Below are 131,336 nucleotides of genomic sequence, written 5' to 3' on the forward strand. Positions count from 1 at the left end.
TTAAAATACTATAGTAAGGTCGAAATATCTGTAGGTCTTCTTTTACCTTAAATCCCCATGGCCGATATATCGGCCCATTGGAATCGAAAGGGTTAATATTGTTGCAAACGTAAATCTAAGGTACCTAGCATAAATATATTCGCTTGAAGTACAGTGAAAATATGCGATTTATAAAAATAAATATACGGTAGCCAAAGAGAATATTTCGTTTTAAAGCAGCATATTCTTTTTAAAAAGAATATTCCTATGCAAAAAAAGCATATTCTTTTTAAAAAAGAATATTCCCGTGTAAAAAAAGCATATTCTCGAGCATATTCTTAAAGAATATTCCCGTGTAAAAAAAAGAATATAGAGCATATTTGAAAGAGAATATTGTCACAGCCCTAGTTATAACTTGTGTAAATTCTTGATTTAAAACGAGCAGAACTTTTTCATAATTTGAGCAGATTAAAGGATAAAATATTTTTTTTCTGTTTCGTTAAATCAGAAATGTAATTATTTCGTTAAGGTAACTTATGTTGCAAAAACTAATAAGACATTAATAAGTTTCATTTAATGATATGTTGCACTCTTAAAAAAAAAAATTTTGGAATTCTTCTTACGTTTAAAATAACGTTAGATAATAATTTAATTCAACTTTGATATTGGGGTCGTAAGTTACTAGCGTATTATAATTGCATTTTTTTTTCAAATTAAGATCCCACGTGGATCATTTGTACGTGATTGAACAAAAAACTTGTGAGACTAACCGTAGCCCTCGGCGCAAGAGGGTCCGTGTGTGCCTGGCGTGTGGAGTGGTGGTTGATCCTTTGGTCGAGGCAGCGGAAGAAAGAGTTTCAAGATGGCGCCTGCCTGCTTTTATTAGAGACGGAATCTTGCAGGATCGCGCGAGATCTCGCGGGGATGCAAATTAGCTAGGCCATCTTGAGGAATAAAAATCGGTCCATTGGAGGTGCGAGGCAGTCGGGTTCTGACGTTCGTGGCGATCAGTACAGTGACCGTTGGGTTCCGTTAGTGACCGTTGGGTTCTGTTAGTGACCGTTGGGTTCCGTTTCTATTCGTGCAGTCAGCTGAGCTTTGTTAGTTACCTTCGCGCCGTGGCTGTCATTGTTTGTTGGTTTGCTGTGTGTTGCCGTGGTTCTTCAGTGAAACGCTTCGTCGCCCACGACGAGACTCCCCGTCTCCTACACAAGATACTCATACAAGCTATTTCGGCCCCCCCCCACTCCGAACTTGGTTTTCTTTTCTTCAATGGCGGATAGGTTCGATCTAAAGTTGATACCGGAATTCGACGGATCCGACCCGGTACTCAGCTAGGTTGAGAAGGTCGAGTTACATTGTCAGTTGTCCGGCGTGAAAAATGTCGAGCGCGTGATTCCTCTGCGGCTGACCGGCGGGGCCTTCGCTGTATATCAGCAACTCAGCGCTGAGGAGAAGTGTGACTACTCGAGTATCAAGGCGGCATTGTACAGGACGTTCGCCACTGACCCCGCCACTGCATGGAAGCAGTTTGAGACGAGGTCTATACGCTTGGGCGAAACTGTGGATGTGTATCTCGCCGAACTTAAGAAGCTGGTGGTGTTGTTCGGCGGTCTTCCCGAGAGGGCCCTAGCCTACAAATTCCTGTCAGGACTCCCCGCTGGAGCAAAGCAGCTCCTGCGAGCAACCTCTACCATGTCCTCACTACCGCTGAGTGACCTAGTGGACAGAGCCAGGACAATAATGAAGAATGACTCGACGGTGCAGGAACCGGTAGTCGCCGTCGCACAGGCCCCACCAAGTGGCGAAGGACCGTCTCAGGGACCCAGCCCGCAAGGTGATGTCATCTGCTACAGATGCAACGGGCGGGGCCACATGGCAAGAAATTGTAGAAGGCAGTCGACGGCTGTTCGCTGCTACCGCTGTAACAAGACTGGGCACATGGCCCGAGACTGTGCGGGAAACGGGGACGGGGACAAGGTGCCAGTGCCGACCTCTTCCCCGAACAGAAAATAAACAAGGCGCTCCCTGTCATTCAGGTCTGAGTTAATGACACGTTATGTTCAGCCCTCCTTGATTCCGGTTGCTCCCGCACCATAGTGTGTGCGGACTTCTGTCGGGCGTGGAAAAAGAAGAACGTCAGGATAACTACCATTACTGGAAAAATACGAATGTGTTGCGGCGTGGGTGTGGTACACATTCGCACAAGAACTGGGAACTCGGCCAACGTCGAAGCGCTGGTGACACGCGAAAAGCCGCGGAGTTTCGACCTGTTGCTAGGCTACGATGCCATCAAAGCCCTGGGCGGCATGCGCATAACACGCGCTGGCGTTGTAGAGTTTCAGGATAGGCCCCCAGTGTGCGCAGCACTAAGAGTCGACCAGCCGGACTTCAGTGCGGAATTCAACGACCAACAGAAGGCGTGGACCGCCACTTGGAGGTGGTCAGAAGACAAGGAACTGGCCAAACTACAAAACAAAGTGGCAGAGTACCGTATGCCCGACCAGATAAGGCCTGCATACGAAAGCGAGCTCCGTGAATGGATTAAGAATGGTTGGCTGATTCCATACCCCTACGACAAACTTGGACCCCCCAAGGGCCTGATACCGCTGATGGCAGTTGCCCAACCTAACAAGTCAAAGGTGAGGCCGGTAATGGACTACCGCGAGTTGAATGTGCAGGTTGATGTGTTCACAGCGGACGCCGACGTCTGTGCCAGCAAGCTGCGAGAGTGGCACTGGCAGGGGTCCAATGTGTCCCTACTGGACTTGAGAAAAGCATACTTGCAGGTCCGGATCGGCGAGACAATGTGGCCTTTCCAGACAGTGATGTTTTCCGGGAAGAGATACTGTCTTACGCGACTCGGATTTGGGCTAAACGTAGCACCCCAGATAATGAAGGCTATCGTCAATGCCGTGTTGTCACAAGAAGAATCGATCAGAAAGGGAACATCGGCGTATATTGATGATATATACATGAACGAAGATATCGTGTCATCTTCGCACGTAAGATCCAAACTTGCCGAGTTTGGTCTAAACTGCAAGGACTCTGAGCGGCTTGAGGATGGCGCCTGCGTATTGGGCTTGAGCGTTCAAAAGGAGCGAGGGATCCTGAAGTGGAGGCGTGGAACCGCAGTTCCCGACGTACCCGACGTTTACACAAGACATGCCGTGTTCTCCCTGTGCGGGAAACTTGTGGGGCACCTTCCAGTATGCGGATGGGTTCGTGCGGCGACAGGCGTCATAAAAAGGAGGGCAAATGCGGTCACCAAAGGCTGGGACGATGAGATAACCGACGAACTATTGGTTCGAATGTTAAAGGAGACCGTCGCTAGTGTGAAAAAGAATGACCCCGCCACAGGGGACTGGTGCATGCAGGGAGACGAACTGAGCGTGTGGGTGGACGCAAGTTCTCTAGCGATCGGTGTAGTTTTGGAGAAAGATGGGGCCGTAGTTGAGGATGCCTGCTGGCTGCGACCGGCGAATGATGCTGCCCATATCAACCTGGCAGAACTCGACGCTGTAATAAAGGGCATTAACCTAGCAATTCAATGGGAAGTGAAGAAACTGCGTGTGCACACTGACTCACTTTGCGTGCACCACTGGGTGTCGGACACACTCACGAGCAAGGCCAGGGCATGCACCAAGGCAGCCAGCGAAATGCTAAGACGGAGGCTGGAGACTGTGAAAAAACTAGTGACGGAGTACAACCTGTCCGTAGACATAGTGCTCGTCACCTCGGACTACAACCTCGCCGACAAGCTCACTCGGGTACCACGGAGATGGTATGAGGCTATAAAGAAAGAAGCTAAGCCATTGCCTCTGTGTGCTGCCTCCGTCGAGGAGGACGAAATCAGGAATATACATCACGACAGTGGGCACCCCGGAGTACAACGGACCTACTACTTTGTGAAGTTGGCTAGACCATCAATACCAAAAAGCGCAGTAAGAGCAGTGGTCAGGGAGTGCCAAACGTGCCAGTCCATTGACCCCGCCCCAGCCAGATGGCGGAAAGGACGGCTGGGAGTGGACGCGACTTGGAGTCGGTTGGGTATGGATACAACCCACTACGGCAGCCAACACTTCCTCACGCTGATAGACTGCGGGCCAACGAGGTTCGCGATTTGGCGCCAATTAGCGAGGCAGGATTCCACCAGTGTCATCCATGAATTGGAATCCATATTCTACGAAAGGGGGCCGCCTGAGGAGATCCTCACGGATAACGACACGGCGTTCTGCAGCAGGGAATTTAGGCATTTTATGGACAACTGGGGGATCTGCCTTCGACACCGATGCGCGTATGTGCCGAGCGGCAACGGCATAGCGGAGCGGTGCCACCGAACCGTGAAGAGGATCGCGGTCAGGAAGAAGTGTACGATCGCGGAGGCGGTTTACAGATACAACACAACGCCTAAGGACGCCGTGACTGGCGGCAGTGCGCCCGCTGATGCGATTCATCACTACCACGTGCGCATCAAGGACATTGAAGTGAGTCTACCCGACCAACGAGAACCCCAGGGGACGTACCAAGTGGGAGACACCGTCTGGGTGAAGCCACCCGGCGGCCGGTGCACCAGCAGCTTTTGGAGGGGGCGGGTCACCGGCGTCATCAGTGAACAGGCCATACTAGTCGATGATACTCCGCGCCACGTAAGGGATGTCCGGCCCGCTCTAAGCGCTGACCAATCGGCGAGCAGTGGAAGTAGCGAGTCATCCGACGATGAGCGATGGATCCAACCCGTGCCCCACGAACCTGGTGACTCAACTGCGAGCAGTGGAAGGAGCGAGTCATCCGACGATGAGCGATGGATCCAACCTGTGCCCTACGAACCTGATGACTCAACTGCGAGCTCTAATGCTGATGCTGATGCTTCCGATGCCACTTCTGAGAGCTCCGATGAGGAAGTCCCAGCAATACCCCTCCGCAGGAGTGCTCGAATCAAACGGCCACGTCCGCCGTGTCACGTATGTGATCTGGAGACCAGGGGGGAGTGTGAGACTAACCGTAGCCCTCGGTGCAAGAGGGTCCGTGTGTGCCTGGCGTGTGGGGTGGTGGTTGATCCTGTGGTCAAGGCAGCGGAAGAAAGAGTTTCAAGATGGCGCCTGCCTGCTTTTTATTAAAGACGGAATCTTGCAGGATCGCGCGAGATCTCGCGGGGATGCAAATTAGCTAGGCCATCTTGAGGAATAAAAATCGGTCCATTGGAGGTGCGAGGCAGTCGGGTTCTGACGTTCGTGGCGATCAGTACAGTGACCGTTGGGTTCCGTTAGTGACCGTTGGGTTCCGTTTCTATTCGTGCAGTCAGCTGAGCTTTGTTAGTTACCTTCGCGTCGTGGCTGTCATTGTTTGTTGGTTTGCTGTGTGTTGCCGTGGTTCTTCAGTGAAACTCTTCGTTGCCCACGACGAGACTCCCCATCTCCTACACAAGATACTCATACAAAACTTCAGTTCAAATTCTGTAGACGTATTAAAAAAAAACTCACAGGACTAAAGAAACCGTTAATGATTTTATCGCAATTTAACTGTTAATTGTAAAAGTCACTCTTTGAATGTGTTATATTAATTTGATTTAAATCTTGATTAATTTAAATTGAGATTAATTGCTGGCGGCCATTTCGTTAGCGTGTTTAAATTGAAATTGCTAATGTTGATTGTAATTGTGATGCCATGTTAATGTATTGTTTGTGCGGCTGTTGTCAATTTTCAAATGATAGGGTGAATTGAAATTTTGTTATTATTAAAAAAAACATCTTTAGGGGACAGGAAAGGGTTTAATTGTTAGGCATCATAGGTAGCTCGGGTATTTCGAATTTGGTTATAAATGGGTAACTCGATTATTCGTTAGAGCTTAGCTCTAAGTTGGCGTCTTAATCACTGGCGGCCATTTCGTTAGCATGTTTATTTGTGATTCATAATTCCATTTGGAATAATATTGACGGTTTTCGCCATCTTAGAATTTGCAGATAATTATACCGCTGCTATTTTATTTAAAAATAGTGGGAGAGGGAAAGGGTTTAATCCCCCCACCCCCAGTTTTTATTTGTGATTACATAATTCCGTTTTGGAATATTGGTGGTTTCATCACCTTAATTTTTGCAGATAATTACATCTGTTATTTTATTAATTGTTCTTGAGGCACAAAATATGGCCCTAAAGGAACTAATGTCCAAATGGGAGACCAAAAGGTCTTGCATTGATAGTGCGGTAAAGTGGTTGGAAGTTAACGACCCTTCACCAGATTTTTTCAAGTCCCTAGAAGCAGTAATTAGAGTTTGGTTAAGAAACTTGGATGACCTGATAGACTAAATTCTAGTCAAGACTCAAGAAGAGGAGAAATTATAGCTTTGTGAGGTTTCAGAAAGGTTTTCTTCAGAAATAGAAGAAAAATTACTTTCATTAAAATTAAAATTAGATGTACCTTAAGTTATGCAAGCTTCAACGTTTATGCCCGTAAAAAATGCAATTGGACTGCCCAAGGTTTTCCGGCATGTCCACAGATGACAAATTTTCGTTCAGAACATTTCTGAACAAATTCGAATTTTGCACTGATAGTTTAAATAAAGCTGACAGATTGTAAGTGCTGAAATCAAAACGATGGGAATGCATTTGATATAATCTCCAGTCTAGATGTAACATCAGATAATTATGATGTAGCCCTAAAATTGTTAAGGGAAAAATATTTGAACCCTGATTTGATTAAAAACCGGGTTTTTGAGGAAATTATTCCTTCTCCGTCTGTTATAATGGATTTTAAAAATTTGAAGCTGTTTCTCGAAAAAGTTAAGAGAGATTTGACCGAACTTGACAAGTCCTATGGGACTGATTTTTTTTGCTGAGGGTGGGGCCTTGGTAGCCCACATATTTGCTAAATGTCCTAACATTATAAGAAGAGAATTGATGAGTAGAAGTGGTGAAAGATTTCCTTCTCTGAATAATATTATGTCCCATGTGTTTGAAATTATGGAATATTTATTAGCCGCCCTGCTTGATGTTCGGCGGGATATTTGCGCACCAAAATTGGCGCCTACTTTACCCAAGATAAAATCCAACATGGCATCTTCTTCCCCACGTGAAGGGAAGGTCACTTTATTATGTAAACTGTGCGAAGCTACAGATCATTCGATTAAGAACTGTAGTAAGTTTCCTACCTTTGAGGCAAAATGCCGAAGGGCTAAACGGTTAAAATTATGTACTCAGTGTCTGGGTGAACACTCAGAGGCAGCTTGTTGTGGTAGTAAGGGATTTCCTTACCCATGTGCGGTCTGTGGGTTGAAACCCCATTTTAGTGTCATGTGTCCCAAAAGAAATAAATCCTTTGTGGGCTGAACAACATATTCTGAATCATAGAATAGTATTTTTCCTGTCCTTAGAATATCGATGAAAGCAGATGGACAACCAATCTATTTCTTCTGTTTGATTGATACTGGGAGACAATGTTCATTTTTCGCTCAGGAAATTCTATTTAAATTGTGCTCTGATAAAACCATAAACCACAAGAAAGTTGATATGGCGGTGAACATGTTGATCGGCAGTGACTCCTTGAGATTGCAGGAGTACAATATATCGATTAAATTAAGTGATCAGAATCCCTTTAAATTTGCGGCGTTATTTTCCAAAGATTTAAATTTAAAATTCGAAATGGATAATTTTGATAAAGTTGTCGATAGCTTGTCTCAAGAAGGTTTCCGGCTCGGTCCCGGTTATAAGAATTTGAACGGAACTCCCATTAAGGGGATTATTGGTTTGGACCTTCTGAGCAAGTTAAATAATCTCATGCTAGTTGAGTGTCTTAATGGAAACGCATGGCAACATGGGAATTTCATAATTCTGTTTGGCGAGAGCCGACATTTTTTGAATAAAGATTTGAATAAGGTAGATTTTTTTTTTTTTTTTACATGGAGTTCACCACTTATCAAGATTCGCCTCCCTTTAATTGTGTTGTGAAATCTCTCCATCATTGCAACAGCTATTTGACCAATTCTGTTCTGAATCCGACACTCTCTTATGAGGATAGATTGAAGCCTTTCTTCTCCGAGTCCGCAGTTGAACGAGGAGTAGAGACGTTGCTCAGTCTCAACTCGTTAGGAATTGATGAAGAAGTTAAGTTATCGGCTGTGGACAAGGAAACAATAGAAGAGTTCAAAACTCCATCGTATGGGAAGAGGGGAAATATTATGTAAACTTACCATGGCATGTAATGGACCAGGGTATAATACCCTAGCTCGCCACAAGAAAATAATGAAACGAATGGAATTGAAGGAAACAAAGACTCAATTGATGGATAAGATAAACGTCGTTTATTTGCTGTTGAAAGAATGAATGTTTTAGTTATAACATGTGTTCATGTCTACGCGTGTGTAACCAATGTTCGTTGCGAGGCTGGTGTTGTAGAAAGAATAGGAAATGTGTGTTCATCTCAAGTTCGGGTCACTATCGTTTGTTTGCGCGTGGGAATTGAAGTGAGTGTTGTAGTGGAAATCAGAATCCAGCATGTAGACAAAGAGGATATTAGAGTTGTCATCAGTTAGTAGTCAGCTACGCGAAGGTGTTCTCAGGCAAAGAGTGTGAATGTGTTCTCAGAGAAAGAGTGTGAATGTGTACATACGGTCTGTTAGCTTGTGCCCCATACATAGTTGCAGAGGTGTTGACGCGCGCGAGCATGCGCCTCCCTTTCGGGAGGCGGCTGGTTAGCCCAACCTCTCTGGTTGAGAGTTGGTCCTAAAAAGGGTTAGAAACAGCTTGTCTCTTTACTCATTTCTGGTGGTCATTTGTGCATGTGTATAATTCCTTAGAAAGCGGAAGTGACATCGTCCAAGTGTGCGTTCGTGTGCACGTGTGTGAGTACATATGTGTGCGTTAGCGTGTCTGTATATACACGTGAATGTGAGTGTATGTACGCGAACGTGAATATGTGTACATGTGTGGACGTGGGCGCATATATTTGTGTGCGCGTATGTATATGACATAGCTTGAAATGTGAATGTGTGTTTTTGTGTGAGACTTGAAAAAGGCTCGTACAATACTCCCCTTCCTAGGAAAAAAAAAATGCATGCAATGTATATATATATATATTTTTTTTTTTGTGAGTAATGTTTTCGGCATGTTTTGATTTTTTGTGCTGTTTTTTTTTTTTTTTTTTTTTTTGCTGTTGGTGTGGTTGTTTGAAAAACGTCAAAAAGAACAGAATGTCAAAAACGGAGGGTGTTCGTAAAAAAAGTATTTACTTACGCGTGGAAAATGCGTTTACTCTTTTTTAGGCTGACATTTGTTTGTTTGGTTTTTTGTTGTGTGCTGACATGTGCAAAGAGTTGCTTGGACAGAGAAGTGAATTGTTTGTTTGGAAGGAAAATTTTTTTGTTTCGTGGTGACGTCGTGTGTGTGTCCAGTTGACGGTATCTTCGCAAGTGAGTTGCAGTAATGTGTGCATCGTTTGGACTGGCGCTAGTCGCGCATTCATTCTTGTATAACAGGGTTTGGTTGCCGTTGTCTTCGCATGTGTGTCTGTGGTAGTGTGTGTACATTGGCTGTATGGGCGTTTGTTGTGTATTCGTTCGTGGTTGCCGGCTGTCAACGAAACTTCCAAGTTTTGTGTTTATCAGCATGCGTGGTGCATCTCAACTCGTATTCTTGATTCAACTTCTTCCTATGTCCTGTTTCTTTGTTGTTGCGTCTGCTGTGCGGGAGGGAATTGCATAGGCCTATGTGATTTGCTCCTCGCGTTTGTTGCAGGGTAATGTCAGGAAACGTGAAAATGTTTGTCGAGCTCAAATTTGTTTTTAAAATTCGGTAAGAAAGTCGACAGCTCCGTGTTCATTTTCTGCCGAGTCTGACGAGGGTTTCGTCATTGTAACTCGTTGAGGTCCTTGTCGGTAGCGGTTTTCTTGTTGAAAAGTTCGTTTTTTTCTTTATCAAATAAAACGCGCGTCTCGCTCAAAACAATTAATTTAAAAAAAGGTAGGGTCGCCATGCTTCTTCGTTTTCGCGTCAGTCGGGCGCCAGTTTGTTGTGGACTTGTGGCATAGGAGGCAATGTTTGCTCGTCTCACATTCGGTTGTCACCCTTTTGTGGTGGTGGTGGTGCGAATTAGGAAAAATAAATTGTCTCGAGGAAGAAACGAACGACGTGTTAAATTGAAGTAAACGAACAGGAATTTCTTTCGTGAAAGAAACAAGTGAAAGAAAAGGGTACCACACGTGGTTATTTTTGCGTGCGTCTCACGCTGTTCACTGGTGAGAAGAAAAGTGTATTTTTTGCTGTGCGTCTCTCATTGTTAGCTGGTTTATTGTTGTAGAGAGAGAGTCTGTGTGTGTATGAGTGTTTCATTCAACCTCATCCATTTCATTTCAAAATAACGGGGTCACCATAAAATGTAGATAGAATGGACCGTATGGAAATAATGACCCCATCAATTGATGGATAGAATGGATGTTTTAAGTAATAACATGTGTTCATGTCCGCGTGTATGTAACCAATGTTCGTTGCAGGGCTGATGTTGTAGAAAGAATAGGAAATGTGTGTTCATCTCCAGTTCGGGTCACTATCGTTTGTTCGCGCGTGGGAATTGAAGTGAGTGTTGTAGTGGAAATCAGAATCCAGCATGTAGACAAAGAAGAGGATATTAGAGTTGTCATAAGTTAGTAGTCAGCTACGCGAAGGTGTTCTCAGGCACCAGTAGTAGACATAGAAAGAGTGTGAATGTGTACATACGGTCTGTTAGCTCGTGCCCCATACATAGTCGCAGAGGTGTTGACGCGTGCGAGCATGTGCCTCCCGAAAGGGAGGCGGCTGGTTAGCCCAACCTCTCTGGTCGAGAGTTGGTCCTAAAAAGGGTTAGAAACAGCTTGTCTCTTTGTTTTATACTTGTTTCCGGTGGTCATTTGTGCATGTGTATATTTCCTTAGAAAGCGGAAGTGACATCGTCCATGTGTGCATTCGTGTGCGCGTGTGTGAGTACATATGTGTGCGTTAGCGCATGTGTATATACACGTGAATGTGAGTGTATGTACGCGAACGTGAATATGTGTACATGCGTGGACGTGGGCGCGTATGTTTGTGTGCGCGTATGTATATGACATAGCTTGAAATGTGAATGTGTGTTTTTGTGTGAGACTTGAAAAAGGCTCGTACAGGCATCATGATAGAATCTCACTGGTAAAAAGTAACTTTGTGACTTCCTTAAAGGTAATGGAGAGAGTGGCAGAGTCCTTAGAATGGAAGGGAATGTATAATGAGTACCTCCAAGTGTTTGAGGATCATGAGGAATATGGAATAGTGGAGCAGTTTTTTGTCCCGCCTGGGAAGTATGAAGATTATATTTGGGTTCCTCATAGACCCGTTATTAAAGAAGGAACTGGAGTGATAACAAAAATTTGTCCCGTATTTAACTGCTCCCTAAAACATCAAGAGGACGTCAATTAATGACGCTGCCTACATGGGCATGAACTTATCTGCTAATTTATTGGATTTATTGCTGGGATTCAGGAAAAATGAATATGTCCTATTAGGTGATATAAGAAAGGCCTTTTTACAAATTCACAAAGTCGGAAGAGAATAAAAACAGATTTTTTTTTTTTCTTAAAAAAGGTGACAAATTATGTACTTATAGGTACAAAACAATTCTATTTCGGTTCAATGCTAGCCCCTTCATTCTGAACTTCATTTTGAAATTCCATGCAGAAAAATATGCAAAAGATGCAGCATCACATGCTATTTCCAACAAATTTTTGTGGATCATCTTGTCACTACCAGTTGTGACGGAGGTCCCTATTTGCTATTTATAACAATGTTCGTAGCAGACTCTCAGAGGCAGGCTTCGATTTACGATCCTGCAATTCTAACTGTTCTAAGATACAAGAAAAAATGTTGGAGGATGAAACTATTTCTTCTTCCTTCCCAGCCTTTGAGAAGGTATTGGGTTACTTATATGATCCTGTTCGGGACATGTTCTAACTTTCTCCCACTTTAGTGGACCTGGAAATTAATACCAAATGGGGGATTCTTTCACAAATATCAGGAGTGTATGACCCTTTGTCTATGCTTCTCCCTGTCATGATACAGGAGAACATCATTGTCAGCTCAGTCTGGAAAAGCAATTTGTCGTGGGATGAGCGGATACCCAAAGAGCTCAATAAACTGTGGCAAACCGATGCCAAGGATTTAAATGACTTGGGGAAATTTGAATTTCCAAGTGTGCATTGTCAGAAAATCAGTCTGTCGAATTTATTTGTTTCTGTGACGCATCAAAAAACGCATATGGATTAACTCTGTATTCGAAACAGGGAGCGAATTGTTCTCTGTTGTTCACAAAGGCCAGAGTGGCTCCAATCAAAGGGAAGTCATTTCCCACTTTGGAACTATTGGCTATGTTTTAGCCCTCAAGTTTTGGGTGCTCTGGGGCTCCTTAATATTGATAATTTTTTCCTGATGTCTGATTCCCAAGTTGCCCTCTTGTGGGTCCCGAACAGTAAAGGATCTAAGAAAAATATATTCATTGAAAACAGGATCGCAGAGATCAAAAATTTTCAGAAGATATCAATATTAAATTTGGCATTTCTACCGAAATTAAAATATGTTTCTTCATTGGAAAATCCGGCAGATCTTTTAACTAAAGGTATTAATACTTCTAAATTTTCCCAGTTATTCAGTTTCTGGATGTATGACCCGGAATGGCTCAATAGAGATGGCATTGATTGGCCAATCTCACCCTTACCTTGTCTAAATGAAACTAATAAAAAAATTGTATCATGTTTGTACTCTCAGGAGACACATCCTTCTGAAAATACCTTCCCGTTGGATATACAAGGTATTCCAGCTTATCTAAGGCAATCAGCGTCTTAGAAAATGTGTTGAAATTGAATGATTTGTTATGTCACCGTAGTGCTGACAATTTTAATAGGGCAAAATTATTGCTATTTGCTAATATGTAAAGGAAGGCTTTCCCTCAGGAATTAGGTTACTTAAAACAACCATCTGGGAAAGTGCCTCCCCCTAGGGTAACTGCCTTAGGGTTATTCCTTGATAAAGATGGGTTAATTAGAACCAGAGGACGGATACAGAATTCTGATATTCTGCCCTTTAAGGTCAAGTTTTCCCTTTTGTTGGGAAAATATCATTATTTAACAAAACTGGCGATTAAGGAAGCTCATCTTAACTGTTGCCACATGGGGGTTCATTCAACCCTCAGTAAGTTAAGGCTGTCTGGGGTTTGGAGAGACAAGCTGTAAAAGCCTTCGTGCGTACTTGTACCGTATGTAAAAAAAATAAATGCTCTGCCTTGTAAGGAACCTGCAGGATCAGTATTGCCTGCTCATAGGGTGAACTTTGTTTGTCCATTCAAACAAGTCGGTGTGGATTTCACCAGTCAATTTTCTATTAAAGTTGGAGGGGTAGAAGTTAAAATGTACATATTACTCTTTACATGCATGAACTTGCGTGCAATTCACTTGGAATTATTGCTGGATATGAGCACCCGCTCTTTCATGCTGGCCTTTGTTAAGTTTACCAATTTATTTGGTATCCCTACACATGTATATTCTGATAACACAAAATCCTTTGTTGCGTCCGGAATATTGTTATCGAACGTGCTCGAATCGGACGAGTTGAAGGAACAATTTAAATCCATACACATCATCCATCAAACAATTCCCCTTTACTCTGCCTGGCAGGGGGTAGCTTGGGAGAGACTTATTAAAACTGTCAAACTATGTTTGAGGAAACTGTTGGGCAGAAGAAAGTTAGAGGTTTTTAATTTCTGACTGCACTTTCGATGTGCAAAAGGCAATAAATGACAGACACCTCACTTATATTGCTTCTGCCAACAAAAACTTTAATATTTTAACTCCAAATCATTTTCTTCAAACAGGATATCAACCTCGTTTGCTTATTAATAATTATGATGCTGAATTATGTCCTAATCCTCCAAATAGAACTGCCTCGAAATGAGGAATAAATTTGTTGAAAAATTCAATCGTATCTGGCATAATGATTACCTCTTGTCATTAAGAGAAGTCGATGCCAAAATTGGGAGCAATTGTGCCCCCAAGTTATCTGTTGGAGAGATAGTATTTATTAAGACTCCCAACAAAACCAGACAATTTTGGAATCTTGGTAAAATAATCAAATTAATTACTGAAAGCGACAATAATGTTCGTTCCACGGTTGTTTTTAAGGATGGGTGTGAACAGGTCCATTCCTTAAAAAACCTTGTGCCCTTTGAAATTAAGGGTAATGATGATATTGCATCAACTGAGTTTATAGAAGAAGGAGGTCCCTTTTTCTGTCCAACCTGTTCTGTTCCTAATGATGGAACATCGCCAATGTGCTGCGATTCTTGTGACAGCTGGTACCATTTCAGTTGCATGGGATTTAATCATCAAGATACTTTAGGGGAGTGGTTTTGTTCTAATTGTAAGGATAAAACTCCTCAGGTTGGTCCATATAGTGGAAATTAGCTAATGTCTGGATGCATGAGAAGTTTGAAGTTTAAGCTGAAAACTGACGACAGACAGTGGCACACATATATTGGTATTAAAAAAAAAAAGAAAATTTTTTTAATTGGATTACAGTTGTAATTAAATTGTATTGGGAAAAAGTAATGATTATCCATTACTTTTTCCTCTCCTCCTTGGCAGTGTAATATTCAGAAAGTTTAACTGAATTAAGTTATGATTATTGTATCTCAATTTGAATTGTCAACAAATAACCATATTAAAATTAATAAATTTAACTGAATTAAAACATATTGAAATTAAAAAATTGTCTAAGTTAAGACTTATGTTTATTGGATTAACTTGTTATTCGTCGTTTATCCAACCGTTTTATTAATTAACTTTTATTGGGAAAAAGTAATTATTATCCATTACTTTTTCCTCTCCTCCTTGGCAGTGTGTGAGAAATTCCATATTGAACCACCATGTTTCATTCAGGCTGTCTAAACGGTTTGCTAGTCGGTCTGTGATTGGTTTAAATTTGAATGTGTCAGGTGATTTTGACGCCATTTTAGTATTGATGTGTTTATTTTTCAGTCTAAGAAGAAACATGGACGGACGGAACGGGACAGACTCAACCCAGCGGCACCTCTGTCAAGGGAGCCAAGATAATTCCTTCATGGACACAAAACAGTCGGTGAAAGAAGAACTCAACTCTACAGAGACAACCTATTTGCTGAACCTATTCAAACCAAGGAGGACATTCTACTACCGATCGGCATGTTATTATCCGATTATTGCAACTTATCTTATTTCTTCATGAGTCCTATGGGATTCACTTTATGCCTGAATATAGGTGCCATCATCCCCGCCGTGTTCTCCATGAACAACATGGATCCTTCCAAAGGAACAATGAACTAACATTCCAACAAAGGAATTCTAACTAAAGGCTCCATGCGTATGGAAGCAAATTCGGCCACCGTTTTTGCAAAGGACTTACCAGAACCAAAGGACTTTCATTGCTGTTACTTGTGAATAAAATTTGAGTTTCAAGGTATGGCTTTTGCTTGTGGAATTCATTTGCTTCTGCAGGGAGGAAAATTGAGTGGGTAGGAAAGAAATTTCTTACATTACATTGGTACGTTGTTTTAAACACGATTTTAGCCTCGCATTTTCATTATTTTCGTATGCTGAAAAAATATTACTAGTTTATTTAAAGTGTCTTCTTTCCAATGGCACAACAGTTATGATGATAATATTAAATTTGATTACAATTACATTGCGTTTCATATAAGGGGGTGGTAATTCTGTCGCGTGTGTTGGAGATTCCTAATTGCTGTCCTTTATTCTAGTGTTTTAACATTCGATCAGCGCTTGGCATAATCTGGCAGTTTACATAACTGCTGAAGCAATATCACGGAAAAACGGGTTGTTAAATGTACCTATTTATTTTTTACTAAAGCATTTAAAAAAAATTTTGGAGCTATGAAACTCTACCTAAACCTACTTCATTGTAAATAAGAGGATTGTCTTGTTTTATTTTTAAAAAGAAAACATTCAATTTTATTAAACAACAACAAATAAGGGCGGACGTTGTCGAGAGTCCCCTCCCTTAAATTCCACAATTTTCACTTTTTTTTTTTTTTTTAATTTTTTCGTGCTAATATCATCGATTACAGACTTATGTTTCAGATTATAAATTTTTTTTTGGCAAATGTGTATTTCAGCGGTGTAAATTATTTGACAGACAAAATATTTTGTTTGTCTCTTTTTACTGATGGTTTTATTATTTTATTTATAATTTTGTTAGGTTTTAAGATTTACACAGTTTAACGATTAATAATATTGTAGACATTTGTATATTAAATATGAAATACGGTTTTACTGAATGTTCATTTGTTTACCTACGGGGTTCCATATTTTGTTTGGTAAAAAGAGACAAACAAAATATGAGGGGGGGGGCTACAAAATGCTTAATATTTGTGCAATAATTTTTTGCAAAAATGGTTCTAATCTGGCGATAAAATACCTGAAAATAGTCATGTTTATATTAAAACTTAATAGTTAGAAAAATTTTTTAACACAATTAATTAAAAATCTATGTTGTAACGGAACATTTTTAAATAATGGAATTTTAATCATTTTAATCTTTTAAAAATTAATTAATGTTTACAAAGTTTTTTTTTTCTTGGCAATTGATTATAGTATATATCAATTCGAAAAACCGCTATTTAAAAAAAAAAAAAACATAATAATATTAAGTTTATATGAATTTTTTAATTGCAACTTAAAGGTAAATTTTGTTCAATATGTGTATTGTCGGAATTTATCTTGCTTCCAGATAAATTCGACGCTAAAGTAACTAAACTGAAAAAAAAATGACAGCATGGAATAAAAGAGGGGGAGGGGGTAAAGAATGAAATATAAAGGTCTTGATTTGAAGCGAAGAAGAAATTTTATTTACAACAATAAGTTTCAAATTTTTCCCTTTGTGGGCATTAAACTTATGAAACGCCAAGATAACATATTATGAAAAAAATAACACTGGTTCTTATAAAGATGTCGTGTGTATCCATTAACGAATACAATAATAGTATTCCTAATCACACTCACATATGAAATTAATTTTAGGAGCGTACTCACAATTGAAAGCCAGTCAGGCACGTGCCTTTTTCTTTTCTTTTTGTTTAAAGTCCTTTTAGAATTTTCTCTCCCTTCATGTTTGCGTGCAAACCGTAGACACACAGATGAATTCCAGGAGCAAGACTGCGTCGCTTGTCCGGATAGGAGATTCCAAAATTCCTTGTCACGTGAAAAAAGGTATTTTCTTTAAAATAATTTCACTCCTAAAATATGTGCAAAACCGTAGTCACGTAGATAATTTTCATAAGTATGTCTCGTCACATATACGGGTATTCTTGCTGGGGTTTTCTTCTTTGAAGAATGCTCGTCAAAATTCCATTTTCAGCGCCGGGCAATGAACAACACATTCAATCTCCACGTCAGCAGAATTTCAAAAGAGAAAGAATCTCGCGCTGGGCTCGTGACGTCATTACAGAGCTAGCATTTTCCTTTTCTCAAATTAAAGGGAGTTTCATACAAATCCAAAATATACGAAACTGTATTTCGTATCCTTTATAATTATAAAGGATACGAAATACAGAAAATCATATATAAGAACCAGATAAAAAATAATAAATGTAAACAGGGGGGAATGCACCATTATTGGTACAAAAAAATTCCAACAGTATTTAAATTTTTTAAAAATAAATATTTTTTACTTATTTCAACTCTTATGTTTCATAATAAATAGAAATATTTATAGATTTAAATATATTTTGTTCGAATTTCGAAAAAATAAATATGGAAGGGGGAACACACACTAAAAAGATATTTCCCCTCATATATTTTACGAAAACTGCATTTCATATTTAATTTCATTCTAAAATGGATAAGTATCGACAATTTCACGAATATCTTACCATTAGTTGATTTTTGCTAGATTTATTAAATACAGGTATGTTTTCACGTTCGGGATATCTACTACATAGGAACGTTATTTTAAAGCGCCAATTATGTAAACACGATTTTCGTCTCGAAATTTCATTATTTTCGTTCAATGAAAAACATTTTTTTTTAATTATTATTGGTTTATTTTGCACCCCCCCTTCTTTTAAATGGGACAAAAGTTACGTACTCCTGCATAATTTGATCCGAATTCTCGTGAATTTCCATCAAGCATGGATCGGGCGAGACCGGCAATCATCGGTGTCAGACGAGCGTTGTTCAAATGTTGAAACACTAAAACTCGACTTTTTATTTTATTTATTTAATTTTTTTTTTCTGTTACGTTTTTAGTAATTTTTAAGGTGATATTAAGAGGGCGGGGTGACTTTTTATTTTCTGATTAGTTACTTATTTATTATTTAATGGAATTTTTGTGAGTTTGATTAGCCAAGGCCCAAGAAGCGCTATCTAAATGAAAGCAGACGACACTCGAATTGGAAGAAAGCGACTTAACCAAAAAACAAAACAAAAACAAAAAAAAACTGACAGACAAATATATTTTCAAACCCGCCAAAAAAAAAAAAAAAAATGACAGGCAAGAAAATAAATCTATACATGTTAGAAAAAGAAATGAAAACATCGATATGCAGACAATCTCATTGTCAGGAGAAGAAATTGCTGTCCCCAAAAAATGAGAACAGTGCAACTGCAACACTGCAACAATTGTACCTATTTACTATGCCTCCCCACGGGACAGAGTTAGACACCAGGGTCGTTTTTTAACGTGGAGAAAAGGTACAAAAATAAAAATTGTCTCAGTCGTGAAGGATTTCTCCTCTACCGAAAGAGAACAAGAAATAGAAGTGCAGCAACTGCAGCAATGAAGAACAGATACTACACTGTGATGGTATTTATTTGCTCCCCCACTGAGCAAATTAGGCACAAGGCCGTTTTTAATGTGAGGTAAAAACCAGCTCCCCTAAAAGTAGGCAAAAAGGGGGCACTCTGGTTACCAAAAATAATAATTGTCCCAGTATAGAGGGTTTCCCCTCCATTGACTGGTACAAATTATCTTAAGTGTAGTATCTGTCGGAACAGATACTACACTGTGATCTTGTTTATATATTTTATTGAGAAAGAAAAAATTGAACATAAAAAACGAACAAAAAATTCAATTCAACAAAATTAGGCACAAGGCCCTACAAGAAATTGGGAGGGGGAGGGTACAGGGTCTTTTTGACTATGTAACAGATGAGACTTTGAAGTCTTACTCTTGACTGGCAACATTTACCAAAATACCTCAATCACTCTGTGGATCCTAATCTAACTAATAACCCCAGCGTTCAATGTAAAATTTAACTATTTACAATTTGTATATTCATTTCTGTATGTTGTGTGTGCATTTTTTTTTTTTTTTTTTTTTTTTTTTTTTTTTTTTTTTTTTTTGTGTGTATGTGTGAGAAAATAAAGTTCCATTTCATTAGAAAGAGTTCTTGAATTAATTGGCGTAAAATGTTCGTGGAGTGGGAAAAAACTAATGAAAGTGTTCATTTCAAAAATAAAGAAAAAACTACTAATGTGTTGTTAGTAAGACCCCCCTGTACTATTCTATGTGGCTAGATCCCCCACTGTTTTCCGGGGAACCGAAAACAAGCAGAGCATCCCTAATGGGGTTTGGGGAAGTCGCCTTAATGGAGGTGGGAGAAAATAAAGCAACGGATGGAGGGGGTAGGAAGGTGACCTCTGAGTAGGGGGATGACCGGGGGCATCAGAAAATAAAGATGAGGAGCAGGGGGGTTGGGCAGACTCAGAGGTTCTCTAATACCAAAAAATAAAATCAGGAACAGGATCTCATTTGTACCACCAGTCAAGAGTTACTTTACTGAACTTATAATGCTAACCTAGGCGGGATGGGTTCCGTAGGACCCAGCACCGCCCATGCCATGCCTAAGGAGGGAACACGTATTGAAACTTGGCTCCTCGACGGATGCACAAACTAGTGCTGTGCACCCACCTCTTGTCAAATTCCACTCTAGGCAACCTCTTCCAATCGCATCTGATCTTTACTTTAAGCAAATGTTTAAAGTAAACGATCAGATCCCGATCAGGAACAGATGTCCCTTCGTGGACCAACTTGAGGCGCGCGATCCAAATGGTCATACGCGCTACTGCTAGGATCGCCAGGAAAACCAAACTTTCCTCCCTGGGGAACGGCGGCTCCATGTTGTACACAAAAGTTCCTACGTCGAGATCGAGCAGACACTCGGCATCGATGCGAGCTGTTACCCCCTCGACGTACCTTAATAGGGGCTGTATCCGGCTGCAACTAAAAAATGCGTGCTCGATTGTTTCGGGCTCGCGTTCGTCACAGCACAGACAGAAGCGGCTGGTATGTTCTTTATACCGGAAAAGTACGTCGAAGAGGGGCAGCGCATTTCGGACCAGTCGCCAAGTCAGGGAGAATTCCGAGTTATTCAGAATCTCCCGTCCCGGCGCCCAACACCATTGAGAACGGACAACCTCCATCGACCATCCCATCCGCCTACAAAGTGGATCCTTCGTGGTCCCCTCCACTAAATCCCGATACAGTTTCTTCCTTGGCTGATCGAGGACATTGGTCCCCGGCAAAGCTCTAAGAGCGGTTCGGCATTCGGAGAAGAACTTGGACTCCCCCTTCGGTCTACGACGACCTTCTACCGAAGGGTTGGGTTTGAGATTGGGAAACGAGTTCTCAACCACAGGGACCCAAGGAGCGTCTCCTTCAAACGAACGACCCAGGAAAGCCAATCTCTCGGCGTTTCTATGACACAAGAGACTGGGCTGACCCAGGCCTCCCTCGCTCGGATTTTGAACACAGACCTCTCTGCAGACATAATGCTTACCCTCGTTCCACAAAAGTGAATCGAGGCGCCCTTGTAAGCGGGTTAGTCGTTCTGCAGGGAGAGGAAGTACAGACAAACGGTAAAGGATGAGCGGAAAGACGTATGTAGCACACGCCTCCGCCCGACCCTTCAAGGACAATTTCCTTCCAATCCAAGTCTTTACTGACGATTTGACCTTAGACTGTACTTCCGACCAATTCTTTTCCAGCTGAAGTCCCGGTCCAAACCAGACACCGAGAATGCGGACCGGTCCATCGGTCCAGCTGAAAATACCTGGAAGCGAGTTTACCCCGGTCCAGGCCCCCAACCGCAGGCCAACAGACTTGCTACGGTTGAAGATGGCCCCTGTTACTTCTTCGTATCGAGCGAGCGCCTCGACCACCGCTTGAACGTCCGTGAGGCAAGACACGAACACGGTGACGTCATCGGCGAACGCGGAAACCCTGGCTCGTGTGCCTCCAGGGAGAGCTATTCCGCGCAGGACTGGTGTAGCCGCCTCGTCCCTTAACTTGCGAAGGAGGGGTTCCAACGCCAGGACATACAACAGAGGCGACAGCGGACAACCCTGTCGCACCGACCGAGAGACAGCGAATGACTCCGACAGCTTACCGTTGATCTGCACCGCTACCGTCGGCCTGTCATACAGAACAAAGATCCACTTGCGGAAGTCCGGATTAAATCCGGCGGCCTCTAGCACAGATCCTAGGAACCGATGGTCGACCCTATCGAATGCCTTGGACTGATCCAAACTGATCAGCGCGGCTTCGGCGTCGTCTTCTGTCCCCTCTATGATCGAGCGTATCAAGTGCAAATTGTCTTGAATCGATCTCCCCTTCACAGCATAAGTCTGGTCCGGTTCGATCAAGTCAGTGATGACAACCTGCAAGCGATTCGCAAGAATCTTTGCCAAAATCTTTAACTCTGTGTTTAGCAGAGTCAAGGGCCTAAAATCATCAAAGTTTTCCCTCCCACCATGCCGTTGACCTTTCCTCAGCAATGTGATCACACCTTTGGTCACCTGTCCAGGGATGGAACCCTGGGCAAACCAATGGTTGAACATATCCTTCAGAATAGGGACCAACATGGGCGACAGCCTCAAGTAAAACTCGTAGGGTAGACCATCAAGCCCCGGGGATTTGTTATAGCCGACCTGCTTCAACGCAGTAATGACCTCATGTTCAGTAATAAGACCATCACAGCTAGCCGCCCGAGCCGCCGTGAGGCGGGGCGAGTCAGCCAAATAGCTGCCAAACTCATCAACCCTGAGTCCGGGTAGTTGGGTGAAGCGCACCGATAGATGCTCCCGAAACCCCTCGCAGATCTCCCGAGTCGATACTAAGGGGTGTCCTTCCAGGTTATGTACTTTACGAATGTACCCATCCGAACCGCGCCTTAAAGCAGCCTTACGCTCAACAGCGTCAACATTCACAGCCTCGTTAGAAACTTTGTTTAACCTAGCCCTAACTACTTGACCTTCATACCGCTCGCTAGCCAAGCGGTTGAGATCTTGTTTAGCTAGTGCTAACTCTAGGGGGTCTCCCCCCTCCACCGCCCGGGTCAGCTTATCCTCTAAACGCTTCTTTGCCTTAGCCTTATCTATCGCGAGGCGTTGGCTATACTGGACAGAGAAGCGCCTAATTTTGGCCTTGAGACTAACCCACCACTTACTCCCTGTAACCGCCCCCACTAAAGCCCGCTGAATTAGCTCAGTGACCTTCAACCGGTAGTCCTCCAGCTCCAACAAGGTGCTGTTGAACTTCCAGTATCCGGCCAGTTTAGGCCTAGCGCTTAAGCTCAAACGAGCCATAACAAGTTTATGGTCCGAGTGTCCTAGCAAGTGGAACGTGGGGCAAGATAGGAAGTCTACATCGCCTCTTCTAACTAACATCCGATCCAAGTAAGTGCTTGGATGGGAAGGCACTACAGGATGCCACGTCCACATCTCCCGCCCCGGATGATCCAGACGAAATCTGTCGACGAGATCGCACGAGGCCATCAGGTCAGACAGACTGCTGTCACACCACGCCGACCCGCTAGTCCCCCCGACCTTATCTATTTTGGGATCAAGGATTGCATTCCAATCCCCCATTAAAACTAACCGTTCCGGATCCACTAAGAAGCCCTCCAACCGTCGAAAAAAGGTTGCCCTCTCTACAGCAGCATTGGGAGCATAAACAGCAACAATCCGAAAAACACTACAATTAACAGCAACATCAACAACAAGCGCCCGCCCGTCCTCGCCTGCGTGAACAACATTCACCGACGCTGACAGGGTGCGACTCACTAGCAAGGAGATTCCACGACTATAGGTATTGCCATATGCTGAGTAGACATCGTAATCGTTTACCAGCACCTGACAATCCGCGTCACAAACAAAGTGGGTCTCCTGGATAGCGGCAATATCTACCTTGAGGGACACCAAGTCTCTCACAACGCGCGAGGCCTTGCTTCGACACCTGATGCCCCTCACATTCAATGTAGCCAAGTTCAAAGACATGATCACTTACCTCAAGCACTGTCACAGACGGGTCTGAAATCCTGGGCAGTGAGGACATGGCAGGCCTGGCCAAGGCTGCCGGTTAGTAAATCCGATGAAGGTGATCCATCCTTGGCCACGCCCCCCACGTCCAGGGGGAAGGTTAGTTTGAGTGCCCTGTATAGCGATGGGTGTACATACATGGGGATTCTACCCTCACATTTAAAGAAAATGTTGGTCAGTGAAGGATGGTCCCTATCCACCAGCTGCTGGCCTGGGATCGCATTCTTCGCTGCCCTAATCATTGCCCACATTCCTCCAGTCCTAGCGTCCTTGTTGACCCTAACGAAAGTGGTCAACAAGGGAGCGTCCTTGAATTTAGTGGGGTCTGTTACTAGGTCTCCACCGACTTTTTAAAAGTTTTTAAGTTTATTGTACCGGACCTTCTGTTGTCCTTTAAGGTCCGGAGCCGGTTGGAGAGGGTCTGTTTCACAAATCCTGCTTCCTGGCAGGAAGGGGAGCTTTTTGGTCCGTTCAGTGCGGACTTTGGGAGTGGGGGAGGGGATCTCTTTTGGTTGATGGGGAGGCTGAGCGCTTGGGGAGGGGGTAGCCTGCTCGTTTTCTTCTTTTTGGCTCCTGTCACGGGATGAGGGGCGGGAAGAGTTTCTTGGGGCCTTTATAGGAGAGGGGGAAGGTTGTTCGGGTTGCTGGGGTGTTGGGATCACAGGGGGCTCATCCTGTGTTGTTGTTGCGAGGGAGTCCTTCTCAGTCTCAGTGGGGGTAGGAGGGTTTGCGCGTGTCTTGCGGCTTTTCCTCCTCCTGGCCCTCCTGATCTCTGTTGCGCTCAGGGCCATAGAGACTGTTGTTGTCTCTTCCTCTGCCTCTGACGCGGCCTCCTCCTCAGATTCTGGTAGTTTCCTCTTGTTTGAGGAGGAGGGTGTCTGTGTGTCCATTTTCTCCGTCTCGCTCTTCGGTTGTTCTTGGTCTTGGGTGACTGTCTGCAAGGATGGCTGTTTGTTGATCTTGCCTTTCTTTACGACCGTCACCCAGCCTGTCGGTGCCTCTGGAGGATTTGCGGCCGGCGCGGGAGCAGCGGCTTGATTTGTTGTCACGCTTGTTCCCGCCGCTTTTGTGGGCTTCTTCCCTCCATTCCTCTTCGGACAGTCCTTTGCCATATGCCCTTGTTGTGTGCACAGCCAGCAATGGGGCCTCCTCCCTTCCACTATAAGGGAGAGTGTCCACTCTCCGAACTTGAGTGTGGCTGGGATGGCGTAGAATCCAGCCTTGTCCAGGACCATCTGTACTTTGTAGTCCCCGGTCATGATGTTTCTTAATCCGCGGACCGGGGTGACTTCCTCTACGTCCCCATACTGGCTTAGGATAGCCCCCAGTTGTTTGGCCTCCATATAGCAGGGGACGTTTAGAGCAGAAACATTTGCTCTCCTCTTGTTCATATAGATGGGTTGGAGCTTTATGTTCCTGCTCTGATGGCAGGTCCTGGACAGCCTGACTGCGTCTTCGGAGGTGGGGAGCAGAACATCCCACTGTGCGTAACTCCTTCTACAGATGTAGTTGGCGGGAATGTTCTGTTCCAGCAACACGTTCATCATGGTGTCCTTGTTGACGCCCGTCAGACCCCTTGTCTTGGTGTCTGAAGTTATCAGCGAGAGCACTCTTTTCTCCAGAACTTCCACTTGACCCGGGAGGGGTTGGATGTTGTTCCCCTGGGTATACTCCTTGTAAGTGGAGTCGAAGAGTGCTCTGTAGTCTTCGGGCGTCAACTTCCCTTGCTGCTCTTTGGGGCCCCATGCCGGTCCTCCATCCTGGTGGGTGTCAGCTGGACTCGGGTTGGGGGGCGTAGCTGGTGTTGTGGGGCTCTCTCTTGTTATGGGCATTTTTGGCTTCGGAACTGGGCCGTTACCAGGCAAAGTAGGCCATTGTGTCCTTGGCGTTGTTTCATCCTGGCTTGGTTTGCTCTCCGGGCCGCTCCCCTTTCTTATTTTCTTCCTTTGCTGGGTGGCTGTCCCCTTGGGGGATGGAGGTGTCTCCCCTTCTGGTGCCGTGTTCCCAGCTGGAGCCTTGGTGGGTACTGTCAAGGGTGTCTCTCCTTCCAGCTTGCTTTTGTTACCACTGGCCGGAGAGTCACCCCTTTTCCGTATTTGGTCCTCTTGGGGAGTGTTGGGGGGCCAATCACTGTCTTCCCCGCCGAATAGTGAGCAGATGGAGGCTATTACATCTTCGTCCAGCGCCTCGGTTTGGTCCGCGGTGCTGTTTTCCTCCTTTTCTGTTGGGGAGTCGCCCTTTGGGGGAGCGGGGGATGGGTTCCCCGGTCTTCCTCCCTTTGTTTTGCCGTCCTGGGGTGCAGCTGGTTGGCTGGGTTCTGCACTTTCCCCAGCTAGTGAGTTAACGGCAGCTTTTTCCGCTGGGTTGCCCTCGTGGGGAGCGGTTGCAGGTGCTTTTTGGGGGGTCGCCGCGGGCTGCGGCCCTACCCTCCCGCTTTCTTCCAAGGTCGCCGCGCGCCGGGGCCCTACCTTGTTTCCTGGCGCCGTCTCGCCGGGAGATGCATCAGCTCCCTCACATAGGGAGTCGTTAGCAGTTGAGATGCTGCGCATTTGGGGTGACGTACCCCTCCTGCCTGGCATCGTGGCGGTTGCACTGGCCGCTGGCGCGGACCAAAGTGTAGTGGGGGAAAAGAAAACCCAGGGGAATGGAGGGGGAGGAGGGGGAGGAGCGGACTTTGAAGAAATTAGAGTTTTTGACTTCCCCTCACGGGGATGTCGGGTTAGCAGCTCAGATCCCCCCGCGAGGGGGGAGAGCAGAGAAGAAAGACGCAGTGGGTGCTAGCGGGTCAGAGTGCCGCGTCGCAATTAAGAGAGAGAGGGGATAGGCATCCCTGCCCACAGAGGGGAGCAGAAACGAAGCACCCGCCCTACCCCACGTCACCCTACCCACTAACTTACCCCAACGGAAGCGAGAAAGAGAACCCTGTCTGCTCGATCCACTGGGAGAGCAGCGAAGATAGACAAAGTTTGGGCCTGGCAGGTCAGAGTGCTGCTCAGGCAATTAAGTGTTGAGAAATTAGACCATCCCAGTCTCGAGAAGTGAGACCGAAACGAAGAAAAAACAACATGCAAAAACAACAAATGAAAAAAGAAGGTCTCAACTACCAGCGATAGTGGTGTTGGTCCCGAGATTCCAGTCTCCCAAAAGAGGGGATCGGTTTCCGGGTCCAAGCTCCCACAAATGTGGAGTCGGTCCTCTAGGTCCTGACTCCCCAAAGGAGGGGGTCGGTCCTAACTAACAAAGGTTAGTAAGAAAAAACACCTTAACCTAGCCCGAAAGCCCGGTGGTGGGTCAAGTTTAGTAACTGAGAGAACAGATACTACACTGTGATCTTGTTTATATATTTTATTGAGAAAGAAAAAATTGAACATAAAAAACGTACAAAAAATTCAATTCAACAAAATTAGGCACAAGGCCCTACAAGAAATTGGGAGGGGGAGGGTACAGGGTCTTTTTGACTATGTAACAGATGAGACTTTGAAGTCTTACTCTTGACTGGCAACATTTACCAAAATACCTCAATCACTCTGTGGATCCTAATCTAACTAATAACCCCAGCGTTCAATGTAAAATTTAACTATGTACAATTTGTATATTCATTTCTGTATGTTGTGTGTGCATTTTTTTTTTTTTTTTTTTTTTTTTTGTGTGTGTGTGTATGTGTGAGAAAATAAAGTTCGATTTCATTAGAAAGAGTTCTTGAATTAATTGGCATAAAATGTTCGTGGAGTGGGAAAAACTAATGAAAGTGTTCATTTCAAAAATAAAGAAAAAACTACTAATGTGTTGTTAGTAAGACCCCCCTGTACTATTCTATGTGGCTAGATCCCCCACTGTTTTCCGGGGAACCGAAAACAAGCAGAGCATCCCTAATGGGGTTTGGGGAAGTCGCCTTAATGGAGGTGGGAGAAAATAAAGCAACGGATGGAGGGGGTAGGAAGGTGACCTCTGAGTAGGGGGATGACCGGGGGCATCAGAAAATAAAGATGAGGAGCAGGGGGGTTGGGCAGACTCAGAGGTTCTCTAATACCAAAAAATAAAATCAGGAACAGGATCTCATTTGTACCACCAGTCAAGAGTTACTTTACTGAACTTATAATGCTAACCTAGGCGGGATGGGTTCAGTAGGACCCAGCACCGCCCATGCCATGCCTAAGGAGGGAACACGTATTGAAACTTGGCTCCTCGACGGATGCACAAACTAGTGCTGTGCACCCACCTCTTGTCAAATTCCACTCTAGGCAACCTCTTCCAATCGCATCTGATCTTTACTTTAAGCAAATGTTTAAAGTAAACGATCAGATCCCGATCAGGAACAGATGTCCCTTCGTGGACCAACTTGAGGCGCGCGATCCAAATGGTCATGCGCGCTACTGCTAGGATCGCCAGGAAAACCAAACTTTCCTCCCTGGGGAACGGCGGCTCCATGTTGTACACAAAAGTTCCTACGTCGAGATCGAGCAGACACTCGGCATCGATGCGAGCTGTTACCCCCTCGACGTACTTTAATAGGGGCTGTATCCGGCTGCAACTAAAAAACGCGTGCTCGATTGTTTCGGGCTCGCGTTCGTCACAGCACGGACAGAAGCGGCTGGTATGTTCTTTATACCGGAAAAGTACGTCGAAGAGGGGCAGCGCATTTCGGACCAGTCGCCAAGTCAGGGAGAACTCCGAATTATTCAGAACCTCCCGTCCCGGCGCCCAACGCCATTGAGAACGGACAACCTCCATCGACCATCCCATCCGCCTACAAAGTGGATCCTTCGCGGTCCCCTCCACTAAATCCCGATAAAGTTTCTTCCTTGGCTGATCGAGGACATTGGTCCCCGGCAAAGCTCTAAGAGCGGTTCGGCATTCGGAGAAGAACTTGGACTCCCCCTTCGGTCTACGACGACCTTCTACCGAAGGGTTGGGTTTGAGGTTGGGAAACGAGTTCTCAACCACAGGGACCCAAGGAGCGTCTCCTTCAAGCGAACGACCCAGGAAAGCCAATCTCTCGGCGTTTCTATGACACAAGAGACTGGGCTGACCCAGGCCTCCCTCGCTCGGACTTTGAACACAGACCTCTCTGCAGACATAATGCTTACCCTCGTTCCACAAAAGTGAATCGAGGCGCCCTTGTAAGCGGGTTAGTCGTTCTGCAGGGAGAGGAAGTACAGACAAACGGTAAAGGATGAGCGGAAAGACGTATGTAGCACACGCCTCCGCCCGACCCTTCAAGGACAATTTCCTTCCAATCCAAGTCTTTACTGACGATTTGACCTTAGACTGTACTTCCGACCAATTCTTTTCCAGCTGAAGTCCCGGTCCAAACCAGACACCGAGAATGCGGACCGGTCCATCGGTCCAGCTGAAAATACCTGGAAGCGAGTTTACCCCGGTCCAGGCCCCCAACCGCAGGCCAACAGACTTGCTACGGTTGAAGATGGCCCCTGTTACTTCTTCGTATCGAGCGAGAGCCTCGACCACCGCTTGAACGTCCGTGAGGCAAGACACGAACACGGTGACGTCATCGGCGAACGCGGAAACCCTGGCTCGTGTGCCTCCAGGGAGAGCTATTCCGCGCAGGACTGGTGTAGCCGCCTCGTCCCTTAACTTGCGAAGGAGGGGTTCCAACGCCAGGACATACAACAGAGGCGACAGCGGACAACCCTGTCGCACCGACCGAGAGACAGCGAATGACTCCGACAGCTTACCGTTGATCTGCACCGCTACCGTCGGCCTGTCATACAGAACAAAGATCCACTTGCGGAAGTCCGGATTAAATCCGGCGGCCTCTAGCACAGATCCTAGGAACCGATGGTCGACCCTATCGAATGCCTTGGACTGATCCAAACTGATCAGCGCGGCTTCGGCGTCGTCTTCTGTCCCCTCTATGATCGAGCGTATCAAGTGCAAATTGTCTTGAATCGATCTCCCCTTCACAGCATAAGTCTGGTCCGGTTCGATCAAGTCAGTGATGACAACCTGCAAGCGATTCGCAAGAATCTTTGCCAAAATCTTTAACTCTGTGTTTAGCAGAGTCAAGGGCCTAAAATCATCAAAGTTTTCCCTCCCACCATGCCGTTGACCTTTCCTCAGCAATGTGATCACACCCTTGGTCACCTGTCCAGGGATGGAACCCTGGGCAAACCAATGGTTGAACATATCCTTCAGAATAGGGACCAACATGGGCGACAGCCTCAAGTAAAACTCGTAGGGTAAACCATCAAGACCCGGGGATTTGTTATAGCCGACCTGCTTCAACGCAGTAATGACCTCATGTTCAGTAATAAGACCATCACAGCTAGCCGCCCGAGCCGCCGTGAGGCGGGGCGAGTCAGCCAAATAGCTGCCAAACTCATCAACCCTGAGTCCGGGTAGTTGGGTGAAGCGCACCGATAGATGCTCCCGAAACCCCTCGCAGATCTCCCGAGTCGATACTAAGGGGTGTCCTTCCAGGTTATGTACTTTACGAATGTACCCATCCGAACCGCGCCTTAAAGCAGCCTTACGCTCAACAGCGTCAACATTCACAGCCTCGTTAGAAACTTTGTTTAACCTAGCCCTAACTACTTGACCTTCATACCGCTCGCTAGCCAAGCGGTTGAGATCTTGTTTAGCTAGTGCTAACTCTAGGGGGTCCCCCCCCTCCACCGCCCGGGTCAGCTTATCCTCTAAACGCTTCTTTGCCTTAGCCTTATCTATCGCGAGGCGTTGGCTATACTGGACAGAGAAGCGCCTAATTTTGGCCTTGAGACTAACCCACCACTTACTCCCTGTAACCGCCCCCACTAAAGCCCGCTGAATTAGCTCAGTGACCTTCAACCGGTAGTCCTCCAGCTCCAACAAGGTGCTGTTGAACTTCCAGTATCCGGCCAGTTTAGGCCTAGCACTTAAGCTCAAACGAGCCATAACAAGTTTATGGTCCGAGTGTCCTAGCAAGTGGAACGTGGGGCAAGATAGGAAGTCTACATCGCCTCTTCTAACTAACATCCGATCCAAGTAAGTGCTTGGATGGGAAGGCACTACAGGATGCCACGTCCACATCTCCCGCCCCGGATGATCCAGACGAAATCTGTCGACGAGATCGCACGAGGCCATCAGGTCAGACAGACTGCTGTCACACCACGCCGACCCGCTAGTCCCCCCGACCTTATCTATTTTGGGATCAAGGATTGCATTCCAATCCCCCATTAAAACTAACCGTTCCGGATCCACTAAGAAGCCCTCCAACTGTCGAAAAAAGGTTGCCCTCTCTACAGCAGCATTGGGAGCATAAACAGCAACAATCCGAAAAACACTACAATTAACAGCAACATCAACAACAAGCGCCCGCCCGTCCTCGCCTGCGTGAACAACATTCACCGACGCTGACAGGGTGCGACTCACTAGCAAGGAGATTCCACGACTATAGGTATTGCCATATGCTGAGTAGACATCGTAATCGTTTACCAGCACCTGACAATCCGCGTCACAAACAAAGTGGGTCTCCTGGATAGCGGCAATATCTACCTTGAGGGACACCAAGTCTCTCACAACGCGCGAGGCCTTGCTTCGACACCTGATGCCCCTCACATTCAATGTAGCCAAGTTCAAAGACATGATCACTTACCTCAAGCACTGTCACAGACGGGTCTGAAATCCTGGGCAGTGAGGACATGGCAGGCCTGGCCAAGGCTGCCGGTAAGTAAATCCGATGAAGGTGATCCATCCTTGGCCACGCCCCCCACGTCCAGGGGGAAGGTTAGTTTGAGTGCCCTGTATAGCGATGGGTGTACATACATGGGGATTCTACCCTCACATTTAAAGAAAATGTTGGTCAGTGAAGGATGGTCCCTATCCACCAGCTGCTGGCCTGGGATCGCATTCTTCGCTGCCTTAATCATTGCCCACATTCCTCCAGTCCTACCGTCCTTGTTGACCCTAACGAAAGTGGTCAACAAGGGAGCGTCCTTGAATTTAGTGGGGTCTGTTACTAGGTCTCCACCGACTTTTTCAAAGTTTTTAAGTTTATTGTACCGGACCTTCTGTTGTCCTTTAAGGTCCGGAGCCGGTTGGAGAGGGTCTGTTTCACAAATCCTGCTTCCTGGCAGGAAGGGGAGCTTTTTGGTCCGTTCAGTGCGGACTTTGGGAGTGGGGGAGGGGACCTCTTTTGGTTGATGGGGAGGCTGAGCGCTTGGGGAGGGGGTAGCCTGCTCGTTTTCTTCTTTTTGGCTCCTGTCACGGGATGAGGGGCGGGAAGAGTTTCTTGGGGCCTTTATAGGAGAGGGGGAAGGTTGTTCGGGTTGCTGGGGTGTTGGGATCACAGGGGGCTCATCCTGTGTTGTTGTTGCGAGGGAGTCCTTCTCAGTCTCAGTGGGGGTAGGAGGGTTTGCGCGTGTCTTGCGGCTTTTCCTCCTCCTGGCCCTCCTGATCTCTGTTGCGCTCAGGGCCATAGAGACTGTTGTTGTCTCTTCCTCTGCCTCTGACGCGGCCTCCTCCTCAGATTCTGGTAGTTTCCTCTTGTTTGAGGAGGAGGGTGTCTGTGTGTCCATTTTCTCCGTCTCGCTCTTCGGTTGTTCTTGGTCTTGGGTGACTGTCTGCAAGGATGGCTGTTTGTTGATCTTGCCTTTCTTTACGACCGTCACCCAGCCTGTCGGTGCCTCTGGAGGATTTGCGGCCGGCGCGGGAGCAGCGGCTTGATTTGTTGTCACGCTTGTTCCCGCCACTTTTGTGGGCTTCTTCCCTCCATTCCTCTTTGGACAGTCCTTAGCCATATGCCCTTGTTGTGTGCACAGCCAGCAATGAGGCCTCCTTCCTTCCACTATAAGGGAGAGTGTCCACTCTCCGAACTTGAGTGTGGCTGGGATGGCGTAGAATCCAGCCTTGTCCAGGACCATCTGTACTTTGTAGTCCCCGGTCATGATGTTTCTTAATCCGCGGACCGGGGTGACTTCCTCTACGTCTCCATACTGGCTTAGGATAGCCCCCAGTTGTTTGGCCTCCATATAGCAGGGGACGTTTAGAGCAGAAACATTTGCTCTCCTCTTGTTCATATAGATGGGTTGGAGCTTTATGTTCCTGCTCTGATGGCAGGTCCTGGACAGCCTGACTGCGTCTTCGGAGGTGGGGAGCAGAACATCCCACTGTGCGTAACTCCTTCTACAGATGTAGTTGGCGGGAATGTTCTGCTCCAGCAACACGTTCATCATGGTGTCCTTGTTGACGCCCGTCAGACCCCTTGTCTTGGTGTCTGAAGTTATCAGCGAGAGCACTCTTTTCTCCAGAACTTCCACTTGACCCGGGAGGGGTTGGATGTTGTTCCCCTGGGTATACTCCTTGTAAGTGGAGTCGAAGAGTGCTCTGTAGTCTTCGGGCGTCAACTCCCCTTGCTGCTCTTTGGGGCCCCATGCCGGTCCTCCATCCTGGTGGGTGTCAGCTGGACTCGGGTTGGGGGGCGTAGCTGGTGTTGTGGGGCTCTCTCTTGTTATGGGCATTTTTGGCTTCGGAACTGGGCCGTTACCAGGCAAAGTAGGCCATTGTGTCCTTGGCGTTGTTTCGTCCTGGCTTGGTTTGCTCTCCGGGCCGCTCCCCTTTCTTATTTTCTTCCTTTGCTGGGTGGCTGTCCCCTTGGGGGATGGAGGTGTCTCCCCTTCTGGTGCCGTGTTCCCAGCTGGAGCCTTGGTGGGTACTGTCAAGGGTGTCTCTCCTTCCAGCTTGCTTTTGTTACCACTGGCCGGAGAGTCACCCCTTTTCCGTATTTGGTCCTCTTGGGGAGTGTTGGGGGGCCAATCACTGTCTTCCCCGCCGAATAGTGAGCAGATGGAGGCTATTACATCTTCGTCCAGCGCCTCGGTTTGGTCCGCGGTGCTGTTTTCCTCCTTTTCTGTTGGGGAGTCGCCCTTTGGGGGAGCGGGGGATGGGTTCCCCGGTCTTCCTCCCTTGGTTCTGCCGTCCTGGGGTGCAGCTGGTTGGCTGGGTTCTGCACTTTCCCCAGCTAGTGAGTTAACGGCAGCTTTTTCCGCTGGGTTGCCCTCGTGGGGAGCGGTTGCAGGTGCTTTTTGGGGGGTCGCCGCGGGCTGCGGCCCTACCCTCCCGCTTTCTTCCAAGGTCGCCGCGCGCCGGGGCCCTACCTTGTTTCCTGGCGCCGTCTCGCCGGGAGATGCATCAGCTCCCTCACATAGGGAGTCGTTAGCAGTTGAGATGCTGCGCATTTGGGGTGACGTACCCCTCCTGCCTGGCATCGTGGCGGTTGCACTGGCCGCTGGCGCGGACCAAAGTGTAGTGGGGGAAAAGAAAACCCAGGGGAATGGAGGGGGAGGAGGGGGAGGAGCGGACTTTGAAGAAATTAGAGTTTTTGACTTCCCCTCACGGGGATGTCGGGTTAGCAGCTCAGATCCCCCCGCGAGGGGGGAGAGCAGAGAAGAAAGACGCAGTGGGTGCTAGCGGGTCAGAGTGCCGCGTCGCAATTAAGAGAGAGAGGGGATAGGCATCCCTGCCCACAGAGGGGAGCAGAAACGAAGCACCCGCCCTACCCCACGTCACCCTACCCACTAACTTACCCCAACGGAAGCGAGAAAGAGAACCCTGTCTGCTCGATCCACTGGGAGAGCAGCGAAGATAGACAAAGTTTGGGCCTGGCAGGTCAGAGTGCTGCTCAGGCAATTAAGTGTTGAGAAATTAGACCATCCCAGTCTCGAGAAGTGAGACCGAAACGAAGAAAAAACAACATGCAAAAACAACAAATGAAAAAAGAAGGTCTCAACTACCAGCGATAGTGGTGTTGGTCCCGAGATTCCAGTCTCCCAAAAGAGGGGATCGGTTTCCGGGTCCAAGCTCCCACAAATGTGGAGTCGGTCCTCTAGGTCCTGACTCCCCAAAGGAGGGGGTCGGTCCTAACTAACAAAGGTTAGTAAGAAAAAACACCTTAACCTAGCCCGAAAGCCCGGTGGTGGGTCAAGTTTAGTAACTGAGAGAACAGATACTACACTGTGATCTTGTTTATATATTTTATTGAGAAAGAAAAAATTGAACATAAAAAACGTACAAAAAATTCAATTCAACAAAATTAGGCACAAGGCCCTACAAGAAATTGGGAGGGGGAGGGTACAGGGTCTTTTTGACTATGTAACAGATGAGACTTTGAAGTCTTACTCTTGACTGGCAACATTTACCAAAATACCTCAATCACTCTGTGGATCCTAATCTAACTAATAACCCCAGCGTTCAATGTAAAATTTAACTATGTACAATTTGTATATTCATTTCTGTATGTTGTGTGTGCATTTTTTTTTTTTTTTTTTTTTTTTTTTTTGTGTGTGTGTGTGTATGTGTGAGAAAATAAAGTTCGATTTCATTAGAAAGAGTTCTTGAATTAATTGGCATAAAATGTTCGTGGAGTGGGAAAAAACTAATGAAAATGTTCATTTCAAAAATAAGGAAAATCTACTAATGTGTTGTTAGTAAGACCCCCCCTGTACTATTCTATGTGGCTAGATCCCCCACTGTTTTCCGGGGAACCGAAAACAAGCAGAGCATCCCTAATGGGGTTTGGGGAAGTCGCCTTAATGGAGGTGGGAGAAAATAAAGCAACGGATGGAGGGGGTAGGAAGGTGACCTCTGAGTAGGGGGATGATCGGGGGCATCAGAAAATAAAGATGAGGAGCAGGGGGGGGGTTGGGCAGACTCAGAGGTTCTCTAATACCAAAAAATAAAATCAGGAACAGGATCTCATTTGTACCACCAGTCAAGAGTTACTTTACTGAACTTATAATGCTAACCTAGGCGGGATGGGTTCCGTAGGACCCAGCACCGCCCATGCCATGCCTAAGGAGGGAACACGTATTGAAACTTGGCTCCTCGACGGATGCACAAACTAGTGCTGTGCACCCACCTCTTGTCAAATTCCACTCTAGGCAACCTCTTCCAATCGCATCTGATCTTTACTTTAAGCAAATGTTTAAAGTAAACGATCAGATCCCGATCAGGAACAGATGTCCCTTCGTGGACCAACTTGAGGCGCGCGATCCAAATGGTCATGCGCGCTACTGCTAGGATCGCCAGGAAAACCAAACTTTCCTCCCTGGGGAACGGCGGCTCCATGTTGTACACAAAAGTTCCTACGTCGAGATCGAGCAGACACTCGGCATCGATGCGAGCTGTTACCCCCTCGACGTACCTTAATAGGGGCTGTATCCGGCTGCAACTAAAAAATGCGTGCTCGATTGTTTCGGGCTCGCGTTCGTCACAGCACGGACAGAAGCGGCTGGTATGTTCTTTATACCGGAAAAGTACGTCGAAGAGGGGCAGCGCATTTCGGACCAGTCGCCAAGTCAGGGAGAATTCCGAGTTATTCAGAATCTCCCGTCCCGGCGCCCAACGCCATTGAGAACGGACAACCTCCATCGACCATCCCATCCGCCTACAAAGTGGATCCTTCGCGGTCCCCTCCACTAAATCCCGATACAGTTTCTTCCTTGGCTGATCGAGAACATTGGTCCCCGGCAAAGCTCTAAGAGCGGTTCGGCATTCGGAGAAGAACTTGGACTCCCCCTTCGGTCTACGACGACCTTCTACCGAAGGGTTGGGTTTGAGGTTGGGAAACGAGTTCTCAACCACAGGGACCCAAGGAGCGTCTCCTTCAAGCGAACGACCCAGGAAAGCCAATCTCTCGGCGTTTCTATGACACAAGAGACTGGGCTGACCCAGGCCTCCCTCGCTCGGACTTTGAACACAGACCTCTCTGCAGACATAATGCTTACCCTCGTTCCACAAAAGTGAATCGAGGCGCCCTTGTAAGCGGGTTAGTCGTTCTGCAGGGAGAGGAAGTACAGACAAACGGTAAAGGATGAGCGGAAAGACGTATGTAGCACACGCCTCCGCCCGACCCTTCAAGGACAATTTCCTTCCAATCCAAGTCTTTACTGACGATTTGACCTTAGACTGTACTTCCGACCAATTCTTTTCCAGCTGAAGTCCCGGTCCAAACCAGACACCGAGAATGCGGACCGGTCCATCGGTCCAGCTGAAAATACCTGGAAGCGAGTTTACCCCGGTCCAGGCCCCCAACCGCAGGCCAACAGACTTGCTACGGTTGAAGATGGCCCCTGTTACTTCTTCGTATCGAGCGAGCGCCTCGACCACCGCTTGAACGTCCGTGAGGCAAGACACGAACACGGTGACGTCATCGGCGAACGCGGAAACCCTGGCTCGTGTGCCTCCAGGGAGAGCTATTCCGCGCAGGACTGGTGTAGCCGCCTCGTCCCTTAACTTGCGAAGGAGGGGTTCCAACGCCAGGACGTACAACAGAGGCGACAGCGGACAACCCTGTCGCACCGACCGAGAGACAGCGAATGACTCCGACAGCTTACCGTTGATCTGCACCGCTACCGTCGGCCTGTCATACAGAACAAAGATCCACTTGCGGAAGTCCGGATTAAATCCGGCGGCCTCTAGCACAGATCCTAGGAACCGATGGTCGACCCTATCGAATGCCTTGGACTGATCCAAACTGATCAGCGCGGCTTCGGCGTCGTCTTCTGTCTCCTCTATGATTGAGCGTATCAAGTGCAAATTGTCTTGAATCGATCTCCCCTTCACAGCATAAGTCTGGTCCGGTTCGATCAAGTCAGTGATGACAACCTGCAAGCGATTCGCAAGAATCTTTGCCAAAATCTTTAACTCTGTGTTTAGCAGAGTCAAGGGCCTAAAATCATCAAAGTTTTCCCTCCCACCATGCCGTTGACCTTTCCTCAGCAATGTGATCACACCCAAGGTCACCTGTCCAGGGATGGAACCCTGGGCAAACCAATGGTTGAACATATCCTTCAGAATAGGGACCAACATGGGCGACAGCCTCAAGTAAAACTCGTAGGGTAAACCATCAAGCCCCGGGGATTTGTTATAGCCGACCTGCTTCAACGCAGTAATGACCTCATGTTCAGTAATAAGACCATCACAGCTAGCCGCCCGAGCCGCCGTGAGGCGGGGCAAGTCAGCCAAATAGCTGCCAAACTCATCAACCCTGAGTCCGGGTAGTTGGGTGAAGCGCACCGATAGATGCTCCCGAAACCCCTCGCAGATCTCCCGAGTCGATACTAAGGGGTGTCCTTCCAGGTTATGTACTTTACGAATGTACCCATCCGAACCGCGCCTTAAAGCAGCCTTACGCTCAACAGCGTCAACATTCACAGCCTCGTTAGAAACTTTGTTTAACCTAGCCCTAACTACTTGACCTTCATACCGCTCGCTAGCCAAGCGGTTGAGATCTTGTTTAGCTAGTGCTAACTCTAGGGGGTCCCCCCCCTCCACCGCCTGGGTCAGCTTATCCTCTAAACGCTTCTTTGCCTTAGCCTTATCTATCGCGAGGCGTTGGCTATACTGGACAGAGAAGCGCCTAATTTTGGCCTTGAGACTAACCCACCACTTACTCCCTGTAACCGCCCCCACTAAAGCCCGCTGAATTAGCTCAGTGACCTTCAACCGGTAGTCCTCCAGCTCCAACAAGGTGCTGTTGAACTTCCAGTATCCGGCCAGTTTAGGCCTAGCACTTAAGCTCAAACGGGCCATAACAAGTTTATGGTCCGAGTGTCCTAGCAAGTGGAACGTGGGGCAAGATAGGAAGTCTACATCGCCTCTTCTAACTAACATCCGATCCAAGTAAGTGCTTGGATGGGAAGGCACTACAGGATGCCACGTCCACATCTCCCGCCCCGGATGATCCAGACGAAATCTGTCGACGAGATCGCACGAGGCCATCAGGTCAGACAGACTGCTGTCACACCACGCCGACCCGCTAGTCCCCCCGACCTTATCTATTTTGGGATCAAGGATTGCATTCCAATCCCCCATTAAGACTAACCGTTCCGGATCCACTAAGAAGCCCTCCAACCGTCGAAAAAAGGTTGCCCTCTCTACAGCAGCATTGGGAGCATAAACAGCAACAATCCGAAAAACACTACAATTAACAGCAACATCAACAACAAGCGCCCGCCCGTCCTCGCCTGCGTGAACAACATTCACCGACGCTGACAGGGTGCGACTCACTAGCAAGGAGATTCCACGACTATAGGTATTGCCATATGCTGAGTAGACATCGTAATCGTTTACCAGCACCTGACAATCCCCGTCACAAACAAAGTGGGTCTCCTGGATAGCGGCGATATCTACCTTGAGGGACACCAAGTCTCTCACAACGCGCGAGGCCTTGCTTCGACACCTGATGCCCCTCACATTCAATGTAGCCAAGTTCAAAGACATGATCACTTACCTCAAGCACTGTCACAGACGGGTCTGAAATCCTGGGCAGTGAGGACATGGCAGGCCTGGCCAAGGCTGCCGGTTAGTAAATCCGATGAAGGTGATCCATCCTTGGCCACGCCCCCCACGTCCAGGGGGAAGGTTAGTTTGAGTGCCCTGTATAGCGATGGGTGTACATACATGGGGATTCTACCCTCACATTTAAAGAAAATGTTGGTCAGTGAAGGATGGTCCCTATCCACCAGCTGCTGGCCTGGGATCGCATTCTTCGCTGCCCTAATCATTGCCCACATTCCTCCAGTCCTAGCGTCCTTGTTGACCCTAACGAAAGTGGTCAACAAGGGAGCGTCCTTGAATTTAGTGGGGTCTGTTACTAGGTCTCCACCGACTTTTTCAAAGTTTTTAAGTTTATTGTACCGGACCTTCTGTTGTCCTTTAAGGTCCGGAGCCGGTTGGAGAGGGTCTGTTTCACAAATCCTGCTTCCTGGCAGGAAGGGGAGCTTTTTGGTCCGTTCAGTGCGGACTTTGGGAGTGGGGGAGGGGACCTCTTTTGGTTGATGGGGAGGCTGAGCGCTTGGGGAGGGGGTAGCCTGCTCGTTTTCTTCTTTTTGGCTCCTGTCACGGGATGAGGGGCGGGAAGAGTTTCTTGGGGCCTTTATAGGAGAGGGGGAAGGTTGTTCGGGTTGCTGGGGTGTTGGGATCACAGGGGGCTCATCCTGTGTTGTTGTTGCGAGGGAGTCCTTCTCAGTCTCAGTGGGGGTAGTAGGGTTTGCGCGTGTCTTGCGGCTTTTCCTCCTCCTGGCCCTCCTGATCTCTGTTGCGCTCAGGGCCATAGAGACTGTTGTTGTCTCTTCCTCTGCCTCTGACGCGGCCTCCTCCTCAGATTCTGGTAGTTTCCTCTTGTTTGAGGAGGAGGGTGTCTGTGTGTCCATTTTCTCCGTCTCGCTCTTCGGTTGTTCTTGGTCTTGGGTGACTGTCTGCAAGGATGGCTGTTTGTTGATCTTGCCTTTCTTTACGACCGTCACCCAGCCTGTCGGTGCCTCTGGAGGATTTGCGGCCGGCGCGGGAGCAGCGGCTTGATTTGTTGTGACGCTTGTTCCCGCCGCTTTTGTGGGCTTCTTCCCTCCGTTCCTCTTTGGACAGTCCTTCGCCATATGCCCTTGTTGTGTGCACAGCCAGCAATGAGGCCTCCTCCCTTCTACTATAAGGGAGAGTGTCCACTCTCCGAACTTGAGTGTGGCTGGGATGGCGTAGAATCCAGCCTTGTCCAGGACCATCTGTACTTTGTAGTCCCCGGTCATGATGTTTCTTAATCCGCGGACCGGGGTGACTTCCTCTACGTCTCCATACTGTCTTAGGATAGCCCCCAGTTGTTTGGCCTCCATATAGCAGGGGACGTTTAGAGCAGAAACATTTGCTCTCCTCTTGTTCATATAGATGGGTTGGAGCTTTATGTTCCTGCTCTGATGGCAGGTCCTGGACAGCCTGACTGCGTCTTCGGAGGTGGGGAGCAGAACATCCCACTGTGCGTAACTCCTTCTACAGATGTAGTTGGCGGGAATGTTCTGCTCCAGCAACACGTTCATCATGGTGTCCTTGTTGACGCCCGTCAGACCCCTTGTCTTGGTGTCTGAAGTTATCAGCGAGAGCACTCTTTTCTCCAGAACTTCCACTTGACCCGGGAGGGGTTGGATGTTGTTCCCCTGGGTATACTCCTTGTAAGTGGAGTCGAAGAGTGCTCTGTAGTCTTCGGGCGTCAACTTCCCTTGCTGCTCTTTGGGGCCCCATGCCGGTCCTCCATCCTGGTGGGTGTCAGCTGGACTCGGGTTGGGGGGCGTAGCTGGTGTTGTGGGGCTCTCTCCTGTTATGGGCATTTTTGGTTTCGGAACTGGGCCGTTACCAGGCAAAGTAGGCCATTGTGTCCTTGGCGTTGTTTCGTCCTGGCTTGGTTTGCTCTCCGGGCCGCTGTCCTTTCTTATTTTCTTTCTTTGCTGGGTGGCTGTCCCCTTGGGGGATGGAGGTGTCTCCCCTTCTGGTGCCGTGTTCCCAGCTGGAGCCTTGGTGGGTACTGTCAAGGGTGTCTCTCCTTCCAGCTTGCTTTTGTTACCACTGGCCGGAGAGTCACCCCTTTTCCGTATTTGGTCCTCTTGGGGAGTGTTGGGGGGCCAATCACTGTCTTCCCCGCCAAATAGTGAGCAGATGGAGGCTATTACGTCTTCATCCAGCGCCTCGGTTTGGTCCGCGGTGCTGTTTTCCTCCTTTTCTGTTGGGGAGTCGCCCTTTGGGGGAGCGGGGGATGGGTTCCCCGGTCTTCCTCCCTTGGTTCTGCCGTCCTGGGGTGCAGCTGGTTGGCTGGGTTCTGCACTTTCCCCAGCTAGTGACTTAACGGCAGCTTTTTCCGCTGGGTTGCCCTCGTGGGGAGCGGTTGCAGGTGCTTTTCGGGGGGTCGCCGCGGGCTGCGGCCCTACCCTCCCGCTTTCTTCCAAGGTCGCCGCGCGCCGGGGCCCTACCTTGTTTCCTGGCGCCGTCTCGCCGGGAGATGCATCAGCTCCCTCACATAGGGAGTCGTTAGCAGTTGAGATGCTGCGCATTTGGGGTGACGTACCCCTCCTGCCTGGCATCGTGGCGGTTTCACTGGCCGCTGGCGCGGACCAAAGTGTAGTGGGGGAAAAGAAAACCCAGGGGAATGGAGGGGGAGGAGGGGGAGGAGCGGACTTTGAAGAAATTAGAGTTTTTGACTTCCCCTCACGGGGATGTCGGGTTAGCAGCTCAGATCCCCCCGCGAGGGGGGAGAGCAGAGAAGAAAGACGCAGTGGGTGCTAGCGGGTCAGAGTGCCGCGTCGCAATTAAGAGAGAGAGGGGATAGGCATCCCTGCCCACAGAGGGGAGCAGAAACGAAGCACCCGCCCTACCCCACGTCACCCTACCCACTAACTTACCCCAACGGAAGCGAGAAAGAGAACCCTGTCTGCTCGATCCACTGGGAGAGCAGCGAAGATAGACAAAGTTTGGGCCTGGCAGGTCAGAGTGCTGCTCAGGCAATTAAGTGTGGAGGAATTAGACCATCCCCTGTCTCTAGAGGGAAGAGACCGGAACGAAGAAAAAACGCATGCAAAAAAAAAAAAACAACAAAAGCAGGTCTCAACTACCAGCTAGTGGTGCTGGTCCCGAGATTCCAGTCTCCCAAAAAAGGGGATCGGTTTCCGGGTCCAAGCTCCCACAAATGTGGAGTCGGTCCTCTAGGTCCTGACTCCCCAAAGGAGGGGGTCGGTCCTTGCTAACAAATGTTAGTAAGAAAAAACACCTTAACCTAGCCCGAAAGCCCGGTGGTGGGTCAAGTTTAGTAACTGAGAGAACAGATACTACACTGTGATCTTGTTTATATATTTTATTGAGAAAGAAAAAATTGAACATAAAAAACGTACAAAAAATTCAATTCAACAAAATTAGGCACAAGGCCCTACAAGAAATTGGGAGGGGGAGGGTACAGGGTCTTTTTGACTACGTAACAGATGAGACTTTGAAGTCTTACTCTTGACTGGCAACATTTACCAAAATACCTCAATCACTCTGTGGATCCTAATCTAACTAATAACCCCAGCGTTCAATGTAAAATTTAACTATGTACAATTTGTATATTCATTTCTGTATGTTGTGTGTGCATTTTTTTTTTTTTTTTTTTTTTTTTTGTGTGTGTATGTGTGAGAAAATAAAGTTCGATTTCATTAGAAAGAGTTCTTGAATTAATTGGCATAAAATGTTCGTGGAGTGGGAAAAAACTAATGAAAATGTTCATTTCAAAAATAAGGAAAATCTACTAATGTGTTGTTAGTAAGACCCCCCCTGTACTATTCTATGTGGCTAGATCCCCCACTGTTTTCCGGGGAACCGAAAACAAGCAGAGCATCCCTAATGGGGTTTGGGGAAGTCGCCTTAATGGAGGTGGGAGAAAATAAAGCAACGGATGGAGGGGGTAGGAAGGTGACCTCTGAGTAGGGGGATGATCGGGGGCATCAGAAAATAAAGATGAGGAGCAGGGGGGGTTGGGCAGACTCAGAGGTTCTCTAATACCAAAAAATAAAATCAGGAACAGGATCTCATTTGTACCACCAGTCAAGAGTTACTTTACTGAACTTATAATGCTAACCTAGGCGGGATGGGTTCCGTAGGACCCAGCACCGCCCATGCCATGCCTAAGGAGGGAACACGTATTGAAACTTGGCTCCTCGACGGATGCACAAACTAGTGCTGTGCACCCACCTCTTGTCAAATTCCACTCTAGGCAACCTCTTCCAATCGCATCTGATCTTTACTTTAAGCAAATGTTTAAAGTAAACGATCAGATCCCGATCAGGAACAGATGTCCCTTCGTGGACCAACTTGAGGCGCGCGATCCAAATGGTCATGCGCGCTACTGCTAGGATCGCCAGGAAAACCAAACTTTCCTCCCTGGGGAACGGCGGCTCCATGTTGTACACAAAAGTTCCTACGTCGAGATCGAGCAGACACTCGGCATCGATGCGAGCTGTTACCCCCTCGACGTACCTTAATAGGGGCTGTATCCGGCTGCAACTAAAAAATGCGTGCTCGATTGTTTCGGGCTCGCGTTCGTCACAGCACGGACAGAAGCGGCTGGTATGTTCTTTATACCGGAAAAGTACGTCGAAGAGGGGCAGCGCATTTCGGACCAGTCGCCAAGTCAGGGAGAATTCCGAGTTATTCAGAATCTCCCGTCCCGGCGCCCAACGCCATTGAGAACGGACAACCTCCATCGACCATCCCATCCGCCTACAAAGTGGATCCTTCGCGGTCCCCTCCACTAAATCCCGATACAGTTTCTTCCTTGGCTGATCGAGAACATTGGTCCCCGGCAAAGCTCTAAGAGCGGTTCGGCATTCGGAGAAGAACTTGGACTCCCCCTTCGGTCTACGACGACCTTCTACCGAAGGGTTGGGTTTGAGGTTGGGAAACGAGTTCTCAACCACAGGGACCCAAGGAGCGTCTCCTTCAAGCGAACGACCCAGGAAAGCCAATCTCTCGGCGTTTCTATGACACAAGAGACTGGGCTGACCCAGGCCTCCCTCGCTCGGATTTTGAACACAGACCTCTCTGCAGACATAATGCTTACCCTCGTTCCACAAAAGTGAATCGAGGCGCCCTTGTAAGCGGGTTAGTCGTTCTGCAGGGAGAGGAAGTACAGACAAACGGTAAAGGATGAGCGGAAAGACGTATGTAGCACACGCCTCCGCCCGACCCTTCAAGGACAATTTCCTTCCAATCCAAGTCTTTACTGACGATTTGACCTTAGACTGTACTTCCGACCAATTCTTTTCCAGCTGAAGTCCCGGTCCAAACCAGACACCGAGAATGCGGACCGGTCCATCGGTCCAGCTGAAAATACCTGGAAGCGAGTTTACCCCGGTCCAGGCCCCCAACCGCAGGCCAACAGACTTGCTACGGTTGAAGATGGCCCCTGTTACTTCTTCGTATCGAGCGAGCGCCTCGACCACCGCTTGAACGTCCGTGAGGCAAGACACGAACACGGTGACGTCATCGGCGAACGCGGAAACCCTGGCTCGTGTGCCTCCAGGGAGAGCTATTCCGCGCAGGACTGGTGTAGCCGCCTCGTCCCTTAACTTGCGAAGGAGGGGTTCCAACGCCAGGACATACAACAGAGGCGACAGCGGACAACCCTGTCGCACCGACCGAGAGACAGCGAATGACTCCGACAGCTTACCGTTGATCTGCACCGCTACCGTCGGCCTGTCATACAGAACAAAGATCCACTTGCGGAAGTCCGGATTAAATCCGGCGGCCTCTAGCACAGATCCTAGGAACCGATGGTCGACCCTATCGAATGCCTTGGACTGATCCAAACTGATCAGCGCGGCTTCGGCGTCGTCTTCTGTCCCCTCTATGATCGAGCGTATCAAGTGCAAATTGTCTTGAATCGATCTCCCCTTCACAGCATAAGTCTGGTCCGGTTCGATCAAGTCAGTGATGACAACCTGCAAGCGATTCGCAAGAATCTTTGCCAAAATCTTTAACTCTGTGTTTAGCAGAGTCAAGGGCCTAAAATCATCAAAGTTTTCCCTCCCACCATGCCGTTGACCTTTCCTCAGCAATGTGAAAGGATGGTTTCTCCTGGAGATGTACAAATGGACAGTGCCACCAAAAGAACTTGACTGAACAATAAGTTTTGAAAATAAAAAAAAGAAGAAAAAATACGGTTACAAAAAAGAAAACAAAACACGAAAAAAAGAAAACTTGTACTTACACCTATCAGTTATATGGTTTAAAAAATCTTTTCTTTGGTGAAAAAAAACAAACAAACTTTCTGTTGATATATATTTTGCAAAAAAAAAAAAAAAAATTAAATACTAAAATGAAATAAGCATATTTTCATTTTTAAAGGTAGGTTTTCGTTTTCTTTTCTTTTTTTTTTTTTTTTTCATTAGTCTGCGTCTGTTACGAAGCTCGGCTGACACCGATAATTGCCGGTTTCACCCGATCCATTCTAGACGGGAATTCACGAGAATTCGGGTCAAATTATGCAAGAGTAACAAATTTATAATAAAGTTACATCGTGTTTTAGCGGTGTCAGAAATTTTGTGAAAATAGCGAATAATTCCATCCCATCTTTCCAAGCTTATAACTCCTCGAAAAATGCAATTCAAGCCCTAATTTTTTTTTCAATTAAAGGAGCAAGGACCAAGATTTCATTAAAAAAAAAAAAAAAAAAAAAAAAAAAAACGTGTTTTTTTTTTTTTTTTTAAAAAAGGTTTTAAACTTCGGACTTTACAGGTAAAATTCTACGAGAACAATATGTTCTTTTTGTTTTAAATTTGAATATATTATGTATTGACCTTTTCTCTTCAATTTGTGAGTAAATAATTATGTACTTAAGCGAGTCTAAATTAATTATTATTAGACATTTACAAAATGGGAGGCGTGAATTATTCGACCCCCTGTCTTTCCAAGCTTATAAATCCTCGAAAAATGTAATTCAAGACCTAATTTTTTTTTCAATTAAAGGAGCAAGGACCAAGGTTCCATTAAAAAAAAAAAAAGAAAAAAGAAAAAACAAATAACGTGGTTTAAAAAAAAGGTTTTAAACTTCAAACTTTACAGGTAAAATTCTAAAAGAACACGATGTCTTTTTTTTTTAAATTTGAATATATTATGTATTGACCTTTTCTCTTCAATTTGTGAGTAAATTAATTATTTACTTTCCAGGTACTAAATTAAGTATTTACTTTTTAATAGACACTTAAAAATTGGGATGGGGGGGGGGTCGTGAATTTAAAAAAAAAACGTTTGTCTAAAATATTATATTCGATTTATTGGAAAGAACATAAAATTTCACACTGACCCTGAAAATATCGTAAAAATAGAATCAATAGAAACATTTTGATAGATTTTTAAAGTTTAAAGATTGAAAAATATTGAGTTCGGAAAATTCATTACTGTTTAAAAAAAAATATATATATATTTCTATTACTTTTAAAACAACTGTAATAGTTTATTTTGGAAGTATAATCCATAAAGAAAATAAATAACCCACTTTTAACAGAGAAATTCCGAGATTTTTATATTGTATTCGCAGTTTCGTGTTAGGGGTGTCAAAAATTCCTACGAAAATTCTGATACCGCTGGTGGTGGGGTAATTTTGTGGTGAATTTTGGCAGTCCCTAGGGTTCAGTTTTCAATTATAACATTATAACTAAATTGAACACGAATTTTGTGACCACGATGAATAAATAGATACTTACAGAGAAGATGGATACATAGATAGATGAAACAGAGAGAGGGAGGGGGAGGAGAGGTAGATACATAGATGAGAGTGGGAGAAGGGAAGAGGGGGGTGGTTATAAATATTCCTTTTTAAACCCCTCCGTTCTAACCCCTACCTTCTGGTCACATCAGAGAGAGTTGCCATTTTTTTTTTCATCGTGGTCACAAAGTTCGTGTTCAATTTAGTACAAAGTTATAATTGAAAACTGAACCCTCGCGTGAAAAATTATGAAAAAATTTTTTTTTTTTTTTTATAATCTGAAACTTAGGTCTGTAATCGATGATATTAACAGGAAAAAAAGTTTGGGTTTGTATTACTGTACACATAGATTCGAAAAAGTTGTCAAAAAACAAATATATAACTAATAAATGTTATCAAAGGCAAGATAAGTTACTTTTCTACCAAACTGGATACATTTTTTGTGTTTTTATTCAATGTAACATATTTATTCAGCTCGAAAAACATACAGTGTTTACCGATGTATTGGAACATTCAAGATGGCGTCTTATTCTCTCTTTAACACGGTAAGTGTGGGAAAAGATGTTATAAATAAAAAACTGGATAAAATACTGTTAAAAACTCGCTCAATATATGTTACCGTGACATAGGTTGACATATATTCGGCGGGTTTTTAATAGTATTTTGTATAGTTTTTTATTTATAACACCTTTTTCCATACTTACGGTGTTAAAGAGGGTGTGAGACGCCATCTTGAATTTTCCAATACATCGGTAAACACTGTATGTTTTTCGAGCTGAATAAACATGTTACATTGAATAAAAACACAAAAAATATATCCAGTTTGGCAGAAAAGTAACTTATCTTGCCTTTGATAACATTTATTTGTTATATATTTGTTTTTTGACAACTTTTTCGAATCTATGTGTATCTTTTGGGTTTGTATTACTGTACACAGTGTACAGTAATACAAACCCAAAAGTTTTTTAAAAATGTGAAATTTAGAGGGGTGGGGACTCTCGACAACGTCCACCCAATGACAACAACTTTTCGCTTTTGTATAAAAATGCAAGTTATTCTCTAAGAAAAGAATTATTATTAAACAAAGTTGTGATCGGATCGCCGCGGCGGAACTCTTTTAAAAAGGAGATCATTTTGAACTCGCTCAAGAGTTCCTGTTGTGTCGTTTACGAATTGCAATCCGATCATGCCGCCGACCAATTTAAAAAGAGAATCCGAAGACTGGAATAAGGATTTTTTCCGACTAAAACATATTGCATTTTTTTTACGAAACTTGGATATCCTCCCCGAAGCTTATTCTTCAACAGACACCAACAGGTAAAATGTTATTATTTAAAAAAAAAAAAAAAAAAAATGGGTTTGTATTACTGTACACACAGATTTGAAAAAGTTATCAAAAACAAATATATAACAAATAAATGTTATCAAATGCAAGATAAGTTACTTTTCTACCTAACTGGATAATTTTCTAGTGTTTTTATTTAATGTAATATTCAGCTATAAAAAAATTTCAGTGTTGGTAAAATTTTACGTTAAGGCCGTACGTCTGACGTTTGTATATAACAAATATATATATATATATATATATATATATATTTTTTTTTGTAGATTTCGGTGTGCTAAAAACGAATCCGAAAACCGTTTCCGTCGCAAAAAAAAATAGGTAAAACTATACAAACACCGTGACAGCGAATTAACCCTAAACCTTAACCCTAACCCTAACCCTAACGCTGTCACGGTGTTTGTATAATAATACCAAAAAATAGTTTTCATGATATGAAGAAATTACTTTTTCGAAAAGTGGGTGATCACTTGTCCATGTAAATTTAACTTAAAATTCATCTTTTGGGCTACCTGAAGGGGGCATTTTAGTGTTTATTGGCAAAAAGGTTGGTTCGATTAGTTTTTCTGGTAAATATCCAGATACGCTACAACAGAACACCGACCACTCTAATTTCTGACAACGAATCTGATAGTTAAACTTGGGGCAAATTTACCGTTTGCATAGTATTAACCCCTGAACCCACGAACTACTTTTCACCATTTTGCAGCTTCCGTTTACGCTACGCGCGCTGCAGCATAAACGACGGCTTGCTTCACCAAGCAAACTGCCTTCTCACATGGCGTATCAATCAAAATTTAATGACTTACAATTAAAGAAAGTACAACAAATTGGGGGACCATTTTTTTTTTTTTTTTTTTTTTTTTTTTTTTTTTAACATTTTGTCTCCCGTAGTTTTTAATGCGGTTTACAAAAATATAAGCACCAAACATTTTTGTTTTTCTTTTCTGCGGGAGGAGGATTCAATTATAGAACTTATGTTGCTTAATAGGTGCTTCTTCTTCTGCCGTTTAGTTAACCGTTTTTCCGTAAGTAACGCACACCATTTAACATTTTTCGAAGATTTTACTGTTTACATTCGGGGTGTTAAATGGTGTTCTAATTGGTAAATATCGGTGCGGCGTTACTTTTAGAAAATTTGAAAATTCTATGTTCCAGAAAAAAAAAAAAAAAATTAAATTACCCCCCCCCCCTCTGTCTCAAAATTGGAGTGCTTTCCTTTTCTTGTTTTATTTCTTTTTCATCTAATTTTAAATTTTCTACCCAGAAAGTGCTATAATGTATTTTTGAAAATTCGAAAATTCTATGTTCTGGAGAAAAAAAAAAAAAAATAAATTACACCCCCCCCCCCATAACTTGGTGTGCTTTTCTTTTCTTGCTTTATTTCAATTTAATCTAATTTCAAATTTTCCACGCGCGTAGCGTAGTTTGCTTTGTGAAGCCGTCGTTTATGCGTAGCGTAAACGGAAGCTGCAAAATGGTGGAAAGTAGTTCGTGGGTTCAGCTGGGTTAATACCATGCAAACGGTAAATTTGCCCCAAGTTTAACTATTAGATTCGTTGTCAGCGACCTATAAAAATGTGGTCGGTGCTGTAGCGTATCTGGATATTTACCGTTTTTCTGTTTTTATCTTTCAATAAAGACACGAGGAAATTAAAAAATAAAGAAAAATCGGTATTATTTTACTTTAAGGCCATGTGCGCGTGCTTGCGCGTACAAAATGGCCACCCGTGATAACATATAGAATTACATGGTTTAATTAATATTTGGAAAAGTACTTGTTTTTCGTCTAATTTTAATTTTTCGCCAATACTACACTGTGACCAGGCAGTTTGGTACGCAAGTAGCGTAAACGAAGGCTGCTGGGCTGTGAAATTGAAAATATTCCCAGAGTTCAGGGGTTAATACCATGCAAAAGAAATCAAACAAAAAAAACTTTTTAGCCAATAAACACACAAAAAAATGCCCCTCTCTCTCAGGTGGTAAGTTAAATTTACATCAAAAAGTGATCACCCACTTTTCGGAAAAGTAATTTCTTCATATCTGTAAGAAATTATCTTACCCGTTTTTGCCTATGGCAGAATGAAAGAGACTCAGAAAAGCAACAAAGGCTCACCTTAAATCCAAGAATAATTTTATTTACAAAAGGGTAAAAAAGGAGTCCATATTGCAAAAGAGTGCCCTCTTTAGCTTCTGCCAAATGGCGGGTAGTTCTTGCCTAGAAAGGCGATGGTAGTTGTAGTTCATGCATTGAAAGGCGATGGTAGATTTCTTCTTGTTGAAGATGCTGGTAGAATCGGCTGCTCGTAGAATTGGTTGAGGGTTTGAAATCCTTCCAGACTGTCGATATGAACAACGCACTTTGCGACCGATGTTCATAAATAATATGCCCTTTTGCGGGCAATGAAAATGGAGTAATTAATCCGTTGAACATTTTAGCCTCTGGCTAGTATCCGCATTTAAATGAGCGGAGAAATAAATGGGGTAGAACCATGTCTTAGTTCATTAGGCATAGAGCGAGATTACGCGTGTCGGCTTTGCTCGACATCATATTGAAATCTTGTTTTAGAACCGTGCCTTAGTTCAATAGGCACAAAGCGAGATTACATGTCCGTCTTATTCGGCGTCCTGTCAAAATCTTGGTTTAGAACCATGCCTTAGTTCAATAGGCACGGAGCGAGATTATGTGCGTCAGTCTTCTCTGACGTCCTGATGAAATCTGTTTTTTAGAACCATGCCTTAGTTCAATAGGCACGGAGCGAGATTACGTGCGTCCGTCTTATTCGGCGCCGAGTTGAATCTGTTTTTTGAAACACAAATTCCCGCCAATTCTGAATCCTCCTTAGCAACTGAACAACGCAATACCATTGGTTGAAATAATCGCGTGATTGTAGATCACGCGGTTATCGCCCTTGCATTCTGAAATTTCTAACATATCATGAAAACTTTCTTTTTGCGACGGAAACGGTTTTCAGATTCGTTTTTAGCACACCGAAATCTACAAAAAAATATTTGGTAAATTTTCAGATTAGGTCCACCTCCACAATTTTGTTTTAAATGACGACTTTTAGGCCCTCTTGCACTTTAAGTAAATGGAAATTAGGGAAATAAAAAAGGAACAACAGTCGTTTGACACCGGTTGAAAGAATGCAATTTGATTGGATAGAGAAATGAAATATTGATAAAATTGAAAAAGAACTGGAAAAGAATTTAATAACTAAGTATTTAATAATTAATAGTATTTTTAGAATTAAAAAAAAAATTTAAGTTAAGATAGAATTTAAGAATTGAAATTATTGTAAAAGAATATTTCCGCGTACAATATGTATCAGAGAACAATATCAGTTCTAATTATCTTTGTTTAGTTGGTAAAAAAAAATCTGTTTTATACTAAATAAAAAAAAATCTGTTTTATACTAAATAAAAAAAAATCTGTTTTATACTAAATAAAAAAAAATTAAAAAAAAAAAGAAAGTACTTCACGGGATACGTGGACCCTGCGTAAACAGTTTTCTTTTAATGAAATGCGCAAAAAAGTTTTTGGTACTGGTCGCGGTAAGAGTTCCCTGCCGAACACCCTCAAAAAACAATGACTTCTCCCCACACAGGCGCAAAGGACATGTTTTAGTTGCCATAGTAACAAAACGATCCTTAATTTTTATCGACATTGTTTTACTGTTTATGAATATTGAAATAGAATACATTACTACACATTTAATAATATCTCACTTTTAATCACTTTTATCGACTTTTTTAAAACTTTTTTTTTTACATTTTAATAGCATTTTCTTTTTAAATGACAACGTTAATGTTTATGAATATTGAAATAAAATACATTACTACACATTTATTAATAACTAGCGGGGGTACCCGGCGTTGCCCGAGTGTTTGTTTCCGGGACGGGGGTGGGGAGTTTTAAAAAATGTTATGGTAGGTAAGTAGGAAGGATCAAACCCGGAGTCATGAGTAAAAGTAGGAAAATAAAGTGTGAAAAAAAAAAAAAAAACATCTGCAACGTTAACAGTTCGGCCACCAAGAAAAGTCCATTCCAGTTGTTTAGGAAAAAAAAAAAAAACGACTACGGTAGGTCGGCACAAACGTGAAAATATAATGTGAATTATCCAGCACGCTAACCACTACGCCACAGAGCACTGCAGCTTAGTTTAGTGATTTTAAATAACTTCGCATGAAAGAACTACGAAGCCAAACCGGTGTTCTCTTCTCAACTGTTCCTTGTGAACGATCCCCAAACGGTGTTAAGTGGTGGCAGGGGGAGGAGGAATTTATTAGAGAGAAAATATTTTACCACTTCCATTGATCTTAACCGATTTTGGCCGTGACTTCTCAGCAGAAAAAGTATAGAAATCTAAGATTATCGAGGAATTTGAGAAATAATAAGCCTATAACACACCTCAGATATTGTTCTGCTGTTTGTGCATATTATATTTGCATGAAAAATCTTGATTTTTAATCTTATTAAGGTCAAAATCCGACGGGAAAAAATGAGTTCATTTTATTTATATAGAGATATCTCGCTTTTAATCACTTTTATCGACTTTTTTAAACTTTTTTTTTTACTTTATAATAACATTTTCTTTTTAAATGACAACGTTAATGTTTATGAATATTGAAATAAAATACATTACTACACATTTATTAATAATATCTCACTTTTAATCACTTTTATCGACTTTTTTTAACTTTTTTTTTACTTTATAAAGATTATAAAAAATTGTTTAGTTACTTTTCTTGGATTTGTATTACTGTACACAGATTCGAAAAAGTTGTCAAAAACAAATATATAACAGATAAATGTTATCAAAGGCAAGATAATTTACTTTTCTGCCGAACTGGATATATTTTTTGTGTTTTTATTCAATGTAACATTTATTCAGCTCGAAAAACATAGTCTTTACCGATGTATTGGAAAATTCAAGATGGCGTCTCACACCCTCTTTAACACCGTAAGTATGGAAAAAGGTGTTATAAATAAAAACCTTACAAAATACTATTAAAAACCCGCCGAATATATGTCAACCTATGTCACGGTAACATATATTGAGCGAGTTTTTAACAGTATTTTATCCAGTTTTTTATTTATAACATCTTTTCCCACACTTACCGTGTTAAAGAGAGAATAAGACGCCATCTTGAATTTTCCAATACATCGGTAAACACTGCATGGGTTTCGAGCTGAATAAATATGTTACATTGAATAAAAACACGAAAAATATATCCAGTTTGGTAGAAAAGTAAATTATCTTGCCTTTGATAACATTTATTTGTTATATATTTGTTTTTTGACAACTTTTTCGAATCTGTGTACAGTAATACAAACCCAATTATTTTAATATTCATTTTAAGAAAATGCTATTAAAAAAGAAAAAGTCGATAAAAGTGAGACATAAACAGTAAAACGTAGTCATTTAAAACAAAAGAAAAAGTCGATAAAAGTGACACAAACAGTAAAACAGTAAAAAAAAAAAGATATTGTTAATAAATGTGTAGTAATGTCTTTTATTTCAATATTCAATATAAGAATAATTTCAATATTTCATATATATAATATTTCAATATAAGAAAAGAAAAAGTCGATAAAATTGACACATAAACAGTAAAAAAAAAAAAGATATTAATAAATGTGTAGTAATGTATTTTATTTCAATATTCATAAACATTAACGTTGTCATTTAAAAAGAAAATGCTATTAAAAAGTAAAAAAAAGTTTTAAAAAAGTCGATAAAAGTGATTAAAAGTGAGATATCTCTATATAAATAAAATGAACTCATTTTTTCCCGTCGGATTTTGACCTTAATAGGATTAAAAATCAAGATATTTCATGCAAATATAATATACACAAATGGCAGAACAATATCTGAGGTGTGTTACAGGCTTATTATTTCTCAAATTCCTCGATAATCTTAGATTTCTATACTTTTTCTGCTGAGAAGTCACGGCCAAAATCGGTTAAGATCAATGGAAGTGGTAAAATATTTTCTCTCTAATAAATTCCTCCTCCCCCTGCCACCACTTAACACCGTTTGGGGATCGTTGACAAGGAACAGTTGAGAAGAGAACACCGGTTTGGCTTCGTAGTTCTTTCATGTGAAGTTATTTAAAATCACTAAACTAAGCTGCAGTGCTCTGTGGCGTAGTGGTTAGCGTGCTGGACAATTAACATTATATTTTCACGTTCGTGCCGACCTACCGTAGTCGTTTTTTTTTTTTTTTTAATTTTTTTTTTTTTTCCTAAACAACTGGAATGGACTTTTCTTGGTGGCCGAACTGTTAACGTTGCAGATGTTTTTTTTTTTTTTTTCACACTTTATTTTCCTACTTTTACTCATGACTCCGGGTTTGATCCTTCCTACTTACCTACCATAACATTTTTTAACCCCCCCCCCCGTCCCGGAAACAAACACTCGGGCAACGCCGGGTACCCCCGTTAGTTATTAATAAATGTGTAGTAATGTATTTTATTTCAATATTCATAAACATTAACGTTGTCATTTAAAAAGAAAATGCTATTAAAAAGTTTGAAAAAAGTCGATAAAAGTGATTAAAAGTGAGATATTATTAATAAATGTGTAGTAATGTATTTTATTTCCATATTCATAAACAGTAAAACAATGTTGATAAAAATTAAGGATCGTTTTGTTACTATGGCAACTAAAACATGTCCTTTGTGCCTGCGTGGGGAGAAGTCATTGTTTTTTGAGGGTGTTCGGCAGGGAACTCTTACCGCGACCAGTACCAAGTTTTTTTCCCACTTTCTTCATATTCATCTCATAGACCTTTTTTTTTTTTTTTTTTTTTTTTTTGTCATGCGTGTATTTATTTATTTCTAAAACAATCATTTATTAACAAAAAATTCTGTTTTCTAATATTGTCAATTTCAGTATCGTTTCTTTTTGTCATTTCTAATTAATTAAAATTATGCCTAAAAAATTGTCTTTAAAAAAATCCTGCATTAATAAAAATAATCTTTTAAAAAAAATTGTTTTCTAATATTGTCAATCCATTTTAGTTATAAAATGACGTCATAATTTCTCTATCCAATCAATTGCATTCTTTCAACCGGTGTCGAACGACTGCTGTTCCTTTATCTTCCTAATTTCCATTTACTTAAAGTGCAAGAGGGCCCGCGTAAAAAAGATGGCCGCCAAAGAATACAATGCATAATACAACTTTTTGTATCTCTGTAATTACTTATTTCTACAAGATTACAATGCGATTTCCGTATCTAGCACAGAAAACTTATAAAAGTCGTCATTTAAAAGAATTATGGAGGTGGACCTAATCTTGAAAAAAAAAATCAATGTGTTATTTAAAATGTCCGCCATGTATTCATGCACCTTGTGAAACGTCAAGTGACTACGTGTGCGCGCTCAGTTTAGTAAGAAAGTTAAAAAAAAAAAAAGAAAAAAAAAATGAATATAATTAAGAAAGTGAAAAAAAAAAGATTGTCCGTTTCAATGTCAGAAAGCGAAAAAATATCCGGAAGCCGAAAAATGTTTTTTGGGTCATGTTTTGGCTCCGTTTGGCTCTTTTCGGTGTTTTTTTTTTTTTTTTCCTTTTTTTCTTTTTTCCTTTTTTTTTTTCCTAAATGGGAAACAAGATGGCCGCCAGCAAAAACAATAGTAGTTACGTTGGATCCTGAATGTCTTCAAATATGGATAACTACTTGTTTGCGCAAAAAATGAATGCGATATTCGTCTCAACATACCCGAAACCTATAAAAGTCGACTAATTAAAGGTGAATGCCCAGGGGTCGGTAAACTAAAAAAATACCAAAATAAATAATAAAAACAATAATAAAGAATGAATAAAAATAAAGCAAAAAATTTTGGTGTCGGGCGAATTATGGAAAATTTCAATTTTCCCTATTTTGCACTCCTTGACTCGTGGTGAAATGACATTATTTCGAAAGCCATAAACATAAAAATATACATATATGCACTCCCTCCCGTCCCCATCTTAAGAATGGCTTTCGAAATAACGTTATTTCAGCACAAATACCGAACGTTTTATTAAAAAACAAAAAGCAGGCGAAAAAGTTTCAAAAGCCTGTGGGGACCTTTTGAACGGCAGATGTCACCACTTGTGTGTGTGGGGGGGGGGGTCAACATTCACCGATGACTAGTACCACGCACCACGGTCATGATGTGAACATAGGTAAATGTTTCCCAACCCCTAATAAAAATAAAAAGGTTGTCAGAAATGGCATTAAGACAAAGGCGAATTTTAAAAGTTCAATATGACTTTTATTTAACAATAGAAAAAAGGCGAATGACAATGTTGTATTTTTGTGTGCATGTGTTGATTCAGCATGAGAAGGTAATAAAGTTAAAATGTTCAGCAAAGGAGTATTACTTCTCACTGCTCTGGTATTTCCATGTGGAGAAGTTTGATGAATGATGCACGCAAAGGTGGTTGTTTAACGTCGAAAAACCCAATGGAGTCGGCGATTACACCATGCTGGTTGATTGACTGTGACTTTGGACTCGACTGACTGGTTATGGCATGTTTGCCCCCTTTTATCATAGATAGACCAGCTCCCAGAGAACTGTTAGGGAAAATATTTTAAAATTCTCTTTTCTTGCAATGCGATTGGCTAAAAACACATCCCTGTAATGTCAGGTACTTTCAACTACGTCTGATCCTGCCGAGAAAGCCACTATTACTAAAATTTCTGATTCTATTGGTTCTCGTATGGGGTGTGACTCTGTACAATTTTCTGTTTCTCTTCCTGCTCATAGCAAGTGTTACAACTGTGGAAGGACATGTCACTTTAAGGATGATCGCCGTCATTGTCCTGCCTGCGATAAGGTATGTCGAAACTGTGGTAAACTCGGTTATTTCTCCAAAGTTTGCCATTCTGCTATGCTCACACCTTCACGTTCTACTTCTGCTATTATGGTAGCACATGCTAAAGATGGTGATAGGTGCCCTCCCATTACTAAAATTGTTGAATTAAAAGGAAGAAAATTATCTGTTCTCATAGACACCGGCAGTTCTGATAACTTTATCCATGCTTGTATTGTTAAGACAATGAAGCTGTCTACTTCAAAACGTAATACTGTAATTTCCATGGCATCATCTGCCGTTTCCCTCAAACTATCTGAATATTGCATGGAGAATATTTACTTCAATGGTTGCAAGTATAAAGAAATTGACTTTACAGTGCTTCCTGATTCCTGTATGGATATTATACTCGGAGTGCCTTTTTAAAACTACATCAGGGTATCACTATTTCTTTTGGTGGACCTCAGAATATTCTAAAAATCTGCGTCCTAACCAAGATAAGCTGTGCCCCTTTGAAATTGTTTTGAAACTTAACCCCTGATTGCAAACCTATTGCTACTAAATCCCGAAATTACCATGCGGACGATGCTCGATTCATTGAAAAGGAAATTCTACAACTGCTTGAGAATGATGTAATTGAAACAATTTATTCACCATGGCATGCTCAGATTGTTGTGACTTTGTCGCTTAATAAAAAGAAATGATTGGTAGTTGATTTCTCCCAAACTATTAAGCATTTCACCTTACTTGATGCGTACCCTTTGCCTCTGATTGAGGATCTCGTGAACCAAATAGCCCAATATCGTATATTTAGTACAATTGACTTATCCAAAGTGTACTACCAGATCGAAATTTGTCTCAAAGATTGGCCCTACATGACCTTTCAAGCTGGAAATCATTTGTACCATTTCAAAAGAATACCCATGGGTGTCACTAAATGGGTTTCTGCTTTTCAACGGTTTATGAATTCTTTCATTTCTGACAACAAATTATCTGGAACTTTTTCATATATAGATGATAGTACTATTTGCGGTAAAACTCAGGAGGAACATGATGTTAATTTGTCATGTTTTTTTAAAGGCTGCCTCGACATCTAATCTTGAAATAATCCAAGAAAAATCAGTTTTCACTTCATTCCATCCATTTGCTTGGTTACCAAATTTGTAACGGGACTATGCAACCAGATCCTGAGCATTTGAAACCTCTTTTACAAATGCCTCCTCCTTCCAATTGCTGGGAAGCACTTTACTATTGTAACAGACCAGCAAGCCGTATCTTTTATGTTTAAACCTGCTAACCGAGGAAAAGTTAAAAACAATAAAATTATACAGCGGAAAATGGAACTTCTCCCGTTATCATACGACATAAAACAGTCTCAGAAGTGAAAACATTGTTGCTGATGCATTATAGAGAGTATGTGGTGCTGCTACTTCTTCCTTGGAGGAACTAAAGTTACTACACATTAATACATCCTGGAGTACAGCGCTTTTGGCATTTTGTAAGGTCACAAAATATGCCATATTCAATTGATGAAGTCTGGCGTGTGACATCTGAATGTAAGACTTGTGCCAAAATAAAACCTCAATTCTACTAATAATACACTGATCTGTTCTACTGCTCCCTTTCAGCGCCTCTCCATAAACTACAAAAGACCTGTCCCGGTATCTTTGTTACATATTTATTGTCGTCAATGAATACAGTCGATTTCCTTTTGCTTTCCCTTGTCGCGATTGTTCTTTGCAAACCGCAATCCAGTACCTGACAAATATTTTCTTCATATTCGTCTGGTGCTACCAGATCAGGCTGTCCTTTGGCTTCCTGAGACGAAATGCACCTACATTGATGTTTTTTGTTTTCTGATCTTTTTGTAAAACTTAATTTTGTTCTGCAAAAACAAAAACAGCCCCTCTCCCTCCCCTTTTTATTCACCCCCCACTCCCAGACCCTGTCAGAGGAGTATCAGAATACACCGACTGCCCCCCTGCAGAGAGTAAAAGTTCCTCAATGGGGCCACCTGTTAGCTGTAGGTGGCGACCCATAATGCCTTAGAACGGGATCCTGGTGGCTGAGCACCTCATGACCTTGGAACCAAGTGGCCATGAGTTAGCAGCACTCCACTTTGGCCCTTACTTCGGCTAGACGGGTGGTCAGGCAGGCTTGACCTAATCAACCGGCTAGTCATGACAGTCCCTAATAATAGTAAACCCCCACAAAAAGAGAAATACAAACACATTACACTTATAAAAAAAAAAAAAAAAAACACACACACACACACACACATACTATCATTAGAAGGCAGTGGCAAGGGCCAATCAGATGGTGAAAACTGATGCTATTGACAACTAACCCTTTCTAAACCTTGCTGGATCTGAGGAAATGAAAATCATCATAAGCAGCTATACTCACTGTTTGAGTATATCATCATTGTATACCTGAGATGCTTGGGCGAATGGGTCCCCTCCCCCCCAACCATCTCCTAATTTAGGGCTCCGAGGAGGGTGGGGAGCAAGAATGATAAAAAAAAACAAAAAATATTCTATGGCTTCCAAAAAAATTAAGACCCCATCCAGAAAGTGATGAAGATGAAAACACAAACTTTCCGGAGTATATAATCTTGGAATCGCAAGATAACACACAAATAACTAAAATGTCCCCATTCAAAATCGAAAGAATTATCAACAAAAATCTGAACACAAAACAAATTAAAATATTAAAAAATGGAACTTTACTCATACAAGTATCTACTAAAAGTAGTGCCGAAGAAATTTTAACATGGACAAAGTTCCATGATATAAACATCAAAGCCTACCCTCACAAAACCCTCAACACCTCAAAGGGAGTCATCAGATGTCCAGAACTAAACACCTGCTCTCTAGATGAAATAAAAACAAACCTAAAAAAATAAAAAAGTTAGATACTAAAAGAATTACAATAAAAAGAAACGAACAAACACCAACACATACATATTCACTTTCAATGCTCCCACCCCACCAACTGAACTCAAGATTAGATATATTAACATTAAAGTAGAAACAAATATCCCCAGACCACTTCGCTGCCTAAATTGCCAAAAATTTGGTCACTTCAACTGCACCAGAAAAACAGTATGCCCAAAATGTAGCAGTAATGAACACCAGGAAACAGAATGCCAAGGAAATATAAAATGCCCAAACTGTGGAGAGAACCATCCAGCATACTCATCGCTCTGCCAAAACTGGATCAAAGAAAAAAAAATAAAATAAAATATACCAAAAACATAAGTTTTACTGAAGCTAGAAAAATTATTGAAACAGCCACCACAACAGAACCAACTAGATCATATGCAGGTGCAACCAAAAATCAATTAAAAACAATAAAAAACATTGAACTAAAGGAAATCTCTACCCTCATAAAATCACTTCAAGAACTAGTTGAGGCATTGAGGGCCACCTTACAGCAACTGCTGTCAACTCAAGCTTGAAAATAACTACCAAACAGTTGAAAATAAAATCCCACCAGATCCCAAAAATCAAACAATTCTCTACCAAAAAACCCACACAAACTGAAAACATCCCAAAACCAAAAGAATAATCGCCTAGTACCCTCCGCAAAAAAAAAAAATCAAATCTCACACTAACCAAACAGAAAATAAATGAAAAACCCAAAAAAGACAGATCTTGCTCCATGTCAAAAACCAGAAGTACAGATCAGAACAAATTGAAATCCTTGGAAACAGACGACAGAGCCTCCGAGCCTCCATAATCAAATAGTAGAAAACGACTACTGTTATTCTTAATAAAATGAAAGAAAATCAAAAACATAAAACTAAACTATAGCTGACAAAATAATCCAATGGAATTGCAGAGGTATAAAAGCCAACAAGAATGAATTACTTCTACTAATATCCAATCTCTGCCCTACTATAATATGCCTACAAGAGACTTTTTTAAAACCCTCTGAAACTATCAATCTCCGTAACGTCACTGAATATAATTACACAACAAATAGTTTCTGGAGGAACATCCATTCTCATCAACAAAAACACAGCACAAAGCCAAATAAATCTACAAAGTAATTTACAGGCAATTGCCACCACAACCATAGAACAGTCACAATCTGCTTCATCTATCTACCCCCAAATGACCCTATAGATGAAACGGAGGTAGAAAAACTTATGAACTAACTTCCTTGCCCCTTCATATTATTAGGTGACTTTAACAGTCATAATGTTAGTTGGGAGTTCAGACACAGACAGAAAAGGAATCATTAGAGAAAGTGTTAACAACAACCTATGCATATATAATAACAAAAAACAACCTTTATTCACTCTGCTACAAACTCATACTCAGCAATTGACCTCTCTATAAGTGATCCTAGTATCTTTATGGATTACAACTAGACAGTGCACGAGGACACTTGTGGAAGCGACCACTTCCCAATGTTAGAACACTTTGATCCTGAAACAAACTCAAAAATTCCTCGTTGTTACCTTAAAAAAGGTAACTGGAATAAATTTAAATCATTATGCAAACACAAATTCTTACCTGGAAAACATGTGAAAGACCCAATCACTCACTTTACAGATACCATCATCTCAATAGCTGTGGAATGCATACCGAAAACAAAGGTATCAACCAAGTATAATCAGCCCTGGTTTAATGATGATTGCAAAAAGGCTATTGGGCTACAATGTGCTGCATTAAGAAAATTCAACAACAGACCAACTACTCAGAATTTAAACAACTTCAAAATATGCAGAGCTAGAGCACAGCGAACAATAAAAGCCAAATGTGAATCATGGAAAAACTTTGTGTCCAAAATCAACAATAGCACCAAAGACAAAACCATATGGAAAATATCAGGAAAAAACACCAGTTCCCCTCTCAACCACCTCTGTATAAACAAAAAAAATAACCGAAAAAAAGGACATAGCCAACATGCTTGCAGACACTATTGCAAATAATTCATCCAAAAATTACAATAAAAAATTCCAGACTATTAAACATGGATCAGAAAAAAACAACGTACACTTTAAAAGTAATAATGAAGAAGTTTATAATAAACTTTTTACCATTCAAGAACTAAAGGATTCATTAAAAAAGCTGACTAAAAAAACACGGCTGAAGGACCAAATGAGATAACATGAATTCCTGAACCAACTACCAGATCAACCATTAAAGTACTTACTTTCCATTCTTAATGACATCTGGATCAATGGCAACCTTCCAGCTATATGGAAACAAGCCACAGTCATTCCCATACCAAAACTAGGGAAGGATGCATCTGACCTCTCTAATTATCGCCCCATAGCTCTAACAAGCTGTGTGTGTGCAAGACGATGGAGAGAGGGATAAACACCAGACTAATGTGGTTTCTTGAAACAAATAAAGTATTAACCAACCTTCAACGCGGTTTCCGAAAACAACGGAGCACTACAGACCACTTAATACGACTGGAAACCTTTATCAGAAATGCATTTATACAAAAAAAGTGCATATGACTGCTATATTCTTTGATCTGGAAAAAGCTTACAATACCTCATGGCGGTATGGTATCATGAAAGATCTCAAAGAAGCCGGACTGAAAGGAAGACTACCCATCTTCATCAACAACTTTATCAACAATAGATTATTTAATGTCCGTGTAGGAACATGCCTCTCTGATATTAAGGAACCGGAAACAGGAGTACCACAGGGAAGTATTTTATCTGTAACATTGTTTAATCTAAAGATTAACAATATCGTTAAATGCATAAACCAAGGTGTGGATTGCTCACTATATGTAGATGATTTTTTAATTGCATATAGCTCAAGGCATATCCATATAATTGAGCGTCAACTCCAACTATGCATCGACAAATTAAAAAAAAAAATGGACAACCGAAAATGGATTTAAGTTTTCCACTAATAAGACTAAATGCGTGCACTTTTGTCAGCTCAGAAAAGTGCACCCAGATCCTCTTAAAACTAGATGATACCCAGATTCCTCTTGTCGATGAACATAAATTCTTAGGGTTAATATTAGACAAGACTCGCATTCACCCCTCATATTAAATACTTAAAGAATAAATGCATTCACCTCTCATATTAAATACTTAAAGAATAAATGCAACAAAACTCTCCAGTTAATGCAGTTATTGCCCACACAGACTGGGGAGCGGACAGACAAACCCTACTGAAACTATATAGATCACTAGTACGCTCAAAACTAGATTATGGCAGCTTCATTTATGATGCCACCAGAAAATCATATATAAAGATACTAGACACTTTAACATTAGGGCCTCAGGCTTCCGAACTTCTCCCACCGATAGTCTCTATACAGAAGCCAACGAACCGCCATTATCAATTCGGCGCAACAAATTAGCTTAACAGTACTTAACCAAAATTCTCTCTTGCCCAGACAATCCTGCCTACGATTGTATTGCAAACGCACTAGATTGCAATCTCTACGATAGGAAAAAATCACAACCATCAAATCCAGCCTTCAATCCCAACTACCAAAACCTATTTGACCAAAAGGTAAAAGCTATAAAACCTTTTGGTCTTCGTATGAAACCATTAATGGAAGATGCAGGTATCACAATCAGGAACATCCATGAGGTCAACCAACTAAACCTCCCACCCTGGCTACTAAAACAACCTGAAATTATCTTTGAACTAAACAAGCTCCCCAAAAAAATCAAACTCATCCACTGAACTATCAAGAAAAACTATTTAACATTCAGGAAAAATACCCAAATCATCAGCATATTTATACAGATGGTTCTAAGAACGGCAACAGAACTGGATGCGGAATAATAGCCAATAGCACTACCTTCCAGAAGCGACTACTACCAGACCATACTTTAATTAGTGCTGAAGCCACAGCTATAGACCTGGCACTAGATCTCATTACTGACCTCACCTACAACAAATTTATAGTTTTTTCAGACTCCCTATCAGTACTCGAATCTCTAAAAAAAACAAAATTTAAATAACCCGCTACTCATTAATCTATTACAAAAAATACACACTCTTTCACAAAATAAAATATCAAATTCTGCTGGATACCCAGTCATTTTGAAATCCAAGGCAACAAAAAAGCCAACAGAGCTGCAAAAAATGCACTTAATCTTGATGTAAGCAATTTAAAAATTCTACACTCGGACTACAAACAACTAATACATAGATTCATTATGAAGAAATGGCAAAAAAAAATGGAATAATTGTCAAAACAAACTTTTTAAAATCAAACCCACAATAGAGAAATGTTTACCAAATTTCAGAAAATCGCATAGAGAGGAAGTAGTTTTGTCCTGCACTCGCATAGGACATGCACACATAACCCACCTCCTTTCTGCTAAAAAAAAAAGAAGACCCTCCAGAATGTGTGGCATGCCAAGAACCCTTTACTGTAAAACACTTTCTTTTGGATTGTGGCAACCTCAAGCATATCCGGCAGAACTAATTACAACGTTAACAATTTGAAAGAACTATTTAAAAAAGTCAATGCTAACAAAATACTAACATTCCTAAAAAAAAGCCAATTTATACAAAAGAATATAGTTTTACCCAATCCAACTTCACCCCCACCAAAAAAAACAAAAAAACACCACCACCTAATGACCCAAAAAGGCTGACTAAATAAGTTAAAATATCTAACAAAAAAAAAAAAAATGACTGACCTCGGCATTAAATAACCCCCCAAAAAAAAGGTTGATATGTCGTAAAACCCAACCTAACCTAACCTAACTCTTTACAGTGCTAGAAAACTACTAATGCCTAAAAGTATCTTGTACCTCTATAAGGCGACCATTCTCCCATTTATGGAGTATTGTTGTCACATTTTGGCTAGTGCATCTGCTACTAGTCTGTCACTCTTAGACAGGGTTCAAAAAAGAGTCGCCAACCTAATAGGTTCTGAACTAAGCTTCAGCCTCTGTCTCATTGACGAAACGTATCCCTCTGCCTGTTCTACAAGTATTTTAATGGTGAATGCTCTGACAAACTGCAAGCACTTGTACCCCCTCGACGTAAATATCCCTGACAAACCCAACTAGCAGCTAAATCCCACCTCTACACAGATGTAGGAGAGCTTTCTACTCCAGTAGTTTCTTCCCCAGAACTGCTAGACTTTGGAATTCCATTCCGGGTCCCTGCTTCCCCAACTGTACTGACATGCAGAAGGTTTAGTGCAATGTGAACAGACATCTTGCTACTCAACTCCCTATATAGTACCCCTGTAGCTTATATCTCTACATCAAAGTGGCGTGAAAATGTAATAAAAAAATAAATAAATAAATTTAAAAAAAAAATAATAATAATCAACTGATTTGATTGGTTTCAAAACAAATACAATGAGAGGCATGATGTAATTGTCAAATTTCTAACCTACTGCCACGGAAAGGAGGAAAAAGTAATGGATATTCATTACTTTTTTATTAAAATTTGGAAATTTAAAATCTGCCATTAGGACAAATAACAAGGGTTGTCCCAAGGAACAAGTTTAATATAGTTAAATTTTTTTTTAAGTTAAGAAGGTTACCACATTTAGCTAGAAACAATAATAAAACGAGCGTCAGCTCGGAATTAGAATGAAATTGAATTTTCTTGTGACATTTTATTCAAACAATTTGGACAAGCCTACTCTCCTATGATGTCCTGCTCATTAACCCCAGCACAATTAAAATGATACCAATTATCACATGACACCATGGGTGCTGATCCATCATTTTCCATCTCTGAGGACGATACTCTTTAAAATTTATTTTCTCTTCATTACTAGTAGATAACTTATTGTTCTCATGAATTCCAATGGAATCTAGGGGAAAAGCTTCTCAATTCTGTGCTCTACTAAAGCTTCGTTAAAAGAATGGCTGCAGTGTAAGTAATAATAGGATTCAGCACGCTATCAATTAACTAAGAGTAGCAAGTAGGGAGAGCATTTACTACATTATCAAATATTGGTAATTCTTCCTTTAGCAATACACGCGGACGATAAAACGCTTTGGATGATTATGGATTTCAAGGGGGTTCTGCTAAAATCGTTACATTTTAAAAACCAAAGCATCTTATGTCCTCAAAATACCGTTTTGTTGGAAAATGAATATACTTTCAAATAAATTAATAAATAATAATGTACATTATATATTTTAAGAGTTTTAAGCAAACATGTTTTTCTTCACATATATACACCCACACGTACGCACGCACACACACATGCACGCATATACACAGCCTCATATTCATGCACATACACACACCTGAGCTGTGACGTCACTTCCTTTAAAGTGAAAGCCAGACACGCGCAGTCAGAACACTGACCTCAGTATAAAAGTCAACAAAACCTGTCGACTTTCCTTTTTGTCCGGACCAGCATTCGACCTGTTGAATCAACGAACCGACCGCGCGCCCTAACGTCACTTTCCCTGCTACTGTAATGTGGAATAAGCACACGTACACTTCATATGCTTTCTCTCTCCATGAACTGGATTGACTTTCTCACTCTATCTCCCCCTTCGGTTTTGGTCCATCAACACAGACATGCGCGTGACTCTCTACTCAGCTTAACCCTCTCTTTCTACAGGCCGGTTTGCCACTTTGCGTTTCTCTACTGCATTCCCCGTTCGTTCCGCGCGCGTAGTCGTCAATGACCGAATGAACACGTGTACACCTAAGACTTTCATTTCTCAACAGAAAATAAACATGTTTATTTTATTTCAGCATTTGAGTTCTTTGTTTCCTTCATTCAATTCGTTTCATTATTTTTTGTTGTAGCGAGTTAGGGTATTTATATCCTGGTCCGCAACAAGTTTTAAGCAAATAAAGTGCTAAAAATGTTAATATCATAAAACAGCGTTTTCGGTAAGATTTTATAATGACCCCTCCCGATTTGTCGTACCCCGTTTCTCTTAAGAATTTTGTGATGAAATTTGGAAATTAGATATTACTCTTGATAGATTTGGTTGTCCGAAATTCTTTTGACAGCTCATTTTTTTGTTGTGTTAAAAAAAAAAGACTTCAATATGACGAGTTTTGAAAATCTACTGTTAAGTAAATCAATCTTATTACATTTATCCATTAAAAATAAAAATGTAACCGGCTTTCTATTGTGGTACCGAGCAATTTAAAATCATGATACCTGGAAAAAATCGTTCTATTTTTAAAAAGTATCTAAAAACAATCTGTAGAAGCAGCAGCAGCTGATATTAATTACTTTACTGTAAACAAACTTTCTTTTTTTGTTTTTTATTCCAGAACGAATTCAAAATTTAAAAAAAAAACTGAAAATATGAAAAAAATGTTCTTACATATTTAGTTGGAGCTCATATTATTAGAACATAATTAGCTTAACTAGAGCTCGGTTATCAGAATATATAATTTTAAAGCAATCCGGCGTTATTTTTGATCAAATTTTAAAAATATAATTGAAAAACTAATATGTAACGTGTGCACTTTTATCCATTACATTAGTTTTTAACGGTGAATTAGTTTTTTTTTTTTGTAAATGTTTACTTTAACTACAACAGAACACCAACCAATAAAATTTGTTTTCGGGGTCGCTGACAACAAATCTGATATTCAAACTCATCGCAAATTTACCGTTTGCATGGTATTAACCCCTGAACCCTCACACTATTTTGTGCCAACTCCCTGCCATCGTTTATGCTATTCTTACATGTGTTCGCGCATGGATGCGCGTAGTAAGGTGAAATACAATTTTTTTTGCTTAACGTGTGCGAGCAGTACCCCCCCCCCACACACACACACTTCCAATATTTTTTTTTTTTTTTTTTTTTTTTTTTTTTCCAGCGGATTATAATTGAATGGGCACTAATCTACTCAATTATATACAAATCAATATTTAAATAATTTTAGATGCTCAGTTTCTAGTTAAGCTCTTATTTACTTGCCTCCTCACGAGGACAGTTAGACACAAGGTCAGATTTTAATGTGAGGAAAATCCAGCTTCCCAAAAAGTGTCAATCTGGATAGAAACAGGCATAAAAATTGTCTCAGTCATGAAGGATTTCTCCTTCGCTGACGGGACAGAAAAGGCGAAATGTAGCATCAGAATACTACACTGATTGTGGCCTGAAGTCCAGGTAGAGAAATAAAAAAAATAAAAAAATTTTTAAGTCTTAAGCTGGAAGTTTAACGAAATTGTGTCACTTGGACAAGAAATGTAATCTATATATATATAAAAGGCAAAATGTGTGTGACCATTTCGTGTATGTCTTCAAAAGGCTTTTCTCGCACATGGTTCCGAGGTCGTTATGATCGCTTACAACTGTTTATATGGGTCCTAAATAATAATATGTACAATTTGGGAAAGTGCGTCGCATCTAGATTTATTTACGTCGACTTTTACAGAATCATTGCTATTTTGGCTTCTCGCATGTTGATGAGGCTTGTTCGTATAAAAAGCGAAACTAATTCAAAGTTAACAACGAACAACGTTCTCACGCCCCCCCCCCCCCGCTTCGGCGGCACAGGGGACAAGATCAAAGTGTAGTATCTGTTCCGACAGATGCTGCAAGCTATGACTAGCAAAGACCATATGTGGGGGTAACCCCACATATCTGACCTTGGTCAATGTAAGGGCAACCCTTCATACCAACAGTTACTATCCAGCTCCCATTTCCCACCTCTCGGGAGCTGGTTCTCCTTTTCCCTCCCCCCTCCCCCTCTCTCCACATTAAAAAACGGTCTTATGCCTAATTTGCTCTGTGGGGAAGCAAATAAATCCAACGAACAACGTTCTCGGCATTGCGCCGGGAAATGTCCAGAAGCAATCAGCTTTGATCAATGTTGTACATCAGACAATTGTTCTATCTGGACAATTGGGAGCTGGTTCCCCTCCCCCCAACATCTGTTGGGAAAAAAACAAAAACAGTCTAACTTGGGTAAACAACTGCATGACTTCTATTTGACCTTCTTAATTAGGTCAAATGGAAGCAGCAGAGTTAACTTTTATTGCGCACGCCTGTTTTTATAGTTTAATAAATAAATTCAAACCTGAGTATGTTGTATGTATGTCGCGGTGGCCTAATGGGTAGCGTTTCCCGTTTTTTTTTTTTTTTTTTTTTTTCACATTAATTTCCAACTCAAGGGTACGGGTTCGATTCTCATACTTACCTTCCAAAACATTTTTATTTATTTAAACCCCTCCCCCCATCCCCGGAGTTTTGATTTACCTCAAGACACCTGGGCATCGCCGGGTACCCCCCGCTAGTCTATAAATATAAAAGCGAAAATGTATGTGTTCGCTTTTTCTGTATGTCTACAAAAGGCTTTTTTCAGAGAAGCGGTCGGTCGCTTCACAACTTTTTAAAACTTTTTATATCACATATAAATCATATCTCAGCGTTAACAATGAAGCTCGCCTGTATATTTAATTTGCTCGATTTCGGGAAGATAAATGTTCAAGATTTCTCGCTCCCCGCATGTGGGTTAGTCTTTTTCCTATAACATCTTGGGAAGCGTTCCCACACTATCCCGCAGTCAAACTTGACCTCATTAACTCATTAAAACGGGCACCTGCCAAATCCAAGTAATTAAATAAATTCAAACATGTTTCCGTTAGCATCTCGCGGTGGGGCAATGGTTAACGTCACGTTTTTTTTGTTTTTTTTCACACTTTAATTTACAACTTTGCCTCAAGGGTTCGGGTTCGATCCTCATACTTTTTTTTTTTTTTTTTTTTTTTTACCCCCCCCCCCCCCCTGGAGTTTCCACACACACCTCCAAACACCCGGGCAACGCCGGGTACCCCTCGCTAGTTGAAAATAAAAACCAAATTTATCAAAAATTTGAACGATTTGTTAGTTTTAGCAAAAAACGTGACATTTGGAAAACATTAAATATTTTTGCCCACAAATAAGTGGGCAAAAATATTTAATATTTTCCAAATGTCACGTTTTCTGTTAGTGACGTCACTTGTTTTAAATTCAATTTATTTTTGTCTATTTGTCGTAATTTTTGTTGAGTTTCACACCCCTTAAGAGTTACAACAAACAAAAATAAATTTCATATTTAAAAGTAATTTGATGTCCAAAAAAAAAAACTTCTAACCCTAGTTAGGAGTGGCAAGCCTCCTCCTCTTAAAACCTTCTTTAGCCCTAACCATAACGCTAAGTCTAAGTGGCAAGCTCTTCACCAAACAAAGTTCCTTGGTAAGCTGCATATGTTTCTAAAAACAAAAATCCTTAAAGAAACGTGCACCATTTATCACCCATAAAAAAATAAATTAGTCAATTGTCCTAAAACACTACAATGGTCTCGAAATGGTGAATTATTTTACATTAAATTTATGTGAAACTAACCCCTCACTCTAAATTCTAAAATTGTTTTTGTTTTGTTTCTATCAAGTCTTCAGGGTGTTCACACATAATTCTCCTTAGCTCTATCATTAACCTAAAATCAGAGTGGCAACCTCCCCACCCCCTCATAATTGCACAAAGACCCTCTTAAAACCAAACATAATCATCTTTAGAAAAAAAAAAAAAAAAGACGCACAGGATTTATCTCCGATAGAAAAAAAAATGGTTAACTGCCTTAAAATGCTAGAATGGCTCAAAATGGGGAATCATTTTACATTAAATTCTAAAATAATACTTGTTTATCTTTCATTTAAGTTTTTAAGGTATTCACACGTAATTGCCTACAAAGGTAAAATCGCATATTTTGGAGAGGTCAGATGGGGGGTGGGGGTTAACGGAAAGTACTAATCTATATCTATAAAAACAGAGATGTGTGTGCCACAGACGATTTCTGATTGGTTAATCCAATAATCACATCTCCTAAAAAACAATGGTTTCTACGCTCTTACCTTTACCATAAAATATTATGGCTTTATTTATTGTCCATCTTGGAAGGGTTTAATTTTTTAATAACTTGTTAATCACAAATTAAAAAAATACGAAACTAAACTACACGAAATCAAACGCTCCGACAAACTTAATAGCAAGCACACGCGCACACACGCACACACACACGTTCACTACCGTCACGTTGTTATGGCAACCAAACAATGTTTACAAAATGTCTACGCACGTTCGTAGACATTTTGTAAACATTGTTTTTAAAAAATAAAAAATAATACTTATATTATGTTTTAAACGACTGTAATAGTTTATTTTGGAAGTATATTTCATAAAGAAAATTGACAACCCACTTTAAAAACAGAAATTACGAGTTTTATATATTTTATTCGCAGTTTTTTGTTGACTCTTCTGGCGGCCATGTTGTAAGCCCTAACGGTATTTTTGGAGATTACCCAAATAAATGTTATCAAAGGCAAGATAAGTTACTTTTCCACCAAACTGGATATATTTTTCGTGTTTTTATTCAATGTAGCATATTTATTCAGCTCGAAAAACGGGTTTGTATTACTGTACACATAAATTCGAAAAAGTTGTCAAAAACCAAATATATAACAAATACATGTTATCAAAGGCAAGATAAGTTACTTTTCTACCAAACTGGATATATTTTTCGTGTTTTTATTCAATGTAACATGTTTATTCAGCTCGAAAACCATCCGTGTTATAAATAAAAAACTAGAAAAAATACTATTAAAAACCCGCCGAATATATGTCAACCTATGTCACGGTAACATATTGAGCGAGTTTTTAACAGTATTTTATTCAGTTTTTTATTTATAACACCTTTTCCCAAACTTACCGTGTTCAAGAGGGACTAAGACGCCATCTTGAATTTTCCAATACATCGGTAAACACTGTATGGTTTTCGAGCTGAATAAACATGTTACATTGAATAAAAATACGAAAAATATATCCAGTTTGGTAGAAAAGTAACTTATCTTGAGGCCAAAAAAATAAATTTTCAGGGGTCATAATAGGGGTCAAAGTTTAAAAAATTACCCCTTTTTTTTGCTCAGCATACACCTCCAAACACCCGGGCAACGCCGGGCACCCATGCTAGTCTACAATAATACCAAAAAAATATTGCAATATATTCATTTTTAAACAGTCCTAGATTTCGATTTCAGTTATTTGTATATATAATGCATTACAATTCAGCTTTGAGTTCTTGAACGTTTTTTTTTTTTTTTTTTTTTTTTTTTTTTTTTTAATGAATACATGGCATTTTTAAGGAATTGCAGCATATTTCTGTGCATTTACTGCAGATTATTTGGAAACCATTAATTTTTGGAGATTTTCAGTAGCATATTCTAATTCCTATATACTTATATGGAAAATTTCATTGCTCAAGCTTGTGTTTTAACAAACATATAGCATTTTTACTGAAAAAGTAGTGTAAAAAATGTGACAAAACGCATATGGTCTTAAAGAGTGAAAAATATCCAAACGTGTGAGGCACAAAAACAGTAATAACTTCCTTGATTTTAATTGGATTTAAAAAATTTAAAAAGATTCTAAATTCATCAAGCTCTTTCTATAGATACCAATATTGAAATATTTTAAGCCATTTAAATTTTTTCATGTGTATTGCTACTTCCTTATTGTTTTGCATTAAAATTAAAAAGTTTTTACTTACCCTTCACCGAAAGGAATTATGTACTTGGAAATCTTCCAAGTATTACCTCCCAAACATTTAATTAGACAGATGTTATTTATCTATTAAATTAGATTCAGACCTATTCCATGAATAACAGATCCATTTAATTCAGTTTATCCTGCACTAAGGCATTGACCCTCATTAGTCAATTTTGACGTGATTTCATTGAACCTATTCATGTGAAATTTCAGCTTCAGGTCGTTTGCAAATAAAGCAGAAAATAGGAAGGGTTTTGATATCCCAATTTAAGGGAGATTTCAACTTTAAGTTTCAATGAATTACACTCAATAAGAGTGTTTACAGGCATCTCAACTGGTCCTGACTTTAAATTCTTTCCGGGACTTAATTGGTTTAAAACTATCTTTGAAAAGAATGACCTCTGACTGCCCATATCTAACAGGCAGTAGAAATAAACAGGGTGGCCCCATAGCCTCATCAAAATTTTAATTACAGGAAAAATACAATTTCCGTGTCCCGTTAAAGAGATACATCTCTCAAAGGATTTGGGACTTTTAGGACACATAATAGAATAGTGGTTCTTTAGACCACAAACAGCACAAGGATAAAGAAAATCCTTAATGCCCTTGCAATTAATTCTGGAGTGCCGACTGAGGCACCTAGTACATAAGTTTAATTCCTTGGCTCTGACACTGAGCGTCAAAATTCAAATATTTGGGACAGTCCTTAACAATGTGGCCTGTACTCTTGCATAATTTAAAAATTTTATTAGTTTCGCTATTATTAGCGACCGTTTTGAAGGTATTCATACCCTTCTTAATATTAACGGATTTGAAGACAAACTTGGTGCCCATATTGTACTTAGCTTCTAGTAAAGAAGCCGTTATTTTCGGTGGACTATTTTCTCGCCTTGTGTGGCACCTAAAGGAGCCGTCGTTAAAATGTCCAAAATGTCGATACTGCGTGACATTATAGAGGAAAGCAAAGGAAAACGTTCATTAGTTCTGTTCATTATTTCTCTATGTACACTGTTTGGGAATTTCACTAACAAAATATGTGCTGTTATAGTTCCAAACATAGCATTCTAGATTGACATGTTCAAGCATAGCTCTAAGGTCTGTTAACAAAGTAAACACATTCAGACTGAGGAATAATTTCCTTGAAAATTCTATTTTTAATCAAAGAAGGATTAAGAAATTTCTCCTTTAAACATGGTGATGTCTGATCGTAATTTTCAGGGCTCATGTCAAAGTTGGCAATAAGTTCAAACGACTTGCCCACCAATTTAGATTTTAATAGAAGCAGCTTATCTGCTTTATTCAAACAAAATTTGAATCTCTTAATAAAGCTGCGAAATTCAAATTCATCCAATGAGGGGGAACCGCTGAAAATTGGACATTCCAAATCCATTCTCATTGGTATGGCTGTAGGTTGTTTTAAACTAGACTCTTCCATGACAGACCTTAAATCATGCTGATTTGCGACATAGCTTGTCTCTCTTCACAATTGGAAATTTTAATATTAATCCATGGACCAGAACCTCTATATCAGAAATCCATGTATTAATAACTCAAATTGGATGATCCTCCCTTGTCTATCTTTTTCTCTACCCACCGCAATTACACTGGTAATACTACACCTTTTAGTTTCGATTTTTGCTAACATTTCTTTTGTGGCCATCTTGTCGCTCCAAAATGGAGAAATCAATGATGAGAGGGGAGAAAAGAGGAAATAATTTCTTAAAACAGATACGGAAGTTATCACTAATTGAGCGACGTTTTCCCCACTAATATGGAGGGAGGGGGGATTAAAATGAACTTCTAACGGTGAGGAACCTGAATTTATTTTATTAAAATTCAGCTGCACCAACTGAAACTGTATTAAAAAAAAAAAAAAAAAAAAAAAAAAAAAAGAGGGGCACCCTTGCAAAAGACAATACAGAATAAATCCCGCATACTACTAACTCCATTAGATTCCATGACAAGAAGCTATTATTAAAAATAATGCAATTCATATATTTTCCTCCTCCCTCTCAACCTGTATGTCAATGATGAAGAGGGTGAAAAAGAAAAGAAAGAAAAAATATAACATCATTCTTCTGCAAACAAGATATATAATAGTGTGCACTACGAAAAAAATAATCATTACTACACTGAAAAAGGATTCTTATAAATTCTTATTAATAATACCAGTGGAAAAAAAAATTGTTTCAATATAACTCATAACTGAGTTTTAAAAATTTGCAGTAACTATAGATTCGAATTTTTTTTTAAATCCATTAATAAGGAGCAGTATTAATTACAAATGAATGAATGTAAGTCTTCAGACTTTAATTTTCAAATTACGCTTTAATTATGGCGATAATTTATAATTATCCTAATGAGTTTTTTTTTTTTTTTTTTTTAAAGTTTAATGTAATTTCTTCCAATTTTACAATAAAACAAGTTACAGACTAACATAAGTCTTCCTTTTTTCACAAAAAATAATGCTGATTAACTTAAATCTTTGTTTTATTTATTTATTTATTTTTTTTTCAAAAAAAAAAAAAAAGTGGTGTTAGATATTTATTAACTGCTTTTTACTCCGAGACAGTGGCAAAAATAAGACAAACACAACAAAGGTCTACCTTAAAATTCAATACAAATTTTATTCGATCCTCGGTTGCAAAAAAGGAATGCCCACTTTTGCCTCTGTAAACAGAGCTGTTAACAACCTTGAAAGGTGATAGTCAATCTTCAACAGGAACTATTTGCTGGTTCATCTTGTCTTCGAAGATATGAGTTTGAGCTGTTGAAGTAGGTTGATATGATGCCTTCTGATGTAAAAAGATCTGATAGATCTGGAGAGTATAATGCAGAAGTCCATGATAATGTTCATGTCAAGTCGGCAATTCATATCAAAATGGAAGTCTCTAGCAGATTTAAATAATAATGTGCCTAATTATTTAGGCTTGAAATAAAATGTATCTAGAGATGATAGTTGGAGGCTTCATGCCTTATGTGGGGAGTGAGTTTCAAACGTCCTTCTTGTACAGGTTGCATGAATGAAACGAGCAGAATTTGGCTTCATCCATACTGTACAGCTGCATGGGTTAAAACTTAAAAGAAAGCATGCAGATTAAAAAAAAAAAAAAAACGAAATGCTATGCGGTAAATATAATCGACTGATTTGATTGGTTCAAAACAAATACAATTAGAGGCATCATGTAATTGCCAAATTTTTAACAATTCTCAGCTTGCGTGTTTTCCTCGTGTTTCCTTTCAGACTGCTATTTTTAGCTTGCATGTTTTCCACATGTTTCAATTTGGATGTATGGTTACTTCTTCAGTGGGTCCTAGAATGGAATTGTTTGAAAATTTTAGAAGTGACAATCAAAATTGCCATTGGTGAGCAACCACTTGTCTTACTGTGGACATGCCATGTCTACACAGAATTCTGCAGTCTTCAAAATTGACACTGTTAATTGCAAAAAAAAAAAAAGTGGGGGAGGGGGGGGCTTGCCATAAGATGTGGGAGTTTTTTTTTTTTTTTTTTTTTTTCGAAAACTCTAAATTCACACTTACCCTGATGTTTGAGGTCATTTTTGATTTTGTTGGTCAAGTGCCAGTGACCTCTTCTGCATGTATGAATGGCATTACATTGAAATCAGCCATTCAGTGGTATGAATACTGTAGGGACATTTGTACTTTCAAAATGATATGACAGAAAAATTTTAGGTGACCCTGGACATCAAGTACAAATTGATGAAGGTCTTTTATTTAAAAGGAAGAATGTGGGAAAAATTGTGAAACATATGGATCATAGGGTTTTATGACCAAGTGGAAAAGGTTGGTTTCCTACGGCAAATTCCAAACTGGACTGCTTAACCCTGGAATCTAATTTTGAAATGTGCAGCTCTTGGAGCTACAGTAAGCTACACAGACATGGTTATATTCACGGAACCATTCTGAAAATTTTGTCAATCCAGTAACAGGTGCCTGCACCAACTCAATAGAGGCCTACTGATCCCATATTAAAAGATGCTTAAAATATCAGGATCAGTAGGCGACATGAAATGGTCTAATGTAGATGAGGCCATCTATCGGGAAACTTACGGCATGACGTGTGACAATCTCATGGACAATTACAAGTTATTTTTATCTCCTATCAATGAGAAATATCCATTGTAAACCTCTTTCTGGCCTGCTTTTTGTTTTTTATTAAAAATTTTGGCAAAATGTTAATTAGTTCATTTTCTTTTTGTTGTTCCTTATACATTTTGGTACTTTTGCAGTTACTGACCCATGCTGAAATAACATTTTGTTTCAAATACCCCACCATTTGTTTTCATTGTGGAGCGCATATATACACTTCAGAAATAATGTCATTATTTCACCGCAGGTCAATGACTACAAATTATGGAAAATTGAAATTTTCCATAATTTGCCTGACGCCAAAATTCTTTTGCTTTATTATTTTTTTTTAAAATTTTATTTACCGTTTCTTATAAGTGTTATGGGGTTAAATGGTAATAAACAAAAGGAACACAGGATTTTTAGGAACGAAACATGTATTCACGTATATTACAGGCAAAGTAAGTTGAGCAATACTATTCCTCAATGGTTGGGCGTGTGCACCCCCACCTGCTTGGTCGCATGCCAATCTCTGACTGCCAGGCACCGGTACTCGATACCGGAAGTGACATGAGATAGTCCATTAATCCAATGGAGGGGCGTCTCCAACCATCAGGAAATTCCAGGAAACCTCACCGATCATGTTATGAAAAGGGATAGACCCCAGTAAACAAGAAAGCAAAACTAGATAAGTTTGAAAATGATATTTCGAAAAGTTAGAATTGAATCCAGTAGGCAAGTGTTAAAAGATAATAGATATTTAATCCTAGGAATGCAGAACGATTGTCATTGTTCTTGCAAATAACTAAATATTATTTATGTCAGAGGTAGATATCTAATTTATGAATGTAATCAATTGTTCATTCTTTTAGAAATAACTGGATATTAAATATGTCATTTAAAAGAATGGACAATGAGTTTAGAAATAATAATTAACAACATAGGTTGAATACAATTCAATTTAGGAATTTCTTTTGTTTACTAGAGACATGTAAATGCATGTGCAAGCACACCTGTAATTTGAAACGTGAGGGAACCCCATTGGTTAACTACACCTCTGACATTATCAAGAAAGGAGTTTCTCAATATGTTGAGAAGTTTCGGAGTTAGTTAGGGGTTGGAGTTAGAGAGAGACAACTCAGTGAGAGCAGAGACACTTGGGAAGTGAAGGGGGAGGAAAGACCATGTAGCCATACAAGCTTGAATTCCTGAATCATCACTTAGCCGGGTGGATAAATAAAGAATCACCATCATATTGTAAACTGTTGTCTTTGTCTGTCGTCATTTCTGCTAAAAGGTAAAGGTCAATGCATTTGGCCTATCATCTTGTCAATAACAAGAACTGTTGCATAACATGGCTCAGCTCTGTATTAATAATATGAAGTCCCCAAGAATCATCAGTCGGCGTCGTGATGTAAACTCTATATAAAAGTCATTATCATCTCTGTATTATGTGTCTCCGATATAGTCTGATATGTTGCTTCAATATGTACCCCGACTACACAACAGGTAAAGAAATGGACAATAAATCAGGGAGCAATAATGTAGAACATTATGAGAAAGCGACCCCTCTTTTTAAAAGTCATTAAATTTTTTCAAATTCTTTCTGCTAATATGGTAATTGCCAGAAAAAAATTTAGAAAAGGTGAAAAACATGAATTTTTAGAGGTGGACACTTGTACAGGTCTGCCCCCCCTCCCCCTTTTTTTTTTTTGCGCCTGCACCCAAAAAATTGAAAGTAATTGATAAAATAATAAAAATTAAGTTTAAAAAATAATGGATAGACCGACCATCAATATGTGCACAAGTTTCAAATATTAGAATTTTTATAAAATAGTAAAATTTTGGGAACAAGATTTGAGTAGGAGGTTTCTCATTGAACACGGAGTATTTCCCAAAATGGTCACATGTCCGAAGTGGCAAATTCTGAAAGCCGTTCTTAACATGAAATTACTCAAGGAAGTGAAAAAAGTCATAACTGTTGTTTTACACGCATACATGTTACAAATTTCTTGTTTTTGAAAAAAACAAGTCGATTTGTTTCCACTAGGTGTCTGTCATAGAGAAGTAGACTTGTTTGTTGGGGCCCGTACATTACAGCGCATAATACAAGTTTTCATATCTCAAAAACTACTTGTCTCTGCAAAATTTAAATGAGATTTTCTTATACAGCATAGTCGAGAACCTACTAAAGTTGTCATTTTAAAGAAGATTATGAAGGTGGATCAAATATGAAAAAATATCAAAACAATTTTTGAATTAAAGTAACATTGAATTGCCCCCCTAAAAAAACATTTTTTGAATTAAAGTAAAATTAAATTTTTATTTAACAATTTTAATAATTTAAATGAAACATTTTTAGAATTAAAGCAACATTGGATTTTTTTTCCAAACTTTCAAAATAGTTTTAATTTCTTTGTGACATCCGTTGAAAGGTCAACAATACGAGGGGCATGCAATAAATAATGCCCCTAACCCACTTCCAGTTGTCTGATCTAGCTGAAATTTTGCATGTGCTATGATTTATCTCTACAGGTTATGTGGCAAATTACAGCTCTGAACTAATTTTGATTTCTGTTTTACAGGTGTTTGAACTGAGTCAGGTGTGAAATGGAGCCTGGTGATCCTGTTTTTGTATTTGAAAGGATGCACACCACAGGAGACTTTTGATGAAATGAAAGAAACTTATGGTGATAATCCCCATCATATGACCTTGTAAAACACTGGCATCGTGAATTCAAACCTGGCCGGAAGTCTGTGGAAACGGCTCCCAAACCTGGTCCCCCCCTCCATCTACTATTGATGAAGCCTCTGTCCGTCAAGTTGAGGCTGCCATTTTGGAAGATCAGCACATTACTATTCGCCAAACAGCCCAAGATGTCAAGATTAGTACGGGGTCTGTGGAAACTATCATTCATGACCATTTGCATATGCATAACGTATCTGCCAGATAGATTTCCAGGTTGCTCACACCATTCCAGAAGCGAGAACGTGTTGAGTGCTCAAGGATGAATTTGGAGATGTGCCAAGAAGATGAGTCAAAGTTTTTCAAAAGACTGATTACACAGGATGAAACCTGGGTCCATTACTATGATCCAGAGACCAAAGCCCAGTCAATGCAGTGGAAGCACTTGGACTCACCACCTCCAAAGAAGGCAAGGGTGCAGCCCTCCGCTGGCAAGCTTATGCTCACAGTTTTCTGGGACAAGGATGGAGTAGTGATGACAGATTTCCTGGCAAAGGGTACCATAATTACAGGAGCCTATTATGCTTCACTTTTGAGGAAATTAAGGGAAGCTATCAAAATCAAGATGCGGGGCAATATCAGCAAAGGTACCCTCCTCCTGCAGGACAACGCTCCGGTCCACAACTCACATGTCACCAGATCAGAAGCACAGGTGTGTGGTTATTAAATCTTCACCATCCTCCCTACTCTCCTGACCTTGCACCCTCTGACTTTCACCTCTTCCCAGCCATGAAGTTGTTTTTGAAAGGAAAGCATTTCCCAGATGATGCAGCCTTGATTTCTGAAGTCACGTCGTTGTTGGAGGACCAACCTTGGGTGTTCTACAAAAACGGTCTCCAGAGCTGCATCAAACGATGGGAGAAATGCATAACCAAGTTTCGTTGCTCTATTATGGGAAGTGGGTCAGGGGCATTACTTATTGTATGCCCCTCGTATATTAGTTTTAATTTTTGAATTAATAAACAATTTGAATGGAGGGAAGTGTCACGAATTTGAATGGAGGGAAACACATCAGAAAAAGTGGCTGCTGTCTGTAATGCAGGAGTGCCTTTTAAAAAAAAAAAAAAAAAAATCGGTCTGTCAACTGTATCTTAATAAGCACCCAAAATCATTTTGGTGTATGCAATGTGCATCTGTTATCACTCTATTTTAAAAAATTGTTTCAATATTTTTGTTTACTAAATTTTTAAGTAAATGTAAAGAATAGTAGAATTACAAGCGTATACTGTATTTTCGTGGATATTGGCAATATTACATACCTAATGTACTTCAACCAGTCATATCTTTTTTATTCGTTGGTCACTTTTTGAAAGAATTACATTGCTGGAAAGTATTTTTTCAAATTTGATTTCCAAACAATACTATTTTGTTGTTTTTAACGCTTTTAGTATGCATGTACTAAAAGCGTTAAAAAACAACAAAATGTACTAAGAACATGCGTTTAACTTATTTGTACTTAAAGTTGGAATTGTGTTTTTTAGTGGTAAAACAAAACAAAAAAAACAAACAAATATATAACAAATAAAAGGTACTTGTGCACTTATGCTACCATGCTGAAATAATGTTATTTAGAAACCCATTCTTAACATGGGGAAGGAAGAGTGTTTTGCTAACTATTCTGTATTTTCACCTAACAATTGAATAAAAAATATTGTGAAACTTGAATTTATTTTTAACTCATTGTCAAGACTATTTTTTCAAATATGTAAAACAAACTCATTTCTTGTTTTTTTAACAGAAGATATCTAAATAATAATGATAATAATTAGGTGGTTCGATAAAGAATTTCATTGTGATACATTTTGCAAATTTTTATCTTGTTTCCACCTTAACATTTTTCTTTAAAATGACTACCTATAAAGGTTTTTGGGTATGCTGAAAACGAATATTGCATTTAAATTTTCGGCAAATAAGTAGCTTTCCAGATATTAAGCAATATCATTTCTTATGTTATTGCTGGTGGCCATCTTGGTACATGCGTTTGTTTCTCGGGGCTAACAGCGATAACATAAAATGACATTGTTTAATATCCGGAAAACTACTTATTTGCAGAAAATTTAAATGCGATATTCGTTTTCAGCATACCCTAAAACATAGAAAAGTAATCATTGTAAATAGTTAAAATTACTATTTTATTTCTTTGTTTACATAGTTGAATTTTAAGTAAAACAACAGAATAGAAATGACAAAAATTACCATCAACTGGATTTGTTTATGATAGTTGTTGTTTATCAGGATTGCTGGTATGCTGGCACTGTGAAAGCTACATTTGAGAATTCATGTAGAGTATGATTTATGGTTGCATCTCAAAAATAGGGGTATATTTTTGGCCAGATAGGATTTACAAAATTGAAAATTGGTCCCAAAATGCATAAGATTTGGTCGACTATGGGAATTTCCATCTATTTACAGAAATCCAAAATCTGTATGAAAAATTTTCAATTTCTGAGATTAATTCATATCTATTCAATTTTTTTTTTTTTTTTTTTTTCTGTGAGGGGGGTAGTAAATACCGGCCATGAATGCTCTTTAGGCATTCAATGGCTACACCCAAGATTAAACTATCCTTTGGTGAGGAGGCAGGAAAATGCCTATTCTCAATAAAGCTATATTTAAATACCACTATAATACTTAGTTTTGTTCATGAATAGACACCCACTGTATGATACCATGCGCCAGAAAGACAAAAAAAAAAAAAATGGAAAAAGTAATGCGTTACCATGCCAGCCACACCCTTCTTTTGTTCGATTTTGAGACACACTTGAAAAAATCCCAAAACCTTTAATATCTCTATAAGGCTTCATTTTTGAGAAAATCTGATGCCATTTTTGGATTCCTCGGGTTAAAAAACTTACCTTGGTGAATTTTCAGAACCATATGATCTTTCAATCAGAAAATATTCAAAGAAATGACATCACAAAATTGTCGCCCAGGTGTCACATTATGTGAATAATGCTGTGGCTACCGAGAGTAAAAAAGGCCGATGCACATAATAGCATGATGTCATTATCAGATCCACTTGTAGGTGTATGGTCTAGGTTAAAGGTTCTTTATCAGCAGTAGTTTTGTCTAGTTTTCAGTTTGCTGTCTAACATGGTTTATTCTTGCATTGTTCCAAATTGTCGGGGAAGTTATCCAAAAGGCCCCAAAGTACATATTTTCTTTTCCTAAAGAGAAGGAACAAGTCTCAATTTGGATACGTGCCATTAGAAGAGTGTTAAGTGTTGAGACATCCTGTTGAACAAAGATGGCGGTGGAGAAGCAGGGCAGTCTCGAAAAAAGTAATTGCTAGTAACAAAGATGGCGGTCAAGAATCAAATGCAGTTCGTGACGTAGTTAGCGGCAAACTGATTGAATCCAAAATTCGACAATTTTTATAGTAACTTTGGAAGATTTTCATTGGTTGTTTAGCACAACCAGTGGTTATAAAAACGATCATCGAAATCATTGATCTCATACCCCTCTATCAGTTTGGCTTTTGCTGTGCGTTATTGTATCTGCGATTTTTCTCCTTTTTGTCTTTTTCTTTTATTTTATTAATGTCGGATTTTTTTTCCACACGACGCCTTTTGTTTTTTTTTTGTTTTTTTTTTTAGTTTGTGAACTTTTTATCAACCATTTTTTAAATGGTTCGGCTATGGCCGCTTCTGCAAGCCAGACGCCTATTGTCATCGACACAATGGAAACGGAAAACGTCACTCCTTCTACCCCAAACACCTGAACTAAACCCCCGAAAGTTGACATTAATGTTAAAGACTTTGTGGAAAAGGCGAAACAATGCCTGGAACTCGTCACTAATACTGAACTTATCCAAAAATTTACCAAAGTTAGAGGAAATCCAAAAAAAGTTCCTTAAACTAATTGTAGTGGATACTATTACTGCAAGCTTGCCTGTATTGAAAATACTTTCTTCTTGTTTTCGAATCCTACCTTATATAGTTAGCCTTATGTTCAAGTATATTCGAAATATAATACAGTGCAAAGAAAGTCACTCATGAAAACGGACCTCCTAAATTAAAACCTTGAATAATTATTTAAACTCTAATGTAAATTAATATTAAGCAGTCTTTACAAATTGATAATAGTTAATTATTGGATTTTAATTAATTATAAGATGAAACTTTAATGATTCAAACTAGATAAATAACGACAAACTTCCACCACCCATTAATATGGGAGGGGATATTATCACCAAAAGTGTCATGAATTATTAAGTTCGCACCGGACTTACTACTTAGATATAAGTCACTTGTACCCATTCCCCTTTCTCCCCCCCCCCTTTTTTTTTTTTTTTTTTTTTTTTTTTTTTTAAATGGAGAGTAGATAATACAGTGGATGTGTTATCGGCAGCTCCAGTAACTCTCGCTTCTCCTATTTTGTCATTCAGTCCTCATTCAATGAGTGATGTTTCTGACAAAGGGTGAAGAAAAAGCTGCTTAAAGGTCGGTACTACTTGGTGACCAGTAGTCTGAGATGTCGGATATTTTTCTGTCTTTGTCTGTCCTTGTTGCCATGTCACTAGTAAGGGTGCTGGAGGTAAACGTTTTGTCTGGGCTGACGTTATCCGCCTGATAGTCAGGGACCCGAACCTTGGATTAACCACTAAGGAGGCTGTCCTATCAGCAGGCACAAAGTACTGGGACTGCTGTATTGCCATTTGGTGAGTGGATCTGGACCATGCAGTAGTCTCTGGTGGGGCCTCTCGATGCCATACTAGTGGGTAATTGTTACGGCTTTACCTTTTCGTGTGCTACAAATAAAAAAAAAACATTTTCCTGTCTTTTTCTCTCTTACTTTCCCTCTCTGTACTGCTCTAACCAAGTATGCCGACCTATTCCACAAATCCCAAAACCTCAACATGAAATATCTCCAGAATAAAAACTCGATTAAACCTAGAACCCCATCTTCCAGCGTAGACCCCTACTACCAGGTCTCCTTCTCCAATATCAGGGGTCTACGTTCCAACCTTCCAGAGGTTGAAACCCAATTACAGGAGACGGAACCGGACATATTATTTCTATGTGAAACTGGAATAGGGCCGACCACTTCCCTAGATGAGTTCATAATTAATGGATACTCCAATTTAACAGCTAAATCTGACTCCCAAGATCGCCATGGGCATGGAATATGTGCCTACATTAAGGATGGCTTCCCATGTGGCAGGGATATCTCTAGAGAAGATCCTAATTTACCCTATATGTGCTTCAGGGTTGCACTTGCTAACACCACTGCATTTATATTTGCCCTCTATAGGCCCCACAACAGCGGAGTTACTATCTTTAAGAGCATATCTGAGAAAATAGACCACATACTGTCTTCACATCCCTCGGCTAACATCCACATCTGTGGTGACTTCAAATAAGACAGATGATGAGGGGAGGTTTTGTCATGATTTTGCCATTGCTTATGACCTCACTCAGATTGTTCGCGAACCCACCCGTGTGCCCGATACACCCAATCAATATGCAAGCCTCTTAGACCTTTTTCTTTCAACTTCCCCTGAGCTATGTTCATGTACTGTTCATTCTCCTTTAGGATCCTCCGACCACTCCGTCGTATCAGTTAAGATAAAAACAAAATGTAAGAAGCCATCAGACGTACCCCGCCACCGTACTGTATACCGATACTCTATGGCTGACTGGGATAGCTTCCGTACATTCATATCTGATTTACCTCTGCACTCCATGTTTAAAAAGGAAGTGTCCTCTATAGTATCAGATCTGACCGAATGGTTAATTGTAGGCATAGACCAATTCATACCATCTAAAAAATTCCAACAAAAACCTAACAGCCAGCCATGGTTCTCCCCAGAATGTGCTGCTGCTATCGCGCACAGAAATCACTTTTTCCATAACTACCAACGTAATAGATGCACTGAGACTAAAGCTGCTTTCAGGACTGCCAGCAACCACTGTAAAGAGTAATAAAAAATGCAAGAGAGCTATATGCCCAGTCTGTTAAATCCAAGGTAGCTGATCAGCGGCTTGGTTCCCACCAGTTTTGGCAAATAACAAATAGGATCCTGAACAGAAGTGTGCGTTCTATCCCAACCATTATCAATGGACCAGAGGTTATCTCGTCAGCGTCAGACAAGGCCAAACTATTTGCAAAGAACTTTGCAGCTAATTCTACCTTATGCGACGAAGGCCATCAACTCCCCATATTTCTTATAACACAGAACAAGCTAGGTAACATACAAATATCCGTGCATGAGGTCGCCAAGCTAATAAAAAACCTAGATTCCAGTAAAGCAACTGGCCCTGATGACATCCCAATTATAGTGTTAAAAAAGCTTCAACCAGAACTTGCTCCCATACTTACGAAACTATTTAAGCGCTGCCTTAAAGAGAAGTGCTTTCCGACCCCCTGGAAGACCTCATCAGTTTGCCTTGTATTTAAGAATTCAGGTGATAAGTCATCTCCCTCTCAATACAGACCAATAAGTCTTCTCTGTGTTATGAGTAAGTTACTGGAATCAATATTAAATAGAGAAATAGTCAACCACCTCAGCAGGAATAACCTTCTTAGTGACACACAATATGGTTTCCGCTCTGCAAGATCTACCGCAGATGTGCTGACGGTTATATCCCACAGGATTAGTGAATCTCTTGACAAAGGCTTCCTTTCTAGGGCAATTGCTCTTGACATATCAAAGGCCTTTGACAAAGTATGGCATAAGGGTCTACTTCACAAGATTTCCAGCTACGGTATAACTGGAAATGTTTTCTCAATCATTAAATCATTTCTCTCCGATAGGCTCATAAGAGTAGTGGTAGATGGACAAAAATCGGAGGCCTGCAATATAAATGCTGGAGTCCCTCAGGGGTCAATCCTGGGCCCAACTCTCTTCCTGATCTACATCAATGACCTCCCTAAACACATACTGAAATCATTCGTTGACATCTATGCTGATGACACGACCATCTACGACAACACATCAAAGGCTGTAAATGACGAAGTTCTCTCGGATTCTCTCTCCTCTGATCTCGAGCGCGTGGTTAAGTGGGGGAAGATGTGGCTAGTTACCTTTAATGCATCCAAAACCAAACTCCTATCCTTACATCATGAACGCTCTGATCCCCAGCTGGCATCAATTGTGATGGATGGCTCTCGTCTGGGTGAGGCCCCGTGTTTTGACAAGCTTCTGGGTTTAACCTTTACTCCTGATCTGAAATGGAACACGTACATCAAGTCTGTTGCCAAGGTCGCAGGAAAGATGGTGGGATCCTTCTACCGCTCCAGAAGATATCTCACTACGGATGCAATTCTCTATCTATATAAAAGCCAAGTACGGCCAAGAATGGAATACTGTTGCCATATCTGGGCAGGAGCTGCCAAAAACAGCCTATCATGCCTTGACAGAGTACAAAATAGACTTCGTGGTTTAGTGGGGGATGCCCTTTTCTCTACCCTGCAACCCCTCTCCCACAGAAGAGACGTTGCGAGCCTATCCTTGTTTTATCGTTATTTTCATGACAGGTGCTCGTCTGAACTCCAATCCCTGGTCCCCCCTCGCCAATCTTTCACGAAAAACACCCATCTAGCTGAATCCACTGTGAAAAATTTCCCCCACTCTATATCTGTGCCTAAATCAAAACGCGGATTTCATGAGCAAAGCTTCTTTCTTAGAACTGCACGCCTGTGGAACTCTGTTCCGTCTGCCTGCTTCCCTCAGGACTACAACTTGGATGTCTTCAAGTCTAATGTTAACAAATTCCTAATGAACCGCCCCCCTAATTAAACACTTAATAAAATCTCCTCACTAACGTGATGTACTTGCAATAACCCTTATCCCTGAGTGGCTTCCGGGCCTTGATAAGTGGTGATCACTGTGTAAAAAAAAAAAAAAAAGACGAAAAAAAGTCATAAGAGCAAGCTCAGACATCGCCATCAATCTTTTGGCTTCAGCAGGTTACGCATCGTAAAGTGTAAGGGTTATAATACCTGGAGTGTGCTTTTCAATTCATCTGAAGAAATGCTCAACGATCTCACAAAAAGAAATAATCATGCAGCAATACATTCTAAGAACTGAGTATATGGGGAAACGTCGGACTACGGTTTCGGTTTTTCATGTTCTGCACCACATTGAAGGAGAACACCTTGGCGCCTTCTTTTTAAAAGTTGGTGAAATGGTTTCTGTGCAGGTTGACAAGTTCCATGGTGTATGGTCCTTCGACATCCTCCTCGATAAGGAAAATTTTATAAACATTCCTTTTTTCCTTGAGGTAGAAGAAAAACTACCCATAATAGTAGCTGGCAGGAGACCAACCTGCTGGAATTGTAGCTAGATTGGGCACCTTAGGGCTGAGTGCCCTCTAAAGAAACCTCCACCAAACCTCAAAAGATTTATTGGACAACACTTGGGAATCACAACATCAACAAGTGTTCCCAACCCTCCTACCCACGAAACGACCACAAACCCAGATGAGATCCTCAGAGGAGAACCCTGGCAGATCGCCCCCGGAAAAAAAAACCCTGGACGCCTGACCCTCGACCAAATAAAGGCAAAGGCAATGCTAAAGAACGACCCTGGAAGAGAAAAATATATTGAAATTGTTAACTTAAAAAAGAAATTGGACTCACTACGGCCAACACCCCAATCCCTTTGCAAACAACCTTTTCCGAAACCAAGCCCCAAATTTATCGTCAACCCTATCATCCAGTCTCCCACAAAGTCAAAAACTTCCTCCCCTTTCAAAATTCCTCTTCCAGTCACAACTCTTGTCCCCTACAAACTGCCAAAATTAATACCCCTAAGCCTGGTTAAAAAACAAACTCCCCTCTCCTGTTCCATCCACCTCTGCGTCCCCTCACCATACTCCTCCTGCATCTTCTGCAAAGACCCCTTCTGACACACACACTGCCATGGACACTGAAAATATCCCCACCGTAGAAAACAAGAAAAAGACCCCCTACCTCCCTGGCAAAGACATTTGTATCATAAACCAGGCAGCCATAAACAATTATAAAAATTTCAAAGGAGCAGACTTTACTAAATTAATTGAGTTCAGGGAGGTAGGGGGGAAACTAATATATATCCCTTCAAACTTCCCAAACGCAAAAAGAGTCCTCACAGTCATCCGAAAAAGGGAAGAAGTAAAGGACTTATGGACAGTGTTAGAAGAAGCAAACAAAGCTTTTAATCTTTCCCCTCCCCTAGTTGTTTTTAAAGACTCAGATATTAGAAATCTTAAATGTTGTGTTGAGAGGATCCCGGTAAAAATGCACCCCACCCTGTATAGGATAGCAAAACTAACCTATCCTTTGCATGTTGGCGGTATATTTCGTGACGAACTCATCGATACTACGATGGGTACTTATTCCCTCACAATCATGGATCTCAAGCCTGTTAGTGTGAATGTCCGAGGGCTAAGGGCTAACTTGCGAAAATGGTGCTTGAGTTTGGACCTGCAGCACCTTGGAGTGGATATTTGTTGCATGCAGGAAACCCACTTTATTCCTGGTGACCATTTACGTGTGCTGTCTAAGACCTTTAGTGCTTACTTAGCATACTTTAATTCTCACTCGAGAGGGGTTTCCTGGCTAGTTAAAAGGTCTTTAGATGCATCGTGTGACTCATGTTACATGGATCCGGAGAGAAGACTGTGTTTTGGATGTTACCATAAAGGGTAGGGCGTTTCGTCTTATTGGAATTTATGCGCCCAATAGTCACGTTGAGCTGGCTGCCTTTTTTTGGCGAATCGAGCAGTTCATCGATACTTCTCAAACTGTTATCTTAGCAGGAGACTGGAACGTGGTCCTGGATCCCGAGTTAGATCGATCTGGGTTACCTTAGGGGAACTAACAGAGATCGGGATGCTGTCTTATTTTGTGAATTTGTGGATAAGTCTGATCTTATCGACAAATTCCGAAATGAAAAGCCCCCGTGACTTAGTGTGGACTTGGATATGTAGACGCGGCTCCGGTCCGGTACAGATCTCAAGCTATATCGACCAGTTCTTAGGCGAGTCGATGTAGGAGTATTGAATTGTCCAAGTTTCCACAATATAGTTTACTCGGATCAGACTTGTTCGTGTACAGGTAAACTTAGATAGACCTAAGACTAGATTAGCCGGTTACTGGAAGCTCAACACATCGTTGTTCGATGTGGAGGGTTTCCGTGATGGGCTATTACTAACCCTACAGCGGGAATTGACAGGAGCCATCATTGGGAATAAGTGGTGGGTAAAAATTAAGGAAACCATTAGGTCCTTTTCTGCCAATTTTAGCAAAAGACTCAACCTAGATTCTAGGGCAGCTAAAGTGACACTAGAGTCTAGATTAGATCGGGCGGTGGAGGAGGGGGGTACTGCTAGCGTTAATATAATTAAGGCTCAGCTTGCCTCCATTGCTGAAAAGGAACACCAAGCTTTAGTGATTAGAGCTAGGTTAAAAAGAATGCCCCAGGAAGCAACAAATATGGCCGCTGAACTGTGTGCAAAGAAGTTTAGGCACATTGCTCGTGTCACATTGCTGGACGGGCGTACCGTGACCACAAACCAGGGTGTGCTGGAGGCGTTTAAATCTCATTTCCAGGAGCTTTTTTCCATAGAACCCGGGCTGTCATTAGAACAATTAGGTGCGAAGGTGGCATAATGGAGGATGAAGTCATTGAAGCCTTAAAGCGGGTCAGCCTTAATAAGTCTCCGGGGATCGATGGTCTGCCCTACGAAGTGTATTTGAGGTTGTCACACGTCTTTGTTCCTTTGCTGATGGTTTTATTTAACTCATGGTTTAGGAACGGCTCCATCCCCAAGTACTGTACCATGGGTGTGATAAAACTTGTTCGCAAAGGCAAAGATGGTGGGGATGGGTTAGGTAATTTTCGGCCCTTAATAATGCTTAATGTTGAGTTAAAAATTTTGGCCAAGATTCTTGCAAATCGTCTGCAGCTTGTCCTCGGTCGTCTTATTAGTCCTGAGCAAACATGTGCCGTGAAGGGCAGGACAATCCAGCATAACTTGCACACGATATGCCTGATGATAGGAAAAGTCGACACTGAGGCCGCGCTGATCAATTTAGATCAGTCCAAAGTCTTCGATAGGGTTGACCATCGGTAATTGGGGGCTGTTTTGTCGGCGGTCGGTTTTGGCCTGCAATTTCGCTCGTAGGTTCATCTTCTCTATGCTAACCCGCGATGATGGTAGAAATGAATTGGAAGAGGTTGAGACTCTTCAGTTTGTCACGATCAATTCGTCAGGGGTGCCCGTTATCACTAGTGGTGGGACGATTAATCGGAATCGTTAATCGTAAGAATCGTGTATTTTGGAAGAAATCGGAATCGCATCGTTAAAAAATACCTTAATTTTCCGATTCCTTCATTACGATTCTTTTAGTCTGATGTTGAAAAAAAGAAAAAAATTCCTGATATTTCTAACCGCAAGAGAGAAATGTAGCATGTTATAAAAAGAAACCAAAGAAATTCATTACTAACAGGGCAATGCTTAGTGCCCCCTCCCTTACAAGATTCATTCATTCAGATCTATTGTAATCAAAACTACAAAAGAGTTAACTTGAAAAGAAATATGCAGGGCTCTACATTGCGAGTAAAAATTTAAAAAAATACGCTTATCTTTTTGGCAACTGTTTTTTTTTTTACTAACAAATCTTCAAATAGTGAATGAAAATGCTTTTGCAACTTATATGTTCTTAAAATAAAACGAGTAAAGTCAAATTATTTAAACAGTAAAAGGTTTAATAGAACAATATACTTTTTTTTCTCTTTTTCAAAGAAGGCTTTTGAAAGGAATATCTCTAAAATGAAATTGATCACGTTGTATTATTTCGCAAAATTTTGACAGTCAGCTTCTTTTGAAGTTTCAAAAAGAATATCATTGGAATAACATTAGAACTACACATGCTAAGTGGTGGTTTGCGGTTAAGGTCTTCAGAAAATGAAAAAACAAAAACAATTATTTTGCTATCTCTTAAATACAGCTTTATATTTAATTTAAGCTACTACTGAGTAAGTCAATTTTAAAATATTTTTTTTTTTTAAATTTACATTCTATTAAAATATTCAGCTCATGAAGCAATTAGATATATTTTTTGGAACTTCTTTGCAGATCCCCCCCCCCCAAATAAAATAAAATATGGCTGAATCCAAGTTGAGCGTTACAAATTCCAGAGAATTTTTGGAGGATGGGCACTATTGCCAAACGAATTATTTTGCGCTAAATAGTATTTTTGTTAAAAAAAAAAGTAACCTTTGTAAGCATAGAACAAAATATCGAAGCCGGTGATTTTGTTTACTTTATCGCCATCCATCTTTATTGGAAATAAAAATGTCCGCTTGTCTTCTTCATAAAGTTATCCTGTAATCTGATTGGTCCGTTTTTTTCTTTGAGAGTGATCTGCCCTTTCTTGTTTTGGGAGATGGGGGGGGGGAGATTTTCCCGTCATTTAAAATATTATTAAATCAAACAAAAAATTTAATAAACCAGATATACTTTATTTTACTCTTTCTTTTAATTTGACAAAACGGCTGAATCCAAGTTGAGCGTTACAAGTTTTGACAAACACAAGGTTGGTTTTAAATCTGGGGAATATCCAGCTCCCCAAAAAGGGGCATTTTCGATCGGTTGGTTTTAAATCTGGGGAATATCCAGCTCCCCAAAAAGGGGCATTTTCGATCGGAACAAAAAATTACAATTACCTCAGTTTAGAAGCATTGTTTATCTAAAGGTTCTTATTTAATTGCACCCCGCGAGGGCAAAGTTAGACACAAAGTTAGACACAATGTCGGTTTTTAATCTGGTGACTATCTAGCTCCCCAAAATGGGGTACTTAGGACTAACGAATCGCAACTTAGAAGGATAAAACACACTCGAGGATAAGGGTTAATGTGGAAGTTTTCAATTACTCTAAACAAACTGCATCTTTTCTGGACAAGTTGTAGTTGTATTTTTGGGTTCTTTTTTCATAATGAATCGCTAGTTATCAAGGATAAAACACATGGGGATAAGTTTTTTTTCCCTAAAACAAAATAAAAATGACCCAGAAAAGATGCACTTTGTTCGGTGTAATTAAAAGCTCCCTGGTTGACACTTATCCTCGACTGGCTTTTATCTCTATATAAATAAAATGAACTCATTTTTTCCCATCTGATTTTGACATTAATAGGATTAAAAATCAAGATATTTCATGCAAATATAATATGCACAAACGGCAGAACAATATCTGAGGTGTGTTATAGGCTTATTATTTCTCAAATTCCTCGATAATCTTAGATTTCTATACTTTTTCTGCTGAGAAGTCACAGCCAAAATCGGTTAAGATCAATGGAAGTGGTAAAATATTTTCTCTCTAATAAATTCCTCCTCCCCCTGCCACCACTTAACACCGTTTGGGGATCGTTCACAAGGAACAGTTGAGAAGAGAACACCGGTTTGGCTTCGTAGTTCTTTCATGTGAAGTTATTTAAAATCACTAAACTAAGCTGCAGTGCTCTGTGGCGTAGTGGTTAGCGTGCTGGACAATTCACATTATATTTTCACGTTCGCGCCGACCTACCGTAGTCATTTTTTTTTTTTTTTTTTTTTCCTAAACAGCTGGAATGGACTTTTCTTGGTGGCCGAACTGTTAACGTTGCAGATATTTTTTTTTTTTTTTCACACTTTATTTTCCTACTTTTACTCATGACTCCGGGTTTGATCCTTCCTACTTACCTACCATAACATTTTTTAAAACTTCCCCCCCGTCCCGGAAACAAACACTCGGGCAACGCCGGGTACCCCTGCTAGTCTTTGATAAAAGAAAAAACTAATTTTGATGCACTCTAAATTTATTTTATCATTGAATGTATTTTATCGTTGATAAGTTGGGCTTTGCCATTTTTTCTTATTTATCCAAAACTGCTATTATTGAATAAATATTGAACTCTGGAATGTTTCTGTTGAACTCAAGAATCTGCACAGAATTTCTGTCGGAGGTTGCATCAACTGATACGTTAACAAAGTGTAGTATCACTTCTGATGCTACACTCCACCTATTATCTCCCCGTTTAATGAAGAATTAATAAATCCTTTCAGACTGAGACAATTTTAATTTTTGTTCTGATCCAGAGTTCCTCTTGTAGGAGAGCTGGATATTGCCTACATAAAAAAAACGACCTTGTGTCTAACTTTGCCCTCTTGGGGAAGCAAGTAAATAGGAATACTCAAGATGAGAATAGTACTCCAAAGCTGGAATGGGAACAGTAACACAAAATTCTCAAAGCTAAACTGTATCAATGTTGTTAATTATCAAAAATAGTTTTATTGCCTTATTAACAAATTCAACAGACACATAAACTAAAGTGAAAGATAACAAGTATATTTGTGTGAAAATGTTTTATGACCAATTCATCTCAGTTTCATGCTCACAGTTGAGTATGAAACCGTTCTGGGGACATTTCTGGGGTCAATCGGTCACTGAGTATATTTCTGACATAAAATTATAAACTGATTCCAATATAAATAACAGCTTACTGATCAAATAATTTGATTTGGTGTTACTAATTTAATGCAAATAAATTTTCGAAAATTATAAGCAAATGAACTGAGTGTTGGTCTTTAAATTTACGGAGACAATTATCGGCACCTGTTCTTTGACCAGCAGTTCTGTGAAACTCAAATATAAACAAGTTTTTCTGATAACACAAAAATATACAATAACGAAGTAAATAACACAAAAAGATGAAAAGCAAAACATGTATTGTATAAAAACGTAAAAAATATAATTTCAGGTACTCCTTGCGTGTTGAGTTCCATAGCTCCCAGCATAAATATTTAATAACCGCCCCCTTTGTGTGGAAATAAAAAGTTTTTGTAATGAATTTGTTTCCCAATTTTACAAACATTTTTTTTAATTTATTTACTTATTTATTTATGCTGGTTTATTACAAACATTTTTTCGCACCATTCAACATTTTTAAATGATTAAATAAATTAGAATTAAAATAGGTACTTATACATGTTTGACACCCCGAGAGTACAAACAACGTTGAAATAATAACTATTTAGAAAGCCATTCTTAACATGGAAGTGGGATGAACTATTTTGCACTTTCACCTAACAATTTAATGAAATAAAAGTAACATTATTTTTTTAAAGTTCATATTTCTTTCGGTATCAAACATCCATAAGTACAATACGTTCGTTTGTTTACAAAATAAAAAAAGTTTATTTCCGCACCAAGGGGAGAGGTCATTGAATATTTAGGCTGTGAGCTATAAGACTCAACACACAAGGAGTACTTAATTTTAAAGTATAAAAATGTATCGAACTATAATTTTAAAGTTTTAATATTTCTTTTTAATGAATGATTCATAATTGAAAAAAAAATATGCTAAAAACATTTATAGATTGTTTTTTTTTTTTTTACATTAAGGTTTTCATAAAGGGGTCGATAACTCGTCTCCATTGCCGACATGTTGCAATGCAGGAGTTCCATAGTGTACATAAATTACGAGGAACGAATAACATAATGTTGATTTCTGATTTCAATATCAGAAGCCGTCATCAAATGAACTGTTCCTCGCTATAATTGTTTATACCCAAGTTATTTTGTTTGTATTTTTGAAAAATATATAAACTGCTTATTTTTATTTTATTTTTACTTTTAGCATATCTTGCGTTTGGTAGCATTTATTTGTTGTATATTTTACTTTTTCATTTTGTTGTCTATAGTAATAAATGTTCGATAATTCTTATTTTTAAGGCATCTATTAGTATAGACATCGAATCGAATATATGGTAAAGAAACAAATAAATAGAAGTAACTAATTAAAATAAAAGGAACTTGTTTGTAAATAAGGGAGATTTTTTTTAATTTATTTCTGCCCAGTGTTCAACTTATAATAGGGGAGAAGAGGTGAATGAATTACCACACAGATGAAAAAAGTTATTTCTGACACCTGTGACGTAATAGCACTTTGGGAAATCTCAAAAACAAGATTCGCATTTAGGATCTATTTAAATTTGACAAACTTCTCATTATTTTCTGTAACACCGGTGACGTCGCAGTACATGACCTAACTTTTGGAAAACTCAAAACGAGGGTAAAATTTGAGACCAGATCGGTCGTCTAGCACCCTTTTTAATTCGACAAATTTCGCACGTTTTCCCATTTTAATATACTGTGAGATATTCATGCATGTTCTCGTTTTGTCATTTTTCTCATTAATCCATTACGTGCCATTTTTACCTATTTATTCACTTGTGCCATTTTTACCTATTTATTCACTTGTGCCATTTTTACCTAAATTCATATATATGTATATATATATATATGTGTGTATATATATATATATATATATATATATATATACACATCTGGGGTCACCTAGCCAGCATTGGCAAGCCAATGGTAACAAAGTGTGAAAAAATCTAACAATTTCAAAGTGTTAGCAACAAGTAAAGTGGACATTAAAGGGATTAGTGAACTCAGAAGTTTTCACACCTTTATGCAAAAACATGTATTGGCTTGGAGCAATAAATATAAAGCCATAAATCCCAAACTACAGATAGAAATTATTTCTGCCAATTGGTGGTCATATCATTCAACAATTTAGTTTTCACTTTTCTCAGCTACTGACAAGACACACAAAAGACAGTGTAAATTTTCCAAGATAAAAATATAAGTGTATACTTTTAAACTATTTTAAAGACAGTCAAAATGTGTTTCATGAATTGAAAATTAATTTAATTTTAACTAGTCTGTGCTTGTAATGAATATGCTAATTATGAAATGAAATAACTAAGAAATTGTTTTTGTGGTTTCAACTATATTCTAGTTCTAATAACTTTAATTTTCAAATATAAAAATATATTTATTGAATAAATAAGATAGTTTCTTAATTGCACAATACCTTCACGTTTCTTTTGAATAATCTTTGAGAATAATAATGCCAAAAAAATGGGTGAAACAATAAATAAACAAAAAAGCAAATGTTATTAAAGACAAACTAAGTTACTTTTTTACCCAATTAGATACATTTTTGGAGTATACCCGAACAAGCATCACCCCGTCTATATTTTTTTCTGTTTTGCAATTTTGAAAAACTGTAAGAAACCGAACAGAACAATGGATTATTATTGATTGGACACTTACCAGATTATCTCACAAAAAACAAGCAAAAGTATTTTGACATTTGAAAGGGGTGCTAGTTTTTAGTTACGTTATAGCAAACCGATCCCATATTGGAACCATTCGACGAGAATTGGGATTTTACTTTGGTGCTTGTGCAGTGTACGTACCGTGTTATATTTTAGATGGGATTTCCAAGTTGAATTAAATTTTTATGGTATTTTTTGTTAGGTGAACAGTTAAAGAATAGCTTTTTCAATAATAACATCATTTCAGCATGGTTCGTATTTCTCGCAGTATCAAAAATGTGGTGCTCGGTAAAAATGGCACAAGTGAATAAGTAGGTAAAAATGGCACCAAAAGGTCCTACTGAAGCGATGGGGTCCCAAATTCTAATCTCATCTTGGGTTTTGTAAAATAAAATAAAGTTGATTTCTTTAAAACTTTTTTTAGGTGGACGTTGGCTTTCACCGCCTGCTCTTATAAATTCTATCATTTTCACTTTTTGGAACTTTTTTCTTGTTAATAACATCCAATAGAGACTTATGTATCAGATAATAATAAAAAAAAAATTTTTAAACATTTTTTATGACTTTTCACGCCTTGTTCAGTTTTCTATTACAATATAAAAATATAACAATAAAAAGTTAAATCAAATATTTTCATTCATTTTCTTTTTCCTTCATTTTTTAATCATTGGTTACAAAATGGGTGACCGATTTACCAGAACGTTGTAAGTAAAAAGTGAGTACCCCCTCCAAATGTCGAAATAATGATAAAAAAAATTTTTTTGTTCATAATCTGATAGATTAGTGTCTAATGAATAAAAATCCATCGAAAGAATTAATTAAAACTATCGGTATAAAAATTCCGCACCGGGGGTGAGGGTGAGTTGATCAACTCCGCCTTAAAAATAAATGTTTGTTGTTAATTTAAGAATGTTTGCAAAAAAAAAAAAAGTTTTAATAAACCAATGTAAGTAAAGCGATAATGTTTGTAAAAGTGAGAAAGAAGGCTAATACCCAACGTAAGTAAATAAATATTTATTGTAAAAGTGAGAAATTCTGACGCAAAACGCACACACACGTCATTAAAAATGTGTTGTAAATTAAAAAATGTCTGCAAAAAAAAAGTTTTAATAAACCAAAGTTAATAAAAAAAAAAATTGTTTGTAAAAGTAAGAAATTGCGAAAATATCGTCGTGTTAATCTTTGGGGAGCATCCCTTATTTCAAAACACATTTACTCCACTTGTACCAATTATTTTATTAAATAAATAATTTGTTTTCCCAAAATAGCGAGTCCAAACTTTTATTTTTGAAAACAAAAACACTCAAACCGACCCCATACCTATCTCTTCCAAACCTAAAGTTATTAAATAACCCCTTCGTTAATTTAAGGGTAATTAATTCAATTCAGTCAAGTTGTTTTTTTTTTAAATTTCATTGAAATAAAATCCATTATTTTTATTTTTTTCTCCAGAAAGATAAAACCCTGAATTTGATTATATTAAAAGCAGAATATAATCTTTTTTCTAGAATTTTAAATTGAAAATTAAAAAGTGTTTGACGCAGTTTTTTGCCGAATGAAAAAGAAATTAATATATATTTTTAAAATGTTTTGTAATTAATTTTTATGTCTAAATAATATTTACGATTAATTAAATAATTTCATTTTAAAAAGTATTTATAAATAGAATTTTACTTAAGACTTATAGTTTAGCAATATTGAACCGCATCAGCCATGTGTGAATTGAACACAGTCAACCAAAAAAAAATTTCAAAAGAAAATGCATATTTGCATTTCATTATGTAAACTTTTACACATTGGTTTCAAAAATTAAATTCTATAAGTTTTTTTTGTTAACTACTGGTTGGTACAATTTACCGCCCCATCCCTTTATATTTTTTTCTTTTTGTCTTTTTTAGCAGATTATTATCAATTAATTATCCAAATAAGTGACTAGCTTTAAAACAAAATTTAATAGTAAATTTGTTTTTACAGATAAACTGAATTTTCTAATATGGCCTCAAAGTCCAAAAAAAGTCTTGCATGGAAACTTTTTGAAGTTGATGAAGATGATGAGTTGAAAGCCATTTGCAAAGTCTGTCAAATTAAAATATTGCGAGGAACAAAACCATCTAACATGACCACAACCAACATGTTAAAACATTTAACTATGAAGCATCCAAATGAATTGGAGGAGCAAAATAAAAAAAGAAAAGGAACACAAAATTGAAGAAAAGAAGAAACGCAAGCTTGATTTATTTATTAGCCGGACAAAGAAAAGAAAGTTTGATCAAGGTGAGACGTCTACATCCATAACAGCAACATCAAAACAACTTAGCATTACGGAAATATTAGAAAAGAAAAAGATTTGGGACATCAATGATGCAAGATCACAAACTATACATAAATTAATTGGGGAAATGATTGCAGTTGATTTGCAGCCCTTTTCAATTGTTTGGGTTTCAAAGACTTTTAAAAGAAATATGTCCTAATTACAACATTCCTTCCAGGAAATATATTAAGGAATCTATTATATATAATATTTATTCCAAAGTTAGGAATAATATCCTAAATGAATTGAATGATCAATTTATTTCTTTTACAGTAGATGGCTGGACTGCCACAACATCCAATGTATCTTTTTTAAGCGTCACTGGACATTGGATTACAAAAGAATATAAACAAAGGACAGCAGTACTTCGTGTTGTCCCATTTACAACCACTCACATGGCTAAAAACATTTCCAATTGTCTGCAAGATACGATTAAAGAATACAATATTCCTAACTATAAAATGCACATTATAGTTAGAGACAATGCAGCAAATATGGCTGCAGGAGTTGCACAAGCGGGATATGATTCATTGCCATGTTTCCTGCATACTTTACAATTGGTTTTAAATGATGCCATTTTTGAACAACGCTATGTAAAAGACATGATGGCAGTGATAAAAAAAATTATTGGCCATTTTAATCATTCCCCTGCAGCCTTTAATAAGTTTCAAGAGGAATATCAAAAAAAATTTAATGTATCGAATCATAAATTCATACAGGATATCACCACCCGCTGGAATAGCCAATACTATACTATGGAAAGAGTATTTGAGCAAAAAAGTGCTTTGATAACTTACTGTTCACAACAGGCAAAACTACCCTGCTTGGATGCGAATCAATGGAGAATTCTAGAAAAATTGATAAAAATCTTAAAAAACTTTGTTGATTCTACAAACTATATAAGTGTAAGGGAGGCTTTGGCATCATCAATTATCCCTGCCACAAAAGTGATTTGTAAAGTTTTTGAAAAGGCAGAAGAAAAAGGTTTATTTAGTGGATTAGGTTCCACCTTATCTGCTTGGAAATCTTCTGTCAGCTCAAGATTTCCAACCTATTTCAACAATAAGAACTTGATAATGGCAACGTATCTTGATCTACGGTATAAATTAATTTTTTTGAATGATGACGAAGACAACCAGCATGAGAAGATACAGCATTGGTTACTTGAAGATATAAATTCAATAAATAAAAATAGAACCATTTTGACTACTTTAGATTCATCACATTCAGATTTTTCTGCAGATGAAAAAGGAGATACCGAGGAGGATGAAAACAATTTCAACTTTAGTTTCAACCAGTGCTTACTGGAATTTAAAGAGTCAGGAAAAACATCAAGAGTCTACTTCCATAAATGAACAGGATAAAAAAGAAAGAGCATTGGAAAAAGAAATAATGTTTGAAATGTCCAAGTATGAGGAAGTTAAAATGATTGGACAGTGGGAAGATCCTCTTTGTTGGTGGAGCAGCAACCAAAATAATTTTCCATCTTTGTCCGCTGTGTCAAAAAAATACTTGTGTGTCCCACTATCTTCAGTTGAGAGTGAAAGATTATTCAGTGTGGGAGGAAGTATTTATTCACCGAAACGAAACCGAATGAAGGCTGACACAGGAGAAATATTGATGTTTCTACATCACAATTTATTGATGACAGGATTCAATTATTCATAAATTGTCTGCAATCATACAAAAAAAAATCATGAAGAATACTGCTTATCTTGATATATATACATATATAAACAAAGTCAACCAGGAAAAAAAATTATTAAAAATATGTATTGTTGAAAGAGACAGGATTCGAAGGATCTGCATGACAGTATGGATGGGATTCCTGATGCAGTCTCAGTATTTTTAGATCATTTTTTACTCCCACTCCCGAACACAAAACCCAGAGAGTAATTCAAAACTCATAACTTTTTTCCTTTATTGAACATTCTTCCAAAATATACTATGAAAGATTAAAAAAATAATAGAAGTGTTTGTTTTTCATTCTTTTCTAAATATTTTTGAAATAAATATTATAACATATTTTATACTTCCATATATTTTTTTTAAATTTGGACCAAATGAAAATTCGTTGAATTTCTTGAAATCTTTTTTTAACTCTTTGGTCCACGACTTAGCAAAATTACCAACTAGTCACTCAGAGCAGTTTTATTAGTGAGGGTCGAAATCACAGTGTCTCTTTTTTTTTTTTTTTTGCCTAAGTTACCATCTAGGTGTCACCAATTTTTTTAACCCTCCTTAACTTCAAAGAGTAAATACAATATATACAACTAAAAAAATAATTTTTAAAAATGCTGATTCTATTCATGAAAAATTCTTTTAACTAGAAATTAAAACTTAGGTAAAGATAGCTGACTGACAGCAACAGGAGCACTGGTTAACTACTGAACCACGTGGAAAGGTGTGAGGGGGAGGAAAAAAGGAAATTAAAGGATGATAATAAATTATGATAACCGTCTTTGAAAGGCACTAAACTCCTAAAATTTACTTCTTTAAAATGTTAGGCGGCATTCCCCGACGATTTTAAAGAATCTCTCTCTCTCTCTCTCTCAAAAAAAAAAAAAAAAAAAAAAATTATTTTTAAGGTTTGGGAAAGATATATTTATTATAACCGAATTCCTGTATGAAGACTGGATCTACTTTATTGGACGTTAATTTGTGAGATAAGTAATTTTTCAATGTTTAATATGTTTTTAAAGTTTCAATTATCAATTAAATTTTTTTAATTGCGTTTTATTTTCAATTTATTTAAAAAAAACAGGGTTTAAAATGTATTTTTCAAGGTAACAAGCTTCGAAAGAAGTCTAATTAAAAAAAAAATCATTTAATTTTTAATTTCGACAACCCTGAGAATTTAATTATTAAAAAAATATTGAAATGTGACATTTTTTTTTTTTTAACATTTCTATTAGTTCAATTAAATACACACGGACGAAAAAACGCTTTCGATAATCACAGATTTCAAGGTAGTTCTACTAAAATAGCCATATTTTTTAAACCAAAGCACTTCAAGTCTTCAAATTACTACTGTTTTGTTCGGAAATGAATATACTTTCAAATGAATTAATAAATATGAATGTACATTATATATTTTAAGAGTTTTAAGCAAATAAAGTGATAAAAATGTGAACGTCATAAAATGGCGTTTTCGGTAAGGTTTTGTAATGACCCCCCCCTGTTTTCTAAAGGTCCGTACCGTGATTGTATCAAGAATTTCGTCATGAAATTTGGGAACCAATCAGTAGAGGTGTTAATCTTAATACTGTCAAGTGTCCGAAATATTTTTGACCATTTCTTTTTTTGTTGTGTTAAAAATAAGACTTTAATATGACTAGTATCGAACATTTTGAAAAAAAAATTCTTCGGACACCCAGTAGTAAGTAAATCAATCTTTTTACTATCTTTATCAATTAAAAGTATTATTTTATGTTGAGTAGGACCGCGGTAATTGATAATTTAAAAGGACCTACCCGAAAAAAAAATTGTTTCTATTTCTCGAATTTGGTCAAATGAAGTACTAGCAGCAGCAGCTCCAGCCTGTAGAATCAGCCATAGCACAGCACAGTGTATAAACAACACGCGTTCTTTAATTTTTATTCAAGAACGAATTAAGTAAAACATGAAAATATGAATATAAATGTTCTTATATGTTTAATTAGAGCTATTTTGTTATCAGAATAACATTAGTTTAGAACTATTCGGTTTTCAGAATGTATAATAACAACAATCCCAACCAATTCGGCATCATGAATCTGTAGCAGTGTCAGAATCTTTGGGAAAATCGCCATTGCAAATTTGACACCCCTAAGACAAAACTGCAAATAAAATATAAAAAAAATCGTAATTTCTGTTTTTAAAGTGGGTTTTTTATTTTATTTATGGAATATACTTCCAAAATAAACTATTAAAGTTGTTTCAAACATAATAAAAATATTATTTCTTATTTGTTAAAAAACCGTGTTGACAAAATATCCGCTCGCGGTGATTGAATACGCGGACATTCATTGAATCTGTTGCAATTTCTCACATTTCTCGTCAAATTTAAAAACATGGTTAAAAAAACAAAATAAACTTTTGTAGATTGCATGCACTTTTATTCTTTAAATTAGTTTTGAACAGCGAATTAAAACAATGTTTTACTGCGAACAGCCACAAATGTTTTTTTTTTAATCAAAATAAGTATCAAAATCTCGTTTATACATAGATTCGAAAAAGTTGTCAAAAAACAAATATATAACAAATAAATGTTATCAAAGGCAAGATAAGTTACTTTTCTACCTAACTGGATAATTTTCTAGTGTTTTTATTTAATGTAACATGTTTATTCAGCTCGAAAAACGTACAGTGTTTACCGATGTATTGGAAAATTAAAAATGGCGCCCGGCCCGACTCTCTTTGACACGGTAAGTTTGAGAAAAGGAGTTAAAAATAAAAAAAATATACAAAATACTGTTAAAAACTCACCGAATATATGTCAGCACATGTCACGGTAACATATATTGAGCGAGTTTCTAGCAGTATTTTGTCTACTTTTTTATTTTTAACTCTTTTCCACAAACTTACCGTTTCAAGAGTCGGGCGCCATTTTAAAATTTCCAAAACATCAGTAAACACTGTTTTCAAGCTGAATAAACATGTTACATTAAATAAAAACACTAAAAAATTATCCAGTTATGTAGAAAAGTAACTTGCTTTTGATAACATTTATTTGTTATATATTTGTTTTTTGACAACTTTTTCGAATCTATGTGTATAGTACCTATTTACTATGCCTCCCCACGGGACAGAGTTAGACACCAGGGTCGTTTTTTAACGCGGAGAAAAGGTACAAAAATAAAAATTGTCTCAGTTGTGAAGGATTTCTCCTCCACCGAAAGAGAACAAGAAATAGAAGTGCAGCATCTGAAGAACAGATACTACACTTTGATCTTGTCCCGAAGGCCAATATGTGTATAGTAATACAAACCCTCAAAATCTATATCAATATTCTTGAAATTTTAAAAGAAAACACATCAAACTACAATTAGGAAGTTTTTTATTTCGTTATTTTTTTTTCTACTTATTAAGCGAAAGATATTTTTACAACCTGCTCTAGCGTAGTATAAACGGCCTATGGAATTAACACCTTCAACCTCGAAAATAGAAATCAACAAATTTATGGAATTTTCTTTGAAATTTCGCAACGCAGTTTCTTATTAAATTAAAACTAAATATAACATTTTCTGACTTATTTACCTGTCGAATACACACACACACACATATATATATATATATCTTTCTGTAAAATATTTATTTGAAATGGAAACGGCATTTTGCAGTTAGGACAACAAAACAAAAATGAAGTAACGGTTCGTATTCCTAAAACACTCTTTAACCCTAACAATAACACTAAGTTCGAGTGGCAAGCCCCCCCCCAAATAAAATACCTTTGTAAGCCACATACAAGCATCTAAAACAAACAAACAAAAAATAGATCCTTCCTTAAAGAAAAATACACATGAAAATAAATTGGTTAACTGTCCTAAAATGCTAGAATGGTCAGGAAATGGTGAATTATTTTACATTAAATTTTTGTGAAACTAACCGCTCCCCCCTCTAATATTGTTTTTGTTAGCTTTGTCTCTGTCAAGTTTTCAGTATGTTCACACATAATTTTCCTTAGCCCCTACAATTAATTCAAAGTCCGAATGGCAACCCTCCCCATATTCTCATTGCATAGAAACCCTCTTAAAACTACACATAATCATCTTAAAAAAAAAAAAAAAAAAACAGTTAACTGCCCTAAAATGCTAGAATGATCTATATTAGGAAATTATTTTACATTCAATTCTAAAATAATTTGTTTATCTTTCATTTTCATGGCATTTTATACATAATTTCCTAAAAAGGTAGAATCACATTTTGGAGGGGTGGTCAGAAGGAGTTGAGTGGGGTTAAACAGAAGGTGTTAATCTACAATAATACCAAAGAAATATTGCAATATATTCATTTTTAAATGGTCTTATGTTTAGATTTAAGTTTTTTGTACATAAAGCACATTACAATTCAACTTTGAGTTCTCCAACTTCTTTTCTGTTTATGGATACATGGCATTTTTAAGGAATTGCTGCATATTTATGCACATTTACTGCAGATTATTTGGAAACCATAAACTTTGGGAGATTTTCAGTTGCATATTCTGATTCCTTGTACAAAAATACACTTATATGGTAAATTTCATTTCTTAGTCTTGTGTTTTAACAAAGATATGACATTTTTACTGAAAAAGTAGTGTAAAAAATGTGACGAAACGCATATGGTCTTAAAGAGGGAAAAATATCCAAACATGTGAGGCACAAAAATAGCCATAACTTCCTTAATTTTAATCAGATTTTAAAAATTTAAAAAGATTCTTTCTTAGCTCATCAAGCTCTTTCTATGCATACCAATATTGAAATATTTCAAGCTATTTCAATTTTTTCATGTGTAAAATTCTTTCAATAATTCATTTCACTCAACAAACTTCACCATTTTTTGTTTTGTTTTGTTTTTCTTTTATCTTTTTCTGTAATTTTGGTAATTATTTTTGCTCAATTTTATCTAGTATTTCATTTGTTTTTATAGTGATATCGTTTTTATGTGTTCCTTTGATATACCCTATTTCAAAATTAGTTTGGCTAAACTTATTCTTTACGTAAGAACCAACGTGTAAAAGCAATGAAAAAGTAAGAAAAAACAATAGGTGTTAACTACACTTTGTGAATTATGCACGTTCATTTATAAATTATTAAATTAAATATTTATCTTTTTTTATATTTAATTATTATATTTTCTTTCTCTTCCGCAATATTTTTTTAATTTAATTCATTAAATCTGTTAATTATGAGGACCAAAATAATGAATTGTGTTAATTTATTCTCTAATTTTCTTGTTTTTGTTCTGTTATATAAATTCTATTTTATTTGTTTTTGCTCTGAAGGATTAATTCTATTTTGTTTTTTTGTTTTTTTCTGTATTCCAATTAAGTAAAATAAATTTTCTCTAAAATAAATTTTGCTAATTTTTCCGTTTAGTTTACTATATAATAATTTTATTTAAACCAAAACACGACTGTGTAGGCATAAAATATCTCTTCCAAAGTTAGAGAACATATTTGGGAACTACCCGACCATAAGTATAAAACTACCTGGTATATTTCAAAACAATAATTCCCTAGGAATCGGAATCGTTAATCAATATTTTCCTGGAATCGGAATCTTATAAAAATTAGGAATCGTCCCAACACTAGTTATCACCCATGCTATATGTGCTTGCGATCGAGCCTTTTTTGCGCAGGCTAAGGGTGAATCTGGTCCTACGTAGAATCACTTTGCCAGGTGCGGATGCCCAGGTAAATTACTCCGTCTATGCCGGCGACGTAACTGCTTGTAACGAGCAATGCTGAGATTAGTGTCATCCGTGTAGAAATCAGATTGTATGAAACGGTAACAGGGGCTAAAATTAACTGTGACAAGTCTTCGGGTTTGCGCATCGGTGTCTGGAGGGACCCTTTAGTTGGAGCGACGAGCCTTGCAAGATACTCAACATCTGGTTTGGTCCTGACCTCCAGCTGGAGAAAAATTGGTCGATGGTTCTGAAAGTGGTACGGTCCACAGCTGTGCTGTGGATCAGTAGAAACTTTTCATTAAAGGGGAGAGCGGAGGTGTGTAATACCCACATCTATCCAATCTTTATTTATCGTCTATCAGTGCTTCCAATCCTGTCAGATACACTGCTATATTTGCAGAGGGCTCTTTTCAACTTTTTATAGCTTGGAAAGGCCCCTATGGTCTGTCGCGATGTCTGCTACCTACATCCTTCTGAAGGTGGTCTAGGTATGCCAAACGTGGAGATTTGGCTCCACACACTATGGCTCTACTACCTAGATCGAATGTGCACACAAGATAGAGAAAACGGTGGCCTCTGGATGAAGGACACCAAGAAAGCCTTTCCGGCTTTGAGAGGGGTGCACAAGTACAAGGAGGAGGCACACAGGTCACTCCGAGGTGAATGCCCCTTCTACCGCGAGTGCCGGCACGTGCTCTATTTTCTCTTAAGAGTGAAGGAAAGCTTCTCTAACGCTCTGCTGTTGTCCCGAAAGGCATTATATCGGGTTTTAGTGAGGGGATCCATAAGGGATGTTATCGGTGAGGGACTCCCTTTGACGAAGGGGCAGTTCCGCTCAATCTGGCCTTCGGCGCTTGGGTCGGGATGCCTCAGTAACGATGAGGCCTCCTTGACCTGGCTGGTAATTCGGGATGTTCTCTGGGTCGGTAAGAGACTTCACTCAGCTGGCTTGGCAGATTCGCCTACTTGTAAACGGTGCGATGATGAGGTCGAGACTTTGTCACGCCTTCGTTTATTGTTGCATCGTGGTGCCACTGATTGAGTTTGTTACATGTCTCATGGTTCGCATACTGAACACATCGTCATTAACTTCGGTTCCTATCAATATCTGTAGCAATTGGCACTGACAACGGATAGGCTTAGAAGAAAATTGTGTCTGACTTTGCTAGCAGTGATGAGAGGTGTTATTTGGGATACTCGAATGAGGGTGGTCTACGGATCTGAGGACTTTGCTCCCCTCAGCCTTATACAAATCTTCCGTTATGATTTGAAGGTTCGTATCAAGGCTGAGAGAGTTAAACTCTCTTTGTCAGACTTTGTTGAAAGATGGGTGTCAGTTGCGCGTGTGTGTGTGTGTTGAGTGAGAGAAGCAAGTTTTGACTGGTTCTTGGATGTTCCTTAACAAAAAGAATTTTGGGTAGCAGAAACAAACATCAGCTCTGATTCGTTTTTAGTCCAGAGTAAGTCACGGTTTAGGCAAGCGTAGGACCATTTTTTAGGCTCCTGTGTTCATAACCTAGCTAATGTGTGATAGCGATCATTAGCCACTCTCCCCCTTTTTAAGTTTGTCTTTTAGTTTTAAGTTTAAGGTTGTTTTTTTTTTTTTAACACCATTCCCCTCCCCAATTAGGTGACAGATCGCTTGATTCGCCAGAGATGCGGGTTCCCTTTCGAAGTAAGAGGTGTTGTAAATAAAGCGTTTGGGCTCGTATCACCCTTTCGACTGGCAAATCGGCGTATCTGCCACAGTTTAGCAACGGGGGGGGGGGTCTTTTGTTACTAACATTGTAAATAGCCCATTCTAATTTTTGTGCATAAAATTTTTATTCCCCCCCCCCTTTTTTTCATGGGTTTTAATTAGTTACCATGGTATGATGTTCTTATGGTGATTGACAAAGGATTTATACGCTGATGGATGTATAGTATGAATGCGGTATTGTGGTGAAAGTAGGAACTAGTTAGGTTAGATTAGTTAGCATTAGACAGAAAACCGCCCCTTCCCCCCTTGTTCAGCCCTGTGCCAAATTTTTCTGAATTTTTATGTTGTAATTTTTCCAAAAATAAATCAGGAGTCAAAAACATTTCACACACACCCTTTTTTGATATAATGGAAAAATACTTTCGGATTCAATTTTGGTTTGACTTGAGAAAAGGAAAGAAAAATAAATGAACAAACCAATAAAATAATTTTTTTTTTTTTTTGTTTTGTTTTGGGGGAATTTGTCTTTATTCACATTGCTCAAAAAGAATTATTAATATATTGGTATGTGTGTAAAAAGAAGCCCTTTTTTTTTTTTTTTTAATTTTTTATTTATTTTTGATACATATAAAAATAAATACTTTTCAAATATATATATACATATACACACACAAATAGAATCCTATTCAAATACATATATATGCACAAAAATTCACAAATGTACATTTTTTTTTTTTTTTTTTTTTAACAAAAACTGGTAATATTGTTAGGTATTAGTTGGTTAATTTGGTTAGTAAGATAGAAATGGTCGCAGTTTAACGTCGTGCCCGGGACAATATCGACTAAATATTTCTTGGTGGTGAGGATAGTGTTGGATTCGTTTTTTAGAAAATAAACTATAATTAAACTGTAAAAATCATCAGTAAAGTTCAAAACGTACCTTAGATTATTTCTCCTCATCGGGCTGATCGGACCTGCTAAGTCACAGTGCACAAGTGAGAGAATTTTCGTGGCCTTTTTGTCTGACGTTCTGCTTATATATTTTGTCATTTTCCCCTGTGTACTAGGTGTATCAGAATTTTTGACACTCCTAACACGAAACTGCGAATAAAATATAAAAATCTCATAATTTCTCTGTTAAAAGTGGGTTATTTATTTTCTTTATGGATTATACTTCCAAAATAAACTATTAAAGTTGTTTTAAAAGTAATAGAAACTTTTTTTTTTTTTTTTTTAAACAGTAATGAATTTTCCGAACTCAATATTTTTCAATTTTTACACTTTAAAAATCTATTAAAATTTTTCTATTGATTCTATTTTTACGATATTTTCAGGGTCAATGTGAAATTTTATGTTCTTTCAAATAAACCGAATATAATATTTTAGACAAACTTTTTTTTTTTTTTTAATTCACGCCCCCCCATTTTCAAGTTTCTATTAAAAAGTAAATAATTAATTTACTCACCGAAAAGTAAATAATTAATTTACTCACAAATTGAAGAGAAAAGGTCAATAAATAATATATTAAAATTTAAAACAAAAAACAAGTAGTGTTTTTTAGAATTTTACCTGTAAAGTTTGAAGTTTAAAACTTTTTTTTTTTTAACCACGTTATTTTTTTTATTTTTTTTTTTAATGGAACCTTGGTCCTTGCTCCTTTTTAATTGAAAAAAAATTAGGGCTTGAATTACATTTTTCGAGGAGTTATAAGCTTGGAAAAACAGAGGGTCGAATAATTCACGCCTCCCATTTTGAAATGTCTATTAAAAAGTAAATAATTAATTTATGTACCAAAGTCTTATATATCACAAATTGAAGAGAAAAGGTCAATAAATAATATATTCAAATTTAAAACCAAAAAAAAAAAAGAACTGTTTTTTTAGAAATTTACCTGTAAAGTCCGAAGTTTAAAACCTTTTTTAAAAAAAGACCACGTTTTTTTTTTTTTTTTTTTTTTTTTTTAATGAAACCTTGGTCCTTGCTCCTTTAATTGAAAAAAAAAAAAAAAAAAAGATTAGGGCTTGAATTACATTTTTCGAGCAGTTATAAGCTTGGAAAGATGGGGTGGAATTATTCACTATTTTCACGAAATTTCTGACACACCTACCTGTGCACACACATCACAATTTGGGAGATCGTCTGAATTTTCATGCCTTCGACTACACTTGATAATTTTTTAATATAAGCTGTATTGCAGTGTCCTAGAATTTTATGCCAGGTTTTCAAGTTGTGACAGGCAGTTTTTGAGGGAATCATACTTTTTAAATAATATAGTCAGCCATTTTCTTTAATGTCAAATACAGTTCCATTGGGGTATATCAATTTTGACTTGTTTTGGCCAAATTTTATATTTGCGCCTTGCTTAATTGCAGCCTACACGGAAAATATATCTTGCTTAAGTGTAGGTATAAACAGTATTTTTTAGAATACAGATTTCGCCTTTATTATTTTTAGGGATATTTTAGCATCGCCTCTTTTCATTTATTTGACTACCGTCGGTAAGTTCAACAAAATGACTTTGTGGATTAAAGTTTGAATCCAAATTAATAAAATCAAATTCCTTGGTGATAACGTGTGCTATAGCACCAGTCTACAAGGAGATTTTTACCGTACATGTGAATAGAAATGTATGTTCTTCTTCAAAGTTCTCAACGTTCTTTACAGAATCCATTTTAGAGCGTTTATATCGACATTGGAAACTTTTGTGGTTGGATCGTCCACAATTATAGCAGATAATTTTATTCTTTTTCTTGGGAAAATTACTTTTGGAGAACACATTGCGGTGAGGTGCATAATTTGGTGCCTGTTTCCAAGAAGCATTTTTGAACTTCATAATATTAGTTATTATCCACGAGCATACGATTAGTCTCTTTGTAACTGCGCAATGCCACTTTAAATTCACTGAAATTTATGGGTTTGTCTTTTTGCGTTATAACAGTTGTAAATCGGCTGGAAGTCCCTTGAGGGTCTCTTATAATCAGAGACAGGCTTATATCGTCTAAGCATTGACTCAGTTCTGCAAAAACAGTTGCGTTCTTTTCGAGAAATTCGGGGATGTTAGGATTCTCTCTGTTGGAGATTGTATCACTTTGTGTAGTTTTTGAATCCTTAGATACCCCAGAAATTTTACCTGCCACAATTCAAATTTAGATTCCGAACTGTCAAAGAATAGACAATGGCTGGGCGCATAACCTGTTAAGTGTTGAGACATCCTGTTGAACAAAGATGGTGGTGGAGAAGCAGTGCAGTCCCGAAAAAAAGTAATTGTTAGTAACAAAGATGGTGGCCAAGAATCAAATGCGGTCCATGACGTAGTTAACAGCGAACTGATTGAATCCAAAATTCAGCAATTTTTATAGTAACTTTGGAAGATTTTCATTGGTTGGTTAGCACAGGGAAAATGTTATTCCAACCAAATATAATAAAGTAAGTAATGTTATTTGTTAATAATTAAATGTGTATTTAATTAGAACTATATTCAAGTACTTTCAAGTACTTTTAACGTTTGATAACATTGTTAATATAAATTAAAGAAACAATACTATTTATTGCTAATACAGCAAATATTATGTTGAGATTTTTAACTGTTTATTTTCTTTAAGGCTTTTTTAATCTTAGTCTATCAGGAAGGTTGAAAATTTAATTTAATTTTGTTTTAGTTTTTAAAATTATAAACAAATAATTGTCAAAATGTCTAATAAATAAAACCTTTCATTGAGTATTTCCAAATATTTGAAAGTTCTATATTTTTTCTAAAGTCGGTTTGAAAATTATTCACTACACGGCTATTAAGAAAATTAGCGGTGACTGAGCGTTATATTAAAATTGATTGTTTCTTTTTGGAATTATAAACAAATAATTTTTACATGAGAATAATTGTCAAAAATATTTTTTTTTTAATTTGTTTGCTTGCCTCCCCACGAGGGTACAGTTAAACACAAGGTCGTTTTTTAATGTGGGAAAATCTAGCTCCCCAAAAAGGGGCACTCTGGATAGGAACAAAAATAAAATAAAAATTGTCTCGGGCATGAAGGATTTCTCCTCTACTGACTGAGGACAGAACAAATGAAGTGTAGCATCAGAACAGATACTACACTGTGATCCTGTGCCGAAGATAAATGTTACCAAAGACAAGTTACTAATGTTCCAACTGTGTTTTAACTTATGTTTTTCTTTACTTCCAAACAAAAGTGGTGTCAAGTATATTAGAATGAAAACAAATATCATTTGTTTTCATTCTTAAAATTATTTGTTTGTTTTTACTTTAAAAATTATTCATTGTCGGTGTTTAAATTTTTTTTTAATTCTTTGTTTCCTAAATTCATAATTCAGTTTTATCAGTATTAAATTGTATATTCCTTATCAACAAGGCCCTGAAACCTATTTGATAAGTTCAGATGTTTGAAATATTAAACGGTGCGGGGGCTCAAGGTTTGCTTTTTGACTTTGAATGGAAGATGTAACTTTGGCACTTCTATAAGCATAGCATTCAAGGACACTGAATGACCATGGATTTTAACAAGGATGTGTTCAATCTGGTTAGTGGTGATAGCATCATTTGAGTACCAGGTCAGAAGGTGTCGTTTCTGATGTTGGAAATGAGTGTTTGACTACTAACCCGTTAGTGGACTTGAAACTGGTGAAATGTTCTCCATTAGCACATCAGCTATCCACTTTAAATGGATTGACTATGCAGTTAGTGGAAGGGTTTCTAGTGCCAGTACGAGCATTTTAGTCACCAGCAGTGAGATCAGAAGATGGAGTGTGGTTATTGTAAAGAGTCCTTCGATTGATCATCATAGAGAGTTGGGGCATACTTTGCGATTACAAATTGTGAGCAGAGTCAATTGAGGAGAGATAGTCTTCCAGGAGAGTGAGTGGCATTGGTTTAGTCATGCACTGCAAGGGCTTCACCATGTTGACCCAAGTTGTCAGTTGGGTCAGTGTGATAGAGATGATATGAGGTGTTTGAATGTGGAACTTTGATCATTCTGACTGGAGGCAGGCTATGTCAACCTTATACTCATAGAGCAAGAGCATAGTGTTTGGATCTTAACTGACAATAGTCTGAGTTCTTGCTTGTCCTATAAAGTGGCTCATATATGCTGTGCAAACTTTTCACCTTTGCCAATCAAGCCCCCAACCCCACCTCCATGTATTCTTAAGACACCTAGTTTTGCAAAATTGGGTGGGTGTAAAAAAGCATTGGCCTCAGCATTGTAACCGGGCTCTGCTTAATCTTGTGTTTTAACAAAGATATTACATTTTTACTGAAAAAGTAGTGTAAAAAAATGTGATAAAATGGGATGAGGGGAAAATATCCAAACGTGTGACGCACAAAAATAGTCATAACTTCCTTAATTTTAATCAGATTTTACAAATTTAAAGATTCCTTAGCTCATCAAGCTCTATGTATGCTATTATTGAAATATTTTAAGCCATTTCAATTTTTTAATGTGTATTGCTACTTAATGAATGTCAGCTAGACCCCTTGTCGCCTATGTCAAATTTACTTTGCTGAGAAATTACTTTTCAGCCTACCATATCAGCCTTAAAAACATTCATTCTTTCCTCCCACATTTGATCTATCTTAAACCTTGTAGCAAATACCTCGCTTAACCCTTAGCCTGTAAGCAAGGTGAGTTTGTATTGCCCGGTGCATGCAACGGTTGCATTTCGAAAACAAACTTCAAGAAATTGACAATATAAAAAAACCTTTGCTTAGCATAAAATACCCCACCCCCATTGAAATGCTGTTAAACAAAACAAACTTGCTCAATTGTGTCAGCCTAATTGAAGTGCCACTGGAAAATGAACAATGGTTCTGACTTGTGATCCTCAAAAAGTAGAAACTGGTAGACACAGTTTATCGGTGGTCTAAGCCAATTAACTGATTCCTGTTAATTAGGATTATTGTTTTTTTGTGATAACTGAGAATTGTTGGCCTTACTGAGACTAGGAATTATAGAGTAAATAAAAGAACTCTCATATCTATGGACAGCGCTAGACCATTTTTCTGTTATCTGAAACAAGGTTCCCAGATTTTACACATTATATAGACATTCTAATAGTCTTCTCAAATCTTGCTGAACAAGAGGTTGAGTGTATATAAGATGTGCTGCATCCAGTCTCTCTGCAGTTTTCAAATAGAAAATGTGTTAAATTCTTTACAAAAAGATTGCCTGTAAGCGATGACACTATTTTGTTGCAACATTCTCCCCCCCCCCATCCTTACTCGTTTGTAAGATAATTCTGACACTATTGCTCTAGAAACAAAATCCCCCATCTATAGATTTACTAATCCTGTATGATATTGCAGTCAGTACATCAGCTGTTGATCTAAGATGAAATTTATAATGATTGTCAGAGTAGGTGGTTACCTACTCTGTGACAATCAATATAGATTTGTTTGTACAAGCATGCAGAAGATCAATTTTCTTCATTTTTAAATACTGTGCAGGCTGACAGTTGCTTCACTGTGAGAGGCATTTCTCTTATATAAAACGACTAAACTGCCTTGTAAGCATGCATGGGAACTAGTTCTGGTTGTTTTTTAAATACTATGATTGGAATGTTGTCAAGACCTGTTGCTTTGCTGGCATCAAGAATCTTGATAATTTTGGCAACATCCCAGATACATATATGAATGTTGCTCAGTGTATTTAGTCATAAGAAGTAAATTCATGTGATGGGTAGCTTTCCAAAAAATACAAAATTCTTTGCAAAATGTTTGACTCTATTGGATGCTGAAGAAATCATTTTTGCTTCATTGATGATGGTTGGAATAGAGGTCCTGCATTCGTTCAAGACCTTGATTGCCATTCATCAAAACTTGTGGAAACCAAACCTTTGTTCAATTCCACTCTAGATTTATTTTTGACTAGCAGGTCGCCTAACATTGCTTAAACATGATATTTTAATTTATATGCCTAAATATATTTTATGTTTAAATATATTTTAATTTATTCAGATTTTGCATTATTATATTGTACCCAATATGATAGTGATTTAAAAAGTAAAACAAAAAAAATGTGCTTGTGTGTCATCAGCTAGAATAAAAAGCAAAACATTGTAGCACTCCACCTTTATTCATCACCATCTGATCTAAGTTCGTATGCAAATGCATATAAAAATTTAAAACAATGTTCTTAAAGATGTAAATGTATATTTGTGCATGCATAGAAATAGCACATTTAGTCAACATATGCTTGCAAAGTTTTAATTTTTCAGTTTTGACCCTTTAGCAGTTATTTTTGCCAGCTACAAACCAAATCAAGTTTGTTTCTCAGGTCCAAATCTCCTATATATAAAGTTTCAAGTCTGTAAACCAAAAATTGGCAGAGTAGACTGTTTCTTACACAAGATTACTTATATATATATATACCTCATTTTAAAATTAACATGTTAATTCTTCAGAATTATCAAATTTCTTTCATGTGATTTTATAATTAATCCATAATCGAATGAATCAGCAGCTATTAAATAAGTTAGTACGATTGTAATTAATCTATCATCAACCAAGATAGCATTGTGACAAATGGTTACTGTATTATGCAATCTTTAACTGTGAATTTTTCTGTTTGATCTTTCATTCTTTTTTTCCATGAAATATTTCTTTCAATCATTAGATAAAGATTTAGTCCAAAAAAAGAAAGCACCAAAAATGTGACACCAGATGGCCCCACCAATAAGTCGCTTATCTCAAATGTTATGTGTACCGTGACTTTGTTCTCCATCTTTCATTGCTCTAGTTCTGGTCATGTCGGTGTCTTGTTTACAATAGCGACCATCGATAGTATAAAAATAAAATAAACTCCAGGAACAAAAAGAAAACACAGACTCCGATACTATGCATTTACAGTTGGGTGTGTGTGTTCCCATCAACCTTTTCACACAGTCCACATGTTCTGTTGAGGCAGTGTCAGTCACTTGCTGTCAGTTCACCTTACAATCTTCCTCAGAGTGATCAACTGCCCTTGACCATATCCAAAATCCAACTGCCCACCTTGGAGTTCACGTTTCAACTAACTGACCGTCCAACTGCTCCCCCCCCCCGTTGTTTCCCTGTCTCGCAGTAATCCTCCATCAAAATACCTACATGTTCATTATTCAATTTTTAGTCCATTAGTTCTCTATCTATCGGTCATTCAGTCACACTCTGAATTTAAATCTACCCTCGCCTCTCTTTATTTGTAAAGAACAAATTTCTGTCCATTGTTTATTGATAAATCTATTTCCTACTTTATTTTCCTACTACCTTAACGATTGCAGGTCAACCATATCACAAAAGTAGCTGATCAAGTGGAAAATGAAATTGTAGAGGAAGAATCTGCACATGAAAGGAATAATGTTCTTGTGAGATATTCATGGGGAGCAAATGTCATTGTAACCTGAAGTCTATATTAGAATTAGAGATCCAGCAACAATCTATTTTGAAAATGGTGCATTGGAATCTGAATTATCACTACACAACATCTATTATTGCCAGAGATTTTAAATAATGAAAAACAAGAAATGAGGTATCTGAGAGATTGCCTTGTTGCTTAAGAAATGGAGTTACTCTACAAGCTGGAAATTCTCCTATTACTATGATCAGGTAGCTAATTTGAATGAAAAATCCAAGTCTGGTACAGCGGAAAGTGAACATGAGATCTTGCACATCTTTTTAAATGAGAGGAAAAGTGTAAGAAGTTGATTGCAAGTTTGGACACTTGATATTAATGATGAAACCTGCCAGCATAGCATGCCCACTAGCTGTAGATCACTTTTTGCAAATAAGCGGTCAGGGTGTATTCACATGAGGCGGAAGTTGTACATGTCGACGTTTCTAATTGTCTTAGCTAATCAGAACAAAGAATTGTCTTTGCTACGGAATTTGAACACAACACATGTCTTTCCAGTCAAAAGTTAGAATATTTCAAAGTTGACGCTTGTAGTACAAAGATAAGTAAAGATAGAAACTGTGTTCAACAAATATATTAATTTCTTTTGTCCTAAAATTTGAAAAGAATTGATAAAAACTTTCTATGCACGAATTGATAAAAATAGTGACAACAGCATATAAACATGTGATTTTTTTAGAAAACATAAGTTTTAATTATCGAAAGAAAAAGAATATTTAAAAAAAATAAATTCTTTGAAAAAGAATTACTGACAATGACCATACTTTTAAATGAGTTAAAACACACAAACCACTTCAGGTAAGTAAAAGAATAACTTTTATTGGGTTTGTTTTACAATTCACAGAGGTATGAAAAAATGGTCAAAAACAAATAAATGTTACCAAAGGCCAGTTACTCTTCTACTTACCTCGATAAATTTTTTTGTGTTGTAAATGTTTCTGTTCAGAAAACAAGCAGTGTCAAGTGTTACATGAGAACAAGAAAAAATGGCCGCGATGTCTCTCGAAGTCTCAACAATCTTAAAAAAATTATACAAAATAGTGGTAGAAACTCACCCAATAATTTTCACGGTAACTTGAAGCCATTAAAATGAAATTTAATTATCTTAATTAGTTTAATGTACTCGAAAACATGATTGTAATCTGTACAAAATTTCATTTCATATGCTACAAGTCATATTTTGTTAATTTTTTTTTTAATCAGGTCATGGTGGCCATCTTGGATTTCCTGGTTGTAATGATGACAAATTGTCCATCAGAATATTTCTCATTTTCTAACTTTTTTTTATGATGCTTCTACTTAAAGCCGTTAAAATGTATGCTAATTAGTTTTAATCAGAATGCTTAATTCCTCTAGAATTCGCAGATGTTTCAGTTACATTCCTTGTAATAAATCGTTACTGGATGAGGAGTGCATTGGACCTTATTCTAATCATGATCTTATCGCATCTTGAATAATATAATTGTATGTTCTTTAATTAAATCTGTGCCAACCACCTGCAGTAAACTACTGTAGTCAGATTTAATCTAATTTTTATTGGCCTAGAGAACCAGATTCTAGTAATTGATATAGTACATTTCTTAGTTTTTAGGGGCACATGAAATAGTGTTAAAATTAAAAAATCTGAAGCGGGTGGTTTTAACGGGTGGAAGCTGGATAAATTTGCATAGGATTTCCCATTACTAACAAAGGATACTTATAAGCATGATGTTTATTAAAAATCTGCATGCTCTCCATAGAGCTCAATGCATCTTGAAAATCTTTCAAGGACTAAGTAACATGCTAAACACCTGGCACATACCTAATAATTGTTTGATAGTAAATGGAGTTTTTGAGTGCCTTTTTGTGCATTGAGATTTTCAGTTTTGCAATAGGCAGCAGACTAAGAAGATTACACAACTCTAGAGCAATGACCGTTCAAATTTAATCCTTAACGTTTTCTACTTTTGGATGATACATAAAAATGAAGAAATGCTTAAATATCAAAGTTACGAACAAAATAGTATATGTAGTTATGTCAGACCCAGTGTGTGTATATTGAAACGGCATGGATTTGGTACTTTCACATCTCCCATCCTTCTGGTTGTTATTAATTTTTATTTATTTATTTTTTTTTTTTTTCACCTTTGACCCCTTAGCTCTTGTTTAAACCTCTTTCCAACTTCAAAAAAGAAATCTTTTTGATTTTTAATCACTTGACATTTCAAGAAGGAAAAAAAAGATGTTAACCGGTTGACATGTTTTTTCTAGATACAAATGTAGAGCTGATTGTTTTGTTTGTTTTTTTTTCTGCTAGAAAATTTCAGTAAAATTATAGCATTATATTAACATTTCTGATTTTGTCAACTTATTTTTTTTTTTTCAATTTTTTTAGGTTGACAATTGCATTTTTTTCTTTGTCTGGTCTGGATATGTTGAATTCATTATCAAAAATCAATGAAAATAAGGATAAACTCATTGATTGGATTTATTCCCTACAAGTTTTACCAAATGAAAATGGTAAGATATGCTTGATACAATATTTGTTCTTTCAGTTATTTCTAATTAAACCATTTAATCTTTAAGGCTGAAACTGTAATATATATGTGTTATAGAATTTCCTATATCTTCTCTTATGTGGATACAGAAAACTATTTACAGTGAGAAGCGCATTTATTTGTATCTTTTTCCGGATCAGTAATGTTTTACTAATCTCTATCCGTTTTACAGTAGAACTCCAGGCTACAGTGGCCCTAGGACAATTTTTTTAAGGTTACGGTCTGGAATACAATGTTTTTCTAGCTCCGGTTACGATATTTGCCTTATGGTGTTATTTATAATGTTATTTGATTATATACATGTGTATTATATAATGTACTATATTTTGTTACTAATTTTTAATGCTGTATCCTGGGGGTCTACTGTATAAGGAATCAAAGATTTGTAGGATTTGAGTTAAAAAAAAATACTTACAGATGACTGACGGATTCTCAAATAAAAAAACTTAAGCAAAAAGTATTTGTCAATATAATAAAGACGGTTAATATTTTAAAATGGCCATTGATTAAAAGGATTTGTTTATTCTCTTTCACTCTATTAACTAAAAAATATTTAAAACTTTTGCTTTGTTTTGGTAAACAATTGATTTTATTTTGTTTTAATTTTCATAATTTTGATATTTTTTCAAAATGGAACACTTCATGGAATTATATGCTAGCATGCAGCATATGAAATGCCTTCAATAAGTTTCAAGACATTTTTTGTATGGACACTTTCATTGATAATACACACATGAAACTCTAGTCCACTTCGAAGTAATCTCCTTTGGCTGCAGTGTACTTGTACTATTCCAACAATTTCTGGAAGGCCCCATGGAAGTTCTCGTGTGAGCATATCGGTGACCCTCGTCACAGCCTCTTTCATCTCAGTTGTCTCATAATCACAGCTTCTAAGGTTTTCCTTGAGCGTAGTGAATAACCAAAAGTCACAAGGAGCCAGGTCTGGTATAGGGAGGGTAAGGAACTGTCTTTATGCCCATTTTGGTCAAATAGTATGACAAGAATGGAGTTGTAGTCAAGCAAATCTTCCACCTCTTCAGTTGCTTATGTGTGTACAGTTCTAACACTGACATCAAACTGTGCATATGATGGTCCTTATCCAAGAAATTCTTTATTTGGCCAATCAACTCTGGTGTCCTGACTCCTGCTACTTCTTTATCATCCCTGCATTCCTTAAATCTTTTCTACCACTGAAAAACTGATGTTTAACTTATGCAAGATGGTCAAAAAGCAGTTTCAAGCATTCCATACGTGGTATTTTTTCCAAGTTTAAAGCAGAATTTTATTGCATATCGTTCTTCTAAAATGTCCTCATGTCCAGATTGCATCTTTGAAATTCACCAGCTATGACAATCAGGCTTTAGTGGAGTGTATTCCAATTCCTGCTGTAAGTGTTCATTTGAATCTGAGATCATAAGATGTATAGCAAAACATACTGAAATTTTAATAGTCTATGATAATTTTAAATGCTTGTACAAAAAAAAGTCTAGAAACTTATTGAAGGCATCTTATATAAGAAAATTTGGAAAATTACAAAATATTTTTCAAGATGAATTTATGTAATTACGTGAACAAGCTGACACAAAAAGCTGTGTCATCTAAAAGTACTACTGAAGGATTTAAGATTTTTTTCAGCCAAAAGTATATAACAATTTTTTTATCAGAATTTATATATATATTTTATTACAAAAACAGTGTACAGAAGAAAATATGAAGTGTACAAATCCTATGCGACAACAAAAAAAAGAAATATCTGTAACGTGCATCCAGGAGATAAGCGCCCGCGTGTTTGCGTGTTGTGTGGGTACGTGGGAGAGACGGATGAGGGGAAAAAGACTTACCTCGAGACCAGCTCAGCGTTACCGACCAAAAATAGAAAAGAAAGACCAAGATGGCGGCCGCCGTCTTTTGTAAAGTATGATGTCTCGCAAAGTCACATGAATTCTCGGAATATGCAAATTTAGCCGGCCTAGAACGACGATAAAAGCGGGTGAGGGGAAAGACGTCGGCAAGGGACGATTGAGTTGGCTGGGGAATCGTGTGGCTGTTGCTTCTTGTGCCGTGTGAGGATATTTTACCGTTGTTGGAATCCGTGCAGAACCGGTGTAAAAAGATTATTGAATTGCTGCAACATTTATAACATCTTTTCCTGAACTTACCGTGTTAAAGAGAGAGTCGGACGCCATCTTGAATTTTTCCTTACACATTTCTGTTACAAGCTATTTCGGCAGCACTGAGCTGCTGATATACACTCAAGGCACCCCCAGCCAATCTCAGGGGAATCACAGTGTGTACCCTTTTCACCTCACAAAGGTCGCACGTCAGCTCGACCCTTTCAACCCAGTCGACGATGGACGTGGACCCGTCAAACTCGGGTATGAGCTTTAAGTCAAATTTCGACTCGGTCATAGTCCTAGAGGACAAATGGCCGGAATAGCTTGTAATTAGCTTGGATTAGCCTTGGCATGTTTGTCTGCCCAGACAGTTTTACCTGAACCAGGTAAACCAATCTGGGCAGACAAACATGCCAAGGCTAATCCAGAGAAAAAGTTCAATGTCCTTGGGAGCAACAATATAATTGACAAAATGAAGGTAATGGGTCTGCCTCGTAAGAGGAATTATGCTGGACGATGGGATGTTCTCATTGACAAGTCCATAAAGTGCCTAAACCGTATGATTGAGGTGGCAGCCCGAAAAAAGCGCAACTATGTTCTAGTAAAAAGATTACAGCAAGCCTTGAACAAAGAAGCCGGTATTGTAGATGATGACTCCATTGCTGATGGTATCCAAGATGAAGAAGCTCCTGATGAATCTTCACAAGACAACGACGGCGGCAACGCCGACGAATCTGCCGTCGACGTAGATGGCAACGAGGATGGTGAGAATGATGTAGAAGATGAAGAGGAGGAGGATGAGGAAGATGAAGATCAAACTGAGATGCCAGAGGGTGAATTTCAAACAATTGATGAGACTTCTCAGGATGAGCAACAACCTGGCGAATCGAAAACTGAAGATAAAGAAAAGAAAGCTCAAAAGAGAAAACGCTCTCGGTCAAAGGAACGTCGATCCTGAGATCGATCCCGGCGTTCAACATCCAGATCCAGAGATCGTGGCAGGAGAAGCCCCCCTCCACCAAAGAAAGTTGAAATGGAAGACGATAGTTGGGTGCAATCGACGGATGTTGTTCTCGACAGATATAATTGTGACTTGAACCTTCGTATTGATGAGAACAATGTGAAAGCTCATCCTTTGACTACTGACGGATTTGCTTTTATGTGGACTACGACTCTCGCAAGAGGGCCTGGATTGCATCTTGGAAGTGGACCGAGGGAATGGCACCAACTAAACTCAAGAATGGGGTTGCAGAGTACCCTATACCCAGTGAGGCCCGAGCAGAATACGAAAGGGAACTAAAGGCGTGGATCCAAGATGGCTGGTTAATCCCCTACCCTGAGGACAAGCTTGGGCCTCCCAAGGGTCTAATACTCTTGATGGCAGTAGTCCAGCATAACAAGTCGAAAGTACGGCCCGTGCTGGACTATAGGGAGCTTAACAAGCATATTGAAGCCTACACTGCCGATGCTGACGTATGCGCCAGCAAGTTGAGGGAATGGCGCCAGAAAGGCACTTATGTCTTGATATTGGATTTGCGAAAAGCCTATTTACAGGTGCGAGTTGATGAGACGTTGTGGCCGTTCCAGACAGTTTGGTTCCAGGGGCAGAGGTACTGCCTTACACGCCTTGGCTTTGGCCTAAATGTGGCACCACAGATCATGAAGACTATTGTCAACACAGTATTGTCCCAGAAAAGCCCATGAGGGACTCAACGTCAGCTTACATTGATGACGTATACGTCAATGAAGATGTACAGTCTGCGTCGTGTGTCAAAGAAAAGTTGGCTCAGTTTGGTCTGGAATGCAAGAATCCCGAACGTTTAAGGGAAGGAGCACGTGTATTGGGATTGGATGTTTATGAAGAAGATGGCACCCTACAATGGAGGCGTGGCAGTGAAATTCCAAGCATCCCCAACCTCGTTACAAGGCGGACCGTTTTTTCTTGGTGTGGAAAACTTGTTGGTCACTTACCGGTCTGTGGCTGGCTCCGCGCAGCTGTTGGTGTGATTAAACGCAGAGCAAATTTAACAACCACGGGTTGGGATGACATATCCGATGATGTCCTACTAACTCTGATGATTAAAGAGACACTGGAGAGAGTGAACAAGAAGGACCCTGCCTGTGGGCGGTGGTGTGTTAACGGAGACAACGTAGGTGTGTGGGTTGATGCCAGTTCTTTGGTGTTGGGAGTATCGTTGGAGCAAGGAGGAAACGTGTTCGAGGATGCGTGTTGGCTGCGGCCTGTAACAGATTCTCAGCATATCAACCTGGCAGAGCTGGACACTGTTGTAAAGGGGGTAAATCTGGCCCTGCAGTGGCAGTCTAAGAAGTTGACCTTGTACACAGATTCTCTCTGTGTCTACCACTGGATGTCTGACACACTTTCAGGACGGACACGAATCCGTACCAAGGCAGCAAGCGAAATGTTAATACGGAGAAGGCTAGACACGCTAAAAAACCTGGTATCTGAGTATGGGCTATCACTGAGCGTCACTCTGGTGCCATCACATTGTAATCGTGCTGACCAACTGACCCGTGTACCTCACAAATGGTATGAAGCCGTGAAGATGGGAATGGAGATTACTGCTCGATCTTGTGCAGTTGCAATCGACCCATGTCAAATACAAAAAATTCATGCACAGAGCGGACATCCGGGTATCAAGAGGACCCTTTATTTTGTGAGGCACATATACCCAGCAGTGACCAAGATGGATGTCAGACAGATCGTCAGAAATTGTGAGGCTTGCCAGTCTATTGATCCTGCACCAGAGCGATGGCAGAAGGGTCGCTTGGAAGTTGAGTGTGTGGCAGCGGCTGGCCATGGATATTACCCATTACAGTGGCAAGCCCTTTCTAACTCTCATTGATTGCGGGCCTACGAGATTTGCGGTGTGGCGGCAGATGACCAGACAGGATTCAGCAAATGTTGTTCGCCACCTATCATCCATTTTTTTTGAGCGAGGTGCGCCGGAAGAGCTCCTGACTGACAATGATGCAGCGTTTTGTAGCCAGCAAGTTCGGCAGTTGTTAGATGAGTGGGGCGTCCGACTACGGTTGCGATGTGCGCATGTGCCATCAGGAAATGGCATTGCTGAAAGAAGCCATCGCAGCATCAAGAGAATTGCTGCCAGGAAGCGATGTACTATTGCGGAAGCCACATATTGGTACAACATTACGCCAAAGGACGTCCCCTTCAACCGCACCTGCGAATGCTATTTACACGTACCGAGTCGGAGTGAAGGGAATCAACACTACGCAGCCAACCGACAAGGGAACATATAACAGATATGAAGTGGGAGATCCAGTGTGGGTGCGGCCCCCAGGAAATCGGTGCACCGACAAGTTTAAGCGAGGACAAATATCTGGAGTGATTAGCCAGCAGTCTGTTTTGGTCGATGGAACCCCACGACATGTGCGAGATCTTCGCCCAGCTACCGAGGTGCATCACACAACTACAGAAGAAAGCAGTGAAGCGTCTAGCGATGAGCTGCCGATGCACGGATTCAGTGAGCCCCCTCCAGAGACTGATAGCGATACTTCATCTGATGAGGCGGAACCAGATCCAGAGCCCGAATCTGAAACAGTGAATGTACCTCTTCGCAGAAGCACACGCACTAAAAGGCCCCCCCCCAGTGCTCTCTATGTGATCATCAGATCAGGGGGGAGTGTAACGTGCATCCAGGAGATAAGCGCCCGCGTGTTTGCGTGTTGTGTGGGTACGTGGGAGAGACGGATGAGGGGAAAAAGACTTACTTCGAGACCAGCTCAGCGTTACCGACCAAAAATAGAAAAGAAAGACCAAGATGGCGGCCGCCGTCTTTTGTAAAGTATGATGTCTCGCAAAGTCACATGAATTCTCGGAATATGCAAATTTAGCCGGCCTAGAACGACGATAAAAGCGGGTGAGGGGAAAGACGTCAGCGAGGGACGATTGAGTTGGCTGGGGAATCGTGTGGCTGTTGCTTCTTGTGCCGTGTGAGGATATTTTACCGTTGTTGGAATCCGTGCAGAACCGGTGTAAAAAGATTATTGAATTGCTGCAACATTTATAACATCTTTTCCTGAACTTACCGTGTTAAAGAGAGAGTCGGACGCCATCTTGAATATTTCCTTACACATTTCTGTTACAATATCTTTTGGAAAGATGATAGGAATCTTTAAGAAACATGACAGTTTGCTTCATACAAGACATAGATGCTATAACATAATCAGATAAGAAAATAAATAAACGCAAATATATAGTCAATTACTTAAACTAGATGATTTGTTATTAACATGTTAGTCTTTGATTCTCATGTAAGGATTAATAACTTCTAACATTTTTTTTTTATTGGCAATGTTGAAATTTTTCCTGACTTTAACTTTAGAAATATATCAATTAAAGAGAGGTTTTTAGTCCTGTTTTTAAATAACTGGGGTAATGAGTGCTGGAGATGAATCGGTAGCAAATACCTGCAGTAGAAAGCTTTCTGAACTGTTATATAGTGAGATGCGTTAGAATCAATATAACATAAAATATCTTACCGCAGGGTGTCCAGCCTTCTCGTGGGTATGTTTGCAGCACATAATGAAAGAATGGAATAATTATGAACAAATAAGAAAATCACTCGCTGTTATATGGTGATATACATTTACTGTGAAGACACACACATATGTAACGACAATTCAAACATATTACATGAAAGGTTAGAAGTCCAAGTATGATAACAGGAACAAACCGTAATGATGCTCATTTCTCCATTTTGAAAGTCACTCTGTTATTCCCCCTTTCAGAGAAATCGAAAGAATTTAAAGTCTAGGACTATGGACAAGAGGAGGCAACTTTGCCCAAAGAAGTAAAGAATTACTTCCCTTGCATAATACTTTTGTATCATCCTAACATGAACGAATGACTTATACTGGATTTGCCTACTAGTTTTTCGATAGTAAATTGAGTTTTTCAGTGCCAGTTTCTTTGTTTTTTTTGTGCATTGAGATTTTCAATATTGCAATAGACAACAGACTGAGATTACATTGAAACTTATCAGATGCATTTACAGGTTGATGTGATGAAGCTATAGCATTTGATTTATAAGATATGTTAATAAGTTTTTTATAAGAGAGTAAAATGTCGTGTCCACTTTTATGTTTATTACAAACTCAATCCTTTTCTTTTGTTAGACCAAAGACAAGATTTTCTCTGAAAGCCAAGAAAATGTTGATCGGACACTTATTTGGTATTACTAATCTGGAACTTTCAATGTTAAACAGATCCTTAAACACAATGTAGGTAGAGAATTGACTAGGCAACTGGTCAGCACTTCTGATCCCCCCCCCCCTAAAAAAAACTCCTTGCCAAGAACTTTGCAGCTAATTGTACCCTTTGTAACCAAGGCTGCCAACCTCCAATATTTCCTCCTGTATCAGAAAACATGCTATGTGATATACATATATCTGTACATGATGTTGCCAAGCTAATCAAAAACCTTGATTCCAGTAAAGCAACTGGCCCAGACGGTATTCCAATTATAGTACTCAAAAAACTTCAACCAGAACTAGCGCCCATCGTTACAAAACTGTTTAAACGTTGTCTTAAGGAGAATTGCTTCCCATCACCCTGGAAAATCTCATCAGTATGTCCTGTATTTAAGAATTCAGGTGATCGCTCATCTCTCTCTCTCTCTCAGTACAGGCCAATAAGTCTCCTGTGCGTCATTAGTAAGTTGCTGAAATCTGTTAAATAGATAAGTAATCAACCATCTCTGCAAAATAACCTTGTTAGTGACATGCAATATGGTTTCCATTCTGCTAGATCTACAGCAAATGTGCTTACAGTTATATTTCATAGGATTAGCAAATCTCTCGGTGGAGGCTACCTTTCTAGGGCAATTGCTCTTGACATATCAAAGGCTTTTGATAGAGTATGGCATAAAGGTTTACTTCACAAGATCTCCAGCTACAGTATAGCTGGAAATGTCTTTTCAATTATTAAATCATTTCTCTCTGATAGGTTCATAAGAGTAGTAGTTGATGGGCAGAAATCAGAAGCTCACAATATTAATGCTGGAGTGCTTCAGGGGTTCATCCTGGGCCCAACTCTCTTCCTGATCTACATTAATGATCTTCCAAATCACATCCTTACATCATTCATAGACATTTATGCTGATGATACTACTATCTATGGAAGCATATATAAGACCATAAATGACCAAGTTCTCTCTGATTCTCTCTCTTGAGCAAGTGGCACAATGGGGAAAAAGGTGCTGGTTACTTTTAATGCATCTAGAATCAAGCTTTTATCTTTACATCATCAATGCTCTGATCCCTATCTGGCATCAATTGAAATGAATGGCTCTCGTCTTGGGGAGGCCTCATGTTTTGACAAGCTTCTGGGTTTGACCTGATCTTAAATGGAACACATAGATTAAATCCGTTGCCAAGGCCGCTGGAAAAATGGTAGGATCCTTCTATCGATCCAGTAGATATCTCACTGCTGATGCAATTCTGTCTTTATAAGAGCCACGCATGCCCAAGGATAGAATACTGTTGCCACATTTGGGCAGGAGCTTCTAGAAAGGACTTATCTTGCCTTAATAAAGTTTAAAATAGACTTTGTAGCCTCGTAGGAGATGTCCTTTTCTCTTTCTCACAGAAGAGATGTTACGAGTTTGTCTCTGCTTTATCATTATTTTCATGGCAAGTGCTCGGCTGAGCTCCAATCTATGGTCCCCCCTCTCGCCAAACTTTAACAAGAAACACCCGTTTAGCAGAAAACACTATCAATAATTTCCCTCACTTTTTATTTGTGCCTAAACCTAAACATAGATTCCATGAGCAAAGCTTCTTTCTTAGAACTGCACACCTATGGAATTATCTTCCGTTTTCCTGCTTTCCAGCTGACTACAATATGGTTGTCTTTCAGTCTAATGTAAACAACCTTTTGTTGAGCTGTTCCATATAAGTTAACAAATTTACCGAATTTCCATTACTAACAATTACTATATTACCCAATTTCTACTGTACACTCATTAACCCTTATCCTTGGCCTTGATGCCTATGTAAAATATAAATAAAAATAAAATCGAAATTAGACTATTATTTAGTGCCAAGTCACACAGAATACAACACTAAACAACGTGACCCAGAATATTCACCAGAATCTAGAAATAACACTGCAGAAAGTGAGTTGTTCCAGTGATTGATAGTACTTAGACACAAGACAGCACAAGGATTGAATAAGAATATTTCTTTTGTTCAGGCTATGAAGTTATAGAAAATATGAAAAAAGGCAAACCATCATCATCATGGCTTTGAAGGATCACATTAAAAAGTTTTGTTTTTTTTTTTGTGTATTGTTTGTGTTATTGGATACAAAAATACTCTTTACAGAAATAAGCAAAAGAAAAAAAGTCAACATTTTAAACTAAGTAAATTTCTTATCTGATAAAAATCCTAGGTTGTCAACTTTCAACAAAGGCACCACTGGTAAAATTTTACCAAGGCCCAAACTAGATATTTTGTGCACAAAACTGCATTAATTATGCTGGACCTCTAAATGGTTACTACTACTTAATAGTTGTGGGCAGTTATACCAAATGTCTAGAAACCTTCAAATGTAAACCCAAAACATCCACAACTACTACACTGGACAATAATTTTTTACTTTGTAAATGTTTTCTAGATTTCTACAAGTGATTCAGGGTATTGTTGCACTGCTGAATCAGAAAATAGCATTTGTTTCTCTCCATCAAGTTAGGTTTGTGTACTAAGTTGATTTGGAAAAAAAAATCAGACCATGTGACAAAATTGATTACATTTTTGTGGCATTAACAGCTCATTTTTGTCAATACACATCATTTTAAGTGAGGTTTTAACAACAACAAAAAATGTTTGTCCAACAATATATATTGATTACCTGATAGAAACATTGATTCCTGTAAACTGAATGGTGGACATTGATGAACGTAAGTAAATGTAAATTGCATGTTGCTTTACCATTGTTCAAACTTCAGGGTTTGAACTTACGTCTCTTCAAACTACTGGAAGGTTTAGCGGCAGGGAGGTCTCTCTTCAGAGTCCAACAGTAGTCAGGCATCATGACTGCGTCCCAGAGACCCTGATACCTGATCTCCATGTCTTGATGGAATCTCTTCCCCTGCTCGTCACTCATTGAATCTAGGTTCTCAGGAAATCAGTCCATATGTGAAAATAGTGCATCTTGATGCTCATGTTGCAGCCCAGGTTTCTGAAAGAAGTCAGCATGTTGTTTCTTATATTCTTAATTTCTGGCCTTATTGTTAACAGAACAAATGCTTTCCACGCTTCCAGATCCACTTCGTTCATTGAGTTTTCAAACTCTGGATCTCTAATGAGCTGATGGATCTGAGTGAGGACCATCAAAGATGCCAGTTTTGAACTTTTCCATGGTTAATCCTGAAAAAGCCTGGCACAAGTGAAGCAGTCACCATACATGTTGAGAGCCTTGGCAAACTGCTTGATCAAGCTGAGCTTAATGTGCAATGGTGGGAAGAGTATTACACCACCAGAGGATCATTGATGACGTTCCTTTCTTTGCAAGGCAGCAGTTCCTCCTGCACAGACCAGTTCTTCTTCGTGTAATGCTCTACTATCCCACATGCACAGAAAACATGTCTACTTAATGAAGCTAGACTGTTGTCCCAACAAAAAGTTCACCATCTTCAGATCAACACTAATAAACCACTTATGTGATCATAACCAATTTTCAAGAAAAAATACACGATTAAACCCGGTTCTCCAACTTCCAACGTAGACCCCTACTACCATGTCTCCTTCTCCAACATCAGGGGTCTACGTTCTAACCTTCCAGAGGTTGAAACCCAATTACAGGAGACTAAACCAGACCTTTTATTTTTAAGTGAAACTGGCATTGGACAGGCTATTTCCCTTGATGAGTTTGCAATTACAGGATACTCTAACTTAACTTCTAAATCTGACCCCCAAGATCGCCATGGGCATGGAATATGTGCCTATATTAAAGATAGCTTTCCATGTGGGAGGGACATCTCCAGGGAAGATCCTAACTTACCTTATATGTGCTTCCGGGTTGCTTTAGCTCACACTACTGCATTTATATTTACTCTCTATCGCCCCCACAACAGCGGAGTTACTATCTTTCAAAGCATATCTGAGAAAATTGACCAAGTCCTTTCTACTTATCCTTCAGCTAACATTCACGTATGTGGAGACTTCAATGTTCACAACGTCGAATGGTTGACCCACTCAAACAAGACCGATGATGAGGGGAGGTTCTGTCATGATTTCTCCATTGCCTATGACCTCACTCAGATTGTTCAGGAACCTACCCGTGTGCCCGATTATGACGGCCAGTATGCGAGCCTACTAGACCTTTTTCTCACAACTTGCCCTGAACTATGTTCAGTTTCTGTTCTGTCGCCTCTTGGATCTTCCGACCACTCTGTTGTATCAATTAAGATAAAAATGAAATGTAATAAGTCCCCAGACGTACCTCTTCATCGTACAGTATATCGATACACTAAGGCTGACTGGGATAGCTTCCGTACATTTATATCTGATCTACCTCTGCATTCCATGTTTAAAAAGGATGTGTCCTCTATAGTATTAGACCTAACTGAATGGTTAATTGTAGGTATTGACCATTTCATACCCTCTAAAAAGTTTCAGCAAAAACCTAACAGCCAGCCATGGTTCTCTCCAGAATGTGCTGCTGCCATTGCGCACAGAAATCACTTTTTCCACTGCTTCAAACGTAATAGATGTATGGAAACTAAAGCCGTTTTCAGGACTGCCAGCAACCATTGTAAGAAAGTAATAAGGAACGCAAGAGAGTTGTATGCTCAATCTGTTAAGTCCAAAGTAGCTGAGCAGCGGCTTGGTTCCCACCAGTTTTGGCAAATAGCAAACAGAATCCTGAACAGAAGCGTGTGCTCCATCCCAACTATTATCAATGGATCTGAGGTAATCTCGTCAGCATCAGACAAAGCCAAACTCTTTGTCAAGAACTTTGCAGCTAATTCTACCCTTTGCGACCAAGACCGCCAACCCCCAATATTTCCTCTTGTATCAGAAAACACGCTATGTGATATACGTATATCTGTACGTGATGTTGCCAAACTAATCAAAAACCTTGATTCCAGTAAAGCAACTGGCCCTGATGGTATTCCAATTATAGTACTCAAAAAACTTCAACCTGAACTAGCGCCCATACTTACAAAACTGTTTAAACGTTGTCTTAAGGAGAATAGTTTCCCATCTCCCTGGAAAATCTCATCAGTATGCCCTGTGTTTAAGAATTCAGGTGATCGCTCATCCCCCTCTCAGTACAGGCCAATAAGTCTCCTGTGCGTCATGAGTAAGTTGCTAGAATCTGTATTAAATACAGAAGTAATCAAACATCTCAACAAAAATAACCTTCTTAGTGACACTCAATATGGTTTCCGTTCTGCTAGATCTACAGCAGATGTCCTTACAGTTATATCGCATAGGATTAGCAAATCTCTCGACGGTGGCAATCTTTCTAGGGCAATTGCTCTTGACATATCTAAAGCCTTTGATAGGGTATGGCATAAAGGTTTACTTCATAAGATCGCTAGCTATGGTATAGCTGGAAAAGTCTTCTCAATTATTAAATCATTTCTTTCTGATAGATTCATAAGAGTAGTAGTTGAGGGGCAAAAATCAGAAGCTCACAATATTAATGCCGGTGTCCCTCAGGGATCCATCCTGGGCCCAACTCTTTTCCTGATCTACATTAATGATCTTCCAAATCATATCCTTACATCATTTGTAGACATTTATGCTGACGACACTACCATTTATGGTACCACATCTAAGACAGTAAACGAGCAAGTTCTCTCCAATTCTCTCTCCTCTGATCTTGAGCACGTAGTTCAATGGGGAAAGGAGTGGCTGGTTACTTTTAATGCATCTAAAACCAAGCTTCTCTCTTTACATCATCAACATTCTAATCCACATTTGTCATCAATTGAAATGAATGGCTCTCGTCTTCAGGAGGCCT

General features: G+C 39.3%; 2 protein-coding genes across 2 annotated transcripts; both read left to right on the forward strand.

Moving 5' to 3' along the window:
• Positions 1 to 47,461: 47,461 nt before the first annotated feature.
• On the forward strand, positions 47,462 to 121,489 carry LOC145259877 (uncharacterized). Its single transcript, XM_080117756.1, has 2 exons — positions 47,462 to 47,643; positions 118,043 to 121,489. Exon 2 carries the CDS (start codon positions 120,792 to 120,794, stop codon positions 121,275 to 121,277), a length of 486 nt encoding a protein of 161 aa, XP_079973882.1. The 5' UTR covers positions 47,462 to 47,643; positions 118,043 to 120,791; the 3' UTR covers positions 121,278 to 121,489.
• Positions 97,460 to 100,813, forward strand: LOC145259878 (zinc finger BED domain-containing protein 4-like). Its single transcript, XM_080117757.1, is given in 2 exon segments — positions 97,460 to 99,503; positions 99,505 to 100,813. Coding segments are annotated over 2 exon segments (1,173 nt in total). The 5' UTR covers positions 97,460 to 98,693; the 3' UTR covers positions 99,868 to 100,813.
• Positions 121,490 to 131,336: the final 9,847 nt, after the last annotated feature.

This window comes from Euprymna scolopes, chromosome 35, assembly GCF_053919585.1.
Source record: "Euprymna scolopes isolate OS-2025 chromosome 35, ASM5391958v1, whole genome shotgun sequence".
Taxonomy (NCBI): Eukaryota; Metazoa; Mollusca; class Cephalopoda; order Sepiida; family Sepiolidae; genus Euprymna; species Euprymna scolopes.

Bases quoted from the DNA above. Each gene is read 5' to 3' on its own strand.
- LOC145259877 (XM_080117756.1), top strand. From the start codon at position 120,792: ATGAAGGTAATGGGTCTGCCTCGTAAGAGGAATTATGCTGGACGATGG.